This window comes from Eretmochelys imbricata, chromosome 13, assembly GCF_965152235.1.
Source record: "Eretmochelys imbricata isolate rEreImb1 chromosome 13, rEreImb1.hap1, whole genome shotgun sequence".
In the NCBI taxonomy this organism is placed as follows: domain Eukaryota; kingdom Metazoa; phylum Chordata; order Testudines; family Cheloniidae; genus Eretmochelys; species Eretmochelys imbricata.
In genome coordinates this window covers 8,687,692-8,810,859 of record NC_135584.1, presented here as the reverse complement: position 1 = coordinate 8,810,859, position 123,168 = coordinate 8,687,692, and the positions used below count along the sequence as shown (strand labels likewise).

The 123,168-nt window shown below is 42.0% G+C and overlaps 1 protein-coding gene across 1 annotated transcript; it reads right to left on the bottom strand.

Moving 5' to 3' along the window:
* Positions 1-41,389: 41,389 nt before the first annotated feature.
* On the bottom strand, positions 41,390-106,463 carry TAF4 (TATA-box binding protein associated factor 4). Its single transcript, XM_077832055.1, has 16 exons — positions 106,145-106,463; positions 103,032-104,120; positions 77,385-77,551; positions 76,690-76,809; positions 74,585-74,701; positions 73,378-73,500; positions 72,168-72,257; positions 68,903-69,145; positions 65,150-65,297; positions 63,355-63,469; positions 60,995-61,164; positions 60,185-60,315; positions 57,102-57,227; positions 55,714-55,770; positions 55,496-55,615; positions 41,390-42,927 (listed from the first exon to the last, which is right to left on the bottom strand). Exons 1-16 carry the CDS (start codon positions 106,461-106,463, stop codon positions 42,760-42,762), a joined length of 3,303 nt encoding a protein of 1,100 aa, XP_077688181.1. The 3' UTR covers positions 41,390-42,759.
* Positions 106,464-123,168: the final 16,705 nt, after the last annotated feature.

The window sequence follows — 123,168 nt, the reverse complement described above, 5'->3', positions numbered from 1 at the left end:
GGATACCCCTACACAGTGATGGGGGCCATATAAGTACCTAAAACAGAAGAGAGAATGACATACTCCTGGGGGCATTCTGCAGCAAAAAACTAAAAATTCTGCACCAAAAAATTAAAAATTCTGCAAAATTCTCCAGATTTTAATTGTCAAAATAACACTACATAATCACGCCAGTTTCAATTATTTTGGTAATTTATTTCAAAATACCTGTCAGCAAGTATGTTTGCAACAATACAGACACACATAAAAATTCCCCCAGGAGTAGAGAGTTAAAAAAAGCCCTATGATAAACCAGTTCCTGTTTCTCTGTCCCCTTCCCCCACCCCCAGAGCCCAGCCATGGTGCTAGACACCTGACAACCCCTTCCCTCCATAGCCCAGCCACGGTGCACCCCCAGCCAGTACACCCAAACCCTCTCCCCCTAGAGCCCAGATGTATGGCCTCCCTGGGACAGATACTCACACCCCCTCCCCAACCCAGACACCCTCCCCCTCCAGAGCCCAGGGATCCAGAGGGAGGAACAGTCTGATGCTTGGTCCCAGGCTTGCATGGAGTTTCCTGCATGCTGCCCTCTCCTTGCCTCAGGGCATGCTGGGAACTGCAGCTGCCTGGAACCCTCTAACTCCCCTCCTCTCCCCGGCAGTGTCTTCTATATGCAAGCTGGGCTCTGACGGGTCCAGTGGTCCCGAGTGGTGGCCCACAGCACTGCACCCCTTTCTGTGGAGGAAAGGAAATTCTGCATGCACAACGTTAATTTCCACAAAATTCTGCATTCTGCAGTGGCGCAGATTTCCCCAGAAGTAATGAGGGTGCTACTTCAGAAAGAAGAATCAGAGGATTGTGGATATGCACGCACATAGCCAGCCATTAAAGTTAGCATTACCAATGGTGACCACATATCATTAACCCAGACCCTGCACTTTGAGCCTATTCCAAAGCCCATGGAATTCAAACAGAAAAACTCCCTTTGATGTCAGGTCTTTATTTCCTATTCTAATTACAGGGAATGGTATAATAACTGTCTCCCACACACCATATACATTGTGAGGTTATTTTAATGCGACCAGGGGACAACTGCATGCCTCATTTGCTCATTTACTCACAATTGTGCATGAAAAATGGTGTAGCTGAGCAATGAAGACAGACAGTGCTAGTGGTTAATTCCAGAGAATAGCCCAAATAATCATCCCTCAGGATTGTTGCTGGTCAAAAGTTTTCTGGCAATGGTTTTTTTTCTGCCAAAAACAGTTTTCCACCAAAATGGAAATTTTTATTTTAAAACATCTGGTTTCTTTGAAACGTCAGGGTTTGTTAGAGTAGGCATACAGGCCGAATAGGTAACTTTCTCTCTCAAGTAGTAAGAGAGTCATTAAACACACCTTGCATGTAATTTTCTACTTTGTATAACATCTGGCAAGTCCAGAATACGTTTCTCTAAAATGTGGGCTACTGTGAACGCAAGGAAAAAACAGAACTACAGTAATTGACGTCAGAATTCCCTTTCTGTGACTGATCTGATGATATCAAATGAAATCACAGCATATGTCTCAGAGCAAGTCCTCACTGAGTAGCAGTCTAAAATCCTCCCTTATTTGAGCAACTGCAGGGACCAGTTTTCATTCTTTTTTGCCACACTTATTAGTTTCTTCTAATGTGTCAGTTAGGGTGTAGACATTTATCTTGCTTGCTCTCTTTATTTTCCTCTTTCTATCTCATTCTTTTTTTCTCTCTCTCTCTCTCTCCCTCTCCTTTTTAGCTCTGCCAGGATCAAAGCTATCCATCAAACGCCATCTAGTTAATAATATACAATCATTTTGATTTTATGGAATTATATAAGCAAATCAGGCAGTGCAGCAAAGAGAACATCAGTTCTCCATTAGAGAGAGCCCTGCCTGTCATTAGCAATCTCCACTCCAGAAGTGACAAGCGCATGCCTGTGCTAATAGCACTGTCCCAGGCCCTTGGTGACTTGAGTGGTCCCCTGTGAGACTGGCATTGAAAGTTAGCCATCCCTGGAGTTGTCTTTTCCCCTCTAATTATCATCACAGGCTTGGCTACATATTCAACCTACCAAAGAAAGAGCGACGTGAGAATAACTTCAGGACTTTGGCTTGGAACAACAAAATCAAGCCCATTCTGTGTTCAGATAAAACAATCTAGGCTGAAGCCAGCTGTCAGAGGCATTCCTGGTCTGCAGCTGGATCGTTTTATCATTCTGGGTTTTTGTTTTCTCTTTCTTTCTTGTTTATCTTAACCCGCAATCAAAGCCCCCACGGATGGACACATCCTTGATAATGGAGCCCATGTTAGCATGTCTGATATTAATGATTCAGAAGTTTGAATAAGGGGTTATAGAGGCAGGAAGATCCAGAGAGCTGAGCTCAGAGGAGGGAGCCTTAACTTCCCAAGTTCTAATCACAGCCCTGCCACTGACAGAACAATTCCGGCCTACAACTCATAGTGGAAAGAGCTGGGGCTTCAACCGGCTTCCCGACTGAGAAAATGGACGGTACATAGAGGAGTTCCCTTGGGATCAGGCACCCCCTTACAAGGGGTTACTTTCTATCCATTGACTATGCCAAAGACCCTCTCCTAAGAACTCAGCTGCATGCTACTTTAGATGGAGCTCCAATGGAGCACATCTTCTCCACGGTCCCCAGGGTATGCAGCCCCCCCATCCCACGTATCAGCCTTCTAGACCTGGTTCCCTTCTCCCGCTCCTACTGGAACATGTGAACCAATCCTGCTGGGGAGGGCAGGATTTGTGCCACAAGCACAGCACAGAGAATACCACTCCATTTGTTCCCAGAGACGTTCTATGACATAAAGGAGAACTCTTGACGAGCAGACAAGCAAGGTCCGCAAACAGACTTGTGAGTAAAGATGCCTTTGCGGACATTTTATAAGGTAGATTGTATAATTTAAACAGTCTTCATTGTTCAGTTGCTTCCTTGGAGCCAAAGGCATCAATACGGGCATTTCAAAGCCTGTATTTTTAACTAAATGTTTTGAATGTCCATCTCAGAACAGTTCATATCACGCTCATCCATGCACTAAGAACAATCCCATATTTTGAGTCCAAAATGGCTTCCGTTTCAGAGTCAGGGAAATAGCATATGTGAAGTCTCCATGAGAAAGCACAGAGGGGGTCCCTGCAGCATGTTGCATCAGCTTTGCCTCATCATCCAGTGGCAGCTGCCTCTATGGACAACTTAGAAATTTTGAGGTGCAAGTCAGCAAACCCTAAGTTACAACCTGTCACAAAGCAAGCTACACACACCATAGTTACACGCTTATTGCTGCACAAAAGTATAATCACCTTAGCTCCACTTCAGTGAGCTCACCATGAGCTATCCAGTTCCAAAGGAATGGTTGGAAGACACCTAGCCACTATTGAGTTACTTACCTCTAGTTTATCGCCATGGAATTTCATCAATTCTCTCAGAGGACAAAATCTCTGGGAATCAAGACCTGGCTCCAAAGTTCTCAGCTTCAGAGATTTCTAAATGAAATGCCAACACCCAGAGTGGAAATTGCTTTGGTTTGCAAAACTGTACATCATAGAAGTTAATGAATCTCCTCAAAGACTCAAAGCCATCTTCAATATCTCACCTGCAGAGCTTCCTGCAAGAGTGCTACTTAGATTCTAAGTCCAAGAAATCATCCCCAGTCTTCAAGAGGTTTCTGTATCAAAAAACACCTGGTTGACTTCACCCGTTCAATAGTTCCTCCTTTTGACTCATTGTTATGAGCGCTGAGCTCTCATTATCCCTGAAGATTACATTTTCCATTTTGTCAATAACCCACCCACCCCAATGCTGTGGATGAGTCAATAATTCAAGCTGGGCCTAAGTAGAAACTTCTTAGCCTGTTTTACATGACTGATCCTTCTCTGAGTTTTACCAGCTTGGACTGTTAAGGATCTTGCCTTTGCTATCTTAGTCTAGTTAGTTACTGCTTTCCTCAGAAAATTCCAAAGTATGCATACATACTTTCACAGCCTCGAACTGTACTTCTACCTTGCACAAGCTAAATTTAATTTGAGATAATGTCCATGAAATAGAGCATTATCACAGACAGGGTCATGATTTTTTTCTGCTGTTACATAAATGCTGAAGCAAAGCAAAGCCTCTATTTTAAGAGCAGGAGACACTGATCTTCTGACATTGCTCCATTCCAAAGACATTATTTGTGATACAGCAAATTATTGCTATAGACACGGTCATATCAGTGGCTGAATGTTGATCACAAAAGAGTGGTACTTGCTCATACTTCCCTGGTGACTAACTCATTATTTTCCAGAATTCTGATTAGAATAGATGAATTGGCACTTAGAAACTAGGAAATGGGAACACTTAAGATAGTGCCTTAGCCGGGATGAAATTGACTTTATTGCAGAGTGTCTACATGAGACTCTGGACATCATTTAGGTGTCACCCCACCCTCCACCCAGTGCAAGACTAATTTACCTAAAAGTCAGGTTTCAGAGTAACAGCCGTGTTAGTCTGTATTCGCAAAAAGAAAAGGAATACTCCTTTTCTTTTTACCTAAAAGTCTTTGTTTCATGAACAAACCGGCTAGAATTTTATTTCTATAGCTTGCTAGTGACTTAATAATAAGCCATCTTGCAATCTGATTGCCTGGGTTTGTATTCCAACTTGCCAGTAGGTTGGAAGAGCTACAGAAGAGAGCAGTTTACAACTTTCCATCAGAGGTAAGAGCCCTGCTTTCGGAACCTACAGCTGACAAAAGAAGCTTTGTTTGATCACTAAGGGCCTGAAACCACTCAAGCTAAAGAAAAAATCTCCCATTGACTTCAGTGGGAGCAGAGACAAGCAAGTTTCAAAGAGGGACTGGACATGTATATGGAGAGCAAATATACCCAGAAAAATCAGAAGTAGTGATGAATAAAATTTTGGATGGGAATTAGACCTCATGCTTCATGATTTAAGCCAATTTCTATTAGAAATCAGGATAAAACCTGTGTAGGGGGGTCCAATTATTCCACACTTGCTACTGGGGGATTCTTACCCCTTTCTCTGAAGCATCTGGTCCTGGCCTCTATCAGAGGCATGATACTGGACGTGCTGAACCCCAGTCTGGTCCAGTGCGGCAATTCCTATGTTAATACATATCTATGCAAGGCTCAGTGCTCCTGTCCTTTTCAGCCAATAGTTTCTTTAGCCACCTTAGGAAAAACAGTAAACCCCCCGCAACTGAGCTGATCCAACCCATCAACAAACAGAGCAAGCCATGACCTGCCTCCGCTTTTGTCTGTAACAGATCTGCAAAATTGCTCACCATCTGACAGCAATGGGAGCTGGGAGTGGAGCAAAATTGAAAATCTGTCCCTGAGGGTATATAATTCTATGGGCGTGCAAATCCAGAGTGATTTGACTTTACAAATTTGACGCCATGTATACAGCAGCAGGAATTTGTTTCCAGATCTCTAATCTATTCAGTGTCTCTAAGGGATCCTAAATGGACTTATTTCAGAGTAACAGCCGTGTTAGTCTGAATTCGCAAAAAGAAAAGGAGTACTTGTGGCACCTTAGAGACTAACGAATTTATTTGAGCATGAGCTTTCGTGAGCTACAGCTCACTTCATCAGATGCATACCGTTTCCACGGTATGCATCTGATGAAGTGAGCTGTAGCTCACGAAAGCTCATGCTCAAATAAATTCGTTAGTCTCTAAGGTGCCACAAGTACTCCTTTTCTAAATGGACTTAGAGATTTTTAATAAATGGGGCATTAATACTCTCTTTTTTACATTTAGCAAAGTCACCATATGTCTCACTATTAATACAAAATATTTCACACGGTCTCCTCATGAACCAGGTTCCAAGACTCTTCTCTGAGTCAGTTCAATTCCAAAACTTGGATTAAACTTCCTGTTTTACCTGGTGCTTCAGATATAAAACAATGCTTAAGAGCTGACAGACTATCATGGGAATGTTTTTGAAACCCTAGCAAAACTTATGCATTCAATTCTTCCAGCAACAAACGCTTTCTTTAAATCAAATCAAGATGGTAGCCCTTTCTTTCCACTCTAACAAATTTTTACTTGTGACATACATACAAACATACAAGAATCAAACCATATGAACCTGGAAATAGGGTTAGTGCATGTAACCTGTAGTGATGAGTAAGTTTGGTTTAATTTGGTAGCCCGGTGCTTACTTCAACTTCTTCCACACTAACCAGACATTGTAGTTCAAGAGTGGGTTAGATATCATGCAAGAACAGGCTTTCATGAGATTTCCCATAGATCCCACTTCCAACTAATCTGGAAATATTATTCAAAAACCAGCTTTTCTCATTGACTGGAAATCAGGAGTTCTGGGCCTTATTCTTTTTGCATAGTTTTTTTTCCCATGTAATATATACACAGAGAGACAGCATGTCATAATTATGTTAGATATGCTACACATGTAAAGGGACTAATATATCAAAGAGGCCGCTTTCACATTAGTTCATATGTGCATCAATATATGATCACACATAATAAATTCAGTATGTAAAACAGATGCTACATAAAAAGCATTTGACATTCCATATAGTTTTGTTCCACATGAGCAGCACTGATCTCTCAAATCAAGGGCATTTCAAGGTGCAAAATGAAGCTTGTTGCAAATTTACGAGTCTTTCGTGTCTCTTCGAGGCTTTTTTAGTGCTTTGACTTAACAAGACTGAGGTTAAGGTAGGTGTGATAGGCATTTAATTACAAGCACACTTTATTCCTCTGACAAGTTCATGTAAGAGTGTGCCTAAACGAGAGTAATTTCAGTCCCAGATCAGTGCCAAGGCATTTGCTGAAGCAAAGACACACAAGTGAGGACAGAACAATTTATATAATAGTCAGAGAGAACAAATCTTTGATTGCAAGTTCAAATGCGGAGGGGGGTTTTTGTGCACAAAACTAATGCACTTGCAAACTTCACAGATTCAATTAGGGAGGAGCAGAGAGAAATTACCCAGTGCTTAAATGAATACTGCAGTCACGGTCTTTGAATTTTTAAATGAACTCATTTCATCTATGCTTGCACGCCTTTCCACATTCACTATTTGTGACTATTCTAGCAGGGAATTTGCTGGCAGAAATGTTACCAAAAACAGTGCATTTTAAGCCAATATTAGAGAATAGTCACAAAAAAGTAAATTTTAGATTCATAACTGCAAATAATCACTCTGAGTCAGCAAAAGTATTTAACCATCATGACTTGTATGGGATTACTCACGTGCTTAAAGTTAGGAAAACACTTAAGAATCTTGCAGAATATGGGGCAATATTACAGTAGCTCAGCAGCTCCATTGAGCTAAGCACTGTACAAACACTAACTAATGGACACTCCTTGACCCAAAGGCAATCTAATTTGAGGCAAGATGCAACAAGTATGTTTGACAAACAAAAGAGGGAATGGAGAGGAGACGATGAAAATAAGATTGAATGATTCCACAGGTTGCTATTGCACAGCTCGATGATTCTTTAAGGACATTTTTTGTTAATAAATAAAATCTGTTGTTTCCCATTGATGCACAACCAAACTGTCCCCGAAGGCAACACAGCAGAGGTGGGTCTTGAGGACAGAGCTGAAGTATTCATCCATGAAAACTGATTGTAAGAGTAACAAATGATCCAATCGGGGAGCAGAAGCATGGCATGTTACCTACATGTGTCCAAACAAAAGAGCTAGAATGTAAAATACTTGCCACAAACTATTTGCCGACAATCTGGACCCCTTCAGCGAATTCCTTCCAACAACCAATACATTTGAGAAAATCGCAATCTGCTCACTGACCATTCATGAGCAGAGAAAAGGGCACAACTCATCAAATGAATTATCCATGTGCCCTAGTCACTGAGCTCTAGAATTGCCTGCAGGCCATCCGTGCTATGGCTGCCATCTACTCTGGTTACAACCCAACTCTTCATCCTCAGGGGACACAGAGAATTTCCATTGCCAGAGTAAGACCTTTGCAGTTACTGAGGGAGTTTGCAGAAGTCACTGTCCTCAAGAGCCCAGGCGGTGCACAAGATGAACACCAGCCTGCCACTGTTAATATAACAGTACAATGACTAGTGCACAAGCACTCCAGGAGAGGCCGTCTGGTCCAGTAGATTGAGCTGTGGACCAGGGCTCTGGAGACCTGGGTTCCGTTCCGGTTTTGCCTCTGACCTTGTTCAGTTTGTTTCCTCCCACCCTCTCTATTTGGATTGTAAACTCTTTGGCGCTGGGACCCGCTCTTATTGTGTATTTGTACAGTGTCTAGCTCAACGATGCCCTGAACTTAGTGGGGAGTCTCAGGTGCTACCACAGCACAAAGAAATAGAATGGCTAACCTCCATTTTCAGATGTCATCCCAGCTTCGAAAGGGTTTGTGCAGCTCACCTCTCTCAATCGGTTCCTCCATCTGTCAGCAGCTCTCTGTGCTGAAGAGCCCATGGAACAATGTGAGTGCCCAAGTAAAGGGAGAGAGGAGACGCACCCAACATGGCTGCATCTGAACTGCCAGACACAAGTATAGGCTAAGTGCCATCCCCAGATCTGCAGGAGAGGCTCATTAATATTAATGAAGGTGTGATGCAGTGAGTCTTTAGCAGATTCCATTAGCACTCAAAGAGGAAGGAAACATATTCATCCCCCAAGACAGGCAGTAACATATTTATGCCCTTTCTGCATTTAGCCTTACACATTCCAGTTTCTTTGTCCACCCAAGTGTTACGTTGAAATGTACATTGAAAACCATTTAAAAAACCATTCCCCAACCCAAACAATTCAAAAAACATTTTGGTTAACTTGACTCCACACGTTTAGGCCAAAAAATAAAAATCAGCAGAAAAAAATTTCTCAGCTTTACGTAGAACCCAGCTGTGGTGTCCTTTCTGGATGTTACAGGACAGAGGTGGAAAGTCACCCACTTGTTGAGAAGGGGTTTGTTAGGTGGCAAAGATACAAAAGCTACCTGTAGGATTCGAACTGCCCCCATGATTTTTAAATCAAGGACAAAAGTGAACAGATGTGTAAGTTATAAAAATAGAGACAAATGCGCAGCCTTGCCTAATAATTATGGTCTTAACTTGAAAAACTTTGATTAATATTTTGATTACCAAGTGTCTGATCCAATATCCATTGACGTCAATGAAAAGACTTCCACTGACTTCAGTGGGCTTTGGGTCACCCGCTTACAGCCAGATTTTGAAAGTGTGCCCAGCGCTCAAAAGTGACTCCCGATTTTCAGAAATCCACTTAGGCTCTTAAGCAAAGTGGAGAGACTTTCAGAAGTTCTCAATGGAAGCTGCTGGATGCTGAGCATTTTCAAAAGTCTGTCTGCTTCATCAAGGTACCTAAAAGGGGGCTGGACCGCTTTTGAAAGTCCAGCCAGTTACTTAGGCTAAATGGGAACAGCTGGTTTTGAAAATCTGGCCCTACATGTTCAGAAAGTTGGCTTCCCTTCCGTAGCTGTGAAATAGTAGTATCTGGACAGCGAACAGCCTGATCTGCGGCTATTCAAATGCTAATATCTGTGCCCGCAATTCATTTGCAGGCATCCAAAAATTGTCTGCATGGGGTTTTTTTAGTGCAGACTATGCATGCCAGCAGGAAGGTTGAACCTCACCACACCTGAAAACTCACCTTTACGTCTATAATGACACACCAGGAGAATTTTTTCTCAACTGAGCATGAAATCCTCATACTAATCATTCGAGTCGGGTTTGTCAGTTCTTGGAATGCAATAGTTTCCCTCCCCCTCCCAGACAGCCGATTCTTCCCATAAACCCAGAGGCTCCTGCTGTGAAGATAGCTAAAGTCAGAAGGGCACCATGTGGTTTCTTGTTGTTGAATGAGAAGGGAGCTTATGGAGGCTTGAGTTATTGAACTCCAAGCAAACCTTCAGGGATCTGTTCCCATGAGAAGCTTTTAGTGAACCAAGTACTGCAGGGCTGCCCCAACTCTCCTCTTAGCATCTCTCCAATGACAGCCTGACTCTCACCCTTACTTTACAAGGTGGTTCATGCTTTACAGACATTTCAGTGCAGGTTCCCACTGCCCTGGAGCCCGGGGAAATCTCACAGTATTAAATTAAACCCAGTAAATTGGAGACAAAAGTACAGATGTGCTGTAAAAAAAGATTCCTGCAGGCAGATATTCCTGTTGGGAGACCATAGAGACCAACATGGCTGTTGTTTTTTTACACCCTCCAGAATCCGCCTGAAACCATCTGGCCTTTCACAGAAGGAAATTGTGGGGGCGGAGGGGAGGGAAGCTAATGCACCTGAAAAGAACAGGGTTTGTATTACACAGGCTCCTCCAGCATGTGCATATGCAAGTGAAGCACAGAACGTGACCAAGGGAAGCTTGGCAAATGGTCCAAAGCAAGCCAGGGGACACGTCCCAAGCCGAAGAGAAACGTGAAAGCAGAAGTCTGTACATCAGCTCGCGACACGGTTGCATCTGAATCTCGGCATCTTTTTGGAGGCCTCTGCCTTTTGATTTTGTGCAGTGGCAGAGCAAGCCCCTTTTGCATACACAAACTTCAGCCCATGCTGTTAGAAAGTCCCTAAGGAATGAGGGACATGGGACATTAAAAGCTTTTTTTTTTTTTTAACGTGTATCTCTTTGCAGAATATCCATTATCTTTGCAGTTTTTGATGGGGAGAAGGGAGGATGTGTACCACTCACTCTTGATTTAACCCCTTCTCTTCTCTTACTTTCCCTTGAAAAGAAAAATCCCAAAACTAATTTTTATTTCTTATCTATTTTATTCTTAAGTGGTTACTGTAGAAACCACACACACACACACGCACACACACAATGTAGCGGTGGCTAATGTCAGTGTAGGTGTCATTCCCTGGGTTGTATAACCCAGCTGTAATCCTGGCAAGGTTTATAAAAAGGGGTGAATTGGCCAAGCCCTTGGGGTGGAGGGAACACCGCTATGCCTTAAGGAATGATATTTGATCTCCCCAACCCCACAAGAGGGACACTTACACCTGTGACTCAATCAGTCCATCTGAATATCAATTTCTCACTGCAGCCTGACAAGATCCAGAGAGTCCATTGTTCCTTTTCTGGGCAACAGCCATATATTTCAGAGAGCTTATGTATAATGAAATATAAGCTATACAGAAGGAAGTGGCACTGAACAAATGGCTCTGCAGTGTAATGTATTCAAAGAAGTTTGATTTAAATCTAGGTGAGAGGTAGGTGGAGGTCCTACAATCTGTTCAGCAGGCGTCTTGCCCTGCCAAGGGTTTAAAAGTTATTCACAACTAAATCAGATATGACACAAACCTGTGCTAAACTGCATTGGGGAAAAAAGACAACGGAGGAAGACTGCAAGATGCATCTTGTTTTATCCTCTCTGGATCTGAGAGAAGCAATTCAGGCTGCAGCATCTTTCAGTGGGTTTTCTTGAGCTCACATTTCTCAAGCTGGCAGGAGCACATTACTAGGGCACATCTGTAATTTCCTTTATTTGGCTCTGTATTTGCTGGCATATGTACAGTCTCCCCCTGCAGTAGGAAGAAGCATATGTTTGGACTCTTTTCTGGGTCAGAGAATGCTGCTGTAGTGGGAAGATCTAACACAGGGTATTTGGTGTGTCTCTTGCAAAGTTATTAGTTGGGCAAGTAAAAAAAAAAAATCTGTCTCTAAGTAGCCTTCTGCTGATTGGGTGACCTTAATTAGGCTTTAAAATGGAAAAGGCTAATAGGAAAGAATGACATGCCTGTCGGGGTGAATAAAATATATCGATCTCTAAGTAGCAAGCTGGCAACCATTCGCTAGGAGGAAAATCTATGATTAAAAAGTAGCTTGGTGATAAACATAGCATAGCTCCTAATTCATTCATTTAGATCTACTTTAGTCAAACACATGTGATGTGCTCAATGTAGGAGCAACTGGAGGATATTCTACAGGCATGTGTTATACAGGAGGTCAGAGTAGATGATTAATGGTCCCTGCTGTGCCCTAAAAGTCTGTGAGTTCACTAAGCTACCATCAGGCTGATGGAAGATCCCATGTTATCTCAAAGAGATGCCGCCAGTAATCTCACAAAGATTTAGATACAGAAAAAGACGGAGGCAGCTACTGTCCCGCACATAAGGGATGTATATATTGTTACCCAGACCCTCATCAGCCTCCAGAAATGGGACTTTATTCCTCACAAGTGCTGTCAATCCCCGAAATGCGAGAAATTCTATAACCCATGGTCAGTACTGAGCACCTCGCTCCAAATGAGCCTGAGGACTAGCCAGCCCACCCTGCCATGATCAATGAGCTCAGCTGGATTGCAGCAGGAGCGCCTGATTGGCCAGCCCACCTGATCTGCTGGCCCCCCTCCGCCAACCTGCCTTTAAGTTCAGAACAGCAGCAGCAGGCTGCTCAGTGCTTTGGCCCCCAGCTGCTCTTGTGCTTGTCCTGCCTCAGCTCCAGCCTTCTTCCTGGTTTCTGACTCAAGCTCCCACCCTTGGCTTTGGTTTCCAGCCCACTCAGCTCAGTTCTAACCAGGTAGCAGGACTGCTCGCACCCAGGCCTGACACTCATAACTATAATGTCTTTGACAGGAATGCCACTGTCTGGATTCTGTGTAGTACTTATGGGGAATGGCTTTGAGACAAGATGGGTCAGCGCAAGGGACAAGCATGTTCTGGGGGTGCCTGACAGTAAATGGAACAAAGTATTTAATACCTGCTCATCACTCGTCCCTTTAAAAACTGATTCTCTGCACACAAAGGAGAAGATTTATTACTCGCCTTGTTTGCTGCAGTAGCAATTGAATTCTCAGGAGCACACGTGTGAAAAAGCAAAGGTCAATCTAAGGAGGAGAAAATAGAAGAAGGCTGTTGTAGCATCCCTGAAGAAGGACAGCGTCTCAGATTTGAGTGAGTTAAACTATTACCAGTCACATTATGGATGGAACTGGATTTGGTTTCTCACTCAGAGATTCCCCAGATTGTCCCCATATAGCTTTCTAGCCTACTTCCTCCACCTCTGCACTTCCTGGTAGATCCTTGCAATGTCCACAAGTTAGTGGATCAACTGACACATCCATCATTTGAAAACAATTATTTCCATCTGCCTAATATTGCCATCCTCAATCATTCAAAATTCGTTCAGAAGTCATGATATTGACTAAAACACCATGAGATCTTAAAAATAATACATTTGGAGTTCTGATTATTTACCTTAGTGGAACCTTTAGATTTCATGTTTTCAAGCTTACTTCTACAAGGGCTAGAAATTTTCATTTAAAATAAAAGCTGAGATTCTAGTGTATTCACATGACTCCAGGAGTTGGGGCTTTAAGATAAACATCAAATGTGACAAAGGTTGGCAACAGTGAACACCAGTGCCAAAAGCTAGATGTACAGACACAGGTGTTATCACCCATGTCTCCTTCAGTCATGTGAGAAATGTTGTCTCTCTCCTTTAGCAGTGAAAGCAAAACAACATTCACATACTGATGTTCATGGGGGGGGGGGGCAGGTGGCAGGGAGAGTATCATAGAATGTCCTGAATACACAAAGGGGGATTTCCATGATGACAGACTGAACAAAGGGTTATCACTGTGTATAAAAGAGACTACAAGGCCCATTTGCCAGTTCAGGGAGTACACTCAACAAGAGACTCACTAGGACATTCCCCTCTGGTATCTTGTAACCCACATACTATATTCTGCCAGATTTGATTCCAAAGAAAGAGCAAGAAGTCATGGACCTTAGTGACTCTTTGGTGTCTCTGCATTTATGCAGAAAGCAGCAGCGTTTGTGAAATATTTCAAATACTGTTTAAAACAGGGATTGCTGTATGTAGTACTGTAAATGTTTATTTACTAATCCGTTATGTGGTACTTGCTTTGAAATCAACTGGAAGATGTTCAAACCTACAGTCAGGATTTTGAATATTACAGCCCTGCGGTTTGACTTCAGGTAAAGCTCTCTGAAAAGTCCTGAAAAGACAGAACCTCTGCTCTGTGCTTCAACAAGAGCTAAGCTGAGACACAGGAAAGAGAAGTGTATGTGATTTACCCCAGCACCCAGCACACTCACTTACTAGCAGAAATGTCACAATTAACTTTGTTTTCTGAACCTAGGATCCATCCTGTAAGATTTAATTATTTTGTTCCATTTACCCTGAATAGCCCAGGGATTGCTGCTAATATAATAACACAACAGTCCCCTTTCCAGTCGGTGATAAATCCATGGCCCACAAGTGCATACATTTGCAGAGAGTGGGGAATGAAGGACTAGGGAATTTATTCTTTTGTTTTCCCATTTGAAGAAAACCTTTTTCCATAGTCACGACGGAGGAGGGGACAGGCGCACTTGGCAAAGAAACCAGTAGCAAGCCGCACTTTGCTGTTTAATATTTACACTTTGCTATACAGTCAGTATTCTCGAGGTATTTTGCAGGACCACAGTGTTCCACTGCTGTGTTCTGGAGAGGGCTCTGCGGGATGAACACCATTCAGGGAGCTGTGAGCATCCATTTCCAGGAGGACTGGGCTTTTTAAAACAAATCATTTGGTGCAATGTGATCCATTGCCTAGGCAAACAATTTGCTCTTCGGTGGGATTTTGTGAGCCAAGGAATAACTCAGTGTGATAGGGGGTACGGACCCCACACTGGGCCTAATGAGAGCCTGTGGGTGCAATCAGCCATAACCAGCTACATCTGCAATAGGTGTCAAGCTCCAAGGGATGAGTTAAAATGGCTGAACCTGGCTCAGTTAGGCCCTGACCAGGAAGAGCAGATCTCTGGCTCCCACGCCACTGAGAGAAGCGTGGTTAGGGCGAGGGAGCTGAGTGGGACTGGGACAGCTGGCAGACAGGGCCTCCCTGGAGGAAGGTACGTCTGCAACAAGCAGCCCAAGGCAGTTGGGAAGGAGTGGCAGGATGTGACTCCGCCCAGGAATCTGTGTGCTGATGAACAGGATTGCATGGGGGAAGATGTCTGCTGACTACCCTCCCACGGGAAAGGAGAAATCTCCCCTGGGGAAGAAGCAGCTGGGCGGCAGAAAGTGCTACAAAGCTCTGCAGGAAGCTGATGGCCAAGGCTTAAGGAGAGTGGAGGTGATACACTGGGAGCCAGCCTGGGAAGAGGTTGAGGCAAAGGCCCAAGAGAGGACAAGGTAGGAGGTGGTTCAGGGAGGTAGGAAGGGATCTGTGTAGTGCTGCCTTCACTGCCTATTCGAAAGGATCCTAACCCAGGACGCAGTGGAGAGAGCCTGGGTTCCCCTACTGGCCCACCTAGGAAGATAGAGAAGAACCCACTGCTCCCTGAAAAGGGGGGAAGGACTACTGAAGCCCCTCTGATAACAGGGGTAAGGGCTAGTGAGTCTGGACTTGGACCAAAATGACATGGACAAACTTTTGTTGGACTACAGATTTACCCCAGAATGGGCAGGACTCTCTGTGACCCAGCTGGAGCAGCAATCAGCAGGGGGTGCAAAAGGAGAAGTGGCCAGACCTAGGCACTGTGGGGTGCACCAGATGGGGAGTCTCATGCTTACGGGCACCTCTAGCAAGTGCCTCCCAAGCTTCAGAGATCATGTAGGCTAGGTCCCCACTTGCAACATGACATACCTGCACAGGTCATCAGTTGAACCCAGTTGGACCTCTGGATGTAAAACCCCTGCTGCGAAAGCTAAAGATCCCTGTTTCCATAGAGTCAAACCCCTACATGTGGAGTAGCCGCTAGAGGAGGGCAGAAACTCCTGGTACGAGTTACACTTCCTTTCCCTTTGTTTTCAAGGCAGGGGCTCCCAGATGTCTCCACCGATACACCAGCCAGCAGTTTGATCAGAGCCCTGTACTCATTCAGCTTCGTAGCCATTCAGCACCTGCCTAGAGGAAGGATCGCATATTACATGTCTAGCGCATTGCCCGCCCAGTCACGGCGACACGCCAACCCCTGACCGAAGTAGTGCAGTGGAGCTGCGGAAACGGTTTCTTTCTTAAGTACTTTAGTTTATTAAAATCAACTGGAAGTAGAGTGGAGAGGGGATGGCGCTTAAGGGGATGTGTCAAATATTACTGCATTTGTGCAAACAGCCAAGAAACAGACAATAAGGGCACATTCACACTTTGAGCTGAGGGTGAGATTCCCAGCTCAAGGAGACATGTGTGCTAGCTCTCATTGACCTATACACTATAAAAATATGGGATAGCCACAGCATCACAACCAGCAGAAATGACTGGCTGTCCCGAGTTCATGAGCCTAAACCTCGGATCCTTCAGTCCCATTGACAAGACTACTCACATGACTAATGGTACCAGACATGCTTAAATCTTTGCAGGATTGAGGCCTAAATGCCCTGTCCTATCAGCTGAGAATCTTGACAAACATTTCTAGTTGCTTTATATTTTAGCACCTGTAACGTTCTTGTTTATTACACAAAACACTTTAAGTTTTATTTCTTTGATTTCGACACTATGCAATGGCTAATCTCTGAGGGTTTAAAGATGTTCAGACATTCTATAAACAATATTCTCGACAAGCGTATCTGTCCAAATTGTTTTTAATATATTCTCTGGCTTAATCAGATTTCAGTGTCAGAATCTTACTACAATATGGAGCAAATACAGCCAAAAAAACTGCATGCATTTTAGAATACATATAATCTACATATGATAAATATATGTAATAATTAAGATGCTTAAAAGCTTTTTTTAATTAAGTGAAAATATGTAATGCACAATGCAAACTGCAAATATTTTTAAATGTTTAACCCCCACTATGTTGTTTTCTGCTTCCTATTCTTCTACAAGTTTCTTCCAGGCATGCTGACAGCTAGCAACGTTAGCATTAAAATGAATCTTTTTTAAACAAATACAGCCTCATGTTGCTTACTGTAGTTGTGAATTAATATCACTTACTCAAGGTCTTGATTACATTCAATCATAATGTAATCATTTTATTTCCCAGTGGTTTAAATACATAAATAGCTGCAGCATATTTATTACATGTTTGCATTTTAATATTTTCTTTAATTAGGTGCCAGTGTATTACAGACTATAACATAATTACACAGAGGGAGGGCATATTGTTTATAGTTAACTTCACATACTTGGGATTTTTTTTTTTGCTTTAATCTTTGTAAGGTGCCCCCAGATACTATGTACCTTGAAATCTATAAATAATAGGTCTTAATAGACTTCATTAATACTCACAGTTGTTTATATTCTGAATAAACAAACTCCGGATGAGGGTGCGGAGTCTCATTTAGGCCACATCTACGCTACAGATTTCTGCCAGCATAGCACGGTCAGTCAGTGGCATGAATTGGTGTGATCCCTGACTGAGAGCTGTGTTAGGAAGACCCCTTACCATATTATACTGGCAAAACTGCACTTTTGCTGGTGTCAGCCCCAGCTGCTCACCGTACCGGTAGGAAGTTATTCAAGATGGGGTAAATCTGCCTAGTGGCTTTTTACCCTGGTCTAATTAGTTTTGCTCAAGAGGGGGCTGGAATAATCTATACTGGTAAACGTGCTGCTTGGCTATCGCAGGAGAGCTATAGCAGCAAAGCACTCCTAGACCCTACCCACGCTATGAGGATGCTAGTGGTATAGCTATGGGGCTGTAGCTAAGCTGGCATAGCCCCATAGTGTAGACACAACCTAAGAGGAGAAAAACAGGGCAAAGGACAGAGCCCACACAGGGCTCAGGAATGTCAAGAGTGTTCTCCCTACCCTACAGCCAGGCTATAAAGGGAACAAGGAAGCAGCAACCTCTCTGATAAGCCAGTTATTTAAAATCGATATGCTAGCACTGGCAGATAGACCAGCCCTGCGGCAGCACTCTACAGTCTCAGAGGGAAGTCTTGCTTTAATTCATTTTATACAGAGTGACTTTTCAAGGATGCAGATCTTGAATACTGTGCAGTTCTCTAGACCCTTTCCTCTCAGCTTCTCCAAGGGCTGCACATACAGTAAAGACTTATGCCTCCACATACAGAAGTGACACATGCGCTGTGGGACGTAATCTGTTTGGTTATCCCCATTTTACAGAGTGGAAAATCAAGGCAAGGAAGCCACCAGGTCCCAGTGAGAATCTGTGTCAGAGCCAGGAGGAGAACCCAGGCAGCTTCGTCCTGCAGTTCAACCACAAGTTTAGTTTCCCTCTCTCAGAAACACATTAATGCCAATAACGTCAGTGGGTCCAATAACAGAGAAACGTGGGTTCTAATAAAATATCAGAAAGGACAAGAGGTGCCATGCAGGGAGAACAAAACACTTGAACTTCAGGTGGTTGACAAGTATGAATTTGGCTTGGAGCCAGCTAAGACAGCCAAATCTAAACACACACAGATGTAGTGAATCAGAGTGCTGTCAATCATCCAGGGCTCTTTAAAACTAACAACAAAAACTCAGCTGTAATTTACACAGTCACTCTGTTTCCTGTCATGTGCCCTAACCCACAGGGATCCTGTAGGAGAAAGCAGATAGAGCTGATTGTGTGGGTGACTCAGGCCCTGATCCACAAAGGTACCTCGGCACCTAAACCTGAGACTTCGGTGTTTAAAACATGGGTTTTAGGCTCCACTCTGATCCACCAAAATTCCATCATAGCCCATAGGCACCTAAACTCACTCAGTGCCTACACTGTCTGCGTGAAAGTTCCCTTGGTGCCTATGTGTCGGCCTCTGGGCATGAACATTGCTGCCTCATTCTAGGCATCTGGTTGCTGTCTCCTGCCTAAGCCCCAGGGTGATTCACGGATCAGCGGAAAACAGGCATTCAGCCACATAAATCGTGTACTCAGAGTGCCTACCTGATCAGGTCCCATTTAAAATCTGGCTGCTGGAGAAGATGGTGCCACCCACCTGATAACTTTTAGCCCAGTGATTAGAGCCCTTGCCTGGAGTGTGGGAGACCCACCCTCACCACTTTCTCCAGCTATTTCTCTGAGGACCAAGACATGTACCCAACTCATTCCAGCAAGGAACAACTCAGGTACCTAAGCCACCTGACTCCAGAACAGAGGTATGCGTTCATGAATTGCTAAGCAGAGAGAGGCACCTCTCTCTGGACTGGACCTAGATGCCCATCTCTGAGGAGCCAGGACTTAGGACACACACCTTTTGCTGGCCTCTCCATTGGTTAGCTTAGGTGACTCCCTGCCTAGCACGCTTGCTTTTGTGAATCACATTGTACTGTATCTCTCCCCCTACCCCCATTCATTATACAGGGAGTCTAAGCACCTAAGTCGAGCTTTGTGAATCACAGTGTCGTTCCTGTGATTTTCTAGGTGCTTGAAGGTAAGGCACCATGCCTGTGAGAGTTGCAACACTGCAGTCCCTTTACAGATCCAGGCCTTAGTGCTTATCCCAGATAAAGGAAGCTGTAAGTCTGGAGGCTTCTGGCCCGTGAGAATGGTATTGTTCTAAGGTCACATATACAGTTATATTTACTCCCCAAATCCAAACAACGGGCGCAGACTTGTATCGAACGGGAGAGTGCTAATTACAGGAAAAGTACAATAAGCTTAGCAGAGCTGGTCAGCTGCAGCTCCAGTTGTAAGCATTGTCAAGCAACCTAGCCAGCATTCAAGCTCTTGGGGACTAACACCTGCTTGGATGAAAGCCCAAAGCAAACCACCCCTTTCAGCCTCTGGCACACAGAGGCCTGCCTTTATACCTGGGTAATTGACACAGATGTTATCACTCATTAAATTGAGCATAGCTGGGATCTGAGTTATCAACCAGCTGATGCCCATTCTTTCTGGTGCTTCCCTGTGTTAATGCTAACCCAGGCAGCAAGCTGAGAGCCAAACCCACTGCCTTCCCTGGCACAAAAGGACTTAAGAAAGGTGACTAAGGTCCATAGCTCCCCATCCCAAGGAGGAATGAGGAAAGGGATGTGACATTTCTTCCACGTTATCTCCTCAGATGAGGAGGGGTTTGATTGCACAGCTGTAACAGGTGGCCTAGCCCGGACTCAGTAGATCCCCCAGGGGATCTATGGTCTCTCCTATAGCTGCAGCAGGTGGTCTGGCCTTCAGACTCAGTATATTGCCCATGATTTATGCAGACCTGTGGGATCTGTTAGAGGCACTAGGCCAATTCCTCTGCATTGGCTTTGCTTCTCCCTATGCCAGCTCTCTGGCTGTACAACCGCAATTGAGCCTCTCTGTGCCTGTAGAACTGTCATAACAATAGTAGAGGGAACAACTGACAATGAGTGACGTATCCGATTGACTTAGCCTCTTTCCCTGCTCTCGGGATGTTAACTAGCAGCAAGTAGCTGCCTCACATTTATTTGTGGTTTTAAATAATTCAAATAGTTCTTTGTGCCAATTTTTTTCAGCTCTGTGGGTTGATTGCAAACAGTTCTTCGTAAGCATTCTCTGTTCCAGCTGTGCTGCTTGGTTGTGATAGGTCACGTAGACTTGTTTCTGCTCCCTGATTAGATGAGTGCACAAACACTTCCAGTGATAGGGCCCAACATGCAGTAATTTAAAATTTTGGCTTCTGCAAAAACTCAGACTTATAACTTGGATGTTCGCTGCGGGTGGAATTCACCCAGGTGTCTTGGGCCTGCTGCTGAATCTCTGCACAGAGATGAGTTCTACCCATGCTGCCAACATTCGCGCTAGTAAAACTCAATGGCAGAAATGCTAAAACATATTAATCTTCCTCATGGGAGTGTTTGCAAAGGTCTTTGAAATCCCTGGGTAAATGGGGCTATGTAAGTGCAAACTAAGGCCCCCTGTCCTAGCAGCTGCTCAGAGTGAGCAGATCCCTGTGCAGTTCCCCATCAAAGCCATGGGGTTCTGCGTTGGCACAGGAGAAAAGAAGGGCTAAAGTAGAGATGTTAAGATAATGACTTACTTAAATGAGATATAGGGTAAAAACCTTGTCTGCTTGTTGAATGGATTTCAAGGTTATTTCTGATGCTGTTGAATGTGCAACTCTCAGATTGTCTTGAAAAAGTTTTTAACCCCCATCCCCCAAATTTAAAACAATGCAAATTAAATCTAAAAATTCTAAATAGTATTTAGACTTGGACATATTTAGAATTGGAGATATTGCAATGTCCAGGTTATGAGAATGGAACTTACTCCTTGCTCACTGGGAAAGCTGCTCTTGGACTCTGGGTTTAGAGCACGGCAGCAAGCTCCCGGAGGTGAAATCCTGGCACCAGTGAAGTTGATATCAAAATTCCCATTTCTGAGACTGGAGGTCAGGATTTCATCCATGGAATGTTCTGCATACTCATGCTTACACAGACAGAAATGCTGCTTTTTTCTCTGCAGGCTGTTCAGGTTATGCAATGTATTTGAAAGACTATGGGCTCTGTTTGCAATGTTTCTAAAGGCTTAAGAACTCAGCACCTACATGTGGCACTAAGTTCTCAGAAGGGCTCAGCTCCCTTTTAGGCACCAAAATAAAGGGTAGGGGTGCAATCCTGGCCCCACTGAAGTCAGGGTTTCACTCCTGATTTTTCAGAAGAGCTCAGCTCTGCAAAGCTTGCCCCTTTGACCTATATAGGAATGGGACCTCTTGTCTCTCTCTGTTGTGCATGTACTTCATACTGCCGTCTCCCAAGGACTTCTCTCTGCTTCCACAGTCACTTCAGTGAGAGCAGCAATGGCTCAGTTGGAGCTGTGCACCTGCCTATCAGGGTGGAATTGAGCCCTGTCGCTTTACTTGTGCGTCCAGAACTGGAAAGGATTTGCACGTGCAAAACAGTTGTAATTAGCGCCCTTGAAAGTTATACCAGTATAACCATATTGGTCAAGGGAGTGATTATTTTTTATTTAAAATGATATAGTTATGCTAGTACAAGCCCTAGTGTGGACACAGTTATAATGGTGCCAATAGCTATACTGACAAACCCTCAGCGTAGATGCATGTTATGTTGGTCTAAAAGCTTCTGCTGGAAAGCTTACACCTTGAGACACATAAGTAGACTTGGCAGAGTTCAATTTTTACTTTGTTTAATTGACGGATAATATTGAATCTAAAGGTTTTCTTTTATTTAAATTTTCATAGTTGCACAAAATTATGGATTTTAAGCTATTTTATCAATTTAAATTTTCACAGCTGCAGGAAATTATGGGGGAATCAGACCATGGCGGGGAAAGGGGTCAGACAATTATTTAATGACAGGAGACATCGAGATTCGAAAAATTAAAGCTTTGTAAAACAGTAACGCACAAATTGTCAGCATCATATGTCAAAATATACAAAGTAAATAGCAATAAATGAGACTAATTAGTTCTCAAGCCACGTTTTTCTTACTTTTCCTCTGTGTATGTTTCAATTATTATTGATGGAAATATTTTTTCATCAGTTGGTGCATGTATGGTGAAATCAACGTTTACAGATAAAAATCTCATCTTTCCGAGCCTAGACATACGCTACGCCAGGAAATACACTCTTTGGCTGAGACACACTCTAGGGCTTATACCACACAAAAAACAGTTTGCACCAGTGGTTCTCAAACTTTAGCAACCCAAGGACCCCCATTTTGATTTAAAATTTTTCTCGGACTCCAAGCTTCCCACTCAGCCCCAGGCTCCAACCACACTCCACCCTTTCCTACCTCTGAATAACAAACCGTGTTGGCCAAAAGAGTCTTTTGTCGATACGTTGTGTCTACACTGTGGAGTTTACACACCCTTTGCTGACGGAGGTCTGTAAACAGAATTTTCTAATGTAGACTTGGCCATAGAAGGCAGTGGCATGTTCCCAAAGCAGGGCAATCAGGAGAGTTCGCTCCCCTACAAAAAAGGCACGGTCAATTCCTGTACGTGCAGGGTTGAACAAGGCACAGTCGGGATTTCCCAGACCCCACTGAAAGCAGCATCCCAGGATCAGGCATTTAAGCTGAGGGTTCGAAAGGCACTTCCCCCACGTCTCTGAGGCAGTCTGATTCCAAATGCAACAGTTGCTCATAACACACGCCGACCCTCTTGCAGCACCTAGAAAGCTGGCTTCAGCCTGCCTTCCTTTGCAGACAGAGGGTCCGCAGCTGTGATCATTCCTGTCATCCGCCCCACACCTTGCTCTCTTCTGTGCTTGACTGGTCTTGGGAAAGCTGCTGCATGTTCCTTCTCCAGAGGAGCAATGAAGCAGAGCAGGGCATTGCCGTTGATATCGTAATGACCATATCCAGACACTAGGGGTGCTTCCAGGCTCCCTCTGCCCATTCACCGCACCAAACATGCAAACCCAGCTGGGGACGACACTGTGCTCAGAATAAATCAGTGGTGATGAACAGGGGCGAGTAATCCTGCAGTGGCACGGCCATTGCCTGAAGGAGATCTACGCTGTGCAATCCTACACCAAACACAGCTTTAATTCTACCTGCTGTGTATTGAAAGAGCAAGCTCTCATTTCTCACATATCACCACTGTCCACCGTAACTGTCCATAAATCACCCTGTGATGCTATACTTAGCAGGAGAGTTGGGAACCACCCGGGCTGCATTACACAACATCCTAATGAGCAGAGTTTCACATGAAGACATCCCTGCATCAGCCCTCAGACAGAGCCAGGGGTTCATCTCCAACACCAGGGGCTAGAAATTCCGCCTGTTGGGTGTTTTTTTTTTTTTTTGTTTTCTCCATAAGTTGGCATGAGAGAGTGGCTTTGCAGCCCAGTTTGCATGCTGGGCACGCAGCCCACTTGATCTGCCACCTCTATTTTGAGCATCTTTCTCTATTGCCTGGGAAGATCGGGTTTGCTGAAACAATGGAGTTTAAAATTGCTTTGCAACCCACAATAAGTGGGTTTTATTTTTATTCCTCTGTGTTTTTCTAAACACACATACACATCAAAAAAGTAGATATTTCAAGAGCATGCAAATGGATATACAGCTATCTATCTTGGATATTTATAATGGCCCCCAGTACCCTGGTATCGGAGCCATTCACAGTCGGTACCATATTTCTCTTCACAATATCCCCAGGTGGTAGGTAAGGGCTACTTTACAGATTAGGAACTGAGGCAGAGAGACTAAGAGACTTACCCAAAGTCACACAGGCAGCCTGTGGCAAAATAGGAAATGGAGTCCCTAAACATTGGGCCATCCTTCCTCTCTATGGAACGACTCCTAAACACCTCCACACTTCGAGCTCCTAGGCACAATCACATCCTTCCTTAACATCATGCTCACTTTGCTCCTTCGTCCACAATTAGCAAGATGGAGCTGCAGAGCAGGGGAAAAGACCTCACCATGTGTCATGATACAGCAGCCTTTCCTAGAATCCACTCCCCAGTCTCCAGAGGCAACTGCTGTGTTTGGCTTCGGAACGTCACAGAGTCTGCCCTAGAAAACATGAGCCATTTGGCCCCGGCCTCCATTTCGGCAGCAATGCTGGAAATTGAATGGGGAAAAAAAGATGAGACGGGAGGAATTTATTTTCAGTTTCTGTTCATTATAGTGAGAGAGTAGGATGCTACAGAGAAGGTCTATATCCTGCAAATACTTAACTTTACTAAAAAAGAAAAGGAGGACTTGTGGCACCTTAGAGACTAACAAATTTACTTGAGCATAAGCTTTCGTGAGCTACAGCTCACTTCATCGGATGCATTCAGTTTTTCCACTGAATGAGCTGTAGCTCACGAAAGCTTATGCTCAAATAAATTTTAGTCTCTAAGGTGCCACAAGTACTCCTTTTCTTTTTGCGAATACAGACTAACACGGCTGCTACTCTGAAACCTTTAACTTTACTGACATGACTAATCCAACAGACTTTAATGGGACTAGTCACCTGGGTAAAGTCAAACATCTGTCTATGTGTTTGCAGAATTGGGCCTACATGGTCAAACCCATCTGTTCGTTTTTATTTCTCATTTCCTTTTATTGAGGAGACATTACACCATCTCCAGCCTCCATTACAAGGACATGGCAAGAGAGTTACTGCTGGTCACTCTTCTCACTGTCCTAATGAGCCCAGTTTTACTCACAGAAGCTAAAGTTATGCAGCAGAGAGCCCTTTGGAAAAGATGTAGCCTCCACTAGCAGATGGTTGACATGGTGACCTTCAATATGGAAATGAACTGAATGAAGCATTCTAGAGTTTACTTCAACCTGCTAACATATGTTAAAGCTAAAACTGCCTTTCTACCCCACCTTAACCAGCATGTGATTAAAAACCCTTCCTTTCTCCACAGTGAAGACAAGGCCTACACATTGAACTTTAGCCCCCGTCACAGCCACATGGCTACAGTGCAACTTGGGAGAGTAATGAGAGTGTCTAACACAGCTGGACACCACAGTTCAGACTGTACTGTTGTGCATGGTTAGCTGGAGAAGTGTTAAGGTGATGGCTCTCCCAGCCACACGCTTAACCCTGATGGTTTTTCTTGCACTCAGATCAGAACACCTGCAGCCAGAACCCACAATACTGAAGCTGTGCAGAAAGGACATTTTGTATTGGCTTAATGGGCCAGATTCACCCCAGTGGAATTCCACTGGGGTTAATGGAATCCTACCAGGGCCAACTGTGTCCCTTTGTCCATACAACACCAACAACCACGCACCGTCCTTCGGGCTTTGCCATTCAGACTGATATGAGGAAATGACCTTCCCTCAGCCCATTTTCCATTTTACAGCTCCTATGTTTGATGTTTGCATTCCAAGCCAATCAGCTGAGCTTGCTACTCCATATTCAGCCCAAAGGGTAAGCAGTGAGTGACCTCCCTTTAACTCCATGGAGTTGCACTTCATTTATAATTTGGCCCTTTGCCACATTTTATACCCCTTCTCTCAAGTTCAATTAAAAACACAACACGGAGTATCCAGGCCTAAGGCTCAGTGATTAACTGGGATAATACGTGCAGAGGGGCTGAAGCACAGCTGAAAAGCTGGTGGATTGCAGGTTTATAACCACTCTTTCTCAACTGGCTTTTAAACCACCATATGCCACAAAAAAAAGTTTCTTTGCATGTAGGATATAAAGGAGTATGTTCCTTTGCTTTTCATATTCACAGCTCAATGAAGACCCACCCATTCACCACTCCTCTTTATCTGACAAAGTGGAAGGCAAGACCAGAAGGGGTTTTTTTCTGTTTAATTGTTTGTATTACAAGAGTGCCTAGAGCCTCAACCAAGATCAAGGCCTCATTGTGCTAGGTGCTGTACACACACATAATAAGAGACAGTCTCTTCAGCAATCCATTCTTCTCCACCCACAGAAGGTTTAAAAAAAAAGGGATGAAAACCACAAATCATAGAATGACGTTTTTCAGACGCTTTCAGAATTGGCTATATTCTACTCCCAGTAAAACTCCCATTACCGCTGACTTCAGTGTGGCAAGCGCTAGGCCGACACTGACTTGCCTTTGCAAATCCCGCCTAAAAATGTCTCCCTTCTGCATTGATACACTGGTGGTAACCATTAGCATGCAGGGTCATGGCTCCCAGTCGTGTGTGTGACCTCCCTCTCCCTTGTGCATGACAAGGCTGGAGAATTTTATTATGCTGGATGTTTTGTGATTGTATTTTCCTCCCTCATCTTACATAGCTAGAGAAGTCTGCAGTTACTGCATTAGTGTCATCTACATGAGATCTCCCTGTTTCGGCTGGCAAGTGCTCTCGTCCCACAGACTCTGTGAACTGCTAATTAACTCTCCATTATGATTTTTAGCAAAAGTAAAGCAATGTGACACAATTCAATTAAAATGACAAAAGGAGGGTTGAGCTGACATATGTTTCCCACAGTGGGGTTTTTTTCTAGTCAAGGAGAGGATGAGCCTATCTCACTAGTGTTGGTGTCAGGGATGACGGGAAACCTCTGGCTGCCCCAAATCAGGCCACTGGTGTATTTTATTTCCCTGGGAGAGACTTTGTCTCTCTGGTGGAGCCTGGAGAGCCCTCTCCTCTGCTTTACAGCCCTGGTCCTTGAGCCCCCTGTGTCACAGCCACAACCCTTCAGAGCCCTATCAGTGATGCTCCTTTCAAAGGCCTCAAAGATGGCTCAAGCGCCGTGGCCGGCTTCACCTGGAGTCTCCCTGAGGACATCCTGCTGATTCACTCCCACCAGCTGAGCTTGCATCTGCCTTTTCTCCTGGGGGTTTCTCTGGTCTCTCAGGAAAGCCCAGTTTCTCCATCATGTCACCTCCTTCCCTAGGCCCCACACCACAATCTTTCCATTACCCCTAAACCCTCTATTGCTGCCAGACCTCTCCCAGCATTTCATCCCTCTACTTCCAGTGCCTCCTTTCTACTGCCCCATCCACCTCCAGTTGCCCCTCTCTTCCTTCCTTCCTCTGATCCCTCCTTATCCTCACTTCTTCCAAGAATCCTTCCCAGCACCAGCTGCCCACCAAGGGCCCAATCCAGTAACGCACTTAAGAATGTGCTTGACTTTAAATGTGTGAGTAGTCCCATTGATTTTAACATCAGGAGTGGTGAAGGGATTTTAGGGCTTGTCTACATAGGGAGTTATACCAGAATAACTACTACTGATTAGAATAATAGATTTTAAGGTCAGAAGGGACCATTATGATCGTCTCATCTGACCTCCTGCACAACACAGGCCACAGAATCTCACCCACCCACTCCTGTAACAAACCTCTAACCTATGTCTGAGCTATTGAAGTCCTCAAATCGTGGTTTAAAGACTTGCAAATGGAAGCAGGACCGAAGAACTCTGAGGCGATAGTGCTGGGTGAGGAAAGTGGAAGCATGTGACTAAGAGAACCATCTTCGGTCCTGCTTCCATCTCCCTGTGTGGGTGCTTTTACTCCAGAGTAAGAGTTTGGCAGGCACACAGATGTGGGTAAGAGTTCCTCTGATGAATCCCGTCTCTAATCCTGTAGCCTGAGTCAATATGGACACCTAAGAAGGCTCTGGGATTCTGATTGTGGGAATACGGGAAGATATTTCTTTTGATGGGTTATTCTGGGTTATGATGTAACAGGGTTAGCCCCAGAGGACTAGGGTTCAAAACCCACCATGTCCAGACTCAGTGGCCCAGGAGGAGAGCTCACTATCTTCCTACCTGGAGAAATTAAAACAGTGTTGGCTGAAGTAGATTCAGCTAAGTTTGAATTAGGCATTCTTATTCCAAAATAAGAGCATCCACACAGGCTCTTCCACTTTAAATTCACACCACAACCTTAATCCTAATTAATTTCTCAGCGTAGACAACAAGACTTTATTTGTGCTCCCTTTCCCTCCTTCCTACAGGAGGCCTATATCTATTTATGGAGACATCCCTATCTAGAAGGGCGCTATAGAAGCGCAGTATTTGCATCCCTACATATAGTGGTTCAGGTGTGTATCAGCTTCTGTTGCAGTCCAATCACCATCCCCTAACAGGCTTAGCTGCCAGTGAATCACAGAAATAAATATATATAAAAAAAACAAATCTTCTTGCACTTGCAAAAGTCTCAGATTAAATTACCACTGTACAACATGCCAGTGAGACAGGAAGTAGCTGTAGCTATAAAGAGAGGGAGCTCTGCCCTGCTAGACAGAGCAAGAAACACCCTACGGCGCTGTTGCTACTGGTTGTGCATCGCGTGTTGTGCAGGAAGGATGCTGATGCCATTATTTCTGGGAGCAGTGTATGGTTCCCCCCGCAGCACCTGTTTAATTAAACATGTTAAGAAACTGCAGTAGGAAGTTTATTGGCTTTTTCCTTTCGATGCACTGCAGCTCATTAAAAAGTAAAGAGGGAGTGTTTGCTGGAAACACGTCTTTCAAATAAGTCTTAATTTAAATAATTAAACGAGTGTCATTTATTTTTTGTGTTGTTTTTATTTTCCTACCAGCTTTCTTGTCAGTTTAGCTCAGGTGTAAGTTGATTGATGCAGGCTGTGTGCAGCGGGGTGGTAGTAGGAGGCTCTGCACGGACCCAGACAAAACCAGATTTTGATTGCTCCCTCTGCGCTCTCAGGCCCAGGGCCAGTGTTGCCCAATAGACGCTTTAGGTCTGCCTGTGCTGCAACAGAACACTCAGGGCAGCTGACTCAGGCTCGCAGGGCTCTAAAATGGCCGCATAGATGTTCAGGCTCAGGTTGGAGCCCAGGCTCCGAGACCCTCTCTTCTCACAGGGTCCCAGAGTCCCAGGCCTGAGCCTGAACATCTACACGGCCGTTTGAGAGCCCCGTAGCCTGAATTCCACAAGCCTCAGTCAGCTGCCCCAGGCCAGCTGTGGGTGTTTTATTGCAGCACAGACATACCCTTAACACCAAAGTAGCTGGTGCAATGGGATCATAGAGCAGAAATACAGCCCTGCCTCTGCTCGTGAATAGGACGGGCTACTGCTGCAGGGGCATTCTGGGGTGACCCCAGAGGCCATCTGCATGCTTAAGCGGAAGGTGCTCAGGACCCCAGCATGGGGGTAGGGAGTTCTGTGCTATTGGACGTGCTGTGCTCCAGCTGAGATGTGAACACAAGGTCCTCTTGACCAGGAAAGATCCTAGAGCACTTTCTGCACGAGCCAGAGTGTTAACCCCAGTTTCCTGGTCAAATTCCACCTGCCCAATTACGTCCAGCCTCTCTCACTCACTGCATGTTCAGCTGGATGCAGGATCTTGCATCTTGTCCTGAGCTATTATGTTTAAACAGTTGGTCTGGTTCACCACAGAGGTAACCCACTGGACTGAACCTTACAAAGTTTGTATTTCAGTTTTTAAAGAGCTTTGGGATCCATTAGATAAGATAAAAAAAATTATAAGGGATATAAACTCTCATGCTTCAGGATACAAGCCAACTACTAACTCCCTAGGGTCAGAAAGAAACTTCCTCCATGGGCATACTTGTCCATTATGGAAGTTTTACACCTTCCTCTGAAGCTACTGTTAGAGACAAGATACTAATAGAAAGATCACTAGTCTGATCCAGAAGCCTTACAGATGCAAGAGTAATCACTATTACTCAGGCAGAAAAATGGCAGTTGAAACTCAAGAAAGGAAAAGAAGTTGGGCCAGACCTTCACAGCTCAAATGGACACGCTGTCTGGAACCCAAACATACTCCAGCAGAGTTAGGGCATATTGAATGTCTACAAAACAAATAGCACCACAAGGTGATTCGAAGGAGATAGCACTGGCAAGTTAGGTTCAAAACAGCCTCTTCCTGTTCCCCAGCCCTGTTGCACCCTCCAAACCTGTAGGCAAGAATCTGTATTTGAAAACCATCGTATCCAGACTGACATTTCGACACAGGTGCCATGATCAACTGTGCCAGTGTCAATATGTCAAACCTGCCAGACTGTACCTCCATGTTCAGAACAAATGAATCCTGCTGTCACTCTGATGGAAAATGGTGGGCTGAACTTGCATAGTTTCTTTTGGGCTTACATCATTGTTTATTCTTATTACATGGCTCTTATGTAGCATCAGGACATAAGAATGGCCATACTGGGTCAGATCAATGGTCCATCTAGCCCAATAATCGGTCTTTTGACAGTGGCCAGTGCCAGAGGCTTCATAGAGATGAACAGAACTGGGCAATTACTGAATGATTCAACCTGTGACATCCAGTCCCAGCTTCCAGCAGGCAGAGGTTTAGAGACACCCAGAGCCTGGGGGTGTGTCCCTGACCATCTTGTCTAATAGCCTTTGATGGACTTATCCTCCATGAATTATCTAAGTCTTTTTTGAGCTCAGTTACACTTTGGTCCTCCCCAACCACACCCCTGGCAATGAGTTCCACAGCTTGACGATGCATTGTCTGAGAAATACTTCCTTAGGCAGCAGGTTTAAAACTAATATATTAATTAATTTGGTCTTGCGTTATGTGACAGAGTAAATAACACTTCCCTATTCACTTTCTCCACACCATTCACGATTGTATAGACCTCTATCATATCACCCCTTAGTTGTCTCTTTTCTAAGATTAACAGTTTTAGCCTGTTAGCAGTTACTTGAACAAGGTTACTTGTAGTTTCAGGTATTTTTGTGACATACTGTACAAATATAGTCTTTTTATAAAGAGGCATCTTAGCCTTTCCAAAACAACTGTCCTTGCCCTGGACTAAGCCGGTGGAAGTCAGCTTTTCCAGAGAACCTATAGTTTTCCAAACTCAGTTCCCATTTAGGAGCCCAAATAAGGGCCAGATTTTCAGAAGAGCTCAACACCCAGGAGTTCCCATTGTGACACTTATTGCGGACACTAAGCCCTTCTGAAAATTCTGGTCCTGCTGTCCAGCAAATTAACACCCACTGCTGTTTAACTCACACAGAAGCACTAGGAAAGTTCACTTTAAAATATCACTAGAATTTCTCCTCTCTAATGACTTAAGAAAAATCTCCATAGGGACTTTCTAAGGATTTTTTCCGCATTCAAAAGCACTTCTTCCTCTCAGCGGTATGAAGAATTCTACTTCTTCAAAAGAGAAAGTTATTTAAACTTAGTTCCTCTCATGTAGGTGACCCACCTCTTCCATACGACCCTGGTCATGCACTTTCTTTGGCTTCCAGTGAAGATTTTGTCCATCATGCCAGATGCCCACTCATTTGTCCCCACCACGTCATATGATATCTACCTCCTCTTCACTTTGCCTTTGGTCTCCCGCCTAACGAGCTTGCTCTTCCAAGTGCCCCAGAAATCGTAGTCCTCTTTGCTCAACAGAGCTCAATAAAAATGGCTGGCTGGTGTGAATTTCTCAGTTCAAAATCTTCTGCTCTTACATGAGTCAAACGATTCTTCCCAGGCAATCTGCCGACAAAGCACTAGAGAAAGCAGAAAATGCCTTGTAGACAAGCATGACACTGGTCTCTTCACCCACTGGCTGAGGATATGAGCCAGAGGACTATGAAGACGCACCTAAATCCTATGACGACCTAAGCACATGAGTTTCCTTCACTCACATGAGCAGTCCCATTGACTTCAATGAGACAAGACACATAAGCAAAGCTAAGCACACGCATAAGGATCATATTGAAGCCAATTGGGCTCCAAACCTGAAATCAAGATCTCCTTGGTTAAAAGATAACAAGTTTCACAATTTTAGTTCCCAGCTCCAGGCGTAATGGACTATATCCTCAGCTGATGTAAATCAGTGTTGCTCCATTGAAGTCCACGGAGGAATGGCAATTTACAGCTCTTGAGCTGCCTCTACCGCCACTCAGCCACATGTTGCTCTGCTTATACAGGATTCAAGCTCTCGCAGGAGAACGGCAGGCTCCAGGCCTGCTGAAAATGATTTATGGATGCAGACGACAATGCTCTTTCACTTACTGACAATGATGTTCCTTCTCCCTCTACTACACTCTTCTCTAAAACAGGCTATGTGATCAGCGGGCTTAATAAACCTCTCTTCCTCTGTCAGTCTTGATAAAACTGTAGCTGTTTTTTTCTATTAGCAAATTCAGTCAGGCTAATACCTTTACATTTCGAGTTGTGGGTTCCTCTTTGGATTGTGTCACATCTCCTAAGTATCTTAAAGTAATACTTGATGATATTCTCCCCTTCAGTAAACATATTGATTACATTACAAATAAGATTACTGCTGAACACGGCCCTTTACAGAGAGCCAGACGGTGCCTTTGCCTCCTCACCGCCAGAGATGCTGGAGTTTATTTGTTAGAGAACATCTTGATTACTGTGATTTATGCCGATTCTGTTCTTCCCACCTGCAAGGGAACAGGACACAATAGACCTTGCATTTTGGGGTGCTTATAACACCCCTTGGGGATATGTAAATGGTAAGGAACTAAAGAGTGAGGGACCTTAATCTGGGGAATGAAATAATTCCCTAACAATGTACTGACCCTGGGGCTATTATGAACTGGAATTCATGCATCTGTGGAGCATTAGGGCTGTAGGCATGATAGCAGCTGCAGCCAGTCAGAAAGCTCCAGTTGGATCAGAGTCCTAAAGCTGTTGTGGAATATCACCGTATTTTCTCATCTTTTTGACCTGCGTTAACACTGGTGCAGCAGGAGCTGTGCGCACTCAGAAGGTTGGCAGCGGCGTTGGAAGGGCAGGAATCCCAAGAGCAGAGGGAAGATGGAGCACTCGGGCCGCAGCTCCTCTCCAGCTGCGTGTGGGGATGGGATCCTACAGCCATGGAAGGAAGAGAGGGGTCATCTCTGCTGCATGCTCCGCTTCCCCTTGCTCTCACTCGAGGGTCCCAGCTCAGCAGCTGGAAGAGGGATGCCAGGGTAATTAGCTAGTCAGGCTCCTCCTGATTCTCCCCCTTACCAGCCAGCTGGGTAGCAACAACGCTGTGGTAACTTGCTGTTTCATCCCTCTGCTGAGGAAGCTTTGGGAGGTGATTTTGGAAACAGCCATACTAGAGGGAGCCCCTGATAGCATGCCTCCTACAGGAACTGTAGGACTGGGAGGATCTGGGAGGAATGGGCAGCAAAGTAGAGGCAACAGGAATACATATGGATACCCCTGGTTTTCTGCAATTCTTGGGGATCCTTGGGAAAGGGGCAGAGGGAACCCCTGATTTCATCAACGTGGTCCACAGACAACATTTTGATGGAATAAGTGGGCCGAAAGCGTCAAGGGCATACAGCTACAGGGTCATGTTAACAACACAGCTTTCAAGTAAAGAGACCTCAGGCTGCTTAGCCTCATGGCAAAGACCCTGGACAACTCATGCCAAAGTGGAATTTACTGATTAGGATACACACGAGAAAATGAATTAAAACCAAGATAAAAAAGGCATTTAAAACAGAGACTGATCAGTTTTGCAGAACATAAATCAACACAACTGTGGAGGAGATTCCAGTGAGTTGCCTCTTTCCTACATGGGTTTATTCCCACAGAGGGGACAACAGAGATCTTTGTTTTCATATGAACAAGACATACAGCAAAGAGCCTACAGATAACTGTGTGACACTCTCTCTCTCTCACACACACACACACACACACACACACACCCCAGTTACACAGTAAGTGCAAACAGAAGCATTTAAACTAATTCAAAATAAACAGAGGCTGGCTAGTACTTCCCCACTAATCTAAATCTGCAAAGGAATTTGAAAACAATCAACGAAAAGAAAAATGCAGCTTTGCTCCAAGAAGACCAAACTTCCCAAAAGTCCCCAGAGCTGCACTCAATAGCGCTGAGTCTGGAGCATGTTTGTCTTTCCTGGGTGTCTGGGTTTTGTCTGCTTCTACATTTAAAAGCCTTTATTAAAGATAGTCCAGAGACATTTGGAAGAGAAATTACATTCCATCTCTGACAGCCATAAAAGCTCCATTTGGCTCAACCCCAACCTCTGAAAAACAGTTGTAGGGGAAATTTGCATTTTCTTCTCTCCAACCGGACGGATCCAAAACTTGAAGAAATTAGATTAGTTTAAAGAAAATGGAATCAAGGTGTTAAAAGATGAAGGTTAAAATGTTGATCTTGTAAGTCCCGTGCATTTTGACATTGATTTCCTTACATCTCTACATCACCAAGGGTCCCCTTTCAGTGTTTGCGTCCTGTTTTGTAGATGCTTGTACTCCTGTGGCACTCTTTTAGTCAGCACCCTTATCAATTTCCCTAGCTTTTAAAGGGGGTTTCACTTGTAAACTCGCAGACATCTGCTAAACTCAGCTACTCTAACCTGCATAAAGATTTAAATGCATAAATAAGTAGTCTTTTGATCCAAGCATGCTGAAGTACTTAGAGAAATTCTACTTTTTATTTATTTGAAGATTTTTGCCAACTAAACTAATTCCTCCCCTCTTCCCCTTCCTATTTTCTATTATTTAGAGCAAGGTAGATGAATAATTTACATTAGATCTTGCATAAAATAGAAAAGCTTTTTCCTTGCATGCAAATTCAAAAGGACTTTTTTTCGCCAAAGACCGATCTAGAGGGACTGTAAAATCACAGTTTATTTCTTCATTCCCTGATACTGAATTTCATTATTTTACATAGGCTGACAGCACCATCTGCTGTCCAAAGAAGGACATGAGCTATTCTTGTCTATATAGGTGCTTATAATGTGCTCATCACTCTAATCTGAGCTGTCAGATTGACAGGAAACGCTGGTGTTTAAATCCACAGGCCTCTGTTCTTTCCTCTGATCACATCCGATCAGCACGTCTGCCAATATTGGATTCCTAAGCCATTTGGATACCAGATATGGGTAAAACAAGCAGAGATTGAATAGGTGCCGTGTACCTCTGTTTTTCTACCTGGGAGATAAAAGGATAATAAATAATAAAAGATTGTATAGCACTTTCCATCGCAGGTTCTCTAAGTGCTTCCTCAGCATTAAGTAAGCTCACACCCGGGAGACAGGAATGGCAAGTATTATTGTCCACAGTGCGACTGGACCGTGAGTCTGAGTGTGCTGATCTGGGCTCTGAGACTTGCTGCCAGGTTTTTTTGTTTTGTTTTTTGGTGCTGTGTAGACTCCCTCAGATGTATAAAATCTGTATAAAAGGCAGTCAGTGTCACTACTCCCATTTTAAAGTGCTTTGAGAACTACAGAGGAAAAGCAATAGATCAGAGCTAGGTATTATTATTGGTAAGTGACTTTGGTGTCTGTGAAAGACAGTCAGTTGCCATACCTGGAGCGGCCAGCATTTTATTTATTCAACGAGCGGGAAGAGCAGGGGCAGTAGCATTACAGTTTTTACTACCCTACCCCTCTGCCTCATCCTTGCCCCGGAGGTGTTACCTGTGGGTGTGACTGTCAGTCACTCCTTGCTGGTTCTACTGAGACAGTCCTACATGTGCAAAATAGGACAGTACTCCCACTGGAGCTTTCTATGCTATGAACTCGTGCCCTAGAGTAAATGACTAGAGGCCACAACCAGCTCATTTCACATAGGCCACCAAACAGCCTGCATATAACTCTTATCATTCACCATCATTGGGCTAGATTTGAACCAGAGAGCTAGAGGTGAAAGTCAATATTCCTTTATTGAATTTCACTTCTATCCCTTTAACAGAACTTCCTGACTTTGTAAAATTTGTTTAAAGAATTACCACTCTTGATCTACACACTTTTTTGGTGAATGAGAGATTTGGGCTTATGTTACAGCCAATATTTTGCCCAGGGGGAGGGTCTTTTTTTTTTAAGCTGGTACTAAACTCTATGTATGATCTGCTATTTCAGCAATAGCTTCCTTCATGAAATGGTATTTTCCCTTTGCTTTTTCTTCAGTGGCATATTTACTACTGCTTCCTGTTTTTCACAAAGCAGCTAGGGTCAAATCTTGTTCGGCTTATCCCTGGGAGCTTTCCTGTTTACAAATCAGTAGGACTACTTGTATGAATTAATGAGCAGCATTTGGTTCCTTTGGAATGGGGTACATACTCCATATGGATAATGAAAGGAGTTAATGGGAGAGAGAGCAATTAGTGCAGCTGGTTGCACCTGGTGTATGGGCTAGACTCAATTGAAGATGAAGCCCAGTTGTGGGGAGGAGCTGGGTGTTGGGTATAAAGGGAGGAAGCCCAGATGAGAAGGTGGCTACAGGGAGAAGGGAAGGATTCAGCAGTACCCTGCTGGTTTACAGAGTAGAGGAAAGGCCTAGAGCAGCAGTATTGGTTGCTATAGAGCAAGGTGGTCTGTTTTGCCCCTGCCATTTCGTAGGTCTGTATGCTCCACTGTCTTCCATTCCTCCCCTCCCCTCCCACAAATGAGACAGCAGATATCAGCTACTGGCCACAGGGTCACAAAATCATAGAAGATTAGGGTTAGAAGAGACCTCAGAAGGTCATCTAGTCCAATCCCCTGCTCAAAGCAGGACCAAACCCAACTAAATCATCCCAGCTTGGGCTTTGTCAAGCTGGGCCTTAAAAACCCCTAAGGGGGGAGATTCCACTACTTCCCTAGTTAACTGTTTCACTAGAGGGTGGGTAATTTCAATGCTTCACCACCCTCCTAGTGAAAAAGTTTTTTCTAATATCCAACCTAGACCTCCCCCACTGCAATTTGAGACCATTGCTCCTTGTTCGGTCATCTGCCACCACTGAGAACAGCCTAGCTCCATCGTCTTTGAAACCCCCTTCAGGTAGTTGGAAGCTACTATCAAATCCCCCCTCATTCTTCTCTTCTGCAGACTAAACGAGTCTAGTTCCCTCAGCCTCTCCTCATAAGTCGTGTGTTTCAGCCCCCTAATCATTTTCATTGCCCTCCGCTGGACTCTCTCCAATTTGTCCACATCGTTTCTGTAGTGGGGGGCCCAAAACTGGATGCAATACTCCAGATATGGCCTCACCCGTGCCGAATAGAGGGGAATAATCACTTCCCTCCATCTGCTGGCAGTGCTCCTACTAATGCAGCCCAATATGTCATTAGCCTTCCGAGCAACAAGGACACACTGTTGATTCATATCCAGCTTCTCATCCACTGTAATCTCCAGGTCCTTTTCTGCAGAACTGCTGCTTGGTCAGTCAGTCCCCAGCCTGTAGCAGTGCACAGAATGCCCTCAGGAGTATTATACGCACATTACAGCCTCTTTGCCATGCCAAGGTGGTGTAAAATGTCCTTAGAGTAAAAGAATCAGGTGGTGTGTGTGGGGATGATGACATGTTAGTTTGAAAACCATGTTCTCCCATAAAGACAGGGGCCAAACTTCTAACTGTTGTGGAGTGTTGGTCTCCTTGAAATATTGAAGGTATTTGTTCTCAGCAGCTTAGCCTACAAGCCAAGGGCAATGTTTCAGTTTGTCCTAGAAATCACACTGCTCCGTGCATGCTGAAATAAGTTAGAGAAAATTTACTTAAAACTAAGATTGCTCTCAATAGCTTAATTTTGCTATTGGATGGAATAGCACATAGACCAAATGCTGTGAAAATAAATTTTACTGTCTAATTGCTCGCTTCCTCCTACAGAGTACAGTGCATATAGGGGTGTCAACGAGTGGACTCAGCGCTGGAGCATCCCCTTGTCACTAGGCATGGCGTTGCAGGCACTTCTCCTCTAGCAACAAGTGGTCCACCTCTTCTTTTGACTCAGCCCTCCAGCCAGGTCACATTTAGTGCCACCCCTTCTAGGTAAATAAGGAGTCCAATAAACTAAACGCAAACATAACTTGACCCCATACCTGGGCTCACTCACTCTCCACAGACTCTCCACCCCATCCCAGGCTCTGCAGGGTCATCCTGCCAGTTTTGGGTAGAGCTATGCCCCTCAGGGCTTTCTCCCTAGAGGCCTAGCTCCAAACTCAATAGTCCTTCTCCCTCTTGCATGAGAAGGTTTCTGCATTCCCTTTTCCAGTTAACCAGAGAGCCCAGGCCCTCCCTCTCTTCTAGGTTCCACACCAGTGTTCTATCAATGCAACCACACTGCCTCCCTTAACTGAAAAACAAGATACTCACAAAAATGTAGGTCTGTGCTATATTTTCAAAAGTCAGAGGGATTAGGTTGAACTCTTTTCCCTTTAAAATTTGTTCTGCACGTTATAACCAATTTTAATATTGAAGCTTGGCACATAGTTGCCTCCATCTTCACATTAAAAAACCCATGCTTGATTGTGCTGAACTTTGGGCCTTTATATATACTGGACCTTGAATAGCAAATAACCAAGTCATAGTACCTTATACCACACACCCCAGAAAAGTAGGGCTTTACTCTCTGGGCAGATATTTGAATATGGAAACAGTCATATTACAATCATTGTATTACTCAGTAGCTCAGCCAAGTGTCTAACTTAGGGTATGTCTACACTACCCGCCAGATCAGCAGGCAGCGATCGATCCACTGGGGATCGATTTATCGCGACTAGTCTAGACGTGATAAATCGACCCCCAAGCGCTCTCCCCTCGACTCCACCACCCTGAGAGGCGCAGGCGGAGTCGATGGGGGAGCAGCAGCAGTCGACTCACCATGGTGAAGACACCACGGTAAGTCCATCTAAGTATGTCAATTTCAGCTACGTTATTCATGTAGCTGAATTTGCTTAACTTAGATCAATCCCCTCCCCCCTGTGTAGAGCAGGGCTTAGACACAAACTTTCTGGATCATATTAAAAAGCCTAATAAAATGATTACTGCAAATTTTATGGACATTATCAAAGTTTCACACGTCTCATTCTGAGAGGTTTGTTCATAGGACCCTTATTTTATTATACAGGTGCAAAATAGAAAAACAGGTTGAATTCAGAGCACCTTATTATATTCTAATTGTTTTGCTGACTTTTCATGCCAGATGAATAATATCAATAGTTCAGGTCCATTACAGCTACATACTGCCTTCTGAAACAGATAATCACAGAGTATCAGAGTGCTGCTTGGGCTAACAAAATAAAGTCAGTCATTCTATAATTTCTTTATTGCATTACAGATCTCTCTATAGCAGTTACTTGAACTCAAACTTCCCTGGTTTATTTCTTCCTACATCTCCATCACATGACACCTAGAGACCTAAGGAGGAATTGCAAAATATTTATTTGCATCATTCCTTTGTTAAGATTGTAGAGGCCATCCATAGGGGCAAAGATGACTTATCTTTATTTAGATTGTGTCTGGAATCCCTACACAGGAGCAGAAAATCTTTTAAAAAGACATTCAACCAAGTGATCCCCAAAATATGCATATGCACGCACACATGTGCCACATACATGGGGCAATAGCCATATGCTAAATTGTGGGTCCCTGAGCTAAAGTCACATTCATTAGGCAACTCAGACAACTTTGTCTGCTTGCTTCTCCATTAATCCCTCTCAAGCAGGACTTTTCCCCTAATATTCCAAATTTCTGAGCAACTTCATACAGTTGCCACTTATTTAAATAAAGTAATCAACATACTAAAAAACATTTCCTCCCAATTCTGGAAACCCCCGCAACCCCTCTTCTTCCTATTCCCCCCCGCCCTCCAAAAAAAGAGACTAATAATAACCCAACATCCTGATTAGGTAGTGTTCAGTTCTGCACTCGTGACAGGCTTAAGGTCCGGTACCTCAGTTACAAGAGTTCACAGATCCCAGGGCTAGCTTTGCACTATTGGAAAGGGGAGATTGTGCCATTTATCCCGCTGGCATTTACTAGCCCTGAGAAGTCCTAAGATATTTACTTTTGATATATAGAAAAAGGATTTTTGTTATTTCAAAAGATGGTTTTAAAATTTCTTTTCAGAAGTCTGTATAAGCGGACTTATGCTACTTAGGGAGCAAAATGGATGGAGAGAGATAAAGTAACTTCTTTTCCCTCCCCAATACAATTTAAGTCTCTCCAGAATATTTCTACAACACTTTCTCTGCTAAATATGGCATATAAAAATAAGCTACAGCATTGGTATAGGCACGTTTGTGATGACTTTCATTACTCAAATATGGATTTGCCACTTGCCACATGGCCATGTCAGACCCCTACCAGTAAAACTTCTGGGCCAAGTCTTACCACCCCATACTGTGTTTTAAGAATTAAACATGGAAACTAACTTTTAAATATCACTTCTCCACTTACCTGCCAAGACCTAAATTCCAGCTTCTATGTTTTTCCTTGCTACTCTGAATGGCATCTAACATTTAGAAGAGGTGTTTTTATGTGTAAAGGAATGTTTCAATAATGCTTTGGCTCTAAAACCAAGTTTCAAAGCTTTTAAAAACTAATTTAAAAAAATTGCAATGAAAGCAGATGTCTGGATTGGTTTGATTTCCCACCAGTATTTGTGAACTCAGCATTACAACAGAGCACAAGAACCAAGAGGTACCGAGTTAGCCCCAATCCGACAGACACTTGCTCAGGAGAGAAATTTACTCCTGGGAGTCATCCCATCGAGTTCAATGGCACTACACTCATGCGCAAATAGTTTCTCACAGGCTTAAGTTACTGCAGGGTTGTGTCCTAATTTGATATTAGCCAATAGTGAGTTTGGGACAGTAGCCAGCAATCCTATCTGCACTGGCACCTGCAAGGATACCTGCTGAAATGAACAGGACTCTGCATGGGTCTGATGGCAGAACTTGGGCCTCACTAATGGAAACAAAAGGGAATGTGTGAGCAATCTTTTTGCAGTCCAATCTGAATAAAATCCAAAAAGTGAATGGACAGCATTAATAGTGAAAAATACAATAGATTTTAATAACCTACAGCACAGAAAAACACTTAAAGAAACTGAGCTATTTAAAAAAAAATTCCCTGACACTGTCCCTTTACAATTTAGCACCACATTCTCTTTTGAGATACACACATGCCTCTTATTGATGTCAAAGACAGTAGCACATGTGCATTTAAGGGCAGAGTCTGGCCCTCAGTGTGAACACAGTATTTTATGAAGAATTTTATTAAGTCAAAATAAAATGTCACACACTCTACAGGAGACGTCCCTGCTACAGATATTCTACCCTTGATCTTTATACAGAACGCCTTAGGCGGACAGTGAAATTTCTGTATTCATAGCAAGGGTAGCTGTATGCCTTCAAAATATTGGTTAAAGCAAGCAAGCTTAAAAGAAATAAAGTGCATCATTGGAAGGTAGCATCCCCTCACAGAGAAGGATCTTATTACTGTGCTAAGAAAAATAAATCCAGGAGGAGGAAAGATGTAGAGAGTGAAAATGCATTAGCAAATACAGATAAATTTGTTTTTAATAAAGGAGTTAATTTTCTTTCAATCCTATATAAAACAATAGCAATTAAAAACTTCATTTTTGAAAGTAAAATATTTACATATGAACAAGTAACTGTGCAAAATTTACATGAAAAAAATGGAAAGACAGGATTTCCTAAAAGACAAAATAAAAGGTGTAACAGTTGTCAGGTGTTGATAAAAAATACTGATCAGCATTCAGTTTACACGCAAGAGAGTTAAATTCTAACATGAGAGTTCACACGAAGAAAGCCAAAGTATTTACAGTCATAAAAGTACTATCAATAGACAATTTAATACAATAACCTCTGAAAATATAAAGAACCAATTAGTATATTTGTAATAAAAAAATAGGTACAAAGAAGGGACTTTGCTCTGGACATCTTTAAAGTAGGCCCACAGCTTGCATACAGTCTTTTAGCAAAATAATTATAGTTTACATAGCCATTTTTTATGTTATGTGCCAAAAATTATGTACAATTACTGACAAAATACACCAACCATTTTTCAACACTTGATTCACACTGAGAAAGAGTCTTTTTGATGATTCCTCTCAACTTTGATTTTATTTAATCTAAGCTTTCACTTTAGCTAAAAACACAGTGCAAGTAAAATATATTTATGCTGAAAAGGTTTCTCTTTTTCTTTTTTTTCCTTTTTTCTTTTTTCAAACTTTACAGCTTTACAAACTATAGCAAATAAAATGCATTTTTACAGATGCTGATAAAAACATTCAGAAGTAACCCTCCTTTATGGGATTTCAGGGCCTCTAATAAGCAATAATGTGATTAAAAATTGAGGTTATGTTTCAATTAATTGTATATCCCTCTAGAATTTGAACATGTTGGGGAAAGATAAATATTCTTAAAAATCAGTTTGCTTTGCTAACTGACTGTTTAAAAAAAGCTAAAATGAAATGAGGTCATCTGCTGTAGACATATACCTATATAATCAATTTAGTTGAGTAAAACTGAACTAAAATGCACAATTAATGTTGAAACTGCTACAGGTATGACAAAGGGTAGCTAGTTATTTGCTAAACGATTCCATCAGTCTTTATATATGGCTTGTTTGGCAAGAAGGCCACTCAATCAAGAGATGAGTTAAGTTTAATTGTCCATTTATAGTATCCACAGGCCTTGTAAGTATCCTCACTGTTACAGAAATGTATTTCTCTTGTACTGAAGAGTTTGTTTTTTTTATAAACAAGAATAAAAAACTGTTCCATGTAAAGAGGTGGTTGTTTTTGAAACAATATCCCATTTGCTTGTTACAAAAAGGCGTAATCTGCAAATCTATAAAAAATGTCCTCAGGCGTCTCTCTGTCAAAAATACCTTGATCTTTTCCATTTTACTTAAGGAATGCTTTGTATAGCAATAGTGAATGGCTTGTCTCTCGCTCATTTTCTAAACAAAATATGAGGTCCCTGAGGTTCACCCGCGTTATCCTTTGTCGCGTAAATGGTCTGGTTGTTCCAACTCCAGAGCTGCCTGGGACTGGTGTATTTGTACTGGACCCCTGGAGGTGAGAAGAAAAGCTAGAGTCAGAATGTTTAAACATCCACAGAGAATATTTGCGACAAGAACTTGTGACAGTTCTACAAACAGGTATGATATAAAACAAGGGATTTCTCATAGAAAGTACTGTATGCTATGTCACCCAAGGTTTTCAGAACCTAAAGCAGTGGTAACTTTACTGTTTCTCTCCAGGAGTCATCAGGAATAAATTAACGGGGGCACAGCTCATCCATCTGACAGATAACTGATACAAGCCAGAGTGTTTTTACCTAAAACTGCTTTATTAGATATTAAGCACACACACAGACACAGTTGCAGTAGGTATAGAGAATTTCAAAACATCTGTATTTATCTAAAGTTCGATGATTTTGAGGGATCAGCAGCCAGGCTTCAGGGGGCCCTCCTTCCATTTAACTGCTGGGGAACTTAGTTGTCAGATCCTTGCCCAAAGAAAGCTTCTTCAGACTGCTCCAAAGCAAATTCTTTCATCTAATCTTTTATAGCTAACTTCAAACAAAGCACATAGGAGTCACTATAGGTTAATTTCAGCAAAACTGTTCATCGCTTATCAAAAACAATAAAAAAACCTTACGTATCAGAAGTGCCAGAGGTGCCTAAGACGAACGTTGGCCACCCAAACATTCCTTCTATTCTCACAATACATTCACTTTTTATCCCATGCTCCCATTCTGATAGCAAAACTGCAAACATGCAGCTATTTGGCCTGGCCTCTCAGGGCCTAAGATTTTCCCAACTATGTGATGTTTGGTTTTCAGCTGGTAGCTGGCTAAACATACAAAGTTGCTGACTGCAGTACTTTCAAATTCTGGGGTACATGTAGGAATGTCAAATTTGGGATAACAATTAGACATGGGAGATATTTTATTTTCAAACAGCAGCATCGCTCAGTTAGACTGAAGCACCCATTGTTCTACTATACAACCTGCAAAATCTAGTTTTTATTGTCCACATCATCTGTTGGGAAAAACTGTTCAAATCATGTCCCTTAACACTCTTTAGTGGATACTGGTACTGCACAGATGTAGCTCTAAAGTAAAGTTTTCAGACGTGCCTGAGGGACTTAGGCTCCTCAGTCCCAATTTAAAAATTGACTTAGGATGAGATCCTGACCCCCACTCCAACACCTTTACACAGAGTAAAAGGACTTTTATGGTAAAGGGTCCCTAAAGACTTGTGTCTGGCAGGGGGAGAATTCCCCCAATGCAGGGACTGTGGAAGTTTGCCATAAAAGCTGCCTTCTGAGGACCCCTTCACAAGCCTTGGTGAAAGCAGGGTGTGTCAGGGGCAGGATATCCCTGGCCCACAACTGCCATAACTTAGAAATGCCCCCAGGGACACGAGAACAGCCCATGATCAGGAAGGCACAAATGTGCTTTAAAACCACCTTAGCCCACTGCTGCTGCCACCCTCCTCCCCTGAGGTGCAGCACAGAATCTCACCCGTAGGACATTAATTCCTACTGAATTTCAATGGGATTTAGGCTCGAATCACGCAGGTGCTTTTGGTTTTTAGATCAACTTTTCTTGAAAGTGCACTGTCAGGTTAGCTTCGACTCTTCCCACCAAATAGCACAACCTGTTTGGTCTCCTGTGTGCAGATTAGTCAGGTGGAATTTACTTAAAACACAAAAGTGGGGAACAGAAGACAGATTTAACTCAAGAACAGTTACTTACCTCACAGCACCTGTGGTTCGTCAAGATGCAGTAGTCAGTATGGCTCCCCCTGCTGGAGTGCATGCATCACAGGTGCATGAGATTGGATTTTTTTTTTTTTTTTAAACATGATCCAGCAGGGCACCCATGCATCTGGTGCTATCCCTGCTCCCATGTGAGGACATAAAGAGCAAAGTGACCATGACCCTCCCCCAGTTCCCTTTCAGTTAGACGCCCATGGTAGCCGAGGACTCCAAGAAGTGGGGATGGAGGGCAGGTTGTAGGATCCACACTGACTACAAACATCTCAAAGAACCACAGTTACTGTAGGGTAACAGTTCGAGTATGTGTCAGTGTGGATCCCACTGAAAGTGGGTGATGAGAGAGCATTACGTATGCCCTCAGGATGCTGGTAGTGAGGAGCTCCAGCTGCATCAGTTGAACAATGAGTGTAGTACTGTTCTCCCAATGTTGGCATCTGACCTACAAGTCCAAGGCATAGTATTTGACAAACTGTCAGTGAGTTACTCCATGTTGCTGCTTTACAGATCTCCAATACTGGCACATTCCAGAAGCAAGCAGACAGTGTTGCTGGTGCTCTGGTGGAGTGGTCTTGTACTTTTCCTACTAAACATCACCAGCCAGCTGCTAACAGTGAGATACATTGTGATATCCCCCGTGAAGAGATGGCTTGACCTTTAGAATGTCTGGCTACATCCTGGCAGTTTATTGCCCACAGTCTAAATGATCTGGTCCTGTTAATATAATAAAGTGAAGTCCTGGAAACATCTAGTGCATGTAGTTTTTCCTCCTGGTGTCAAGTGTGGTTTCAGGTAGAAGGCAAATAAACTCACCTGACTGGTTTAGTTCAGGTTTCAAGACCACCTTCCAAATAAATTTTGGAGAAGGTCTCAGCACTACTTTGTCCCTACGGAACATGTTATGGTGGTGGGTTCAGCCATAAGTACCTGAACCTCACTCACTCTCCTGCCTGAAACAATATCCAGCAGGAATCAGACATGTAGAACCCAAAGGGATCTTGAGAGGTCATTAAGTCCATCCCCCGGCACTGAGGCTGGACCAAGTAAACTAGACTATCCCTGACAGGTGTTTTGTCCCTCTTATTCTTAAACACCTCTAGCCTTTTATACTGCCTTCTTCTCCCAGCTACCCAGGTGGTGAGCTAATTACCTCACAAGCTTATCAGGTTCTCTACAGGTGCAAATGATCACTTCTGTTCTTCCAATCCTGCTCAAACTACTTAACTCCCTCCTACTCTAACCACATCTGATGCCTTTAATGAGCTAAGTGACCTGGGTGCTGGCTTCCAAATGGCTCTATTTGTAGTTGCTAACCACCCCGTCACACACACACAATTTCCCACAAGGTCCAGGCCACTTTCCCAATGGCTAATGTGGCGAAGGGGGTGAGGGGGCGCGGAAGAGGACCAAGGCTCACCAACTACTCCAGGTCCCAGCCCAAGGGCCCTCTACATAGCAGCCGTCTACCACAATCCTTTAACTAAACTGCATAGTGGCTACACTTCCCTGGGCCACTTCCCCACGGCCCCAGCACATTCTTCACCCTTACTTCAGAGCCTTGTTCTGGATGAGTCCCAGCAGCCAGCCTGGAGGTCCTTCTCGCTTCCTGGATCCCTGCCAGCACCATGCTGTCCAAGGTCCTGTAGCTTCCTCAGCCAGCCAGGCACACCATCCACACTCCTCCAGCTCCAGCCAGGAACTGACTGACTGACCCTACAGCTCCTTTTATATGAGGCTGCTGGACCCTGATTGGCTGCTCCCTGTGGCCTCCCTCATTGGCTGCTTCCCCACAACCACTCTAGGCCACTTGGAGGACTTCTTTTCTCTTCCTCTCTGGGACATGGTATGGCAGGACCACAGGGCCTTCAAGGGTCTGGTACACCCCATTACATGGCTCCATGAGGGATCTGTGTAGGGACCATTTGTGGTTGGTCAAAGATTGTCTGCTCAGGAAGTCCGCCAGATCGTTGCCGACTCCTGGGATAAGAAAGATCACGGGTCAACCCACTCTGATGAATCTGATAGCCTCCAGACACAAAAGGCAGGTGTCCTTTTGTTTGCTTATGTAGTGCATAATTAATTATTGTGTTGTCTGAAGATCAGCACGAACAAATTTCAGAAGACTGGCAGGAGCACCCTATGCAGGCCAGTCCAATAGCTCTGAGCTCCAGGATGTTCATATGCAACTTCACATTGTTCACTGGCGCAGCTGCAGCTGGTCAGCCCAACGTCATTTGTCTTGTTTGTGGCTGTGCTAGGAGAGGATCTCTAGTACCTGGTCTAGAGTTGCTCTCAGACTGTAATGGGGAGACATCCCAGCTCAACAATGGGGAGAAAGGGCAGTCTGGTGATGAGAAATAGTATTCCTCAAATAGCTGTGCTGAGGAGTGATATCCAGCTTCAGTTGTGAGCTCGACACCGCACTGATACCATCGATGTCTCTGGGGGGGGATCTTGAAGGGTAGTACCTCAATCCATAATCCTTGCAGCTGCTGGTGCTTTCATCAGTGCTGATGCCTACAGTGCCAGCTTACTCACTGCCACTCCCTTGGCAGATTACTTAGGTGCCTTTATCTCAGAGAGGAAATGATGCATCACTCCTTAATGTTTGGCACAGTGTGTGGTCTCCACTCAGCCCTTCCTTTCGGTCTCATCCTTATACTGAGCACCAGTGCCAGATCCGATGAGGTCGTGAGTCCCAGAAGGGCCAATGCCAACTCTGACGGTACTAGTGTGGAAGTGATAGCCTGCTTCGGTATTGAGACAGCAGTGCCTGATGCTGACAGCCCTGGTACTAGTGTGATCGTCATGGATGCGGCTGGTATCAGTTTTGCCAGAATTGTCCTGCCTACCTTCCTTTCATTGCTAGATCATGCAGTGGTGTGTGTCTGCTTGGAGGAGCACTTGCTGAGTATAACCCTTTGGGTTCCTTGAAACTGGGTCTAAGGTGACGTCCATCAATTGATCAAGCAGGTGTAGTTTCAGCCACGTGTCCCTTGACAAGAAAGATTTACACACCAAGCTCTTCAAGCAGGTGGTTCTCTCCCAGACAGAAAAGGCATTGGCTACACGCTTTAATCAGAGGAATGAGTCCACTGTATGTCAGATAGGGCTTAAATCCTGATGGTTTAGAGACTACCTTGGCAGTTGGCATGAGATGCCTTACCCCACTGTCCAGGGAAGTAAATTTTTTTGTGTGTGTGGAAAACATCCAAATTAGTGAATAAATCAAAGAGGATGGTCAAGTAGTATTTCCTCAACCTCATTTCCTAGATTCCGTTTGAAGCTAAGAAAGGTAGCAGGTTGGACACTCACCAGATACCGCCTGTGGCAGTGCAATGGGAAAAGGGAAACGCAGGAGGGTTGTGGCTGCTCTGTCCCTTAAGCCCTTGAATCGACACAGAGGGCTGCACTGGATGCATATCAGGCTCCAATTGACACTGCTATTCAAAAAAAATACAATCTCACATGCATGACGCGCACGCACACCTACCCTGGGATCCATATGACACATATTCAAAGAAGAACATCAGTTTATTTTACAGACAAGTCTCCAGAGAGGAGAGAGAGGCTGTTGCACTAACTCTCTGCAAGAGAGTTTCTGTGTGATTAAATACTGGTTTGGCTGCAGTGGGAAGAGCATGCTTCTTAGACCTAAGACAACATGAAGACATATACATATATAGTAATAAGAATAGGAAAAAGGGGCAAGAAGAAGTAAGGTAAAAATTAAGGACCCCATTGGAGAAAGCCTGGGAATGGCAGAGAAAGTGCCAATGCTACAATGTAAAGAGGCTTTAAAGGCAAAATGACATTAACTACAGAAGTAGAGAAGAAATTAGGGGGAAACGTTATGCTATAATTAAATATAATACTGAGACCAGAGTAGTCACGTGTTTAAAATGTTACAGCAAGCCACAGTAAAATGCAATACATCATTTTAAAGCTCACTGATTTACATTATGCTGACAGCATAAATATGAACAGCAAAAGCAAACACAATTTTCCATAAAATGCCTTATTAAGAAATTTGTCAAATTAATTTAATATTACCAGTTTTATAGAAATAAAATACTGGAGCTTGTTTGAATAACTAGACTGGAAAAACAGGCTGGTGCACATGGATGGCTGTCAAGTGTTTCCTTGTTACAGGCTAATTCAGATATATGTGGAGAAGCGCTATGACCAGCAGATGGCATTCACAGGCCAAGAAGTCTGCTTGTGCCTTAATTTTAAAAAGGCTTTTATTGTCTTGACTGGTACTGCTGCTTTATAATAAATGCTTTTAAAAGACGTCAAAATAACCTTGCAGGTGGGATGGAAATGCACTCCACTTTTAGACGTCTGTTTTGCTAAGAATTTTAAAAAAACGCAGAGAGCTGATTTTCATTTTCTATGTTGTTACCATTTCATTTTACTTTATTTGAAAGGCAGCAATGTTTTATTGGAATACTGCAAACAGCACATACTGTTTAGAACATGCTCATAGGTAAATAGTCATATTTTTCCATATCACTAACACCAAATGACACATCACAAAGGTCTCAAGTATTTCCACTGGTGAGCTCAAACATCAGCTATACCTTTTTTAAAAAAAATGCAACTATAGGGTATGTTCTGGAGAAAAAGTAGTACAATAAAGATTCAAGAAAAATTACAGTAATTTAACGCCATGTGAATGAGATACTGAGAAATGGACTGTAATACAATCCTCTAGACTGCAAAGCAATATATTCATGCTCAGACTACATTATTGATTAAGAAAGTAATGTGGTTGAGATTAGTGTTCCCTAGCAGGTACTTTATACTGTTCAGTGCAGCTCTTCCCAGTTCCATACAGTTCTAATCATGAAATCAGACTTGTGCTTTTCAAGCAGGTTAAGCATGTTCATTGGCTCACCAGATAAATAATTATCCTAATTACAGGACTAAAGGGCCGGATTTTCAGAGGTGTTTAGGAGCCTTAAAATGCAGATAGGCACCTAGTGCAGGTTGGACACTTCTGAAGTTCCTAGTAGGTGCCTACCTGCATCTTTAGACTCTTAAATACTTAGGACCACATTTTAAAAGGTAAGGAAAGTGACACCTGTATTACATAATATATAGAGATTAACACTGTAAAAGGTGTGGCCACAAATGTTTGAGTTGTGGCATACAAGGCATTAAGAGCATTTTTTGCTAACTTTTAATTAAATGAACTAGTCAGGTATGAAATACCTAAACCGACTGCAATCTGTATTATTGAATTCTGAACCACCACAGTTACTACATAGAGATGACTTTACATGTAATTAAGATTCAGAAGTCCTTTGACATCAAAAGCTCACATTTACAAATCTGTGTCTAAGTAGTGACAAACCTTATTTTCCACACTTCTTGTAATATGCCTTAACTACAAATTGTATAAAAATGGTGACAAGTGGAACTCAATTTAAAAATGTCAAGTGAAAAACAGCAAAGGCACAGCTGGGAATCTATCACATAAAAAGCAGCTGGTTCTTAATTAATCAGACAAAAAGATTAGATTTCTAAGGGAACCTGTTTCTAATTGGTTAACCAGTAACTGATTAATCTGAGACAACTAAATTAGCCAGATTTAGTCAGAATACATCAGGCATTCCCAGTGAATGTAAAATAGATCCCATAGCCTAGATGGCACTAAGAGAATAAGGTTGCACAGTCAAGCATGTAGAAATAGGTAGTGCCTATATTGTAACTGCACGTGCCAGTGACTCTTTTCCTGCATATCATGACAATCAGGTTTTAATTCCATATTTCTCAGAGCACATGAATTTTTATAGTCTTAGATAAGAATGTAGCATCTTGCAATTTTTACTGTTGTGTTTATACTGTTATAATTGACCCATATCTCTTTACCGGCTTAGATTTTTATATAAATTCTTTTCTCCCTCATGTATTTTAATAATCCTGAACACTAATATACTTCTGTCAACAGGCTAGACAGGCAACTTTTATTTGTACGCTTTCATGGGTCAAAATGTCATTTACTACTATCATATATTTGTTGCATAACCAATTCCATGTTATAACATAGCATGTCATAGAATTATTACTTCAAGAGCTGAATAAAATACATAAGATGAACTATTCTGAAACAAAAGGTCTCATGCAAATTATCTTACCAATAAAGAATACACGATGCTTAATACAGAAAATGATATACAGGAAGAACTATTTAACTCTTTCTATGCTGCTATCAGTTTTGCATGAACAGTTAGCGAGCAACCTCTGCCATCCACAAGTCAAAAATTACAGACTAAACCCTTAAAACTCTGCCAACTCCAAGAAGTTGTAATACTTAAAAGAATTACAGAAATTGTACTTTCAACAGGAAACACTGACTCCATTTCCTGTTTATTAACAAGTCTGCAAATGCACCAGAGCATAAAGCACACAGTTACCAAAAATGGAGTACACTGCTGACAAAGTCAAACGTAATTCTCCCCAGCAACTTCTCCCCCCTCCCGCCCCCAAACCTAGTAACTGTGCCTGGCAGAAAATGCAATTGAACAGTTAAAGTTTTAACTAAAAAAAATCTCCGCCACTGAATCGATTGTCCTTAAATGTCAGCAGAAACTAGCGTTAGTCCAAAATTGTAAAACTGGCTAGTACATGCTTAGAAACCATACCGATTTTATAGATGTTCCTGCTGCCTAATTCAGTGATGATTTCAAACTACCTTGCTTCAGCATTTTTGCATAGCAGTGGTTCCCAATGCATTAACTGCTCCAAGAGGTAGTTACTCACCTTATAGTAACTGGAGGTTCTTCAAGATGTGTAGTCCCCTAGCTGTACGCATGCACCCCATGCACACACAGCTGGAGAATTTTGAAAGCAGTGTATGTTGGTCTGCACATACGTCCTGGCTCACCTCATGCCTGACTCAGTAGATGAAGGTGTGGGGTGGGCCAGCCACCACTCCAGTTCCTTCTCTACCACAAACCAGAGAAGATCCAAAACAGATGGGAAAGACAGCAGGTAGTGGAATACAAATCGGGATCGCATATCTCAAAGAGCCTCCAGTTACTATAAAGGTAAATAACTTTCTCTTCAAGTTCTAGTCCCTGCATGTATTCCACTGTGGATGACTGACCAGCAGTACTCAAACAGGAGGAGGGTGTGAGGTTGTAAATGGCAGAGTACAAAGGACTGCCATACCTAAAGATATAATCAGCAGAGCAGTCCTGTACTAAGGCACAGTGCAATAACAATGGATAGGTGCTGTAAGAGTATTAGATTACCCCCAAAGGGTACATTGGAATCAGGAGGTGTTGTACTTACTGGTTTGCATCTCAAGCTACTGTCAAAAACATTTAGCTGAGAGCTGGGATTGGGATAAGGAACCTGCTGCAGGTGGTGTGGGGAAGGGAGTCTTTTGAACCCTTTGCCTCTTATGGGTTCTCATAAGGTCTCTGATGGAAGAACTGTTAAACCATTAGTCTAGGCTTGTATGATTGCTGGTGGAATTCTCTTTGGGGCAAGTGTAATATTCCTAGGGAGCCAAGAAGTGGTCCTGGAGTCCTTAAAGGTGTGTAAGGACTCATCTGTCTTCTGATTAAATAGATAAGTCTCATTGAAGGGTAGGTCATCAGCAGTGTTCTGGACCTCCCTGGGAAACCCCAAGATATGGAGCCATGACTCCCTGAGCATTACAATGGCAGAAGCTATTGTCCTGGAAGATACATCAGCCATATCTACTGTGATTGTACAGTGGTCCTGGCAACCATTTTGACTTCCTCTTTGAGAGCCTGAAAATGAGCTCTGTCCTGCTGTGGGAGAGTGTCAGTAAAGTACATGAATTTGGAATAGTTAAGGAACTCATACGTACTTATAAGTGCCTCATAGTCAGTTATCATGAACTGGAGGCTAGAACAAGAAAAGACTTTTCTTCCCAACAAGTCAAGGCACTTGCCCTCCTTGTCAGTCACGGTAGATCGGGGCAATCTTGCCTAGATCTCTCCACTGCAGCCTGGATGACTAAAGAGTTAGGAGCAGTGAGAGAACAGCAATTCCATCCCTTTGGCTGGGACACAATACTGTTTCCCTGCCCTCTTGGAATAGGAGCGCAGTAGCTGAAGTATGCCAGGTCACTCTAGCTAGCTCCATGATGGCTTTGTTAACAGGGAGCGCTATTTGACTGGAGCCGGAGGACTGAAGGACTTCCAGGAGCTTGTGTTGAGGATTCTCAATCTCCTCAAGAGGAACGTGCAGCTCCCCTGCAATTCTGCAAAGTAGTTCCTGGAATTGCTTAGAGTGATTTGGGTGGAGAGGGGAGGGAAATGGAGAGAGTCACCACCTCATCTGGAGACAAAGAAGGCAATCTCATCAGTTCAGGTGGAACTGCCAGAACCAGTACGTACTCCTCTTCTTCAGCAGAATCTGGGGCAGCTACAGCTGTCCCCTCAGAGGTGAGGGAAGTCGCAACTCCCTACCAGACCAACTCTGAGGGATGGTACTGATCCCACAACCCCCAGTATGGCCAAAAAAATGGATCAAATGGGCAATGAGGAAATCCCCATGCTATGGGGTACCAATGGCTATGAGGCAGGTGATGAGATGGAGGCTGGTCCCAAACTGGGCTAGGTCTTCTGACTGGGAAGGTGTGTCTTGGAGGAGGGAATAATGGTTCATCGGGCAAGACAATCTCCCAGTGAGGTGACAACCAATTCTGGTTCCAACAGTGGTACTGGTGGGAAATCATAGCTCAAAGATGGAATGGGAGGCAAACTCCTCCCAAAGGCCAGCTCCCCTGGTGGAGTTATAGCCTCTCTCAACAGGGAGAGACCCAGTGGCACGGGAAACTACAGGTCTGGGAAAGCAAAGACATCCTCAGGAAGAGTGTAGGTCTCCGCTCTTTCCAGAGTGAGAGGGGCCCTGTTCGCCTGAACCACTGGAGATGCAGTAGAGAGAGTCTCTGACACAGCCATTAAAATCAAAGATAGTACCACAAATAAAGGAGGCTCTTGGTGATCAGTCTTCACTGGTGCCCACAGATCCCAGGGTTTGCAGTGTACCGGAGGCTGCCACTGGATTGTGATCAGGTGTTGATGGTGCCCTAGATATGTGAGCTTTCTTATCATGCCTCTGAGACTTAGTACATCCTAAATTTCCTTGAGCCTGAATTTAAAAGACTTGCTTGATTCAGGCAGGGCTTAATCCAACTTCTTCAAAGTGGATCTGGGGGAAGACTTAGCCTTGTGCTTGTGAGAATACTCCTTGCTCTCCTGGTAAAACTTCATCGAGGAATCTGTGGGGGTAGAATCCCTCACTCCTGAGTTGGACCTGGCGGCAGGAGATGCACTCCTTACTGACTCAAGCTGATGGGCGGGGGTGGGGGTTTTAAGGGTAGCCCAGCCTGGGTCTGAGTGCGGCTTCATGGCCTTTTCCATTAAGTGCTTCCTACAGCAAAGTTTCCATCCTTTCCAAGTGGGCAACAAAGGGCAGATATTGCACCTTGCTGCAACGTGGGCTTCCCCAAGGCAGTACGAGCAGCACTGATAGTTGTCAGTGACTGAGAAGGATCATGGACCGGACGCACAAATTTTGAAGCCTGGAGTTAGGGGCATAGTCTGGTACCCAATGGGTACCAGATCAGGGAGACTGACTAACCGTAAAACACAAACTATCAGATTAAAAAAAACCTTTAAAACTTTAGTACTATAAACACTATTTACAGATATCTAAATAGTCACAGATAAAGAAGAAAGCTGAAGCTTTGGACACTGGGGGTTCTGACCCGGATCCTATGGTGGTGAGAAGGAAATGGAGAGGTGGTCGGTCTGCCCGCTTGGTTCCTTTATCGCCTCAGTCAGACGCATGAGGTGAGCCAGGGTGCATGTGTGGACCAACGGACACTGCTTTCAAATTCTCCAGCTCCAGGCACATGGAGCATATGCATACCCACAGTGGAATAGACATAGGGACTCAAAGAAGCAGGGTACATCTACACTGTAGCTGAGAGCATACTTTCCTATGTGGATAGGCAGACACACACTAGCTCTGCTCCAACTAGCACCCTGAGAGGAACAGTGTAGACAGGACTGGAATGGATGGCACCTTGGGCTAGCCATCCGAATACACATTCTGGACTGCACTGGTATTTTTAGCATGATAATTCGAGCAGAGCTAACACTTCTGCCTACCTGCACCGGGAAGCACACTTCCAGCTTATGTGTAGACATACCCAAAGAGCTGAGCAGTAAAGAAAGTCTACAGTTTGGCTACTGTTGCAGTTATCTATAGGCTTAAAGACAGCTTCCTATATGGATTAACAAGGTAACTGACTGCATTGTCTCCCCTGGTCTCTTCTCTGCATCATTGGAACATGTATCCTCCTAGAGACTGAGCCTCATAGACTTCACTTCTGCAAGATTCCCTTCCCAAATCCCTTTCAGGGGATTCCAACCTACTACGGGAGAGATAAAGTTACAGGATTTTATTTATTTAACATGCACATGCCTCTTGGTAAAGAGAGAAATGACCACAAAGAAAGGAACCACTACCTCCTCTTCTTGCCAGTTTGCCTCCTCCAACGCTGTGGAGGCTGAACATAGCTGGGATTGGGAGGGAAGCATGCTGCAAGGCCAGCAGTTCCGAAGTTTCCTTTCTTGGGCCTGATCCATTGTGTTCTATTATGTTCTGCTCATGGAAGCAGTGCTAACATTAGCCCTAGTCTTTGGATCAAATGAGTCTTACTGCACTTTAAAATAATTTCTGCTGCTCAGGAAACTTTCAGCAACAAGGGAAGAAAATAATAAAAGGGAAAGACTGTTGCAGAGGACAGGGTAACAAAACCATAGCATATTTGCATACAAGAGTTATAATTATACTGTACCTCTGTCCCTGATCCAGATCCTGGAGAATCCACTTTTCTTTTCTTTCTAGGACCAATCGCAGCTAATGCGGTTAAGTTAGCATCCCTCTGTCTCATTTGTGCTAGCTCTTGTTGCTGCATCTGTGTTTTTCAGAACAAAAGTTACAATTATTTTTCCCCCCTTCTGATTTGCTGAGAATATTTAGATTGTTAAAGGACATGCTCATCTGAACACATACCTCCTTGGCCTTCTGTTTCAACCTTAGCTGTTCTGGGTCTTCTTGTCTAGACCGAGACTGTATATTGGTAAAGGGTATAGGAGAAAGTAGTACATAAATTAATAAAATCGCAAAAGAAGTGGACACTAAACTATATGTAGTTTCTTGAAATTATTTTGTTGGGTTCAATGGGAGTAGAGGGTGCTCAGCACTTCTGAAAAATCAGACCACTTTGTAGATACCTAAAAATAGCTTTACATGTCTAACTTAGGGTACCCAAGTTTGGAATTTCTTCTCTTAATGCAAGTCTCTATAAGACTTTATGAATCATTACACACATGGCACCCAGATTGTATGGATTTCTAAGGTACACAGAAGGTACAGTTATTGATAATATACATTCATTCAGTATTTCACTTAGTAATCCAATAATCATTGCTACATTCACTGTTCCAGTATTTTACTTTGATACCTGAAAAATCACTGTTCTTTAATTTCTTTATTCAGAGTCAGCATGCAATGAATGCAAAACAGTTCATATTTTGCATGTGACTTAAGTAGATAGGTTGCTTCCATAAAAATTCTACTTCACTGTAACCATGCAGCAAGGAAAAAGAGCATCCCTCTTCTGGTGGAAACAAATGGCACCCAAGCATCTGAATATTCATGTCTCTGGCTATCTGTGTAGGGGTCCAAACTACACACACTAGAGCTTGTGATTTATTGTATTCACAAACACGGATTAAATCTATGCATGCAAAAAGGAACTAGACCTTGACCTTTGTGAAATGTTACCCCTTTGGCATACAATTGCCCACCTAATTATGAACATAGGTACCCCAACTGCCCATGCAAATCAGGTAACTGCTTGAACAAATGACCAGTTAAATGGCTAACTGCACATTTGCACTAGCAGTTACTATAGTTGTCTACACAAATTGGGGAACTGCTCGGTTAAAGAAACAGAAAAACCAGGGTCTAAGAGTCAGCAAATCCCTTCCTCTATCCACTAACTATAAATATTCATTTTCCAATTCAAATATTGCCTCATGCAGATTTATTCTCTTGGTTTCTTCTTTTCTCAAAGCAAGTGTGGAGATTAGTCCACAATGGAGGACCAATGACTATAAAAATATTGTAGAAGTCTCTCTCTTGCTCAGAGGAGTGCAAAAAAAAAAATTAGATTTATTTATTTTTTTTTTTATTTATGGGAATGAAATGGGGCAGGGTGGGGGCTACATTACGTGATTTACAGTGGAAAACAGAGCTCTAGCTAAAGTATGTGCTCTCCAAGCTGAGATTAGAAACAGAGTCCTCTCTTTCACTGTATGTCGTATAGAATGAAAGGCACCCTGTCCTTTTGACGTCAAAAGTGACTTTGTAAATCTAAGTAAAATCGAAGCACTTGCCTTTGCTGCACGCATTAAAATTTCCCTTTCTTGTTCATCTTTTCTCTGTTTTTCTATTTGATCAAGTTGTTCAAAGAACTTGAGCTGTGCCCGAACATCACTGGCTTGCTCATATCTTTCATCATCCTGAAAATGCAGTAAAAATGCTTTTCATTACAAATCTTAAAAACAAAGCTAGTAGCTTGTCCTGTACAGTTTAAGGAGATCCCATACTTTTAAGTTCAAATGCTCACTTAGTCTTTTTCAAACACCAAGTTTATCTTTAAACCAGTCAAACCAGCTAAAACCCATTTTAAAAAACCAAAACAAGCACTCTGTACTGATCTGTGATCTCATCAGGGTTTGACTTAAGTAATATCATCATGTAACTTTGGCCTTTTAAACATGTTTCACAGAGGTGTTTTTTTAAATTGTGCTCTGTGAGGCACAGTGTTCTATCAGTGCTTACATGAATCATATATGGAATTCACATTTATCTGATAGTCTCTTATGGAGAATTACAGACTGACTGCTATCTCCACTCCCAACCCCATCACAGCAGTGACAGATGAAGGATGTTGATCAGACCAGCAGGGGATGATCACTTGCTTGGAAGGACGATGATGATCATTCAGCCTTCAAGCACCTTCCCACCCAGAATGCATCTGGAGCACAAGCATGGGTAGGGGTAGAGGTGGGAGGGAACAAACAGGAATATTCACCTCCCTTGGCTGCTCAGAGTCCAACTGGAGTAAAGCAAAGGAACAGAATGGCTCCATCACAGTCCTTCCAGAGTAGGCCCACCATATTTAGTGCCCCAAGATGCTGCCCATCTGACTTGCCCTACAGGAAGTTGTAGATGCAAGCGCTAGGCTTCCAGGTTTGCTGGGTATATGTCCAGACAGCTACGTTTTTTTATTTGGAGGGAGGGGAGACGACAATGGGAGGAGAGGAAGTAGTTTTCCCTCCTGGGCAAAATTAGAAAGGTGTCCAGTGTGGTTTTTTCCCCCCATACTCTGCACAGCATCTTGGGGGCCTGGCTGGTTAGAAGAGCAAGGATAAAGGATCATAATTTGAAAAGAAGGGGCAGAAGTTGATAAACTCAGCTATTTTTGCAACATACAACTAGCATCCAGTGTGGAGAAGAGACTTCTAGAGCACGGGTGGGCAAACTTTTTGGCCTGAGGGCCACATCGGGTTTCCAAAATTATAGGGAGGGCCTGTTAGGGGAGGCTGTGTTCCCCCAAACAGCCAGGCGTGGCCTGGCCCCTGCCTCCTATCCAATGACCCCCGGCTTCTCGCACCCTGAAGGCTCCCCTGGGATTCCTGCCCCATCCAACCCCTCCTTGTTGGGGTTGCGCCCCCTGGAACTCCTACCCCATCCACCACCCCCTGCTCCCTGTCCCCTGATGACCCCCGGATCCCCACCCCTGACTGCCCCCTGACGCCTCATCCAACCCCCCCTCTCATTCTTGACTTGCCCACCAGGACCCCTGCCCCATCCAACCCCCCTATTCCCCGCCCTCTGATGGCCCCACCCCTATCCACATCCCTGCCCCCTGACCACCACCCCCAACTCCCCTGCCCTCTATCCAACCCCCCCTGCTCCCTGCCCCCTTACCGCACTGCCTGGAGCACTGGTGGCTGGCAGCGCTAGTTAGAATAGCGAGGATGAAGGATCGTAATTTGAAAGGAAGAGGCAGAAGTTGATAAACTCAGCTATTTTTGGCACCAATGGAGCACTGGTGACTGGCGGCAATACAGCTGCGCGGGCCAGAGCACCGGGTCAGGCCGCCGTTCTGCAACTGCGCTGCCTGGCCACCCAGAGCTGAGGCCGCGGGGGAGGAAGGACAGCGGGGGAGGGGCTCGCAAGCCATAGATGGCCCACCGCTGCTATAAAGGCTAGCTCCTGGAGTTAACCTGAGCATGGGACCTTGGAGATGACCGGCACAGACCCTGTTAGCCTGTGAGGTGGTGGTGGTGAGATCTTAAATCTTGTACAGATTAGAGCACCTCACCAGCACCATAATTCCCCCTTGTGTTGGGAGGTTCTTGGGATTCAGCAGCTAGACTGAATCTCATGTCCAGGTATGGAGGGTGAGGCTGAGGGAAGGCTTCCTCCTTTCCTTGTGGCTGTATGGTTTTCGGCCACTTAATCCCACGCTGGACCCTATTAATGTGTGACAGGTGGGAAGGGGACAGTTTCCTCTCATCAGTTCATTTAAAAAGTTTATAAAGTTGAAGCCTGCTGCTTTAAAACCACCCACATATATCTTGTTTGGGTCTTCATTCTCCTTTGTTGATGATCTTAAATTTATAACATCTCTTCATATTAAAAAAAGAAAATATCACTATGTGCATACTCTAGTCCAGTTTATTTAGATTCTCATGAGGAAATCTCAACTCTGACAGGCTTCATATTATACCTCCTACTTTAAAAAAAATCATAAAGACACAGAACATTCTTTCTAAATTCTATAGAAAGACTATTGCATAGAATAAGTATTTTTGATTGTTTTGAATGGGTACATTAACCAGGGTCTACACAGGGAACACTCAAACTTTATTTTTTTCTAAACTAGTCTAGGTCTAATTAAACTTTTTGTACACTAAAATATATATGATTCTTTCAAAAGGAACTGCAATAAATAACCTTTCTGTAATAAATTTCAGCCATCCAACAGAGCTTTCTATCTTGTCCACTCAAATGATCCATGGCATACGGCCAAGAGAGAACCTCAAATTCTCAAGGCAGTGTCCTCAAAAAACATGGAAGCCTAAGCAAGCTAGTTTGCAATATCACCACCCTGCAACCTTCCTCCCGACTGTCCTCCGTTCTGTCCTCTTTGTATATTGGGAGCTGCCATCTTACCGCCTGTGATATCAGTTTCCACAAAAGCTGTAATAGTAGACAAGGTTGGGCACTCAAAAATATTATTACTTAGAGCTTTTGTCTAGACCCATTCTTGTTCTAGAGGTTGGAAATGCTCCTTATAAGCAGCCCCAAGTTTCAGTGCAGTCCATGATCAGATCTGAATGCATTTGCCCGGGGCGAAAGCACAATTTGTGGAACACTATCATTTGCACAATTAAAATTTAATTACCTTATAAGAAACATTCTTTTGTTGGGCAGTCTCCGATACTTTTTCTACAAGGTTTTGTAACCTTTGTTGTGTTGCATGTGATACATAGCTAACTACATCAGGATGGATTTCCGTTATTCCATGTTTTTTACCTGTGGTTAAAATTGAAATGAAGTTTTTAGTAACCACTCGGTTGCAAAGACATTTTACGATACAGCTGACTTTTGCTAACCCAACTTCACAAATTTGTAAGTAATTCATGAACAAAAAATACAGGCTGTTATGTATTTCTCAGCCAAGATTTAACGTGATGTTGTAGAGAAAGTCTCACTTTACTAAATTTTCATAAACACTGCAAAATATTCCATAGAAGATTTACCAGTATGCTATGAAGTATTAGAGATAAATAAAATTAATGAAGTTTTATGATGTTGTATCATTGCTCTATTTACTCACTAATTTACAAAAGTAAGCAATTTATAATTAGTGTGAATTATTATACAGCTGGTCAAAATGTTTTTCCAGTTCCCCCTCCCCCCAATATTTGTTGCTGGTTATTGATCGGCTTATAGTATAAAAAAATTCAGCAAAAGGGTTTCAATCAGATCTAGCGATATATTTATCTTGATATATAAAATAAGCAACACTTACCCTGGAGCCAGAGTTTTAGGAACTTTTCAAACACGTGTTATTTTTTCTAACATCAAGGTTATAGCAGTTGCAAATGAATATCAAAAAGTGCATAAAACTATTCTGGCATATTTAATTATTTTTAAACCCATTTAGTGAAACTAGTGTTTAGAACAATTAAACTAGCAGGTGTCAACATACCTATTTCTAGTATCCTTCTTTGCAAAGATGCTGGAAGTAGGAAGGTTTCATCTTTACAGGACCTTGTTAATGTGCCCACTAACTCAGAATTTGTTGCCAATATCCGTGCACTCTCTTCTGATAGGTTGACTCCAGCCATTGATGCAACATCATTAATATCATCATCATCCCTTGGGAAGAGAAAAATGGTTACAACATACTTAGGGCATGTGTAGACATGCTGCTCAATACAATTGTGTATAACACAAGTTCAACAACTCTGCTGCATAAGAGACGGACTTAAAAGCTCTTCAGTTGTCAATACCTATACCTAATCAATTCTACTACCTCACAAAATAAAATTAGAATTTTAAAAGACTTCATTTTCTTGCTGCTTAATGAAGTCAAACTTAGAATTAATATATCCTTCAGAATTACTCTCTACCTATCCATCTCACCATACATGTCATGATTCCCCTAGCCTACTGCACATCAGTACTACACACCACAGGAAAAAACTGCTGTTTCAAAGAAAGGTGGGACACAGAAATGGGTGCTCGTAGGGAAAAATGAGAAGAGAAATTGATTTGTGACAGCACAATATAAATGTACATCCCCTATTGGGCAGTATGATTAGTTTTAGCTTAATTTTTTATCTGTATTAAAAAAACTTTAAAAAGCTATTAGGAATCTAAAGTGCTCTGTAAGTTCATTAGAAACCTGAGAGCCACTGAGCTCCTGCAGCTTTGCAAAACCTTACTAATCTAAGGAGAATCTGTGTGTGAAGTTGTGGATGCCAAAAGCTAGTGTTGTTGATTCCGCGGTCAGAGCTTTGTGTGCGCACTCGTATTAACCACACACCCTGTGACCGACAGGGCAATTTCCTGCAATATCCTGGACAAACCTTATTGAATTAAGTTAAATCTTACTGAATTAAGTTCAATTATTTTAGGAGTTCATTGTATTAGAAATGCAAATGTTTATGTAACATCTCAAGGGAGAAGACTTGACTAATGTAAACGGTTTACGGGGAAGTGTTATGAGTTTCAAAAGATTATTTACAATCACGTGAACTTTTAAAGTGGGTTTCCCAGGAAATCTCTAGGGGGAGGTATATGTAAATATATCTCCTTTGGATAGGCAAAAACCCAGCCTTTTGAAGCTATGCCCTGAGGAGAGACCCACTGTCGATGAATTACCTATTCCCAGATCAAAAACCCAAACTGTATAAAGCAGTAACTCTCAAATCCATGGGTATGCTTATTCTGGGCCAAGGCGGTTATGAACTTGTAACCGCAGAAAAACCCCTTGGTGGCATCTGAAGGACTGATCACCTGGCAGAGCCCCTTCTGGATTTGAGGCATGATCACTGGTAAGATTAGCATGCGTGTAGTCTCTTATTGTTTTTAAAATGTTTTCTCCGTAATGCATTCGCTTTAAGAATAAAGGTGCTTGCTTAAGAAAAGCAAGTGTGGTAACTTATACCTTTCGGCCACTATGCTGTTTATAGCCTCTGAGGGGCTATAAAAGCAGGTTTCAGCAGTCTGACTTGCTTGGGAATACAGTGTAGGCAGGGAACTGTGCAACCTGGAAAAACCCCAGTCAAGAGGGAGAGAGGCATACATCTCTGCCCAAGACAGGTATTGCTGGGGAGCCTGGGTGTCCTCAGGACCACAGACTCGAGAAATACAGGTGCAATTGGCCTGAACTGTGACACTGTAGCAACAACTTTCAAAACATATAGAAATAGGTCAAAAGTTATAGCAGTCTTTTCCCCGTGAGTACATACAATGATACACACCACGTTTACTGAAGTAAGAACATTGCAAATGTTCAGTCAATAAAGTAAACCTGTACATTTGTCTTGATCATACAAAAACGAAGTACGCAAAAAAAATTTTTGTTCCTTAAACACTCATTCAGCTTAGCCTTGCCCTGCCCGGCTGCTCTCACAAGTCCTCTCTTCCATCATCCTGGAGGTTTTCACATCTTGTAGAAACCCAGATTACATTGCTTCCACAAGACAGCAACAGAATGAGGTCACTACTATGGAAAAGGCTGGATGGCAGATGTGTTCAGCATAAAGTGGAGTGGAGAAAGCCTGAGCATAGTAGACAGAAGGAGAGGAATACTTTCTATTTGCTGCCCAGACAAAGAACATTTGAGAGAGCTGTTTTAGGTACCAGTAAGCTAAGAGGCCAACAACGGGGGGCGGGGGAAGGGACAAACCAGCACTTAGAAGAAGCCTCCTCAAATCCCTTTTTCCCCCTCTGCAAATCTATACAGCCCTGACCCAATGCACCACTGAAGTCACTGGAAAGCCTCCCAGCGGTTTCAGCGTTCAGGCCCTCTGTACAGAAACAAGGATTTTGGTTCCTTACCTAAAAGAACCTCCCCCAGGTTCTTTCAGTTTATTCTTTTGAGCGGCAGCTGCTTGTGGTGAAACAGTGGACAGAGCTTTGTTTCCAGGTAATACTGTTGGCTTTACCACAGGTACTGCAAGAAAATAAAGTCAATATTTGTTTTCTCCACATCACTTGTGGTGGAGCTTCACATTTTAGCTCAACGTTTTAATTATTTTGTGGTGGGTTCATTGTCAGCTTTGGCACAAAGCTGTTTTTAAAAATGGCAGCAGTACAAAAGTAAAAAAATAGGATTGTGACATTTTTAGTTACTCTTCTGTCCCAACCATTTTTGCAGAAGCATGTCCACCCCGAGCATTAAAGCATCACGCATGAAACAGTCTAGAAGCAACAGATATTTCAGTTCAGTCAGAGAATTTAAACTGATGTTCACACAAGAAACTTAATTGCCACAAGCCCTATTTATACTACAGATAATCAGAGATATCTATCCTATGGCCTGCGGGCCTACATGGCCCACAAGAGCATTTCATAAGGCCTACAGCCTGCTTTAACACAATATACTAACAGCAGATTCATCAGCCTTTTGTCATCAGGTTTACATCAGTTTAGGCTTTGTCTACACTGGCAAGGGAAAGACAAAACTTTTGTCATTCGGAAGTGTTAAAACACACACACCTACCCCTGAAAGACAAAAGTTTTGTTGACAACAGTGCCAGTATGAACAGTGCTTTGTCGGCACGAGTCTCTCCTGCCAACAAACAGCAGCTATTCTGCGCGCCTTTTAGCAACGTGGCTGTAGCTGCACAGCCATGTCACTAAAAGCTGCATAGTGCAGACATAGCTTTAGCTTACACAAGTTTGTAAATAGGCTGTTTATACATACAGTATTGTCTAATACATACAAAACAAGCTGAACTTAAAATATAAAAATCAATACAAGTGACTTTAAATCTTATTAAACTAGGTAAATCTGTTTGGCCCACACAAAGTTGTGCTTAGGTTTATGTGGCCCTCCTGTGTAATAAGATTGGGCAACACTGCTAGAAAAGAGTCAGCTTTTTAAGGAAAAAAAAAGTGTATTTTGTGTAAGAAAGATGGAGACTTATTGGAAACAAAAGCAAACCACTAGCTATGGCAACATGAATTTACTACAGTGCCTTGTGCAAAATTAGGAACCAGGATCTTTGCTGACCTCTAGTTTTATTCTCTAACTAGACAGAGGCTTTAACAAGCAACAACCAAATTCTGACTTTGAATGCATTTATCTAGTGGCTTCCTCTAAACTTGATAAAAGATTCACACATATCTAAGGAAAACATTTGGTTCTGAATGATTTAATGAGATACAGCAGTACTTGGCAGTGTTGCCTAGTGCAGTGTTTCTCAACATTTTTGATACAAGCTTGCTGCCTTCCTAAACCATGTCAGGGAGATCTCAGGAACTGGTGCCAATCCATAGACCAGTCATTGAGAAACACTGGCCTAGTGGATAGGGTACTGCACCGGGACTCAGGAAACCTGGGTTCTACTCCTAAATCTGACACTGGCCTACTGGGTAATCTTCAGAATGTCCTTTCACCTCTGTCTCGCTCAGCATCCCCAGCTTTAAAACCCTCCTTTGTCAAACCCTTCAAGATCTAATGATGCAAAGTGCTATATCATAGCGAAGTATTATTAATAGAAAAGTAAAACCTTTCAGCTATACTCATTCCTGAATAATGTAACAATCCTGTTTTAGAAGTGTATTAAGGGTCATTTTTTAAAAAATGATACTATTAAAGAACATCAGAGTTTCAAAAATATTTTCTTACCTGTCTGAAGTTGGTTCAGTTGAATTTGTTGAGGAGCTGTAAGCATAATACGATTATGTGGTTGCCGCAATGCTACCATAGGGGTTTGTGTCAACGTTACCTGTGGAGGCCTTATCAATGCCCCTCCTTTTTGAGACTGTTGGATAACCTGCCAATAGATTGAGAGGAAATAATGTTAAACTATTTGAGGAACAATGATGCACAAGATGTTAATCAAATGGATAAACCAAATCCTTATGCCAACCTTTAGACTGGTGAATAGACGTGTTTGAGCAAAAGCAAATTATAATCAATACAATCTTCAAGTATTTATTTTTTAACCCTCTTTAGATATACCCTATTTCATGGAAAATTAACAGTCCAGTTGCTGCAGGTTAAATTTCTTCTCTATAGGCAAAAGTCAAAATTAGCCAACTTCTAAAGATATTTAGGGTCAAATGGTCAGCTAAAGTCTCTAAATCTCCATGTGCATGTTCAGATAAGGGTTAAAGTAGCTGAAAATTTGACCCTTAGATAAAAACTTGACTTTAAGACAGATATTCATGTCTACCTTTCAGAATCACTGTCTCCTTCTCAAAAATAGATGGGAAAACATTTCAAGTGGTGGATTCATGAACTGAAGACGAGTTTAACAGGAAGCTTCTCTTTTTAGCCCACCTGCTAACTGCAACCTGTCAAATTGTGATTCAATGCTACCATAGATGCTAAAGAAAGTGATTTAGCATGAACGAGCTTTTTTGTCGCAACTAGAATTCTTCAGTTTTCAGTAATCCTCTACTACCAAACTGCCACAAAAAGAGTTTACGAACTCCTTCCAGACCCAAGATCATAACTTCCATAATTCTGTGACTCTGGCTTTACCTTTGCCCCATATATTTCTTTATAAACAGTTACTGGGCATGTAGTCTGACTTCTTGTAAGTCAGCAACAAGTATTAAGGACTAAATGATAGATTTAAAATTCTCTTCGGTAGGCTCCAAATGCCTTAATAGAAAGTCAACACACCAGGTTATACATTAGTCAGACTGAACCTATCGGCTACTAAATATTTCTTTCAAGATGGTATCCTAACACTAGGGTTTTTTTTACTGGATTGTTACAAACAACTCCCCTTTAGATTTTTTACTGAAAATTCTGAATAGCAAAGACCTTCTAATGTATCAAGTGAAGGTCTAACCCCGGGAACGTCCAAGTCTCACCTAGTCCTACCACTAATTTGCTATTACCTTCAACAAGTCATTTAACATCACTGTGCCTCAGTCTTTTGGTGTGTAAAACCAGTTATAATCAAGTTTACTTCCTTGTCAGTTCTGAGGATTACTTAATTTAAGAAATCTCTTTGAAAATGTGAAGTACCAGGCATTTAAGTCAGACCTTTCTTGAACAGAGGAAAACCAGTTATTTAAATGGAGAGAGTATAGCAGGATCAAAGATTCTTCTCTCACACAACAAATCTATAGTCCACTGGATAAACTCGAAGAGTTTACCATTTTCTCCTGCAAGGAAGTTTGGAGTACAGGCTAAGAGAGTTGGAGGCAGATCATTAGTTGAGGGACATATTTGCTGAAAATACTGATTCTGATCAGAGTGCAATACCCTAATTTTGCAATCTGCCTCTTAGGAATCTCAGGAGTTAAGCAGTGAGAAAGCCATCTATCCATTCCAACCTATTTTTTAAATTTTCCACCTGTCTATGAAAATATTAGTAGAGTCTAAGACATCCACATGGAGTTATGTCCTATTCCCAGAACCACCCATAATCTTTCCTTTTTCCAAGTGTAGATAGTTGACAGCAAGAGATGCTTTTGGTATTCAAACTAACATCTGAAAGAGATAGTTTTCTATTTGTTAAGATGAAGTTGCTATAGCTTCCACCTTCCCAAAAAAGAGCACAAAAAGCAAAGTAGATTTTAAATCAGAAGGCATCACCATCATCAAATGAAAGGTTTTGAGAATGATGGTCTATCATGGCCCTCTCCAGAGAATTTGGTTAAGTATCAAATCTACTGCCACTGATCTACGGGATAGCTTTTAAAAATTCAATCATATATCTTAATCACTGCAAAGGCATCCCCTGTAGATAATTAGTTCCACATTTCTATTGCTAGATGTGCTCAAGTTCTCCACAAGTTATCCCACACTGCTACATATTGGTGTGAAGACCACACAACTGATATGCACATATATTCTAGTAAACTAGTAATTGTTCCATTCTAGTAAATATGGTCAGTGCCCCGTTAAACAAAAGAAGAAAATAATTCACACATTATGCTTAATTTTCATTATGCTTTCCCAGACTGCCGATAGGTCATAGTGAATCATAGAAATGTAGGCCTAGAAGGGACCTTGAGAAGTCATTAAATCCAGTGCCCTGCACTGAGACAGGATGAATTCATTTGTCTAAAGGAAATAAACAAATAATGCCTTTCTACAAAGATGCTATTAGTATTACAATTTCTGCCGCCTGCCCTCAATCCCTCAAATTCTGGACAGAAGTAGCTTCTAAGCAGACATGACAATAAATATCAATACTGGCCAATACGCTACTAAATATAAATTATCTATATAAATAATCTGCAAACCCATCTGGAAAAACCACCATAAATACAGAACAATACTTTGCTGCCTCAAGGAGAAGGGATTCTACATCATCAGATTTGGTTTCTTCCTCTTCTGTTATCACTATTATCTTTATGTGCATTCCAGAAAATTGACCAAAGCAAAAGAGGAAGCACGGCCTTGTCATTAGTGATAATGTGGACTGGGCCTGGAGACCTCCAGATTCTTGCTCTGCCACAAAGTTTCTTGGGTGACCTTGGGCAAAATATCAATCTCTCCGGCTACATTTACACAGCCTGTGGGAGCAAGCCTCCCAGCCCAGTTTGACAGACTTGAGCTAGTGGGGCTCATGGTAGCATTGTAAAAATAGATATGTAGACAGCACTTTGAAGTTGCAGCTTAGAGCCCAAAACCAGCCTAACCCTCAACTTCGAAGTGCTGTCTACACACCTATTTTTAAAGCACTAACATAAGCCCCACAAGCACAGAGTCTGTCAAACCAGAGGAGGCATGCTCCCACGGGCTGTGTAGACGTCCCCTCTGTGCCTCAGTAATACTTCTCCACATCACAGAAGTATTGCAAGGATAATATTTTAATCACTGTAACCATATTATAGTGATAAGTGCCACGTTAGTACTCAAAATAGATGTGAATACTTTTGTATTTTCTCTGGACAATTCAAAGTTTAACATGGGCACGTGGTAGACTGGTCTATTACAATATGTTGATCAAGTCCCTTAGAATGATATCAAAATTGTGTTATAATGGGCTTTTGTTAAATGGAATATTAATATTCTTTCCCATCTCTGATTAATACAAGCTACCAAATGATCTACATTCCTAAAAAAGCCACAAATCGTGTAACCTAGATTTAAAAAAAAAAAAAACAACAAAAAAAACCATCCTACAATACTTTATCATTACACACGCCTAAAATCTGCATCAGTTTTTATTTAAAACAATTCTAAGAATTTACGACCTGGCTCTGCATTGACTGAAAGAATTTGCTGATTTTTTATTTTTAATAATTAGGAAATGATAGAGGACTTTGATCATTGCTGTATTTAAAATAATACATTATTTTCTTCTTAGCAGTTACCTTCTTTAAATGTTCACAGAAAGGTCTCTGGCTGAGCTAAACTGTGAAGAATAGTCATTACACTTCAATACATGATGCACTTCGGTTTACGTACCAGTGGTGTAGGTTGCCCTTGTTTGCCAACCCCAACTTGCGTAGGCTGGGTTAGACTAATTACAGGCTGTTGGAGAGTACTTGTTACAGTGGCAGTGGCCTTCCCCGCTGTGCGCTGAACTGAGCTGCTCAGCATCACAGCTGTCAGCGCAGTTGTTGCTTGCGTTGTGGGCTGCTGCTGTTGACTTTGCTGAATGAAAGCGGCCGAGTCTGGGGTTAACTGTCTCAAGGCAGGTAAACTCCTCTGAAGAAAAAAAGAGAATGAAAGAATTTACTTTCACATAACTATGGTGAATTCTGGTTCAGTTAAAATTTTTCTGAGCACAGAAATCCTAGACCACCATGGAGCTCTAACAGGAACTATGCAGCTATTATCTAAAAAAATAAAAAAAGAATCAGTGCATTTAATCTCAAACAGTCAAAAATGTGTCTGGTTTTACAGTTAAAACATCATACGTGTGACCCAAGGACCTCTGGATACCATCTAACAGAAGACACGGGTATAAGGATCCCCTGGGTTCATCAAGAAAATGTAATGTAAAGTCTAATAAAAGCCTGTGTCATACTGGTCATCATAATCATTGTAAGATGTATATATGGAGAATGTGAGAAGTTACATACATCTATACATACACACACACACGCACACTTTATATATATAAAAAACACACACACATACACACACTGAAAATTATGTTCTCTAGGCATTGAAGTTAAAATGCTGACCATTCAACAGTAGCCTACCTTGAGACAAAATTCTCCAGATAGGAAGTGGGACACATCTCCTTGGTGGACCACTGTATGTCTCACAATGGAAGTCTATTAGCATACTGAGTCAAATGCTAACAGAGAGCTTGCAGAAACTTCAGAAAGAAATTAACAGGAAGAGTAAAACACGGAGTGTGGGAAATCCTGTTTTTCAGATGAAGATCAAAGGGCTTATACAGTGTATCTTGGGGTGCAAAAAGACACTTCCACTGGTGAAGACAAACTGCCTGCAGGCTTGATCTGACTAAAGGGGCAACCTCAACCATCCTGGTTGAAAATGCTGGGAAAAGGACTTGGGGTATCTTGTAGAAGACAGGAGATTGTCTTGAGTTAAGTTTAGGTTATAGAAAGTTAGGCTTTTGTTTTATATATAACCATTTGTTTCCAGTATTCTTTCCGTCATTTACATCGCTGTTCTTTGATAAGTTTAATCTTGCTTTCACTATAAATATAGATCCAGAGTTGAATCTTGCAAGCTAGTCCGTACTATTTCTTTGGGAGGAGAGGATCTGAGAGTTCTGTGAGTATTCAGTGGAATAGGGGCTGAGCATGCCAAAGGGATGCTCTGAGGACTTAGGAGTCCTGGCGTGCCTAATCACTATCTGATTCAGAGATAGCGAGGCCTGGAAGGTGGAGCATGTGTTGCCAGAGGCTGATGGAGTCAGCATGAGGAAGTCTTATCTGTGTTAAGGGCAGGTAGTAGCAAAGTACTGCCAACCTGGATTAACAGGGTGACTTGCCCCAGGAGCTGGTGAGCCTGGAGCTAAACCAATCTGGTTGAAGAATGGCTCCACCCAAGAGGAATGAAGTGATTCCTGTGTAAAAAGGAGCCAGGATTAAAGTAGTAATAAAGAGCAGATAGAGAAAGAGATGGACAGAAAGTCAGAGCAGGATAGGAAGCTCAGAGTAGGGAGGAAAGCGCTCGAGCAAGGAGGGAACCTGACTAGACAGGAAAGAGACTGGGAGACCCAGACGGAAAGCAAAAAGCCTCAAGGTAGGAAGTGGCCCAGGAAAAACTGCAACACAGGTAAAGGAGCAGATGTCACTGTTCAGTACAGGGCCCTGGGCCCAGGGCAAAGGTGGGACAGGGTTCCCCTACCAGCCCCAGTGAAAGGGGTTGCAGGCTGAACCTCAGACAGGCTAAGAAACAGCCCCAGAGAAGGCAGAAGGATCTGTTTTGTGTTAAGACTTTGAGATTTTGTTTTTAGTTTGGACAGTTCTGACTTAAGAGGGTGACCCATCCAGAGGGCTAGGTCACTGGAAGAGGAATTACTATAGCACCAGAGCAACAGTTGCCAGGGTGCACTAGCCCAGTGAGAGAGCTGCGACACCATGCCTGGCCACAGGGGGGCATCTAGTGCTGAGTGGACTGATACATCTCGGTATCCCCTCCTCCAGCAGTGAAGCATCACAGTATGGTAACGCTGCTTGAAGATTTTAGAATCCTAAACCACAATTTTCCATTTGCTACATAGGTCAGAGATTTCCTTATATATAAAAGGCAGGAAAAGGCAATAACAATGTTAAGTGCTTAGCTATGCAGCCTTAAGAGACAGGAAATGCCAAAGTGCAGGCTGCACATGCAACCTTAACTCTGCCCCCCTTAAACATTTATACAGTCAAACATTGTTATTGTGTGCTCCTTGTCCTCCCAAGCCTCCTCTTTTTGGAGTTTTCCTTGTTGCATTTTGTGTAATTTTAGCTTGCAAGTTCCTTTGGGGCAAGTATAGTGACGTTCTACTTGTTCTGTGAGGTGCCTACCACACTTTTGGGTTCCAGAGACAATAATCATGATTACATAAGTATTTATGAAAAGTACCAGCTAGACAGCCCTGGAAAGTATATTTTCTGGTTTATCCATAAAACACAACAGCAGAGGCACCAACAGTGCAAGTTTCCCCATACTGCTCCATCAGAGTGCTTCAAGCTTGTTCCTCTGAGATCACTTCTACGAATGAGAGAATACATCAGTCTCCATGCTATTCAATCCTTGGGTCTACCTGCCAAGGCTGCACTAGGGTGACCAGACAACAAATGTGAAAAATCGGGGTGGGGGGGTAATAGGAGCCTATATAAGAAAGAGACCCAAAAACTGGGACTGTCCCTATAAAATTGGGACATCTGGTCACGCTGGGCTGCACACTAAGGTGCAAATTGCTTGAAGGGTTTTGCACCGTGCAGAGATAAATGGCTTTGATCATTGAAAAGAATAATTACTTCCAGATTTCTCACAAAAATAACTTAGCCATTACAGTGGAACCTGTGTTCATTTAGTACAGTTAAAATATTGGAGAGGTGCGGGGGGCAGAAATCTCAGGAGACTGGGAAGCAAAACATGTATTTGTGTATTTTAAAGGATCTTTTTAAAAATCTGATCAGGTAACATTTAAAACATGCACGCATATTGTTCTAGAAGAGCATCTTTCTCATTAAATTGATGTGCTCCTGCTCAGATAAGCACGGAAAGATAATAAAAGAATATGGAACTTATGAATTACCTTCAGGAAAGGCACAAGGTAAGGTTGAGGTGAAGAATTAAGTTCTCGGTACAGCCTGCTGGTAAAATCTTCTGCTTCAATTTTTCCATCCTATGAAACAAAATAGATATTCAAATTCACCAAATAAATGAACTTTGGACATTAAGGCCCACACCTATTTCTAAAGGTCAACTAATTTTTTAAAAGTAAATTGTCATTTCCATCGTGGCTGGCTATTTTTATCTATCAGGAGTATTATGGTCATATACATTTTGTAGAGTGCAACTGTGAAATACAAGTTACACCAGTCTCAGACAATTAACCAACCTAGACCAGATCAAAAATTCCACAGCCCTGATTGATTTAGAGAGTGGAAACTGAATTGCAACATTACTTGAAAGTTTTAATATTATGAATAGATCCTAACACACGGCTTTCCTTTTGGTCCACAAAAAGCACATTCAGTTTTAAAAATTCATAGGCTATACAATTTTGCCAGGTATTCTACAAATACTAAAAATTTCATCTTTTTTAATATTGGTATGTAATGTTATTGTCCAAAAATACAGCTATAAATAAGAAATTATGAATTTTCACACTCAGAGCATAATAATGGGCCTTTAATTAAAAAATCCTTATACTTGTTAATACCACCTTAGATCAGTAAAACGTTTAGAATTTGAAACTCTAATTTAAATATTCACCATTCATACTGCATTCTTTTTGCATTCCACTTATCTCATATCATGACAGTAGGCTAATCAGTTGCACATTCTAGTACAGTGGTTCTCAAACTTTTTTTTTTTTTTTTTTACACTAGTGACCCCTTTCAAATAGCAAGCCTATGAGTGCGACCCCCCCACACACCTTATAAATTAAACACACTTTTTTATATATTTAACACCATTATAAATGCTGGATGCAAAGCGGGTTTGGGGTGCAGGCTGACAGCTCATGACCCACCATGTAATAACCTCACAACCCCGAGGGGTTCCAATCTCCAGATTGAGAACCCCATTCTAGTACAATGGTAGGATATCTGCATTGCAAATGTTACAGGAAACTTTTGGGTTTAAAAAAGTCCATTTTAATTAACAAGAAAAACCATATGCAGAATATCTACTTATCTTAGGTTTTATAAAACCCGGTTTTTCGTAAAACTTAATTTTGTGAATTAAAAATTTAGCCAGCATCTCTTGATTTCTCAGTAGTTTTAATGAGCTTTTCTTACCAACAAGTTTTGTACTAGCTCTTTCACGTTAGCTGTAGTCTCTGAAGACTGTTTTCCAGATGAAGCCAGTTTTATTAATGTGGATAGAAAATTCTTGCATTTCTTCACATTCTCCATAGTTTCCTGTTGGGGAGGGAAAAGAAAGTTAGGCAGAATAAGAGGAAGGCAAGATGTGCCTCTTCAGTTGGAAGTTTACCGGACATGCTTTTTTACATGATGGTATAAAAAAAATAAGCAGCAAATATTTTATTCCTACCAAAAAGTTTGTCATATGGGAAGCACTGGTTTCAAAGTGACCTGGGGACTTCCAGTTCCCGCTACCCTGAAATATGAAAGCACCACACAGGTGATACTCTCAAAGGCCGGGTGCTTCCAAAGTGGTTGCGTGCTCTAATGGTTGCTTACAAAGAAAGAACTCCTTTGGCTTACGACCTGGTTGTGGTCTGTGAGGTGCAAGGTCCTCTGACCCCTTAGATCTTTCTGCTGTAGCCCCACAACACACAGAATATTAGCTAAGATTTTACATATCAGATAGTGTGACATGTATAATAAAATTGACAGAATGTTTGCAGGTGTGATACAATGAAATATTTTATATTTCAATTATGAAAACATAGTAATTTACAATTATGTTTGAAGTTGGTGTGCATATAAGATATTTAGGGAATGGAAGTCAAGACCACACCATGTAACCTCATGCTTAAATAGTGTATTATAATAGGAGAAGCAAGTAGGTATTGATGCTTATCTCCTTATAGAACAAAGGGCACTCCAGCTTGATTCTGTCTCTTATGCCATCACTCACTGCCTATCTTGAAGATATCTGATATATATCTTGAACCAGGAATTCTTGAGTTCTAATCCTATTCGGACACTAAATAAGTCACAGTGATTTGCCCATGTCCCAGAGGGCAGTCAAAGTGCTTTGAAGAGTTCTATATAAATGCTACATTACCAACCATAAAGAAAGGTTGTTATAAATCAAAATTCAGCTCATTCTTGCTTACAAGTATCCTAAATTATATTTTTTCTGCTAAATTTCATTATTTGCTGTAAGACCAATAACTCAAGGGAACTCAGTCTTGATTTGCTCCTTACTCTGATAATGTTACATTTACTTACGTGTACGTACACCAGGTGTATAATGAGAACAGTAGCACAGAATTTTAAACATATGTATAGTTTGAGCTGGTAACCATGATCTTACTGTGGCAGCAGTAGAGGTTGCTGTTGCTCCTTGCACAGTTCTCTGAGTTCCAGTCTGTACAGCTGTGGCTGTACCTAATGCAGTTGTTTGTGCGGTACCACCCAGAACAATCTGAGGCTGCAGAGAATACAGACATGGGTTATCCCTTTTGGAGTGTGTGAAAATCTGTCTTTGTACCACATAACCGAAGGAGAAGGAATAACCAAATCACAGAACTATGGAACATCCTTCACAGCTGCTATAAAAAGCCAAAACTGGTACTGATAGTATCAGCCATCTGTCGCAGTTCAAAGAAAGAACCACCAGATGGCAGAACACACTACATATTTAAAACTGAAAATACTGAAAGTTGATTAAAGAATACATGAGTTTTGGTTACAGGATAAAAGAAAGTATAACACTGAGCATGAAAACATGCTCAAATCCCAAAGCATTATTAAGCTAGTGCTATATTTCTGCTACCTAGACATCCAAAGTTGTTTACCTGTTTCCCTCACCTGCCATTCCTCCCGAAAGGAGGATTTGGTTTTTTTAGAAGGCATAATGGGTAAAGACTTCACTCTCATTTGTTTCTATTACCTTTTGGTTGAATAGCTGGAGAGAATAATTTTCCTCATAAAGTTATACAAAACTCATTGAATATGCCTCTAAAATTAATCTAACGCACAGAAAAATCCAAGTTTTTTTGTATAATATTATTTTTAATTTGAATATTCCTTTAAAAAAATGGCTGTAGTGGTAGAACCCTTCAGCCAGATTCTGAAATTTAGGGAGAACATGCAGAAGAGGGAGACGAGCTCTTTCAAACAATTTAGTAGTTCCAAGCATGTTTTAAACAGACAAAACAGCGAACGATGCAGAAATAGCGTCTTTAAAGAACTAAAATTATAACTAGATCCTTCTTTCGTCTATACTACTTGCCTGTTGGCTTTCAAGGTGTATTTCTAAACTACTGATGACAATGCCTTTGCATCAAGAAAATAATTGCACATTAGGACTAGTTTTCAGCACTTGTATTAATAGCCCATTTATCAAAAGTTACTCTTCTGTACTATACAAGGTACCCAAGAGAAGGCACTCTAGATTTTTCAAAGCAATGTTTCATTGTGTTTTGGGAGGAGGGGAAGGAGAAGATTACCCAACTTACACCGCTGTTAGGAAAATAGAAGAACGAAGTGAAAACCATTGTGTGTTCACTCCAAAAGGCAATGAAGACAGAGTGAATTTGCTCATCCAGCACAAGAGTAGTGAAAATGAGGGAGGCACTATTGCGTAAAAGAAAGCTCAAATCTGGAAAGGTCACTGCAGATTCTTCCCCCTCAGTATAGGCTAAAATTAGGTTAAAGGGGAACAAGAACTGTGCACTTGGTGCTCAGTGTAAAGGAGGGGAACGTTTAAGAAAACCCTTAATTGATTCATCTGTTGTCAGGTTAAAGGGGAAAGAAAGCATGAAAAAATGAAGGTTAGGATGTAGGAATCAGATGGTATCAGTACTGCATATAACATTCCATCCCTACTTTCAGATTTTCTTGGTGGTGTGGTTAGAAAGTGAGAGTCACCCTATCAGTCAGGCTGTACTTAGGACAGAGTCCCCCAAGTTGAGGAGGCACCATGAGACATCCTTGAGGCATACTGAATCCCTGTGGATATATAAAAACCAAAAGCAGAAGAGCTGGAGGCGGGAGACGATAAAGCAATGGTATGAAAAAGGTAAAAGAAGAATTACAGGGGAGGAGGAAGTTTAGAATAAGAACCCTTTAAAAAGCTTAAGCAGAGACAATAATGGAACTATAGTCCTGTAGCATCAAAGAATGTTTCAAATCCAAAGAGAAACGTGTGTCTGTTCCTTTGGAGGAAAGCACAGGAGGTATTTTAAACAAACACAGGACTTTCAAAAAGAAAGTTGACTTTGAAAGGAATGTTGCTGAGTAGCTGAAGTCCAAAATCTGACATAGTTGAAGATTATCAGACATTTTAGGGAGTGGAGAAAAGTGTCCTATGTACTCTAAGTGCTCACCCAGAGATATTCCCAAACAGAATTTTACTCCAAGTTATTTTTGCAATTCATAGCTTCATTGTTCATATGTATGTTTCTACAAACTCACCTGCACTACAGGAGGACGCTGTAACGTTGTTGTGGGCTGTACAGTTGTCTGAGCCTGAGACACCTGCTTGATTATAGTAGTTGGTGTCACCTGCCGTGCAATTATAGGCGTTCCAGGAGCCTACAAAAGAATCCAAACTATGTTAGAGTTTGAACATAAGAACTGCAATACAAGACCAGAAGAATGGTTCATCTAGTCCAGTACCCTGCCTCTGATAGCAGCCAGTAGAAGATACTTCAGAGGAAGGTGCAAGAAACCCCATAGTGGGCTATTATGGAACAACCTGCCAATAGGATTTTTTTTACCCTATTTAATGTAACCATGGTGGTCTCAGACATAGAAATACCTAATCCTTGAAACAAAAAAATCATGCTAAGCTCTTGGCCTCAATGATTTATTATGGCAATGAGCTCCATGGGTTAATTATGCATGCTCTAAAAGTATTTCTTTTAATTAGTTTTAAATTTACTGCCAGCCAACTGCAGTGAATATCAGTTTCAGTGAAAACCAGCCGAAGTGTAACACGCTAGGGTTGGGGCGCTATGGCAGTGCTGTTTGGGGAAGCTTGTACAGCACTGCCTTGACTTATTACTGCCTAGAACCAGCATTATTAGTCCCTCGCTTTCCTAAGGACTACATTCACAGACATATTTAAGGAAAATGATTTTCTTACTTATGTAAAGTGAGAAACTCACCGGCACCGTTGATATCTGTACTGGTGGTGCACTGGTAGGCGTTGCAGGACGAGGAGTCATGGTATTCTGGGGCTGGGACTGGGCATGTGCCTGTGCCTGCATTTGTGCCAAGGCTTGTTGAGGGATCATCAGTAACTGTCCATTTTCGCTACGCACAAGGACCATGCCTGCGAAAAAAGAAAGAGGTCAAGAAATATTCTGCACACGCAAATGGCTACAGAACAAAAAGGGAACAGCTCTAAATATCTTTAAAAAGCCCAACACATTTGAAATTAGCAGGTACACTGGAATGTATATCCAACTGCGAATAGTCTGCATTCGCACAAAACTGGTTTATAAAGTTTTATATAAAGAAAAATTAAATATCCCAACGCTCATCATAAAATCTCGATTAAAACTAAAGAACATTTCTGTCGTCAGTCTATCAAGTTATGGTACCATACTACATGCACATAATATACAATACCATAAACATTCCACATGGCTAAGAGGTTAAAACGAGTAATCCTGAAAATATCTTACTTATTCTTTTCTGACTTTAAGGCATTCACTTTTATGAAGTGCTTCAATTGAAAGAAAATCCTGCCATTAAACCAGATTCCCATTAGCCTGGCTTAAAAAAAGTTATCAGAAACAGCAACACATTTCTCTAACTTCTAAATTAATTTTCCATAACAATTTTAGCAATGAAAATGGTTATAAAATCATAATCCCTCTCAAGAGCATCTGTAACAGATGGTACTGTGCTGCATTACACCCCAAAAGATAAATAAAATAGAGAGGGCAATGAGGCAGTCATTCCCTGTTCAGTTACATATCCAAACACTTAACTCAACTGGATAGTTGTGGAGAACCAGACTAAGTGTTCGATTTAAGATGGTAGCTGCTATGTTTGTTTTTGTAACCAGGGCCTGGGATATCTAACCAAAACATTTCCCCAGTGCTTATTAATTTTGTGTGCTACAGTCAGGCCAACAGGAGCAGTCAGTACTCAGCACCTCTGAAGAAGCCCAAGGAGTCAAGTTGGGGACCCAAAAATAGTGGCAAATAAACACCACCAGTTAACATTTCTAAAAGTTTTGGCTTAAGTGAAAAACTGCACCTACATTTATTTGCACGCACACAAAAAATAGAGGTGTTAAGATCAGAAAACTAAATCTTAGGCCTCATCCAAAGTTGGGTTGACATAAGCTGCCTTACATCAACCTAACTAAGCACCTACACTAAAATGTAGCTCCCTACCAATAAATCGCTCCCTACACCAACGTAATAACTCTACCTCTGTGAAAGGTGTAGCACTTAGGTTGATTTAGTTAGGTCAATCCAGCGTCCATATAGACACCATATTGCTTACATCACACTGCTCCCTTTCAGACTATTCTGGTTGTCAGCACCCCACAATGGCGGGGTTCAGACTGTCAGCACCTCACACTGACAGTGAAATCAGTGCAAGAGCTCCTGGTGAGGATACGCACTGCCGATAGAAGCGTAGTGTGGACATGCGAAAACAATTTAATTACTATGGTGGCTGTACGTTGATGTAACTTAAGTCAACTTTGTTTTGTAGTGTAGACTCAGCCTTACGTGTCACTCAGCAAATAAGTTAGAGCATTCTAGATCTCCATCTATAGCTGAAGATCTGTTCTAAGGCACTTTTAGAAGATGAGACTCTGAAATGGTCATGCTCTAGGTTGCTTTTCTAAACAATTCAACACATCTGTATATGGACAAAGATGTCACACCATTTTCTTGGCATGTTTTCAATCTAGTGCTCTCAAACTAAACACACTTGTTTAATTTCTCCACCAGAAGACTTCAAAAGATAAAGATGACATATTGAATTCAGACTGGTTTTCCTCTATATAGCCTCACACTGCAATTTAAAAAACACTGATCTCCAAGATTTCAGAGTAGCAGCCGTGTTAGTCTGTATTCGCAAAAAGAAAAGGAGGACTTGTGGCACCTCAGAGACTAACACATTTATTTGAGCATAAGCTTTCGTGAGCTACAGCTCACTTCATCGGATGCATCTTTGATCTCCAAGAGTTATGCAGTTACCTCTCTTCACAGACACAAATCAATACAAAAAGAATTTAAGATAGTTTTCATCAACAAGTGGCCAATTTAAATGACGTCCCTCAACTAGTGTCCAGTTATGACCACTGCACACAATGAGAGTTATACCACAAAACATGAATATTTTAAGTGTATTTTTCCTGAGGAAAAGTTACTCGTTTTTTCAACGAATATAATCTTGCAAATCATGGATTTTAATTGGATTTAGTTTCTACATCAGATTACAAAGAAAAACATTTTCTAGCTAATCAATTAAAAGCAGCATAAAACCTTTCACTTGTGTCATTACTTAGATTTTATCCTGCTATGTTTATGCTTGCGGAGCTTAGAGACACGGTAAAACAACCGCTAAACTTTCATGCGAGTAATATCTTATAAAGCAACATTACTTCAGTACAGAAAATTTTGAATACTCAACCGGGTCAAATTCTCTGTTCACTTTTAACTGCTGTCAGAACCTCCACTGAATTTTTCCTCTCTATCACCCTTTATATACTATACTGATCACTGCAAAAATGGACAATTTCAGAATGTTTTTGAATGAGTAGAAAATGATAAAATACAAACTTGTTCTCATCCTCAATGAGTAATTATACATAAAATATTTATATATAAATATTATATTTAATGTGTCACTACACAAACTGAACTTGACATTTTATTCCAGTGTGTAAATGTGAAATATTGGGCAACAAATCCATTTCACCCATTGCTTGGTCACATCTTACACTAATCAGATCTGGAAAGAAACATTGAATCAGTAGAATTGAATAAGATTATTTTCAGTTTTAATCAAACTCCTGCTATACTTATAAACACACCAAGTGCCAAGTTCAAGACAAATGCAGTTTCTTGTGACAAATTAGGAAATTTCATCTGGCCTTATCAACTGGTAAAAAATTAAACTACAAATCCTTCAGTGACAAAGGCCATTACCTTGCATGTGCATGTGATGGACTTAGTTCTTACAATTCACAACTTTTGAATTCATCCAAAAAAATATAAAATTAACTTAAACTTCTGTTCCCCTCCCCCCAGAAAGAGAAACCGTGAGTGATTCCACCCTATAATGGATTCCACCTATATAATGCCATAACTCTTGGCATTGCCCTACTAGTGCAAAGAGGGTTTAAAACAGTCCTAAAGGGGTGGGTTGGGGATGGTGCCCTTGCATGGGGGGGCTCTCCAGACAGTACAGAGCCAACATAGCCAGCTCTATCCTACTTGTTCCAGGCCCCACCTTGGTATAGGGGCCACGCTCATTGCATGGCTGGAGTGTGCTGTACTTTTATGGTCCTAGGCTGGCAGAACTGCACCTAGGACACATTACTGTCAATTAGGGCTATCAGGCGATTAATTTTTTTAATCACAATTAATCACACTGTTAATAGAACACCATTTATTTAAATATTTTGGAGGTTTTCTGCAACACAGGATACGAAGTTCACAGTACTCACTTTATATTTATTTTTATTACAAATATTTGAACTGTAAAAAAAACAAAAGAAATAGTATTTTCAATTCACTTAAGTACTGTAGTGCAATCTCTGGCGTGAAAGTTAAACTTACAAATGTAGAATTACATACAAAAAAACAGCATTCAAAAATAAAACAATGTAAAATATTAGAGCCTAAATCCACTCAGTCCTACTTCTTGTTCAGCCAATCGCTCAGATAAACAAGTTTGTTTACACTTGCAGGAGATGATGCTGCCTGCTTCTTGTTCACAATGTCACCTGAAAGCGAGAACAGGCATTCGCATGGAACCGTTGGTAGCCGACATCACAAGATATTTACATGCCAGATGCGCTAAAGATTCATATGTCCCTTCATGCTTCAACCACCATTCCAGGGGACATGTGTCCATGATGAGGATGGGTTCTGCTCAATAACAATCCAAAGCAGTGCGGACTGACGCACGCTGATGTTCATCATCTGAGTCGGATGCCACTAGCAGAAGGTTGATTTTCTTTTTGGTGGTTCAAAGGTTCTGTAGTTTCCACATTGGAGCGTTTTAAGATTTCTGAAAGCATGCTCCACACCTGGTCCCTCAGATTTGGGAAGGCACTTCAGATTCTTAAACCCTGGGGTGAGTGCTGTAGCTATCTTTAGAAATCTCACATTGGTACCTTCTTTGCATTTTGTCAAATCTGCAGTGAAAGTGTTCTTAAAACGAACAACATGTGCCAAGTCATCATCTGAAACTACTAGATCATGAAATACATGGCAGAATGTGGGTAAAACAGAGCTGGAGACATACAATTCTCCCCCAAGGAGTTAAATCAGAAATTTAATTAACGCATTATTTTTTTAACAAGCGTCAACAGCACATCGTCTGGAATGGTGGCCGAAGCATGAAGGGGCATATGAACGTTTAGCGTATCTTGTAGCCAGCATTGCAAGGTATTTATTTGGCAAAGTTCCATGCGAACACCTGTTGTCACTGTCTGGGGACATTGTAAATAAGAAGTGGGCAACATCATCTCCCATAAATGTAAACAAACTTGTCTGTCTTAGTGATTGGCTGAACAAGAAGTAGGACTGAGTGGACTTGTAGGCTCTGAAGTTTTACATTGTTTTGTTTTTGAATGCAGTTATGTAATGAAAAAAACTACATTTGTAAATTGCATTACAGCAGGAGTTCTCAAACTGGGGGTCGGGACCCCTCAGGGGTTGCAAGGTTATTAAATGGGGGTCGCGAGCTGTCTGCCTCCAACCCAAACTATGCTTTGCCTCCAGCATTTATAATGGTGTTAAATATATAAACAAGTGTTTTTAATTTATAAGGGGGGATGGTCACACTCAGAGGCTTGCTATGTGAAAGAGGTCGCCAGTACAACAGTTTGAGAACCACTGCACTACAGTAGTTGTGTGAGGTGAACTGAAAAATACTATTTTGTTCATCATTTTTACAGTGCAAATATTTGTAATCAAAAATAATATAAAGTGAGCAGTGTACACTTTGTATTCTGTGTTGTAATTTAAATCAATATTTGAAAATGTAGAAAAATATCCAAAAATATTTAATACATTTCAATTGGTATTCTATTAAAACTGCAATTCATTTTTTTAATCGCTATTATTTTTTTTAATCGTTAATCACGTGAATTAGCTGCGATTAATCTACAGCCCTACTGTCAACCTAAGTCAGAACCACCTTAAGGCTCCTCTATTTCACACTCACAGGACAGAAAGTGGGTGAAAGAAGGGAGGGAGAAACAGACACCAAATGGAGCTGTGGTCCACCTGAAGATCAAGCCCATTAAAGTATAATTCCTTGTTCTGAGAGCAAACAAGCAGAACTGGAACATGCATATGCATTATATAGAATAACTATACTAACTACCTGAAACCTACAGTTGTGAAACATACTGCAAACAGGCAATAGAATACATACCAAGTAAGTTTGACCTCTGGAATGATGGAGGCAAAAATAAATTTTAGGCACAATTTGTACAAAAGGCTAGAAATTCACATTTGGCAATTAAAACCTTGAACCTGAAAAATGGAGAAGCACTATCTCTTCTATTACATTCCACCCTACCTGGCTATTGAAAGCTTGATCTTCAACTGCAAATTCAAAGGGCTTGTTTAAGTAACAATATAAATTATTTTAATATAGTTTTTGTATTAGTTTAATATAGTTTATCTTTTTAAAGTAATTCAAATAAACTTACTGATCTAAAGTTAGTCTGTTGATCTAGTTGGTAGATAGTTACTCTGGAGAGACATATACTGTGGTATTGATACAAGTTAATCCTCCTTGTATTTGGGTTATAACAGGATTATTTATAAATTGTCCTGTTCACCTATGGTGCTATAAAAATTAATAATGTTAATAATAAATTACAGAAACAGCCAGTGTCAACATAAGACTAGAAAAATACTGTAAGATTAATCAGGTTGTAACCTTGCTACAATCCTATACTAAAATCTAAGTGCCTGAAATTGCTCAAATTAAAAATTGTTAGTATTTTGATAATTTATGAAGAAGATGTACAAAATTATTCAAAGACGTTTCAAAGAAAGAACTTTTAGCGTGGAAATCTTAGCCTCCAAATAAAGTTAATCAGTAATACAATGCTAGCATACCTTACGTTGATATGGAGTCTTTGCTAAGAGAAAAGTGTGGGTTTTGTTTGTTTTTTTTTCAGTTGAACTAGCTTAACTCATCAAAACAGGACCCTAGTTGTTATAACTTGCTAAAAATCAAGCTGAAGGTGTAAAACTGTCTACATAAGTGTAGCGTGGGGTTTTCAATCAAGTTAAACTGGCTCAACAGAGCAAACTTAATTGGAAAAAAAAACAACTTTTTCTAGTCTAGACAGAGCCCGTTAGTCTAAACTACAGACAAGTCTACGCTACATCGCTGCAGCTGTGCCACTGTAGTACCATAGTGTATGTGCTTCCAATCAACATCAACGGAAGGGGTTTTTCCATCAATGTAGTTAATCCATACCTCCTGTCAGAGACAACTATGTCAACAAAAGAATGCCGTCTATATTTGAAGTTAAGTCGATCTAACTACAGTGCCCAGAGAGCAAAATTTTTCACACCCTGAGTGACATAGCTGTTCGGTCTAATTTTTAAGTGTAGACCGACCAGGTTTAAGAAAAACTACATTATAAGCAATCACCACAAAGGGCTAAAAGCCATATATGCATGTGAGAACAAAGCAGAGGTAGGGAACAGCAGCATTCTGAATTACACAAGGAATATAAACAAAGTCATCATCAATCCATAATGTTCAGGAACTGAGATGAACACATCCCTAAATGAATAAATTAATGGAGAAGGCCAGAGATAAGTTACCGGTGATGGGTTTGGGGGGGGGGGGAAGTGAGTTGAGAAATGACGGACTGAAGAATGACTGAATTAACTTGAGCCAATAATGGCGTGGTGTCCAATTTTTACTTGCAAAGCCAAGGTGTTTCACTAAGTTCTCTTCTATAGCATGACTTGACAGCACTACATAGAGTTGCACAATGGATGAACATTCAATGTAGTGAATCAGAGAAAGGACAGAGTTAATAGAGAGCTTCCCAGAGAAACAGTGGCAGGGGCAGTAGGGGCCTGCCACTGGGCCAATACAAGTTGTCCCACAGAACCCTCCTTTCTTTGCCCTACGACTGACCAGCCTGTGTTGGTGGCCATGATGTTTGTTTGCAACTTTTTCCCCCGCTGAGCTTTTTTCGTTCAAGACCTTGGCTCAACATTTGTCAAAAAGCCAGGCACCTATATTGTATGACAAGCTAAGTTGTACACAGTAGGCGTGCCCTTTGAAGTTGCTGTTGGAACAATTTACCCACTGCCAGTGTTGATCAGGGGCCTAATCCCAAACCCTGTCCTAGGTGCATGTGTAAAGACTGTCCTCCTATCAGAGGTAAGCCAACCTAGTCGGAGGAAGAAAAAAAAAATGAAAGTCTGTCTTGTAAGGAAGAAGCCTGAGGGAAGTTCAGAGGAATCTCTGCTTCTGATCATAGAGGCAGAAAATCAGAAATATGACAGCAGTTCCATAGGTACACTACTAGAGAGCACTGTCAAACAAGGTACAAGGCTAACCTGCCGCTCTGCCCACAACACTTGGAACCCAACAGTTTTCCAAGCCTGATAAAGCAGTGGATTTCCATAAAAGAGAACCTTCCCACATACACTAAGGTCAATAGGTATTTTGGGCTCTCCAAAAAGGATTGAGCCTACAGTTTGTAAGGTGCTTGGGATTCTTTTCAACAAGAGACACCAAACCATTTATAATAGTATTTATACTAATCAGATGCACTCAATCCAACTCTGAAATCCATAACATTAAGGAGCAAGTACGACAACTTTCTAGTATCCTGATATTATAACCACCACCCTTATTGGCATTATTGACAAAATCAGAAAGGTCCCTTGCTAGCCATAACTCATTTTGTGCCTTAGCCTAAGAGACTATAAGAGGTTCTTTAGATACCTTAGGTATAAGACTAGGTTCACTCGTGGCCTAGAAGAACTGCCATCACTTGGCCAGATGACTATGCACACATTAAATAAACAGGTACAAGAGAAAGATGAAGGAAAGTGTACGTCCCTATATTTAGTGGGGGGGAAGAACTAATAACTGATGACGTCAAGAAAGCTAAGGAGTTTGACTATTTTGCTTCAGTCTGTACTAAAAAGGTTAATGGTGACCACATACTCAACACAATTAACATTAACAAGAGGCAAGGAACTCAAGCCACAATAGAGAAAGAACAGATTAAAGAATATTTAGATAAGGTAGATGAATTCAAGTCATCAGAGTCAGATGAAATTAATCCTAGAATACTTAAAGAGCTAGCTGAAACAATCTTGGAATGCTTAGCAGCCACCTGCAAGAACTCTTGGAGAATGGGTGAGGTCCCAGAGGACTGGAGAAGGGAAAATATAGTACCTATCTTTAAAGAGGGAAATAAAGAGGACCCAGGGAATTACAGACCACTCAGCCTAATTTCAACACCTGGAAAGATATTGGAACAAATTATTACACAATAAATTTGTAAGCACCTTGAGGATCATAGGGTTATAAGGGGCAGCCAGCATTGATTTGCAAAGAACAAATCATTCCATGTAAACCTAATTTCCTTGTTGACATGGTTCTTGACCTAATGGAAAGTGAGGGAAGCAGCAGACATGATATCCTGATTTTTAGTAAGACTTGACAATCCCACATGACATTCTCAAACAACCTAGATGAAATTACTGTAAGGTTGGTGCATTACTAGTTGAAAGACCATACTCAAAAGAATAGTTAATCAATGGCTTGCTGTCAAATTGGGAGGGCATATCTAGTGGGATCCCACATGGGTCAGTCCTGAGACTGGTACTACTCAATAATTTTGATTAATGACTTGAAAATTGAGTGGAGAATATGCTTTTAAAACTTGGAGACCACCAAGCTGGGAGGGGTTACAAGCACTTTGGAGGACAAGATTAGAATTCAGAATGACCTTGACAAATAAGGAGAATTAGACTGAATTCAACCAAATGAAATTCAACAGGGACAAGTGAAAGTACTACACTTAGGAAGTAAAAAAAATCAAATGCATAACTATAAAATGAGGAATAACTGGCCACATGAAAGTATTGCTGAAGACTATCTAGGAGTTATAATGGATCACAAATCGAATGAGCCAATAATGTTATGCAGTTGTGAAAAAGGCTAATGGCATTCTGTGGTGTATTAACAGGAGTGTTATAAGACACAGGAGATAACTCAGTACTGGTGAAGCCTCAGCTGAACAGTGTGTCCAATTGTGGGCACCACCCTTTAGGAAAGATGTGGAAAAATTGGAGAGTCCAGTGGACAGCTACAAAAGTGATAAAAGGTTTAGAAAACTTGACCTATGAGAAAAGGTTAAAAAACTGTGCATGTGTAGTCTTGAGAAAAGGTGACTGAGGTGGGGGACCTGATAATAGTCTTCAAATATGTAAAGGGTTGTTATAAAAAGAGGACAGGGATCAATTGTTCTCCATGCCAACCAAAGGTAGGACAGGAGGTGATGGGTTTGATCTGCTGTAAAGGAGAGTGAAGTTAGATATTAGGAAATCTTTCTAACTATAAAGGTAGTTAACTCTAGAATAGGCTTCCAAGCAAGGCTATAAAATTCCCACCATTGGAGGACTTTAAGAACGGGTTTGACAAACACCTGTCAGGGATAGCTTAGGTTTAACTTGATCCTGCCTCAGTGTAGGGAGCTGGACGCATTGACCTTTGAGGCCCCTTCCAACCCTACATTTCTATTTTAAAATGGAAGAGTACCATGACTTTTAAACATCTTAAATGAATAACTGCCTTTGATTTCTATTCACAGAGGAACAGACGGGGAAAAAAATAGTTTTTAAAGCTACTTCTCCAGCCAATCTTAAAAAAAAGTCAGAAGGACAAGATAGTGTAGAGAACCCATAAAGATTTCATATTAAAAAAGAAAGTCTTGCTCTCAAGCACTAATTATGACATAAAACTGTATCCATTATATTACCAAAGCCTCACAAAATAAACATCTGACCACTAGACTGTTACTGCAAAAAAACCACCACTGAATTAGTTAAACATATAGTCTACAAATCATATTCTCCTGCCATGAAACCTATCCAGCTACACACATCAGAGTAAAGCTAACAGGTACCTGGAATTAGATCAGGGTCCTGCAAAGGAGTCATATGGAATGGGGCAGTTTAATGTTAAAAACTATTCATACACAATACACTTAGTGTGCCAGTCCTATCATTTCTTTAGGGCTATATGTCTTCCACAGAGGAGGATTCTAATTAAGACTTTTGTAGAACAATTAGAACTTTTGTAGAAAAATTAAGACTTTTGTAGAACTTACACTAGTCCCCTGGTTGAAATTTTGGGCAAAGAACTTCAAAGTCCTGTGTGCTTTGCTGCAAAAAAGCATGGAGTCTTCCACAATTTATGGGGTGCAAAAACAGTAACAAAGTTTTCATGAAGTTTTATGGGGAGGGTCTTGTCCCCACTTCACCCAGCTCCAGTCAAAATAAGAAGTTACTTTCAGAGTTCAGAAATGGTCTGACACCTGTGCAAAGTGGCTAAAAAGGAAATTTCATCAGGTCTCAGAGGACCAAGTTAAGATTCCACTGGTTTGTTTTCTTAGTCATCTGATGAGTACTGAAAGGAGCAAAGCCTGGCTACTTCTGTAAAGAATTCATGAAATACAAGGATAAACAGCAAAGATGTCACTTAATTTGATGTGTCCAAGACTGTGCACAGGAACTTGAAAACAGCTGAGACAACTGTTTTCTAAACATGAAAAGAGCATGTTCTATATTTGACATGGAGGTCTACAAAATAATTTGTTCATCCCTATTGCACCACCACCACACAAAAAAATTACTCTGGTACTACTATTTCTGAAATCCAGGAAGGATAAAAGTCAGTTGGCTCTCATGAGTAACCATGCTCTTGGAGCCTTTGCCTCAAGTTCTAGGCCAACAAGTTGAGCTTCTGGAGGCATGGAACAAGTGGGCTTTTCCTTCAGCAGATCCTTATAAGCAGCAAGTGGCCATGGGCCATAAATTGACACAATCAGCAAATTAGAGACTTTTTTTTTGGGGGGGGGGGGGGGGGGGAGAGAGACCACAAGATACAATATTTGTTCTCCACATTTGGCTCTACAATAGCCTCAGGCCAGGTGACCCTGGGAAGCATTGTGGAAGGAACCATACATCTTTGATACATGAATGAACATTTTCTGGTCAAGTTCCCAATCTCCAGTTGAATGTATCTTTTGCTTAGCCAGTCAGCTCTGGGGTTGAACTTCCTCTTGAATTGCTTGGATAAATAAGGTCTTGCTCTCTAAGAATGAATTTTCTAACGTACCAGATCAATGAGAGGCTTTCAAGGACCCTTCAGGACCTAGTTTGCCATCACATTGGCATAAAATGGCAACTGGACTACAGTGGGCATGTTGAAGTAGCTTGGGAAGAACTTGAAAACGCTACATAGGTTGAGGCTCTCCATGCATGGCACAATGGACCAAATTTTTCAACAACCCCTAAATTATGCTGCAATATTAATCTATCGTACTGCTCAAAATACCCCCAACCCATGCAAACATACACAACTGTGACTCATAATTGAAAAAATATTCATTGTTATAAAAAAATTTTCAACAGTGATTTCTGAGGATATGTTTTTCCAGTATGCTCTCCAAACAGCCTGGCTTCTCTCCCTATCCCCCAGGGAATGAGGAAACTCATAGCTGACTTCTGCAGCTTATCTCCCCAGTTCCTAAGCCTTGACTATTCAGCTATTTTCCAGGCGGCCCAGCTCCCCTTAACCTCTTTCTGCCTGGTTAGGTAAAACAGTGCAGTGAGCATGTACTAGAATCTAACTCCCTCTTGTGGGGAAACCTGGAAAGCAAAAGGAAGCTGCAAGCTGGTCCCAGAAAGATAGTGACACCGAAAAATATATATAAAAACAGGATACCAGGTGTCCGGCTACAGCAAAATGGAAAAAATCTATGGCAAACTAGAGACTGACTGACAAATGAATGGGGCCGTTCACACCCCTACGAACTATTGTTTCAGGTGCTATGCAAACCCAGGAAGATACAACCACATCAGTTTACACTCAGTTTAGATTTCACAACTGTGAAGGTTAGAAACACTGCTCTTTAAAAATGAAAGCTGGGATTCTGGTGCACAATTCTGTGGCATTAGTATGACTTCTGTGGCAAGTTCTATGGCCACAGAATGAGAGATTACATAGGGCCCCAATTATAGTTCACTCATGGTCTAATTTTTGTAAATTAAATAAAGACAAGTTTGGATAATGCAAAAGTAATTTTCATAAGTGTGTTTTTCCTAATTGCTCAATATATAAAAGGTAAGACTAATTTCATGCCAAAGGCTTTTTCTCACTAACCCTACACAAGAACTTCATTGCAGCCATACAGCTTAAATTACTATATTGATTACCAATTCAACAGGTGAAGCAAGTATGAACTGCTAATGAAAATATTTTAAGAATTAACAGTCAAAGCAAATGTCAATGTCAAAGTGCCAAAAAATGACCACACTTGATGGTGGACTCATTTGAAAAGTCTTTTAAGATGCGGGAGCAGTGTTGGTAGCCATTGCAAAATTAAATAATAAAGTAACAAATGCCCCAACTGCAGTCAGCTCTGAAACTATGTTAACACCTCTCTAGAAAGCTATGTTACCTGCAAAGGTGTAAACATGCTTTCAAGTCTGTATGTGAAGAGCCAAAACATCAAACACCTTTCTGTCAAGCTATAAACAAACTGATGCAGGTTCGGTTTTAGTCTGAAATTCACGGAGCAGGTTTTTCATGCTTAACATGGCCTAGCTGTACATTATTAGCAAAGTCCAAGAAGGCAAGAACTTAGAAGGAAAACCAACATCAAGAAGTAAACCAAATTTTTCTTCAATAATTTTGATCTCAATAAACAAAGTGGATTAAATTTATCCCTGGTGTAATGCCACTAACTTCAAAAGAGTTACATGAGGGAATATGGCCCAGTGGTATATGAATCTAATTTTTTTTGAGGAAGGAAGAATTAAATTCACAAGTGGGTCACCAATTTTTTTTAATATGTTAAATTGCACTTGTGGTTTTGCAAACCAGCTAGTTTTCATTCCATGCTGAAGTCTTGTCTACATTAGAGAGTCTTAAGAAAAATTTCCACTAGTGCTACTTGTTCTGTTGCAGTGGCAGGAGCCATAATGCAGAAAGATTCCTCTGACTTGTGGCACTTTTACCACCGTGCCAACACATAGCTGAACCAGTGGTGGCACCACTGAGGTTTTTTTCCCGCCTCGAGTTCCCTAGGGAGGCAGAGAATTTCCTATTTTAGAGATTTACAGCACTATACTGCTCCTGGAAGTTCAGATACAAGAGAAACCAAAAGGCCCTCTGCAATTAGAAGTAAAATTAACCTGGCACATGGACATGATACAAACATGTCTTTTTCATAACAGCAACATTATTCAGTACCATCTCTTTTTCAAACAGCACTAATTTTAATAAAGGAAAAAAAACCCTCACCAAAAACATAAAATCTTCTCTCCACTTCTGTAAATGTTTCTCATTCTAACAACTCATCAGTTCAGAAACCTTAAAAAGTTTTTTTTTAAACCTAGATTTAACAAGGGAACAATGTGGGGTAACAAGTAATAAGACTTAGTTTTTTCTTTTTTTTAAAAGGGACCATGGAAAAAGAGAAGTAGCTGGCGTACTAGAAAGAGAGGAACAAGACAAAATACTTGAGAATGACACATATTGCATGGATAGGATCCCTTTTTGGTTCCCTGTGCTAGGACCTGTGTGTGTGTGTCAGTGTATATCTTTATTAGAAAGTAACCACCACTGCACCAAATTTGAGCTCCGAGTACTTCTACAATGTGCTGCGCAACTTCTCCTTCCTCTGGGGTTTTATTTTTATCACTTCATCCTTTTTTCTAAAACACTCTACTAATCACTCTCTTTAGATTTTCCTCTCCCCTGTCACTGCGATTTGTTCCATGCTGCTCCTTATGACTGGAACCCCCTCCCTGACCACGTCCACCATGACCCACCCTCATTTCTTTCAAGTCCTCCCTGAAAATATATTTCCTCTAAGAGGTTTACCGGTCCTAGCTTTTCTTCACGGAAATACATACACTGGATTATTAATAGTTACTTTTCAAATGTTAAATGTTGTTGTTCAGTCATCTGCTTTTTGTTTGTGACATCTTAGAGACTAACATGGCTGCTACTCTGAAACCTGCTTTTTGTTTGTGTCCCATCACCTAGCCTTTCTTTCTACACTGATATTTAGATGGTATGCCCTATGGCTGTGATTCCCAAACATTTTACTAAGGTGACCCACCAATTGTATTTTCTCTCTTTTTGCAACCCACCATTACATATGTGCACCTTTCACCCCAGAACCAAAACCCTAATCCCAGCCCAGTGTAAAGGAAAGGCCCCCAGGGCGGAGTGGGGGCAGAGAGGGAGCCCACCCTCCACTCAACCTGCAGCGATGGCTCCTGTCCCATGAGGCTGGCTGCCTACTCCTGGGCATATGAGGTCATCTCTGTGTGATAGAGGGGCAGCCAGTACAAACCTGACTGATTACGCAACTCTGTGCCACAGATCTCAACGCCCAGAGCGCCCAATGGCACTGAAGCTGCTGCTGTGAGGTAAGCTTGCTCTCCAACCACTCCACCCCCATCCCCAATCACCTTTCCAGGCCTCATCTCTGCACTGAGTCAAGAGAAGTGGATGTTTGCCTAGGGCCTAGTGATAGGTTAATCCAGCCCTACACATGGCAACCCACCTAGAACCTTCCTACGACCCACTGGTAGGTCAGGTCCCACCACTTAGGAAACACTGCACTATGGGACAAGGATAATATTATTTTAGCTGTCTGTACAGTACCTAGCATACTTTTAATTCTATATAATAAACTGATGCTATGTGTTTCATAATTCAGCAACTCACAAGGGCGTATATTAGGACAGTAATGTTTAAAAGTTATATAGACTGCTCTTACTAGAAGAATAAATTACACCTTTACCCAGATATAACATGACCCAATATAACAAGGATTTGGATATAATGCGGTAAAGCAGTGCTCTGGGGGGCGGAGCTGTGCGCTTCGGCAGATCAGCATGTCAGGCTCCGAGATGCTGCTCTAAGCTGCATGTTAAAGGTGCCGGGCCGTGGCTGAGGGGTTGGATAAGGGGCAGAGGGTCTCAGGGGGTGGTCAGGGGACAGGGAGCAGGGGGGCAGCTGGATGGTTCGGAGGTTCTGGGGGTGGGGCGGTCAGGGGACGGAGACATTGTATAGGGCGTGGGAGTCCCGGGGGGCCTGTCAGGGGGCGGGGGTGTGGATAGGGGTCAGGGCAGTCAGGGGACAGGGAGCAGTGGGGGGGGGGGTTGGATAGGTCAGGGGTTCTGAGGGGTCAGTCAGGGAGCGGGAAGGGACTATTAACGGAAATGCTCGAGGCCAAAGCACGTTCGATATAACGCAGTTTCACCTATAAACGCGGTAAGATTTTTTCGCTCCCGAAGACAGCGTTATATCTATGAATCCATATGAACTCTTCCACACAAAGCATGACAGTGTTTTAAAATGATACAAACTTCTTACATAATACAAATTCAAGAGAGAGCTTGTTTTGTTCGGTACAATGTATCACTGAAAATGTTTCTCAGCAAAATTTTTCAAGAACCAATGCTGTAAAGTTAAAAGGGAGATTGCCAGGTAGATGAGGTTCAAAATATACATTTTTGTTTCTTTATTTGAAAAAAATTACCTAGTGTCACTGATATAATTTTCTACCTTTGGTTATTTGCTTGGATTTACTTGTGGTTCAGAACTACATAAAGACCCAAAACAGGATCCCAGCCTCATTGTGCTAGATACTCCACAAAGAGTAAATACAGTCTTGCCCAGAAGAACTTTATTTGAACACCTCCCTACAGCGTTAACCTATTGCAGAGCTATGCTAATGCCAGCTTACCAGAAAGTGAAAGAACAGAAACAAAAAGTGACACTGACTTGTTTGCCCAAGATGATCAAAATCCAATAAATTAATAATAAAAAAGGAAAGTCACCCTTTACATTCAAATGTAAATAATCTACTAGTCATCTGTAATACAGATAAGGAGGCTGATCTTTTAAAATTATGATTTTAACCTGACAGCATTACATAGGCAGGAACAGTCTTTTACTCTATATTTGTACACTGCCTTCAGAGGGGCTGTGGGAGAGTACAGGGAGCACTCTGTGCAAATCTCTTTGCAGGATTGGGATCTATATGTTTCAACCCCTTGCAGGATTGGGATCTATATGTTTCAATCCCATCTGAGTTCAAATCAATTAGTATTTTCCAGTAAAAAAACATTTAGCATATAGAGCTAATCAAAGAAAGAGTTTGTATATACATGAGAAAATTTTACCAGTTTAGCTAAGTGTGTCATTTTAAACATATTTAGTTAAACCAGTGTGAAAGGCTGTGTGAACAGTTATTTCAATTTATTCCAGTGTAGGTTAAGTCTTAACCAAAATAAATATGTCCACACAGCATCTTGCACTGATTTTGCTAAAGCCTGGTTTGCAGAGTTTTCATACTGGTATAATCAAACTATTTAAGTGTGTGATTTAAAAAATAAATAAATAAACAACAAGAATAGTTATACTGGTACAATCCCTACTGTGGATATAGTTATACCATAAAATGTATCTTACCAATAGTATAGATAATAGGTCCCATCACGTTCCCTTACGGGAATTAGGTTTACAGTGCCCCTCACTAGGGAGGCTGTATTACTTTACTGTACTGGTATAAAGTACAACTTTTGATATTTAGAAAAGATCTAAATCAGTTTAAAAAAATTAATTAAACCCATGTACATATCATGTAGAGCATTAGCACTCTAAAGGTTCAGTAACAGGGGTCAGATACAGTATTCCCTCTAATTTTACACACCCATGTGCGGAATGAATTTTGTTATGTGCACCAATATGGAGGTGATGTGTGACTGAAGGTGGGGCTGAGGCATTCTGAGTGTGGGAGGGGGCTCAGGGCTGGGGCAGAGGGTTGGGGTACGGGAGGTGCAGACTCTGGAGTGGGACCGAAGATGAGGGGTTGGGGTGCAGGCTGCTCCGGTGGGAAGAGATGACTCCCCCCAGCCCTCTCACACTGCAGTAGCTTGGGGCTGGGGGAAAGGCACCTCTTCCCCGCTGCGAAAGCTCCAGCAGAGCTGGGCTGGGCCAAGGGAGCTGGGCTCCTCTCCCTCAGCCACACCAAGTCCAGGGCTAGTCCATGCAGGCACCTCTCCCCACCGCGGCAGGTCTGTGCTGGGGGAGAGGTATCTCTCCCCACTACAGCCTTGAGCGGGGCTTAATAGGCAGCTGCGCAGCCACACAGCTTAGAGGGAACTTAGGTCAGATATTAGAACGGATTCCTAGTTTTGATTTAAGACGTGCATCAGGGAAGGAAATTATTCAGAAGAAGGGAGGCTATTTCAACTGCATCCTCATTTCACCAGTGTTCACTGAGGTCCTCATTGCACAAGTGACTTGGCACAAGGGTACCCATGTGGCCACAGGTAAACACTATTGACACCGCAGAGGTTCCATCAGGAGCAGGGGTACACCTGACCATACACAGAATCTTTACAGTTGATAATATCAGGTGTTTTAGCTGACAAAGACTGTCAAAAGATATTTTCTCCACTACTAAGGTCAGTAGTAAAAAAATGTTTTCCTATATTTATTTTCAAGTGACCAACTGTTTCTAGAATGTTATATCTTCAGTTAGTTTACATTTTGTTCTTGAAAAAGTAATTAGCATGACTGACAAATAACTTTGTAACTGAGTGTCTCAATATCAAACAATATTGATCAAATTCAGACATGGGCAAATAGAGATATGCCCACCCACCCAAGGCTGAGTTTGACCCCCGGTGACTAACACTGCCAAGAGTATTTTAAACTAACCCCTTTTCACATTAAAATATTTTTAATAAAAACGCCAAGTAGTGTAAAGAGGCATTCTGGGTCTTTATTTGAAATGAATTCTATATATAGCCCACGCAACCAAAAAAAACCTCCTTTAAAATTTTATTTACAAGCCTCGAAAGCAGCACTTTTTGGTAATGAGAACTGAAGGTGATCAAAATACTCAAAAAAGCAAAGCAATCTCAAGGGTGTTTTGTAATAACTGACTTGTCTTATCACCATGTTGGTTGACCAATGCACATTTTTTCTGATTAATATGAAGTGCTGACATTTACATTTTCCATTGCCAGCTTAGCTAAAATAGAGTACTGCAGCTAAGTTGTGAACTCAAGTTGAGAGAAGCATCCAAAATTTTGGTCCCCAGGCCAAAATAATTTCAGTGCCTTTCAGAAGTGGCCCACTTAGATTCATGGAAATAGAAAATTATGGTGACTCATTGAGTAAACACACTGTGTTGGACAGTTCCTGTACTAGCAGTGGTGTGCAGAATACCTCAGAAGCAGCAACTAACCCATATCCACAGCTTTTGGGCCACTGCCTTGATCATAGGCATCTGCATGGCCCTTAAACTGAAGGGGTAAGTAATCCCCAAAACACCAAACCTCAACCAAAATTAAGCATGTTTAAAAAAAAAAAAAAAAAGAATCTGAATTTGTTATGAAGACTGGCATGAATACAAATGTTTGCATAACTACTCTAACCCTAAAATGGAACTGTATACAGCTCAAGATAACAAAATGCTTTTCAACAAGTGAGTTTTGAAGAATCACAATTATACTCCCTATAAAGCCTGGTCACTGAAAGTGTCAATTTGTATTTTACTGGCCATGTAAAACAATTTATTGCTCTGCCTCATCATATGCTGTTTTAAAATAAATAATAAATAATCACCCTCTCAACCTTAAGTTCTTATTGGGCAAAACTTAAAATATAATAAAATTATGATAACCTTATCACATTTTAACAAGTCTATAAAGTTTTTTTCCCCCCTTAGTCTTGAAATAGATGGTAAACCTGATGGATCTACATATAAAAAGACATTTCAAATCAAGCAAAATGTTCCTTTTGCTGAGAAAATAATTTGAGCCGTTTTCCCCTAACCCTTTTAAATGTAGAACAGAGGAAATCCATAATTTTCTCTTTTGGAAACAGATATCATCCAGTGATCTGAGCACAGAACTTCCAAGTTTTAATTTTGGCTTTGACATTGACATCGCTGACCCCCGCTCCCACCCCCAGCCATGGGAAAGTCACAACTTCTCTCCCTCAGTTTCCCCAGCTTTCAAGTTGAGGTAATACACTTACTTTCCAACCACACAGGGGTTGTGAAAGGATTAACATTTGCAATATGCTTTGAAAGTGAAAAGTACTACAGTAAGCTGCTATTATCCTTGCTTGTTAGACACCTTTTTTTAAAAAAAAAAAAACCCACACACACAAAAATATGGCCATGCTAACAGTTAGCAGGCATAACACTGGTAGGCTGTAGTGTAGTAGACAAAAGCTGCAAGCAGGTGGAAACATTTGGACTTGCTCACAAGTTGGTGGGAATTAGAACTGCAGATACATTTCAATATTTAGCATTCTTCCCTCAGATACTTTGCATGTATCTTTCCACCTGAAAGTCAGCAAGTTTTCACATGTGTATTCACATTCACAGAAACTTAAATATACAATTAAGCATTTCAGAGATGCCTACTTGAAAAAAAGAGAATGGACCCAAAAAGCAATAACAAATATCAGCTATAACAAATATCAGAGCTTTACAATGGAAAAAACTATTTAAATCGTTTTATTCAAAATCTGTTAGCTTTCCCTTTTTTCTTTCCACCCTCTTATGCTTACTAGTCTAGGATGCCAATCCTAGAAAAGCATTAGTAGATACATATCTTTACTGAAGTCAGTGGGACCATTCATCTGAGTACCATTACATATACATAAACTGTTTGCAGGATTGGGACCAAAGTCTATCTCTGTGCCTTCATGCCAATTTTATGACTTAATTATTGTGGCGTGCCCAGCTGATTTTTGGTGACAAACGTTTGGATTTTTAAATACACAGAAGACTGTTTGTCAAAAAAAAAAAAATACACACTACAGGTGTGCAAACTGTTTTTAAATGGCTCCAATTCAGGAAAGCATCACCATTCAAGTCAATGAGACTTGAGTATATGCTTAAGGTGAGGCATAAAGTACTTTTCTAAATGGGACCACAATAAGCAGAGTTTGGAAAAAACAACAAAACAAAAAACAAGAAGAGTAAGAATCCTCCTCCAGCAAGTGACAGAGCCAAAACCCATACATTTCTGTAGAATTTAAACCTCCATTTAAAACAAATTAAGTATCCAGCCTCTATGGTCGTGAAGAAAACCGTCCAAATGTGAGACAAATATAAATGGACAATGTTGTCCTCTTCAGTATACAGATTACATAGGTGCCAGTGGAAGCACTTGAGCTATAGTTCTACCAAGTAGCAGCAGCATGAAATTAACATTGGTCATTTTTACTACTGCTGCTCAGAACCCCACAACAATGAAACTCTTCAAATCACGTCAGTTTCATGCTGCTATTGCTTGGGAAAGCTATGAGTGGTGGCAGCCACTGGAGTTATTCATAGCGTATGAGGACCCCAAAAAACCCAGAAGCTAGGTGCTAGAATACAATACACTTGTGTCCCCATTTCCCACACCCAACTACTAGCAGATGCTAGGAAATACTGAGGGAGGAGTAAAGCAGTAGAGACCCTCTACCATTACCATCTGATGGTTGTTCTATGACCCATATAAAAATTAATTTGTGGCATCAGTTCAGTGACTAGTGGACAACTGTGATATCCTTGTTGGCAGTCTCAGCCAGAAGTACAGAGGATTAAACGGTCACAGAGAATGATCTAACCCTCCTCCATCACCTAGAGGCGATCCCTCCAGATTGGTGTGTAGGGAAGCTTTAACGATCACTACATTTTGCTGTACTATTCTGTGGACAAGGAGGAAAGTCCTCAGCAATTGTCATAAGTACTAAAACTTACTCAAAAGAAAAAAAAGGGGGGGGGGTCTATATTTCACTTTTGCCTAGGCTGGGGGGGGGAGGGGGAGACAGGGGGAAAACTTCCCAGATCTACCAGCTCTTTACTGTTTAATTCAATATATGCATATAGTACTTTCCCCCTCCACTACGCTGCGTACCTTTTAGCAGGCTTCTTCGGCTCGGTCTACACTACAAGCGAGGCTGTGATTCCCAGCTCATCTAGACATACTCATGGTAGCTCAATGAGAGCTAGCTCAAATATAAATAGTAGCGTAGCCGTGGTAGAATGGGCAGCAGGAGCACGGCTTAGCTGTGCTGTGTACAGACCTGTCTGAACCCTCCGAATACATACTCAGCATGGCTAAACTGTGCCATCGCTGCTACTGCCCATGCTACCGCAGCTACACTTCCATTTATTACACCAGTGCCAGCTGTCACTGAGCTACTGCACCTATGTACGTGTGAGCTGGGAACCACACCCCCTAGCTCATACTGTAGACTTAGCCTAAGACAATTCATTAGAATGCCTTTTCATAAGAAAATAGCAGAACAGAGTAACAGTATAATATACCTGTGATCAGAGAAACCTGTTTCGTCTTTTGTTAAATTCTCGAGGCTGACAATACAGTTATGGTAAGTAGATTGCAGATTTCAGTTGTGGCTCGTTTTGAGAACCTGTTATATATCACTGCAATTGAAAATACTGCTTTGCTAATCCAAAAACTAACTTTTTCGGGGAGAAAAATCAAATGTACAGAAGTGTGAAAATCATTAAAAAAACATTTGCAGCACATGCCAATTATGACTTCTGGTCACTTTTTACTATCTCATGTATGCTGCATAGTTCTCTTCTACTTGCAAACTTCTGTTCCATCTATGAGAAACCAAGATACTTTTCTGTGTATCTGAAACAACTGCCAAATGTCATGATATTTTAATATCAATTGTCCCAGCTATTACCAGATGAGTGCATAAAAGATCTCCTCACACTATTTACTTCAGAACAATGCAAGTAGTTCAAAACCTAACACAACTTCATAAAATGCACTATAAATCAAAATAAGTCATCTTTAAATAAACTCCTTGCATATTTGACAGAATCATCCTTGCTAAAGTCAATTCAAGAGTATTTCCAGCATCTCTGCTAAAGCCAAAAAGATGGTCTTTTATGCAATTTTTGGAATTTTATAGCACTGCTCCAAATGTTCAGGCGACAAGTTCCAAATCTGGGCTGCTGCATAAAAGACAAAGTGCAGATACACACACACTTCTCCCACCCTCCTAAGATTTTGGTAAAACAGAAATGAAGCCATTATTAACCAAAACAAATGTTGATAACCTTTTTTCTCTGGGGAGGAGGAAAACAATTAAGAATGTGGCAGAATCCAATAGCACCGCAACAATTAATCTCCCTGCTTTCACACATTTCTAATTTGGCTATTTAAATTCTAGCTAGCTAAAAATTGATACAGCATACACCATTAAGGTGACACTCTAAAAGCAATATATTTTAAGTGGAAATCAACTAAACTGTTTTAAAAGGTAAAGGTAGACTACCTCAAAAACACTTTTTTTTTTTTTTTTTTAAAAAAGACAAGCATTGTGAAAACCCAGGTTAATAAAAACAACAAGGAGTCTGGTAGCACCTTAAAGTCTTTAAGGTGCCATCGGACTCCTTGTTGTTTTTGTGGATACAGACTAACAGGGCTACCTCCTGATACTTGACACCAGGTTAATAAAAATATTGACATTTTTATATTCAGTGTCATTTATGTGGAATAGTAATTGGACATGTGGGGGTGGAGCCTGGAAATTAAACAACTAGTTTATTTTTGTTTGGAAAATAAATACGGAACATATGCTATACCAGTGGTTCTCAGCCAGGGGTATGTGTGCCCCGGGGGTACGTAGAGGTCTTCCAGGGGGTACATCAACTCATCTACATATTTGCCTGGTTTTACAAAAGCCTACATAAAAAGCACTAGTGAAGTGAGTAAAAACTAAAATTTCATACAATAACTTGTTTATATTGCTATATATAGTATACACTGAAATGTAAGTACAATATTTATATTCCAGTTGATTTTATAATTATATAGTAAAAAGAAGAAAGAAGCAATTTTTCAGTCATAGTGTGCTGTAACACGTTAGTATTTTTGTATCTGATTTTGTAGGCAAATAGTTTAAGTGAGGTGAAACTAGGGGGTACGCAAAACAAATTAGACTCCTGAAAGGGGTACAGTAGTCTGGAAAGGTTGAAAGCCACTGTGCTACACAATAGGCAATTCTTTCAAAAGTGGATGCTAAACTGTTGTTACTCTGTGCACACAGTTTGCACATGCAGTTTTTGTTCTCTAGTTATATCATGCATAAATTCCTCAGATTTGCATGAGCAAACTGTATTAGCATACAGCTCTCCAATTTTTACATGCAAATATTGCTTGCAGAGACTTATTTGAGGTTTTGTACATGCAAAAACTTGGATGTACAAACTTTGCTGGTGCAACTTTAGAGATGGGGAAAACTTCCTTTGAAAATTTGGTCACTGTGTTGTACTTTGAAATGCAATTAATTCATTATGTTTTTGTATAGTAGCCTACTCTCCCCTCATACATGAATGTAAACCGTATTAAAGTTAATGGCACTTATAAGTATAAATGGAGGAAGAGAGGGAGAAGCCTAAACATCTAGGGCTAGATTTTCTGAAGTACTCAGCATCCGTAACAGCGACCAGATTTTCAAAACAGCATCCAGCAGCAGCATCTAGCAGTTCCCACCGTGCTCTATAGAAGCTGCTGAGCACTGAGCTCTTGTGAAAATGTGGCCATTTCATTTAAGTGCTTAAGTGGGAACTGAGTTCTGTTGAAACTTTATACCTAAAAATATAATTGCCTCACCTCTCAATAGTCTCTAATATCACAACCATTTAAAAAAAATTTTAGATCTTTTTTAAATTTAAAGGACTTAGTCCTAAAAATGAAAGGTTAGATCCTGCAAAGCCCTACTTTGTTTCACTGGGACCATGCATAGGAGTAAGTTATGCATGCTCAAGCCCTAATGATTGGGGCCCTTGTTGATAAACGGGGCATATTTTAGTAAGCTGATAAAGTGTTTTTAAACCACTAATATTTTTATTAGAAACTGGCTGATCATGTCCAGTCAATATCTTCCATAATTAGTTATACTATGTAGTATTGCCATATTGCCACTATGGAGCGATATACCTAAATTTTACTAACATCAACTGCAAACCATAAGGGCAATTTGATTAATATTGGAGCAAGAGAACATCTTAAAATCCTGGAAAGTATGACATTTTTAGTTTAGTGGTTTTTTTTGTTTTTTAAACAGGCTCCAACTTAAAAACAGGGATTTCAGGATTAAAATTTTGATAAATTTAAAACCAGTTTTGAAACTTCAGCATATGCATTATTCTTGCCAGGCAATATCTTTCTATGCAAGAAAAAAATGTAGATTTTTAATATCCCAATTGTGATTTAAATATACAGAATGTTTGACAGACTTCACGGAACCATGCAGTGTCACATATTGTAAATGGAGTATTATACATAAATATAGTGTACAGTAAGATATGGTTGCTGGTATCTTATGGGATAATGCATCAGTCTAAGGTTGGGTAGTAGTTTCAACAGATATAATTTTTACTGCTCTAAGACCTATTGAAATGAATTGCATATGCACACCATTGATTTCATTAGGTAGTAATAATAAAATTTAATTGGCTGTTCTTTGTATAGTAAGATCACCTACCAAAATGACAAAAAAAATAATAATCAAGGATATTTGACAGAGCATAGACCAGTTCTGAGAACAGAAGGGTTTTTTATTCTGCCTTTAACTCACTCCCTACTGGTCTAGGGCTTGGTTCCCTGACTAAGCGTGATATTAGTTACTACAGGAGCTGCAACCCTATACACAACAGGGTAAGGTAAGGACAGAGTATGATTGCCTTTGTACTGTAGTCCAGTGATAAAAGATCATCATGAGCTTCAAATTTGAAAGCATAACTCAGATTTCTAATATTATTTTAATGTATTTATGGTAAAAGAAGGCAGCTTCTCTCCTTATGCTGTACCTGCTGCTGCACTACCAAGCAATGATCCTTGTATGGTACAGGGGGGCATGCAGGGACAGGGAAAAGAGCAGCATGCTAGATTATATGAATTACTGACAAAACTGCTTTAAAGTCAAAATGCATCATGTGAAAATGAAACCGCACGGTGCATTACAATAGCATTTGTGTTGGTTTGCACCTTTGTTCACACCTGCACTTTAGTAAAAAGGAAAATCTAAACAATAGTAAGATTTCTAAAATAATTCTGTCAACATGCCTTTGTCACCTGAAACAGGATAAAAAGCATGAAACATCCCATGCCACTGTCCAAAAAACAAGTGATATCTGGAATAAGAACTTCCCCATGATTTACAACTAAATCTAGATATATTAGTCATTCATCTTCCTCTCAACATATACAGCCACAAATTAAAAATCTCTAGTCTTTACTTACCTGGTGGTAACTGAAAGTTCTGAATATTAGTTGGATTCTGAGGTGCCTGAGGCAGACGAGGTGCTAAAACTGTAGGAGTCAAAGTTGCTCTGATACCACTTGTAGTTGCTGTTGGAGTCCTTGGCAGACTTTGTGCCACTGTACTGGTAGTGCCCTTAGCCATTCCTGTAGGGGTACCAGGAGCTGCAGGAGGTATCCCACCAGGATTGGGGGCCACATTGGAGAGCCCAGCTTGCATAGTTTGCCCAATTATCATGTTACCCCCTGTAGTACTGGGCTGGCCACTAGCAACTAGTGTCTGCTGCTGGGATACTGCATGCCCTATAGTTTTAGGAGACTCTGATTTGATGACCTGTGTGGTGGATGCTGCCGGCACACTGGAACCAGGCTGGCTGTTCACAAGTGATGTTTGGAGGGAAACTCCAGAACCCACAGTGACTGCAGCAACAGCAGGAAAACTCCCCACACCAATGGCTGAATTGATCACAGTATTGCTCCCGTTCTGGGTGGCTGCAGCAGCTGCAGCAACCGTGGGTCCTGCTGTGTGAATTGGTGGCCTCACCAGTGCTACAGTAGGCCCCCCACCTACAATGCTTGGTGGCGGTTGCGAAGAGATTACTGTGGGTGATGGGGATGAGGCAGAGGACACAGCAGTGCTGAGGAAAGAAGTCTGGATGACAGTGTTAGAAGCTGATGGCAAAACAGCATTAACTGTATTTCCTTTCCCCACAGATCCAGGTCCATTGTTAACTAGAGGGGCAACAGCAGGTGCAGCAGCAGGATTAGCAGTTGCAGGAGTCCCAGAGAAAGCAGCACTTCCCGAATGATGAGAGTTCATCACGACGTTACTCCCATTCAAAGTTTGCACCGTTGTGGTCCCAATTTTGCCATTCCTGGTGGATAAGGCAGTTGCCATGGTACTGATAACCACTGATTTGCCCTGACTGAGGGTCCCTGGAGCAGCAGCAGCTTCAGATCCTCCTGCTGCTGTTGTGGTGGTGGTGGTGCTAGCTGTAGTGACTCCATCCAGAGCTGAACTCTGGGACCTGGTGTTATGATTAATAACGCCCCCTTGCACTCCTCCAGCTCCTGAAACAACAACAACAAGGTTCAAAGGAGAGAATGTGCAGGAGGGGAAAACAAATGTAGAGGGAATGTGCTCCTCCGCCCTCCAAATCCTTCTTCACCCCCTTCCCCCCACATACACACACCCCATACTGCCTGCAATGAGACAAGAAAAAAGGGGTTGAAAATACAAATCCTCTTCCTCTGTGTAGAGAGATTACCCTGAGGCCCATTTATCCCCCATACTGACACCTGGCAGCAGTGATATTAATTTTAGCACCCCCTTGAACCCACTAAAACAAGAGAAAAAAGGAAGATAGACACACAACAAGATAAGATCTGGACAATAAAGGGGGTTTAAGGTGCTTCTTTTCCCTACACTTCCTTCTCTCCCCCATTCCAGGCCTGACATTATGTTTAACAACATCTTTTGCATTCCAGTTCCTGCAACTAGACGGGGGGGTGGGGGGGGTGGAGGAGAAAAAAAAAGAGTGGGGAAGACATCAATAAAGAGTTCTCCCTGTACCCTCTATACCTTGCACACTCTACCCCCAATCCTTTCATCTCCTATAATAGGACCTAGTAGTACCATGCAGTTCAACTAGTACAACAACAATGTAAAAAGTAGGGGATGAGAGCTGTCAATCTGACAAAGAAAAAGTTGCCATAAGAGGACTTTGTCCATACCGGGGCCTGCTGTTGTGATTCTGTGCCTCAAGCTCCCACAACCATAAAGAAAAATATGAGGAGAAAACAGACTTGGGCATTGAGGAAACTACAATGTGGCCTCCTGCCCTGAGACCTCCTCATCCTGCTTTAATGAGGCCTGGTATCATGATTAACACCAGCCTTGGCAGTCCAGGTCCTGAATTAAGGAGAGAGAAATGAGAAGGGAGCTGTCACAGATAACCCTTATAATGTGTGTCTCAGTAGCTAAGAGGACCCTCCTGTAAGATTCTCCTTATAGACCTACTATTAAGGTCAGCATCCTCTTACATTTCAGCAACAAGAAGCAGAGAAAAGTGGGGTGGGGGGGGGAACAGAGCCACAGATAGATACTGGGCAGATCAGGATATTTGTCCCTTCCCTAAAAACAACCTCCCACCCATTCTCAACGTGAGATCTAATATTATGATTAACATAATTCCCTTTTAACCCAGCTCCTCCATCAAGGGGGGCAAACATTCACAGATCAATATGGAGAAGACCTTCTAAGGAGGATGATAGGGGTTGTGCCCTGAATTCCCCCCCTCCGTCCCCCCAATACTAGGGCCTTGTATTGCCACAACACCCCCTTGAGGGAGAAAGAGGAATGAAAGGTGTTGAATGCCCCCTCCAAGCTACTGTTACAAGAGGGGCAAGGGGAAATATCCAGACAGATATGGAGGGAGGCATTTTTAGGGGTTTCTTTCCCATGAAATCCCTCCTCACTTCCTCCTATACAGGAAACGGGTGTCATGATTAATAACACCCCTTTGCACTTGAGCAACAGAGAAGGGGGAGGGGAAGGAGCACTCAGAGATTGGAAGGGATTATTAAGTGGGAATCCCCCCAATAAACCCCACCATCCAATGTACACCAGCAACAGGGAAGGCAGAGGAACATTCAAACAAACTGGGGGAAAGCCATTATCAAAGGGATACTTACCCCCCACTAGTTCCCCCCCACCCTTATGATTAATAGTACCCTTTTACACTCCAGCAACAAGGGAAGAAAAAAGAGGGACTGATAACCCATCAGTGTCTGTATATGGCTCTATCATGGGGGGCAGTACCCCCCTATGACAAGAAACACCTCATCTACACCCCAGGAGCAAGGGGGGGGGGAAGAGGAGCACAGTCAGACATATACTAAAGGGCCTGGTGTGTGGGGGGGCGCTCCCCAATATGATTTATACCACCCTTGCACTCCAGTTCTTGCCACAACAACAAGGAGGAGGAGAGAGGGAAAAGGGGGGAAAGCAGTAAGGGAGAGAGGCAATCAGAGCCTGGGAGTGGGGGGAGGGGAGGCCCCTTTCCCAGAGAGCCCCCCACCCCTGTCCAGGTTACCTGCTTTTGTGATCTCTGGGGCACTGAGTCCCATCTTGCTGCTGCTGCTGCTGCTCTCTGTTTGGACATTAGCATTGCCTCCTACTACTACTCCTCCAGGGCTAGGGCTAGGGCTGCTGCTGCTGCTACTGCTGCTCACAACATGGTTCCCCAGCAGCCCCCCAGCGGCCCTGAGGGGCTCCTGCGCCTTGTGGTGCTGGTGGTGATGACCGGAGGCCGCCAGCTGGGACTCCAGGGAGCCCACCAGGTCGCTCACCACCTTCTCATCCACCTCCGTGTTCAGGAAAACCTCATCCAGCAGATCCGAGCCCGCCGCCATCTTTTTTTTGGAGGGTTCCTGTGAGCTGCTCCCTCCTCCCCCTCCTCCCCTTTCACTCCTCCCTCCCACCCCCCCCACACACGCTGCCCTCTCACTGCGCAGGCGCACAGGCCTAGGCTCACATCACCGGCCGGAGAGGGATTCCGCTCGCCGATGATTGGACGCCAGCCGCCTATAAAAGCCTGGGCAAATGGCTGCGAAGGCTTAGTTAGGAGTCGGGCTGCGGCGGCCCGGACGCGACGCTGCAGGAGCAGCGGGGGCAGAAGGTGGGGGGTGGCTGGCCAGGGAGGGTGACGAGGCTAGTTCGTGCCGCGGGGGGGAGACGGGGGGCGCCCGCGGGGAGGGGACGGGAGGTGGAGAAGGCAGCTCTTTGTCCGCCTGAGCCCAAGATGGCTGCATGTTTCCCTGCTGCTCCCTGCGTCTGGCCCTTGTCGCTGGAGCGAGTCTGAAGGGCGCCCCACACCTGTGCCAGCTGCGTGTAACTGATCCACCGGGAGGGCGGGGGAGGAGACGCGGCCTCAGGCCCCACGCCCAGCCGCGGGAGGGGGCAGCGAGCAGCAGCCGTGGGGGGGCCGGGGGCAAAGCGCCCCCGGAGAGGCAGCGTAGCCCAGGCGGGCGCTGAAGGGGCAGGGCGGGTAGCCGCCACCCTGCGCCCCTCTCCTCTGGGCTGGGGCAGGCACTTTGCCGCGCCTGTGCCGCCTGCCTCCCCTCGCGGCGGAGCGGCCCTGGGGAGAGGGCGAGCCTGGCTGCAGGCGCGGGGCTCTGCGGCGGCTTCTGCCCTGGGCTCCACAGGAAACCAACCACCCCTTGTCTTTTCCCCTCGCGGATTTCAAACGCCTCCCGTCGGCTCCCAACCACAGCTAACTGCCCCGCTGGCTGGGCCGGCTGCGCTCCCGGACCTGGGAGTGGGACGCAGCGAAGGACGGCGTCTTAGGAAGGCAAGGGCGCCACAAATCGGTGTGCAACGGCAAGGTGCTGTCGCGCTTCCCTGACAGTGAATTTAGGAAACTGACTCAGCAGACTGGGGGCCTCGGGGTGGGCAGTCCCTTCAACCAGACAGGCTAGAATAAATGAGCGCCGCGAATGCGTATATCGGGGGAAGGGAGTGGGGTGCTTGGATTTAAATCCTGGAAAAAGAAACTGGGAGGTGGCTGTGCTGAAAGCTCAACAGCAAACGGGGGGGGGGTGGGGGGGGCTTAGTCAAATACCTCAGCTGTTAAACATCTTATCCACAACTTCAACCTTTCAGAGGAAACTCTGAATCCGGAGCAGCTACAGTTTCACAAAGAATGTACTGTTGTGACAATCAAACTTTAAATGCTATTCCAAATTACAGCCAGAGAAATGCATTGAACTTAAGTTCCATTTTGAACTGTACTGCAGAGGATAGTACCCATTTAGTTTATAAACTCTTCCCACAAGTGCTTGAGGGGACAGCAGTCTTTAGCCATGCTGAATAGTAGTAGATATGCTTCTTAGTGATCACTAATCTTACAGAGATACTAGAAATTGCATTTGAACATTGTGTATCATCAGAAGCAAGGAGGCTCAGTGAAGGTAAAAATGTAGCCTGTCCTTTAACAGTGATGAATTATTTACTGAACACTACCTTCACTGTCCAGAGTAACAAATATTAAGTGCAAGATAAAATTCCTGCTATAGTGTCCAGTCACTTTTATGCTGCCACTCATTAAAAAGGTATACCGAAGGCAAGTTAAGGTAGTAACAACTTGTTTAAATATTACAGATCATGGTTTGCCTTACCTCTGTTTTGTTGTTCACTTGGAGTGGCTAGAACTTAATGTTGAAATTTTTGTTGCAGTAGGATAGGACTCAGATCCTGTGTAGTTCATCAGTGCGTGAATCTTCGTGTCCTAATGAGTCACGATGGGCTGCAAAGATGGAGACATGTCAGTGACACTCAAATGTTCTCCAAGGCTTCTCTACTTCAAATAGGCTAGAGACAAAATACTGTATACTTATAAATCCCTCAGTATTAAGGTATCATTACTTTCTGTATTATACATCTGCTGTGATCCATGTAGCCAGCACTTATGTTACATGAAGTGAGTCACTTGAGCAATGTTTAGCTGTTAGGAGGCAAGAAGGAAAAAAGTACAGAAAACCCCCTTGTATATCTTAGTCACAAATGCCCCTCCCTAAAATCATCTGGCCAGTCTATAAAATGGTAAAGTCAGCTATCCAAATTCATGTGAAGGAAAGACATTAGATAATGAACTGTCTTACTCCTCAAGTACACATGTTTGCAATTAATACTTGCCTTAAGAGGTACTGGATCTCTTAGGAATACATTGCTTATAGTTGTAAAGTCTTGCTTCTGCTGCTCTTCTACTTCCAAAATTAGTGACACATTTTTCTCCTGTTAATAGTTGGAGATATGTATTCATATTGTAGAACTCTCTCTATACTGTGGTTCTTATTCTTCCCTCCCAATCAGCCCTATTAGAATTCTAATCTCTTCACAGAGAATTTTTAAAAGTACTGAAAGTGGTTGTCTCACTCCTTCAGACATCTGAATTTATTAATCAGTGTCTGAATTCCCCTAGCCGAACATGTCAGTTAACTAGCCTTTAAAATGAATAATGTATCTTTCTAGCCTTGTTTTTAATGATTTGATATAAACTTGTCATCCACCATTTCAACACCAGCTTGAAAGGAGGAGCAAAGAAAGGACCTGTTTCCTCTTCATACATCTTCCAAGCTTTATTTTCTAATCCATATTGGCTGAACTAATCAATACTGGTTGAACTAAACAGCTGTAGTATTCTAAAGACAAGTGTTATCTTAGGGCTTGTTGCTCAATTCCAGCAATAAAAACATAAGAATGGCCATACTGGGTCAGACCAAAGGTCCATCTAACCCAGTATCCCGTCTTCAAACAATGGCCCATGCCAGGTGCCCCAGAGGAAATGAGCAGAACAGGTGATCCATCCCCTAACAAAGCAAACAGGCTAGGGACACCATCCCTGTCCATCCATGAACTAGTCTAGTTCTTTTCTGAATCCTGTTATAGTCTTGGCCTTCACAACATCCTCTGGCAAGGAGTTCCACAGGTTGACTGTGCATTGTGTGAAAAAAATACTTCCTTTTGTTTGTTTTAAACCTGCTACCTAATTTAATTTGTGTCATGAGGAGTAAATAACACTTCCTTCTTTACTTTCTCTGCACCAGTCATGATTTCATAGACCTCTATCAAATCCTCCTCCTTAGTAGTCTCTTTTCCAAGCTGAAAAGTCCCAGTCTTATTAATCTCTCCTCCTACAGCAGCCTTTCCAGACTCCTAATAATTTTGGTTGCCCTTTTCTGCACCTTTTCCAATTCTAATATATCTTTTTTCAGATGGGGACAAGAACATTTGCACACAGCATGGATTTATATAGAAGCAATATGATATTTTCTGTCTTATCTATCCCTTTCTTAATGATTCCCCACATTCTGTTTGCTCTTTTGACTGCCGCTGCACATTGAGTGGATGTTTGGAAGAGAACTATCCACAACAGAGGTGGGCAAACTATGGCTCGCAGGTCACATCCACCCCAAGGGACCCTCCTGCCCAGCCCCTGAGCTCCTGGCATGGGAGGCTAGTCCTCGGCCCCCTCTCCTGCTGTTCCCCCTCTCCCACAGCCTCAGCTAACTGCGCCACTGGCCGCAATGCTCTGGGCGGTGGGACTGAGAGCTCTTGCCAGGCAGCGCAGCTGCAGAGCCGCAGCCTGACCCGATACTCTGTGCTGCGTGGTGGCGTGGCTGGCTCCAGCTGGGCGGCACTCCAGGCAACACAGTAAAGGGGCAGGGAGCGTTGGACAGAGGGCAGGGGAGTTCAGGGTGGTGGTCAGGGGGCAGGGGTGTGGATAGGGGTTGGAGCAGACCCCATCATTTTATATGTATAGATGGGATTATGTTTTCCAATGTGCATTACGTGGCATTTATCAACAGCAATGCAGTAGCAGGGCAGGTCTCCTTTTAAGTGCCTCTTTTACAACCGAATGGTACCTTCCCATGCTGCTGCCTTAGGTAGGCATACCTCCATCTAGGCATTACTCACAAAGCTCTTTCCAATTCAGTTAATCAAAAAGGAGCAGGAAACTTGAGGAGAGGTCCAAGTACATCCCAGAAGTGGGATAGTGATTAGTAGCTTACAGCAGCTGCCAGAATGGGTCCAAGGACAAAGGAAGCAGATGTAAACTGTAGCAGCCCTGATCACGTCAGGATGACAAAGGTAGCCAAAAGCCATTCTTTCTTCCCCTTTGCCCACCTGGGCCGAGTAGAGCCCCAGGTTGTCGCCATAATGGAAAAAGGTGAAAATGAGCAATGGAGGGGAGAAGTGGGGTAAGAGGGAAGAGCTTAAGTAAAGGCAGAATTAAAATAGCAATAGGGACATATGGAATCACTAAATGGCAGTATTGTGGTCAGCAACCAGGGAGGAACAGATGACATCTGATTTAAGGACATTGAGAGCTAGCAGGACTCTACATTCTTCTACTGCCAGTGTTTTTAGGGCAGTTAGACCCTATCTTATGGTCACATAGGCCCAGATCCACAGAAGGTACATAGGTGCCCAAGTTCCTGTTTTGACTCCAAAAAACTACTGTCAAACCATGTAGGCACTTAAGTTTTCAAAGTAAAAGTTCCCTAGGCATCTGTGTTTCAGTCTCTGGACGTACACACATGTGCCTTCTTCTAAACATCTGGCTGCCTGTCTCTTCCCTAAACCCCAGAAGGATTCATGAACCAGGGGAAGATAGGAACTTGACTGCCTAACTTGCAGGCAGGGCCCAATCCAGTAGGCATGCTCAGAGGCTGCTTACCAGAGTGGATCCCATTCAAAATCTGACCATAGGAGGAGGTGCTGCTCACCAGTGTTCCCTCTAATTTTTGACAGGCCGTGTGTGCAAAACATTTCTGTGCAAGTTTTTGTGTTGTGCAAATTTTTGTGAGCGTGGTGTTTCGACGTGTGTGCGGGGTTTAGGATCTGTATGCATGCGCACACGCGCACAGCTTAAAGGGAACAGTTCTGCTCACCTTAACTTTTAGCACAGTGGTGAGAGCACTGGACCTCCTCTGGAGGAAAGGGGGGAATTGAATTGAACCTGGGTCTCGAACATACTATGTAAGTGTTCTAACTACTGGGCTAAAAGTTAAGGTGGGAAGCACACACTCCTCTCAAGAAACAGCTTAGGAACCTAAGCCACTTTATTCTAGCCAGCAGGTTCCCATTTGTGGATTGCTAAGTAGAACCAGATGCCTCCCCTGCAGTCTAGACTTAGATGCCTATCTCAGAGAGGAGCAGGGCTTAGCACATACCCACTCTGGTCAGCATCTCCCATTGGCTAGCTTAGACAGTTCCCCACCAAATGGAATGGCTTTTGTGGATCACATTCTTAGGTGCCTGTGCACCTAAACTCAGGCTTTGTAGATTGCAGTATTGCAACCCGTAAATCCCTTTGTGGATCCCACCCATAGTGAATTAGAAATAAAAATCCAGAAGTCTTCATTCTCAGAGGCTTGTTTTAAACACTGGACAAGGCTCCTATCATATGGTAATAACTACCCTATTTAGGTCCATTAATGGCTATTAGGCAGGATGGGCAGGAATGGTGTCCCTAGCCCTTTTTGCCAGAAGATGGGATTGAGTGACAGGGCATGGATCACTTTATGATAACCTGTCTGTTCATTCCCTTTGGGGGACCAGCCATTGGCCACTATCAGAGGACAGGATACTGGACTTGATAGACCTTTGGTCTGACCCAGTATAGTCGTTCTTATGTTCTTAAGTAACGGCAGTACAAAATTTCTATAGAAACTCATTTAACTTGTATATTACTCTATAAGCAATCCTACAAGCTCCTATCCTTTCACTCTCCCTGCATGGTTTTTCAGTGGAAGCCATTTATTACATCGTGTGTTTAGAGTATGAGCCCTTTAGTGTAGGGAACCATGCCTTCTTTAAGTTCTGTGATGTGCCTTCTGCTCTTTTGGATGCTGTAAAACAATAAACAGACTTTAAAATCAGTATCACAGTGGGCATTTCCTTGTAATACATTACTCATTTTTGGTGTCACTGCCTAAAGTCCAAAATTCTACATACGGTAAGAACTACACTGTCCACCTCACAATTACAAAGGAAGGGTCTTCACCTTAGTCTGCAAGGGTCAATCGTACAGGTGAACCATGGAAATTGTTGATGGGAAGGACTGGAATATCAGTCCTGCATCTTTGACTGAAAGTCTTGTTTTGTGCACACAAAAGTGTACCTTTATAATGTAATCCCCCTCTTAATTGCAGCTATAGCACAGGATGGTAGATAGACTGATGCTTTTAGTATTTAAAACTTTAAATAACATAGGAAGTTCCCTTCAGACAGCCTGCAAAGATCATGGCACATAGGCATTACCATATGAGGCTGAAGGTGTTGGAGTTGTTTAAGAGCCCTTAACTTGGGCCTAAAGCTCATTATAACGATCTATCTTATAACACAGTGATCAGTTAGTGGAGTGAGAACATCTCTGAGCGTAAGATGCAATTTTCAAGTGTTTCAATGGAGGGGGAGTAGTTTCTGATCATAAACATATTGAATATCTGTTAATGCCTAATGAAAAATGACCCACATTACTCACATGATCAATCATAGCTGTAGCATAAATTCCCATCAATAAATGGGTGAGTTGTGGAACAGCCAACCTACTACTGATGGGTTTTCTTTGTTTTACACGCACGGACCCACACACTCACTCCCCCAACCCACCCATTGGTGCTTCCAACATACACAAGTTGGGTTTTAACCATTGACACATTCAGTCCATAAATGCAGTTGAAGTTGACAAAGTCTTACCCTAATTAGATGATACTAACCTACCTGGATCAGCGTAACAACTCAAACTATGCTATAAAATACACACTGAGCACTAAGGGTGATATGCCAAACCCTTGGAAAAAACTTTGTTCGTTCTGATGACTAGTTACTCATTAATACCAACTGACATCTACCGGAAAGGATCTGAGCCACTCCAAGGTACTTTATATATTGTGTAATTATTCTAGTAAGATATTCTATTTAAAAATTATGAGCTCTGTATACTAATATTGACATTGATTGACATCATGAAGTCAGACTTTGCACTTCAAATCTGATTACCAGTATCTTAAAGTGCTCTGTATAAATAAGTACTATGAAACACACTCAAGTGATTTGGCCAGGGTTGCACACTGAGATAGCAAAAGAACTGAAAACAGAATGGGGGGTCTCCTGCCTCAGTCCTCTATTTTGACTATTAGACTATACAGCTTCTCACTGATTGAGACATGTTGTGCCTGTGATGTGTGTACTGGTTTATGGAATTCTTTAGAAGCTATATTATACTAAATGGAATGGGTGCCAACTAAGAATTCCTGATAACCTAGCCGGAATTTACTGCTACATATTCATGTGAAAAGAAAAGGAGGACTTGTGGCACCTTAGAGACTAACCAATTTATTTGAGCATAAGCTTTTGTGAGCTACAGTTCACTTCATCGGATGCAAGATGCCTTTTCTTTTTGTGAATACAGACTAACACGGCTGCTACTCTGAAAAATATTCATGTGAAGAAGTTCAGCACATCAATCCAGGTAACAACATTCTCTTAAACTGGGCTAGTATAACTATTTCACAATTTACAGCAAAACAAATACTTCAATAAGTACAAAGAGGACAACTCACTAGTTGCAGGCAGCACAGAAGTGGGTTTTAGTCATTTAAAAAACTGTCATAGAATTAAGGTCTCCTGTTTTCAAAATAAATGTTTGCTTTACTTCAGCATGTTTGTGCTATAAAAGCCTCTGTATTTTATCTAGCAACAAAAGACTATGACTGTATGAGAATATTCTGTCCTATTGATTTCAGTGTCCCAATTTTTTTATGCTGTTCAGCTGTTACAGAATTAGGGATCTACTTTTGCAGAAATACTTCTTTTCCACCACCTTTATTCTTAACACTTTGTTCACATGTCTTCATGTAAGAGAAGAGAGGATCTAGTAACAAATTTAGGTGTGCTATGCCAAGCAAGAGGGACATAAAGCTCCTGTTGAAGATGATGCAGCTGTACATCAATATGCCCACATGTTGGCCAACCTGAAAATCCACATGCTGATTTTTTCTGCACATGAGTCAAGTGGCATAGTCTCTGTACAAATAAGTGTACGGTGCGTCCAGATCAGTTCCATACAAACACCAAGAATATTGTTATACATATATTAGAAATACAACCCTATACTGAAAAAAGAAAAGGAGTACTTGTAGCACCTTAGAGACTAACCAATTTATTTGAGCATAAGCTTTCGTGAGCTACAGTGCAGCTACAGAGCTCAAGTGAGCTGTAGCTCACGAAAGCTTATGCTCAAATAAATTGGTTAGTCTCTAAGGTGCCACAAGTACTCCTTTTCTTTTTGCGAATACAGACTAACAAGGCTGTTACTCTGAACCCTATACTGATACACAGGAGGAAGAATTAGAGGAAAAGAGTTATTTTACTTTCAATTTAGGAATAAATGCACACACTACAGATATGCCCATCAAGATCAAACAAGCAACTGTTTAATTATAAAGATATAATGCCTCTGGAGGCTCTCTCGTGACCTTCAACCACATGAGCAGAGCTTGATTGGATAGCAAAATCAAATCTTTAATGGTGGTTGGGTTTCTTGTTTCTCTGTATCAGCTTATGTAAATTCAATTGGGTGTCGAATTTTTGTTTTACAATGTCTTTAGGCTAGTCTGTTTTTTTTTTCTACCCCCTTTAAAAGTAATTTGATTAAATTATCGCTCTTAACAATAAGGGATTAATAAATAGAAATGGTTAGAGCTACATATGATCCAGGCAAGTGTGGTGAAAGCTTCTCTACGCACTGTCCTAGGTCAGACAGATTTTCCAGTCTTGCCATATTTTATGATATGACAAATCATTCCTAATCATTGAGGTGCTAAATTTTTATCTGTGAAATAAACAGCATATGAACATACAGAAGATTCCTGGAAGTGAACTATGCAATCCCTTTCTATTGTAATCTTACCCCACCCACTCAATCCCCATTTGCCATTTAGAGACAACATTTATCTTGACACTTGCCTACTTTACTAGCTATAGAACCACTAACCCTGGGGTTCTCAAACGGGGGGTCGTGAGGTTATTACATGGGGGGTCATGAGCTGTCAGCCTCCACCCCAAACCTTGCTTTGCCTCCAACATTTATAATGGTGTTAAATATATTTAAAAGTGTTTTTAATTTATAAGGGGGGGGGTCACACTTAGAGGCTTGCTACGTGAAAGGGGTCACCAGAAGAAAAGTTTGAGAACCACTGCCTTAACCCTTAGATTGCAACTGAATGTGTCAGGTACAACAGATATAGCGTAATGCTATGATGTAGCAAGTACATCATAATCATTCATGCACACCAGTAGAGCATACATACCAGTGACAGAAGGTTCAGTGGAACTCCAGCAATGGCATTAAAAGAACCATCCTCCATATACATTAAGGCTATTTAGATGCAGTGATATAAGATGTGATGTGGTTTAACAGAACAACCTAACTGTTTTTCTTGAAAGTATGGGAAGAACCTTTTTCTTCAGAAAACTCAAATTCTCTAACAAAGGCCTCTTGACTAATTGAGAAACAAATAAAGCATGGAGGCTGTAACTATCTGCTGGAAAGAGTCCTTCTGACAATTTAGGGAAGATTTTTCAAAGGCAAAAAGGGCAGCTAGGCACCCAACTCCCCTTTACTTGTTAGGGGACATATTCAATCCATTTTACTTTGTCATATGCTTGCTCTTCAAACGGAAAATATCATGGCAGGCAATTTAGAGAGCAGTCCTTTATCATGTTGTTCCTAAAGGCCTTCAGGGATTTATAGTTCACACAAATGTCTGGGGGTCTTCTCTTTTCTAACAGCTCTTAATTTAACTCCTCACTCTGCTCTCTTATTGCTTGCCAAGGGAGGAGGTATCAAGATCTGGAGTCATCTGCAAGGGAGGGGCCTGGGAATATTACTGATAGAAGCAGAGTGCCAGCTTGAGAAGATTCCAAGGATTCCAACTACACATTCAAACTGCCATTAGGTTTTTTGTTTGTTTCAGAAGTCTCAACAATTCCGGAATGTAGGCTACTAGAAATGTACAACATTCTATCTGTGCCATTGAAGATTTGAGTTTTATAGTGTACTTGAAAGTCCTCTATCCACCATTAATTTCTTGCTTAAGTCAAGATGTTTCATGGAAGTGATTAGAGTATTATCCAGGTAAGTATGCCAGGATTTTATAGTCCTCAAGCTTACCAAAACTGATTTCAACAATTTCAGATATTGGTGGTTATGACAAGTTTAGGCTTGAAAGGTGAACTGTCAAGTTGGAGGGAGGTTACCAGTGGAGTTCCTCAGGGATCGGTTTTGGGACCAATCTTATTTAATCTTTTTATTACTGACCTGGGCACAAAAAGTGGGAGTGTGCTAATAAAGTTTGCAGATGATACAAAGCTGGGAGGTATTGCTAATTTAGAGAAGGACAGGGATACCCTACAGGAGGATCTGGATGACCTTGTAAACTGGAGTAATAGGAATAGGATGAAATTTAATAGTGAGAAGTGTAAGGTCATGCATTTAGGGATTAATAACAAGAATTTTAGTTATAAGCTAGGGACGCATCAACTAGAAGTAACGGAGGAGGAAAAGGACCTTGGAGTATTGGTTGATCATAGGATGACTATGAGCTGCCAATGTGATATGGCTGTGAAAAAAGCTAATGTCGTCTTGGGATGCATCAGGAGAGGTATTTCCAGTAGGGATAAGGAGGTTTTAGTACCGTTATATAAGGCACTGGTGAGACCTCACCTGGAGTACTGTGTGCAGTTCTGGTCTCCCATGTTTAAGAAGGATGAATTCAAACTGGAACAGGTACAGAGAAGGGCTACTAGGATGATCCGAGGAATGGAAAACTTGTCTTATGAAAGGAGACTCAGGGAGCTTGGCTTGTTTAGCCTAACTAAAAGAAGGCTGAGGGGAGATATGATTGCTCTCTATAAATATATCAGAGGGATAAATACCAGAGAGGGAGAGGAATTATTTAAACTCAGTACCAATGTGGACACAAGAACAAATGGATATAAACTGGCCACTAGGAAATTTAGATTAGAAATTAGACGAAGGTTTCTAACCATCAGAGGAGTGAAGTTTTGGAATAGCCTTCCGAGGGAAGTAGTGGGGGCAAAAGATCTATCTTGCTTTAAGATTAAACTCGATAAGTTTATGGAGGAGATGGTATGATGGGATAACATGGTTTTGGTAATTAAATATTCATGGTAAATAGGCCCAATGGCCTGTGATGGGTTTTAGATGGGGTAAGGTCCAAGTTACCTAGGAAAGAATTTTCTGTAGTATCTGGCTGATGAATCTTGCCCATATGCTCAGGGTTTAGCTGATCGCCATATTTGGGGTCGGGAAGGAATTTTCCTCCAGGCAGATTGGAAGAGGCCCTGGAGGTTTTTCGCCTTCCTCTGTAGCATGGGGCACGGGTCACTTGCTGGAGGATTCTCTGCTCCTTGAGGTCTTTAAACTACAATTTGAGGACTTCAATAGCACAGATATAGGTGTGAGGGTTTTTTTTTGTAAGAGTGGTGGGTGAAATTCTGTGGCCTGCGTTGTGCAGGAGGTCAGACTAGATGATCATAATGGTCCCTTCTGACCTAAATATCTATGAATCTATAAGTTACAGTATTAGACAAACTGAAAATAATTTGCCTCTGAACTAATTCATATAATTTCTGGTAACTTTAAAGTAATCAGTCTTGCCAAACTGTGATCCTTTAACCATGTTGTCTTGACTGATAAAGTCTTACAAGAAGTGAATTCACTCACCCATATGCAACTGGGTCTCACTTTATTATTGGAGGGAGTCATCCAATTTGCACTCTTTATTATAAGGGCCAAAAAGGGATCCCTATTTTCTGTTAGAATAACATTTAATCATTATGGTTACCTTGCTGGAAGTCTGAGTGTCAAGAAAATGACTGACAGCAAAAAAAGTGAACTCTAGCTGGAATGTGGTCACTTTTTATTACAAAGTGGTCAGTCCACAACAGAAATCCCACTCCACCCCACCCCCAAGCAGAGTATTTACACCAAAAAGGAAAACAGCTAGAGATTCCATGAAGTCCACTAAGGATTTCACTATTGCTATCGATTTTACATGGAAGAAGCTCAGTTATGAGCAACAGTGTGAAACCCTAGGATAGATATATTCCCATTACTTTTGTGCTAAAGAGCGTCAGCATATTAGAAAACGTGTCTCCAAATACTCACACAAACTGGAACTTCCTACATGACGCCATACCAATTAAAACTATCAAAGTGGTTCAGTGCAGAAATTCAGTAATTTCCCCTTCCTATGCCCTGCACCTCCCAGAATGTGTAATACAGAAATGTGGGAGTTGTCAGGCTAAAATGCTGGAAAAACAAAGTTACTACCTAAAACTGATAACTTTAATGATGCCATCAACTTGCTATTGGTAGACATCCAAACTTTGATGCACCCAGATAGAAAGGTTTAATTGGTGCCTGATGACATCTAGGCACCATCTTAAGCAACCTTAAGCATGCAGTTGTGTACAGCTTCTGCATGTCCCCTCCCCCAGCTTCTTCTGTGGTTCTACTCATGCTCACTGCCACAGAAAAAAAGTTCTCAGGACAGAATGATACAATTCCTTACCCAGCTCAATCTTAACCTTTCTACATTTCTTCCCTAAAAAGGGCAGAATATGTCCTTAAAATTTAAACTTTCAATAATTGACAAGACACTTGAACTTTGTCTATAGATGCATAGGTACAACAGAGAGGGAATTAGGGAAGTATTATCCCCATTTTACAGATGGGGAACTGGGATACAGAGGGTATGTTTACACAGCTGCTGGGAGCAAGTCTCACAGCCCAGGTGGACAGACTGGTGCTGGTGGGGCTCAGAGCAGTGTACAAAAATAGCTGCGGAGGCATTTGCTTTGATGTTTGGGCTCAGAAGTCCATGCTCCCTCCCCTAGGCTTCAGTGCCCAAACATCCATATTGCTATTTTTAAGCCTGTTACAGTAAGTCTGTCAACCCAGGCTGCAGTTCCCAGCAGCCACGTAGACATACCCAGAAAAGCTAAGCGGCACAAAGTCACACAGGAAGTCTGTGGTAGAGCACAAATTCAAGGTAGGTTTCCCAAGTCCTAGGCTAGTACCTAAACCACTGGACCAATCTCCCCCTCTAGAAAAGCTTGGACTCAACATGCATGCCTACCTCTCCGCGACAGTGACTGATTTTGCCAGTTCTAGATCAGGGTCATCCTTTTATTCCATTTGCTTGCTACCATACTATTCCATTCCCTCCCACATATCTCCCAACCGAAAAAAAAAGGAGGAGGAAAATTAGGAAACACTGAAGGTAAAGAGTTGACTTGCTTTTCCTAGGTCAGCATCTAAGAACAGGTATAGCTTCATAACTGACACAGCATCAACAATAGTTGCTGTAGATGAATACATTCATTCAGCAGAACCTGATATTTTATTATTTGTATTACAGTAGCATCTAGGAGCCTTAATCAAGATTAGGACACTTACGGAGGCATTGCACAAACATAAAATAAGAGACATTCTCTGTCCTTAAGATCTTATAATTAAATTGAGCAATAGGTGGCAGTGTATGCAGGACCGAGTCTCGTACCTGAAAATACACATTATGGCTTACTGTTGAAAGGTTCTGATGGGTATCTAATGGCCCAAAGAGCTTTTGTCAAAGCTTTCAGCATGTCTACAATGCTTAGGTCAAAATCCAGACTCCATTAGTTTTTTGAGCTGGAAGAACTGGCAGATTGTGTGAGCAGGCCTTTCACCCTTTATTAGACAGTGACAGAGATGGTTAAATCATCAATCTGCTATGTTCAAGACCCAAACTATAAGCCTAGCAAAAGGTTTTATCAAGCACTATGGGCCACTACCGAATCTTTCATGGCAGCACCAGACTGATTTCAGTGACCTTAAGAAGAGAAGTGGATGCAAGAGGTATTGAACCATATAGCTAAGGTAAAGAGTGTAGTGTGTATCACTTTACTCAATTCTAGAAGATGAAAGCAAGGGGGAGAGAAAGGTATCTGCTGATTTTCTATGCAGATTGTATCTAATAATTTTATAAATTTGGAACCCCAAAAGTCAATGGCAACATATACCAATTTTCTTGAGACTCTGCCTTTTTTTCCTGCCTTCTCTTTATAAATGTGATTATGACATGAAATTGATTAAAATAATAGTGTCATAGCTCCTTCACAGAGCTGGCTCACACAATGAAAATATCATAGTGTAAGAGGGCTATTAAACAGGTGTTTTTCTGAACTTTGCAACAGTCTAAAATGTTTGTGGACTTAACCTATAGTAGTTGGAATAATTTTCTTAAAAAAAAAAAAAAAAAAAAGCAAAAAAACGAACAACTCATACTTTCAGGCTGGCCGAACCTGACTGTTGGAGAATAATCAGTGGGCCAACTTGCAGAGTCAGGTGCTATTCATTGTGAATAACAGTTGCTGAATCTGGCCCCAAGTAAATTATAACAAAACAGGTCAGACTTAGAACACTCTAAGCCGATCTCTACTGAAGTTTGCAGATTTAGGCATACATGTCTCCTTCACCCCATCTTTCTAAGAGATCATCTCCTTTTCTGATGGAGTTTGAGGATCTTCCTATGTTTCCTTCCCCCATTTTTCATGCTTTAGCACACCTACGCTTTCAAAACTCCAGAAGGAAGGACTGACCGAAATATAGAATAAAATACAATAGGCAGCAAAAGAAGAAACTAGCGTAAGTTTAAAAAGGAGTCAAATATTTTACCCCTCAAAATACATAATGGGGTACAAACGCCAATTCAAAGGAGATGATGCACCCAGGTGGACATTTAGATTCTTATGTTCTAAATTGTCCCTTTATAGTAGTGCTTTTCTTCATGAGGCTGCTCATGATAGCCCTTTCATTATTGCAGAGACACAACAATACCTGTACTAACTATTAGTTAATTTTTCAGAGAGGACAGCCAACCCATGTGTTTGTGTAAACAGTCTATGTATGTATTACCAGATAGGAGGTAATTTGCATACAACACTATTTTAAAAAGAATACTAATGGAGGTAGCAATAAAGAATGTGTACGTATATCCCTCAGTCTTCTGTCAGAAAGTCAAGTTGGTTTTGAGACTATAAAACTTGTTTCCCTTAATTATTGTCCACAGAGCAAAACAGACATCCAGTTCTCCTGCAATAATCAGTTCAGTGAACCAATAAGTTTATTGTTCCTTTAGTATTCCTTGAACTGAATATTCAGCAAGCGAAGTACAATTTTACTACTTGGTAGCCTGGCACAGCTGAAGTACAAACGCACAGTACCCAAAGAACAATAAAGTTATAAATCAGAAGTTAATGTCAAGTCTACCATGGCATCGTACTGCAACATGAGAATATAAAATAGTCTTAATACTACAGAACACTTACATACAATTAAAATTCATTAGTAAAACAGAGTTTGGTAAGCAGAGCGAGGCTTCCAAGACCAGCGTCTTAAGTTTTCAAAACATGTAAAAGACGAAGTAAAGGGGATTTTAAGCTTAGTTTGAATTGCTTATTGTATTATATAGTGTCTGAATTACCTGTGACAGCGTCACACCCCTCCTACGTAACTTCAAATAACTTTCTAGAAAACCATTTTGCTTATATCACTGGGAAGACTGGCATAAAAACAAAACTTCTTGAATTCATCTACTCTTGCTACTTATCCCCTATCTGTTCAGCCTAACACAACAACTCTGGAAGGACCACTTTAAAGGGTTAGAGAAGAAATCTCTCTCCATTCTTGGCCTCCCTCTGAGCTTCCCAACAATTATGCTAAATTGTGATGTGGACAACAAGTCCACTAGAAACTGAAGTCACTATATACCACCATCAACTTTGGAATGTTAGTTCCACAAAAACCTTGACAGGCTACATCAGCCTCCCTTCATCATTACTTTTCTTCTGATAATAGAGAGATTGTCAGTGTTTCTGAGCAGGTAAACATAAGTTGTATAGAATCAAAAATTCACCCGCTTCCTGAGGTTTGGCTATATTAAAGAAATTAATAAAGTTCATCTCAAGGCTTCTTCCTATGCTCTATTTCTTCTGAGGTTTCTATCTCAGGATTACTCAACCTGCACCATATCTTCTCTTTTTGTAGAGCCACACCCACCTCTATTTTACCTGGGTGGAGTAATTCAATGAGACAGTAGAATCAATGTAACCTTTTGACTGTAAACATCAGCAAGGAACACTACCATCCTATTACAGGATTGTTCTAGCCTGATCAGTGATTCTATACATCGTCATTATGGGGTTCCAATTCACTGTTTCTCACTGATTTTTCCTTTCAGTTTACAAAAAAAAAAAAAAAGATTTTTTGTCTAACTCACATTACCACCCTGGGCGCCAAAGCCAAATTGGGTTCTTTCTAGATCATGCATCATCAGTAATTACGATTATTCAGGTCAATTAATGCTCTCAGTTACACCTGTGCAAAAGTGTCTTCCTATGATGCTTCAGTGACAACTGTGAATCCAAATTAGCTTTCAGTAGGTTGGCGCAGGTAGCATTACGGGCATAGTAAATTACTGA

Excerpts from the sequence above, each read along its gene's own strand:
- TAF4 (XM_077832055.1), bottom strand. The coding sequence starts at position 106,463 with ATGGCGGCGGGCTCGGATCTGCTGGATGAGGTTTTCCTGAACACGGAG. Across the intron at positions 72,258-73,377 it reads AGCTAGTACAAAACTTGTTG|GATGGAAAAATTGAAGCAGA; the intron begins GTAAGAAAAGCT and ends TTTGTTTCATAG. Across the intron at positions 57,228-60,184 it reads AAAAGAATGTTTCTTATAAG|GATGATGAAAGATATGAGCA; the intron begins GTAATTAAATTT and ends CTGCATTTTCAG.